Source organism: Xyrauchen texanus, chromosome 38, assembly GCF_025860055.1.
Source record: "Xyrauchen texanus isolate HMW12.3.18 chromosome 38, RBS_HiC_50CHRs, whole genome shotgun sequence".
NCBI lineage: Eukaryota > Metazoa > Chordata > Actinopteri > Cypriniformes > Catostomidae > Xyrauchen > Xyrauchen texanus.
Window position 1 is genome coordinate 30576541 of NC_068313.1, and position 112950 is coordinate 30689490.

The 112950-nt window shown below is 37.6% G+C and overlaps 3 protein-coding genes across 4 annotated transcripts; 1 reads left to right on the forward strand and 2 right to left on the reverse strand.

The window, feature by feature from the left end:
• The first annotated feature begins 14310 nt into the window (after positions 1-14310).
• LOC127632182 (geminin coiled-coil domain-containing protein 1-like) lies at positions 14311-16590 on the forward strand. Its single transcript, XM_052110773.1, has 4 exons — positions 14311-14482; positions 14809-14894; positions 15389-15505; positions 15605-16590. The coding sequence occupies exons 1-4, from the start codon at positions 14311-14313 to the stop codon at positions 16421-16423; spliced, it is 1194 nt and encodes a 397-aa protein (XP_051966733.1). The 3' UTR covers positions 16424-16590.
• A 14315-nt stretch (positions 16591-30905) lies between these two features.
• LOC127631745 (NACHT, LRR and PYD domains-containing protein 12-like) lies at positions 30906-43448 on the reverse strand. Of its 2 annotated transcripts, XM_052110042.1 has the most exons (15): positions 43332-43448; positions 41729-41837; positions 41422-41517; positions 41255-41332; positions 40778-40891; positions 40229-40339; positions 36889-38685; positions 36592-36765; positions 36176-36349; positions 35696-35869; positions 33985-34158; positions 33729-33905; positions 33454-33627; positions 33185-33358; positions 30906-31624 (listed from the first exon to the last, which is right to left on the reverse strand). In XM_052110042.1, the coding sequence occupies exons 2-15, from the start codon at positions 41776-41778 to the stop codon at positions 31615-31617; spliced, it is 3477 nt and encodes a 1158-aa protein (XP_051966002.1). In that variant the 5' UTR covers positions 41779-41837; positions 43332-43448; the 3' UTR covers positions 30906-31614. The 2 variants fall into 2 exon arrangements, 1 of the variants encoding a protein (XP_051966002.1); XR_007969008.1 differs by lacking the exons at positions 30906-31624; positions 33185-33358 and having other exon boundaries at positions 33483-33627; positions 33729-33855.
• A 6227-nt stretch (positions 43449-49675) lies between these two features.
• On the reverse strand, positions 49676-65272 carry LOC127631458 (NACHT, LRR and PYD domains-containing protein 3-like). Its single transcript, XM_052109570.1, has 13 exons — positions 65162-65272; positions 64093-64206; positions 63629-63697; positions 61313-61420; positions 60663-60770; positions 58753-60519; positions 58468-58641; positions 57859-58029; positions 56623-56796; positions 56104-56274; positions 55715-55888; positions 51576-51746; positions 49676-51177 (listed from the first exon to the last, which is right to left on the reverse strand). The coding sequence occupies exons 2-13, from the start codon at positions 64137-64139 to the stop codon at positions 51114-51116; spliced, it is 3198 nt and encodes a 1065-aa protein (XP_051965530.1). The 5' UTR covers positions 64140-64206; positions 65162-65272; the 3' UTR covers positions 49676-51113.
• Positions 65273-112950: the final 47678 nt, after the last annotated feature.

The following is a 112950-nucleotide window of genomic DNA, read 5'->3' on the forward strand; positions in this document are numbered from 1 at the left end:
GGCTTCAAATCCTGACCTAATATATACAGTTGCCAAGTGTCTTAAGTCACACTTAAAATGTCTGAATGTCTTTGCATTTTATATCAAAATATCAAACCAAGTAGTATTTATTTACTACGTTTACATTTAAATTTATGCATTTGGCAGACGCTTTTATCCAAAGTGACTGACAGTGCACTTATTACAGGGACAATCCCCCCAGAGCAACCTGGAGTTAAGTGCCTTGCTCAAGGACACAATGGTGGTGGCTGTGGGGATCAAACCAGCAACCTTCTGATTAACAGTTATGTGCTTTAGTCCACTACGCCACCACCACTCTATATATTTAAATATATAGAATTCAATGAAGCTGTCAGCTGAGGACATGTGAGGCATCAAACTAGAGACTGATGTACTTATCCTCTTGTTTAGTTGTACATCTGGTCTTCCACATCTCTTTCTGTCCATGTTAGAACCAGTTGTCCTTTGTCTTTGAAGACTGTAGTGTACACCTTTGTGTGAAATCTTCAGTTAATTGGCAATTTCAAGCATCGTAAAGCCTTCAATCCTCAAAACTATGAATGGCTGTCAAGTTTCAAGAGAAAGCTGTTTCTTTTTTGCCATTTTTGACCTAATATTGACCTTAAGATATGCCAATCTATTGCATACTGTGGCAACTCAAAAACAAACACAAAGACAATGTTAAGCTTAATTTAACAAACCAAATAGCTTTCAACTGTGTTTGATATAATGGCAAGTGATTTTCTAGTTCCAAATTAGCAATTTAGAATGAGTTCTCAAGGATAAGGTGTTGGAGTGATGGCTGCTGAAAATGGGGCCTGTCTAGATTTTATCAAAAATTACTTTCTTCAAATAGTGATGGTGCTGTTTTTTACATCACTAATGTCCTGATCATACTTTGTGATCAGCTGAATACCACTTTGGTGAATTAAAGTACCAATTTCCTTATATATAGAACATACACACTTTTCAAGCAAAACACCTCACAAAAGAAGTTACATTTAATAAATCAAGCAAGGGTGGGTACAATGACATGAACTGCAGAAGGTGCAATTTTATTGAACTGACCCAATTTCAAAATTACACCATACAAATAATGTTTTTTGGAAGTTGCATTCAAAGTCCACTTGGCTCCAAAATCTTTGAATTTCTTCTGGTGACATGACCTCAGAATTGGAACACCATAACCTAAACACACACACACTGGCATACACCCTAAGCAATGGACTAAATACAAATACATCACTTTGGTCATGCTCTGCTGCCTGTTAGTCTTCCAGGAACCTTTCTATTGCTTACGCTCGGCTGCACCTGTAGAACACTTTGTCTTGCAGAAACTTCAACCTGCAACTTCTCTCTCTTTACTATATCACATAACATGCCAGGTGGCCAATCAGAACCTGAGGAGGGGATTTGGTTATGATTAGGTGGCAGTCCCATTGTTTTTGAGAGAACTGAGTGGGCGAGCAGGGGTGTTGTCAGGCGCTAGGTGTCACCTGAGATCAGGTGTGTTCTGGGTGAAATTTATGTTGTCGAAGCCAGACTGGGTGAAAGCGTTAGGCATTCCATCATATTCTTTTCAGTAATCATCTAATAGTTTCATTTGAATAAAAAGAAGAAATGAACACAAGCATATAATCAGAGGTAGTGCACAAGGGCAGATCACGTTTCGGTAATCTGTGCTCACATTCCACACTTAAACACCTAGCCTACATGCATCTATACCTGCTAGAAACTGTGAGCTATTACGTTATGCACGACAGGTGAAGTACATTTTCATCTGTACATTCTGAATAATTTTTTCATTCTTTCATCGAAGATTTCTGTTTCCATGTAAACATGAAAAAATATTTTAGATTTTATTTATTTATTTATTATCTTGTTTGAGATTAGTAATTTGACTCCTTAAGGGTAAATACTGTATTTTTAATTGTCATGCATCAATCTCTTATTTTGTTAATGTGCTTAACCTTAAGTACATACTTGAACAAGTCAATTCATTATTTAGTTTAAATACATTGGTTGCTGCAATTATGTTTACTTCAGTTCATCAGTGGAAATGCCAAATTCCAATTTGTGAATCATTTTATTTCAAAGACTATGCCAAATGACAGTTGTGCACGTGAGACAATAACAGCAAGGTTTCTCAAGATGCTTTACCCAAAAATACCTTCAGAAATTATTGATCAAAGCACTTTTCAGTTAAGGAAAGAGAATCCCTGCCAGATATACTTGTTTAACTACTTTTTATATTGAATCAGAATATTCTGATTTCTGATTAAATAAAAGAGGCCAGTTTAAACTGTCAAGGCATTTATTACCCATAAGCATTTTGAGTACTATAAGGCATTTTTGAGTGACTGCTGAATAAAAGAGCAGTGTTGGGGGGTTTAACTTTTAAAAGTAAAGGCACTTATACACTATATAAAGCTCTGACAGAACGCTTGACAGATAGGAATGCATAAAATCTGTTTTGAGTGTGTAGAAAGAGCTGGGTCAGTTTGAAATCAAGTGAGAATGCAGTGAGTGAATTGGAATTTCGAAACCACAACTGGACTGCCTGTCTGAAACTGTCATTGGGTAACGGATGTGTGTTGTAGAAAAAATTAACGTTTTCTTTTAGATGCATGAACCAACATCTGTTTTCTCAACCTCGTGCCTTTTATGTCCTTGTGAGGCACCATTTCCATCTAAATCAATGGATGTACTTGTTTTTAGGCCTCCTAAACCAATAAGTAATGCACAATACTTATTTAAAAAAGTAACTTACGTATTTTGGGAGTTAAAACAATTAGGGCTGTTCATACAGGACGTGTTTTACGTTTTTGACCATCTCATGCCATGTCAAGTTAAAAGAATATCCCGAGATCAATTAAAGTTAAGCTTAATTGACAGGATTTGTGGCATAATTTTGATTACCAAAAAAATTAATTTTCGAAGTAAAAATCGAGGTTACAGTGAGGCAAATTATGTTGATGGTTTAAAGGCAGAAATGTAAATCTTAAAATATTATAAAATAACTTACCATAATACTTATGTTAAAAATTGGGTACTATTTTAACTGTAAAGTTGTTTAAATCATAATTTTTATGGTAATTTTAAGGTATTTGGGTTTACGGCACAAGTCGTCATGGAAACAAAGTTGTAAAATTGGATACAACTTTATAAGGAAAAGTATAGTAATTGATTTTATCACACTAACATCATTAACACACATGTATTATTTACATCTTTTGGCTAAATGTATTTTAACATTTACAGACTGGCCCCATTCATTTCCATTGTAAGTGCCTTACTATAACCCATATTTTTTATTACATTTTTTTTATGAAAAGGATGGACAAGTCCAAATGTATTTTTGTGGTAATCAACATTATGCCTCAAATTCTGTCAATTAAAATTAACTTTTCTAAATCCCGCAATATTAATTTAAAAGAATGTCAAGAGTGTATTCTGTTCCATTCGTTATGGTGTGTCTAATAAGGGTGGCCAGACATCCCATTTTTCCCAGGAAAGTCCCGTAATGAAGCAGATTTTCTAGTGTCCTGACTTATTCTGAAAAAATTGTGTTTTGTCCCATATTTCCCCTCTCCTAAAATGTCTCTATTGCCTATGCGGCTTTCTCTGCCACATGAGTATTCTAATCAAAGGTAGCCAAGGATACAGCTTGTAAAACCAATAAAATCTCATGTGCTATTTGAAGCACATGATTGAATTAAACTATCCAATCACAAAAGAATCCAGTTAGTGAACTGATTGAAGAGTCAGTTTGAAAGAGTACACAAGTGAAATTGCGGCTGGAAAAATGTCAAGGAAGCATGCATTTACATTTAATGAGGATCTTCAAAAATAATTTGGCCTTTCCATCGCCAATGGAGGCTGCACCTACGTCATGCAGCATGGTCATAAAAAAAGCATGTGGATGCTGCTAAAACTAAGTGTGCCACACCAAGTGTTAGTGTATTTTTTTGTGAAGCATAGTTCAGAATCTGACAAGGTGCACGCAAGTGAAGGACTTTTTGCTTATCATTCTGTTGTGCATGGCCATAGTTTTCGGTTGGCTGACTGCACTGTGAAATTGATCAAGAAATTGTATGATCTGAAGCTGTCATATGCAATATACTTGCTTTTGTGATCAGATATTGCTGTTTCCTCTCTTTTGGTCCAGCTCTTGAAAGACTACTAATTTTCAATGGTCTTGCATGCAAAATGCCCAAAGTTTCTAAGAGATATTTTCAGCAATCCTTGAACTGAACTTTGTATTGGCTTCGCTCTCAAGCAAACAGCCACTTTTAACCGTACACTGGAGATAGTAGAGCAAGACCACATACAGTATCAGCCACAGAAGTGGTTTTGCAAATTCATGACCTGAGAAAAGTCTTGCAGGCCAGGCTGGAGGAATCATTCATACCCTCTGATATTAAAAAAGCAGTTGGATGCCCTGGTTGAAGCAGGTGAAATGTGAGCAGATGAAAGAAAAACTTGAGTGGGCCCAAGAATGGAAAGACATTCAGTGCAGCCTCGAACACTTCTACTCCAGAATCCTGCTCTCAGTTTGATTGATGAAACCACACTCTTTGATGAGTGGGCTTGCGCGAAAACCATTGTCACTCATCACATCACTGAGTGGAACATGAACAAGACTGCTGTGTCTGAGAGATGGACAGATGTTTTTCGTGAGCTGGAGAGCCAGACCATTAACTTCGAAATCTTAGCCAAGGTCGTGGAGTTTGTTTTATGCCTGCCTGGGACATTTGCATCTGTGGAGCGTGTGTTCTCATTAAAGAATGCAGCATGCACACCAGATAAATCTCTACTCAGAGTAACAGTCTTGAAGGCAATGCTTTTTGAACATCTTAATTTTGGACTGGACTGCTCTGCATTTTACGATAAACTCTTGAAAGACAAGTGCACACTGAAAGAAATTGCTGCCAGCGAAAAGTACAAGGTGACAACAGTTAAAGTTGCGGATGCTCCCTCTGCTTCGCATTGATCTGCGCCTAGGTAAGGATACGTTAATTTCATTTTTGATGAGAGGGGGCTGTCTCGTTTTTCATAAGCAGGAATCTGGTCATGTCTAATGAATTAATGAACAGCCCCTAACATATTCATTGAATTGTCCATTCAAAAAACTAATCTGATTATGTTACAAACGTTACTTACTACAAGCAAGACTGTTAAAAATGTTGAAGCATTTTAACTTGAGTTGTAATCTTTTTTATTTTTTTTTTATTGGATGATACTCCAAATGAATCTTTTATAATGTTTTTTTTGACATGTTGGAGTTATTTATGAATTGGATTTGATCTAATTTCCTAAAGGGGTTGATAAAATTAAACTGTCATCAACTTCTAAAAGTCGCAAATCTAAAAGTAATATGCAACACCAATATGAAAAAACGAATGAAACTAATGAGATGTGGGCTAGCAGTGTGAAAAGAGGGTGTCACATTAAACGGATGTTAGCAAAGCAAAAAGGACGCTTCTTGGCGGTACTTTCATCTACATGGCATCATGCTCAGACCATAAGGGGGCTGTATATATATCCCGCCGAACCCAATATGGACATACTCATGCCACACAAAAGAAACCCTGCATAGAATGTGCCTGAAGTGAGGTGAGGTAAGGGGTGTTCAAGACCAGTCCGAAACATGGACAGCTACGACAGGCAGGGATTCAGGACAGAGCCCTGGGCATAATTGGTAGCGTGTGCTCTGCTGGAGGTCATTGTTCAGGTAAAAGAGGCTTAGAGTCACAGCACGCTAACAGCGCACTGAGTCAGCTTTGACACGCGTATGGAGTGTAATCTGGACAGAAGGGGGGCAATTGAGTGAGGGGGCTGGTAATAATGAAATAATGTGAACTGGGGAGGGGAAGGAGGAATGGGGGGAGGAGAAACCCCCATGAAGAAGTCATGGACTCTGCTGACTTTGTTTTGACTTTACATCAACTTGTGATTCTCAGTTAATTGGTCCTTCAGTGGTTCAAAGATCCAAGGGCCCTTCGCTCAGATGCAACAAGGCACTGTATGTGCTCTCTTATTTATAGCAAGTTTTATTTTATGAGAGTATTAGCAATACATAAACTATTTTCAGTCTGTGGAGTGATGCACTTGTTTCCTGAACAACAAATTACTGACTAAACTGTCCTTTGCAGAAAGTACTAGTGGTACCAGTGGTACCAGCAATGGTATTACCATCTCATTGGAAAGATAAATCAAGAATTGTATCTCTAAATATTTAACAACTTCATTGCCATGGTGACTTAACCCAGTAAACCAATTAAACAACCTTAGAGCTCAAATAATACACAAGATTCGACAGAAGTATTTAAGGAATAGTTCACCCAAAGATTTACATTTTCTCATTTACTCACACTCATGCCATCCCAGATGTGCATGTCTTTCTTTCACCTGTTGAACTCAAATTGAGATTTTTAGAAGAATTACTCAGCTCTTTTGGTCCATACAATGAAAAGCTCCAAAAATCACACAAGTCAGCATAATAGAAATCCATAAGACTCCAGTGGTTAAATCAAAGTTTTCAGAGGTGATTTGATAGGTGTGGGTGAAAAACAGATCAGTATTTAAGTCCTTTTTTACTATAAATTCTCCTCCCTGCTCAGTCAATCTCCACTTTAACTTTTACATTTGCATCCTTCTTGTGTTTTTGGGAATTCACATTCTTCATGCATATCACCCCCAACTGGAAACGGAGAACAATTTCAAGCAAAAATGAACTTAAATATTGATCTGTTTCTCACTCGCACCTATCATCTCACTTATGAAGACATGGATTGAAGCATTGGAGTTGTATGGTTTACTTTTATGGTTTCTGCAGAAGAAAAAAGTCATATCTGGGATGGCATGAGGGTGAGTAAATTATGAGAATATTTTAATTTTTTTGTGAACTATCCCTTTAAAACAAGTGTTTTATTTTTTTATTATTATAATTTGTATTTTATTTAAACTTATAAGCTTTTAATTTCTGCCTTTAAAGACTCCCAAATTTGGCCATGTTCACTTCCATTGGAAGTGCCTCTTATGGTTATACATGATTTTTTTAAAGTGGTGTATTAGGATTTTTATTAAGTAATATTTCTTCTCTTAATATTCTCTTAGATATTTTTAATTTCCTTTATGGACTATATTTATGTATCCTGACAAGTTTCAAGACCCATTAACCTCACGTATGTAAGTACAGGCCCCATCACACGCTCATACACATATACAAACATTTAGCCTTTAACTTGTTTAGCAACCACTTAACATATCTAACAGGTTGCAAGCCCCATGAGTCCAGTTTTTTGGCCAACAAATCCTGAGTACCAGTGCCTGGTTATTAGAGCCCTCGGCGGGGAGCTGCAAAGGAGAAAAGGCCTGGACACAGAGACAGCTGGGCCGGGGCATGTGGGGTTAGACGCCCAGGTATCCCCACCTGTACCGCCATAACCGATCCTGGGAGAAGGCAATTAATTCTACAACTGCTGCAAGAGGGAGGGAGGGGGAAGGGAGAGGAGAGGAGTTTGTCCTGGGGTGCTGGGCAGGGTTCAGATGTTAAGAGTGTGTGTTTGCGTGTGTGGAAAAGAGGTGAAGTAGTGTATTGGAAAAGAGTTTGGCAATATGTCTTTACATACACTATAGTTCTGTGTATCAGAGAGGTTAATGGGATAGTTTTCCCAAATTTTGTTATCACCCATATATCAGATTTTCTTATGCAGAACATAAAGGGAGATATTTTATTGAATATACTAGTCTATCGTTTCAATACACTGGCAGTTGATAGCAATTCACTTTAAAGCTTAAAGGAAGACTTGGAATGTGACAAACAAGTCACATGGACTACATTTATGACACTTGGGTCCCAACGTGGGTCTTGAAATTTGGCCTTGTGGTACCACAAATATTGATGGCTCCTATGCCACAAATTGCTTGTGATGTTCCTTGTTTGGAAGTCCCATTGGATAAAAGTGTGTGTACACGTGTGCGTGCATGCATGTGTGCATTAAAATCTTTTTAACCTTGAAGCCCTCTGACCCTCCTCTTCACTCCCACTGTCTGACTCCATGTCAGCAGGGGTCTTACACGCCCACAACAATGTTTACTTGGTTATCTAAATGAGGATATAGCATATACTCCTATTTTGTGTGTGTATATATATATATATATATATATATATATATATATATATATATATAGCCATTATAGTCTAGCTAACTCAGCCTCTACACCTCGAGAAGTAAGAGGTATGGTCATGCAAGATATGGACAGGTTGAGCAGTAAGTCTGAGTGGTCTGTTGGGGTGGCTGCTGCCAGCCCGTGCCACCCTTCTGGATCTTCTCCTGAGTGACACTTTAAATGCTTCCATTTATGCATACATTTAAGTTTCACATACAGTGTTTTCATTTATTCATAAGACAAAGTTGCATCCTAACAAGAATGAAAGCTGTCTCATCCATTCAGCTTCACTGTTAAATCATCAAATCAAATCAATCATACCAAATCACTTTATTGTCTCTCAACCATATACACAAATGCAACCATGGGTAAACGTCTTGGTGCAGTTCCGAACAACTTAGTAGTCATGACTGTGATGAGACATATGATAATTTAGAATAAACATCAGATTTACACAACACAATATACAAATAATAATATACAATATACAGTATACAATACATACAATATAGAATAACTATAAAAATAGTATATATAAAATATAGAGTAGGTTGTATTGTGGTGTATTGACATTAAGGCTGTTGGTTGATAGTCAGTTGCCATTGAGTTTTTAAGAGAGAATATAATTTATTACATTCAAGTGTACGATTTATAATTTGCAGTGCTGATGTATATTGATCGTGAGAGATCAAGAGTTCAAAAGTCTGATTGCTTGGGGGAAGAAGCTGTCTTTAAGTCGGCTGGTGCAAGTCCTGATGCTGCGATACTGCCTGCTTGATGGTAGCAGTGAGAACAGACCATAGCTCAGGTGGCTGGAGTTTCTGATGAGCTTTTTTCACACACCGCCTGGTAAATATGTCCTGGAGGGAGGGAAGCTCACCTCCGATGATGTGTCTGGCAGTTCGCATCACCATTTGCATGGCGTTGCATTTGAGGGCGGTGCTGTTGCCACAACAGGAGGTGATGCAGGCAGTCAGGATGCTCTCTACAGTGCTAGTGTAAAACCGTGCATGTGGTGGTTCATTTCAAACTTCCTCAGCCATCTCATGAAGAAGAGTCACTGGTGAGCCTTCGTCACAATGGCCTCAGTGTGGACGGACCATTTGAGTTCCCCTGTGATGTGGACACTGAGGAACTTGAAGCTGCTGACTCTCTACACCGGTGCTCCATTGATGGTGATGGGTATGTGTTCTCTGTCTTTTCTCCTGAAGTCTACCACAAGCTTCTTGGTCTTACTGATATTGAGGGAGAGGTTGTGCTCCTGACAGCGTGTCAGAGTGTGCACCTCCTCTCTGTAGGCATCAAACCTATCACCATTGTATCATCAGTGAACTTGATGATGGCATTGGAGCTATGTGTTGCCACACAGTCATGTGTGTACAGGAAATACAGGAGTGGGCTGAGAACACAGCCACCTGGCGTCTAACCACCTGGCGTCTGCTTGACAGGAAGTCCAGGTTCCAGCTGCACAGTGAGCTGTTTAAGCCCAGAGCCTGGAGTTTCACATCAGGTTTGGAGGTCTGTTGGTGTTGAATGCTGAGCTGTAGTCTACAAACAGCATTCTCACATATGTGTTCCTTTTTCCAGATGGGAGAGAGCAGTGTGTAGTGTAGATGCAATGGCATCATCAATGGAGCGGTTGTTGAGGTAAGCAAACTGCAGTGAGTCCAGTGAGGTGGGCAGCACAGAGCAGATGTAATCTCTGATTAGTCTCTCAAAGCATTTGTTGATGATGGGGGTCAGAACAACAGGACACCAGTCATTTAAGCAAGTGATTTTGGATTACTTTAGTACAGGTACAATGGTTAGCATTTTAAAGCATGTGGGAACTATAGACAAAGAGAGGGAAAGGTTGAAAATGTCCATAAAAACACCAGCCAGTTGGTTCATGTACACTCTGATGATGCAGCCGGAATGCCGTATGGAACTGCAGCTTTACGGATATTCACACATCGGAAGGATCGGGTTACATCCGCTACAGATAGAGAGAGTGAACTAATCTCTGTGGCTTCGGCCGCGAGAGCTCTCTCTGCAAGTGTGGTGTTATTTCCCTCAAAACGGGCATAAAAAGTATTAAGCTCATCCAGGAGAGAGGCAGCCGTGTTCATGATGGATTTGTATTCCCTTTGAAGTCTGCAATGATATTAATTCCCTGATACATGCTTCTAGAGTCGGTGGAGTTGAACTGTCCTTCAATCTTGTTCCTGTACTGGCGTTTGGCTGCTCTGATAGTTTTGCATAAGGCATAACTGGCTTGTTTATGCTCCTCCGCATTCCCAGAATCAAAAGCTGAGGTCCACGCAATAAGTGCTGCACGGACATTGCTATTAATCCACGGTTTTTGGTTTGGGTAGATCCGTATAGTTTTGGACGGTACTACTTACTCTACTCACTTCCTGATGAAACACGTTATGCTATCAGCGTAGACCTCAATATCGTCATCTGAGGCCGAACAGCTCCCAGTCCGCATGATCAAAACAGTCAAATAGCATAGAATCTGATTGGTCCAACCAGCACTGGATTGTTCTGAGGGTGGGTGCTTCCTGTTTCAGTTTCTGCCTGTAAGCGGGCAGAAACTGAATGGAAAATTGGTCTGATTTGCCAAATGGTGGGTGGGGGAGGGATTTGTAGCCATCCCGGAAGGAAGAGTAACAATGGTCCAAAACCCGTTCCCCTTGAACGTTGAAACTGATGTGTGAATAGAAGAGTGGTCTGATTTGCCAAATGGTGGACGGGGGAGGGATTTGTAGCCATCCGAGAAGGAAGAGTAGCAATAGTCTAAAACCCGTGTTGAAACTGATGAGTTGGTAGTATTTTGGTGCTATTGACTTGAGGTTGTCTTTGTCCCCAGTCCCAATAAACACGGCCTCAGGGTGCACAGTTTCCTGCTCGTTTGTAATCCCATCATCATTGTTGATCATAAAACATACACCACCACCTCTTTTTCCTGAGAGGTCTTTCACTCTGTCCGCTCGGCACATTGAGAATTCTCCCCCTGTTTCTGGAATCTCCACAGATATCCAAGTTTCTGTAAGGCAGATTATGCTGCAGTCCCTCGTCTCTAGTTGGAAAGAGATCCACGCTCTCATCTCGCATAGCTTGTTGTCCAGAGACTGAACATTTGCCAGTAGAATACTGTGTAGCAGGGGTTGATTTGCGTGATGTCTTAGTCTGATGAGAACACCTGCTCTCCTTCCCCATTTCCGCCTGCAATTCTGACAAGACAAAGGGCTCCGCTGGCGTGTTTGAAAACAGTGGGTCGGCATTGAGGTATTTAAAGTGGTTATCGGTGTGCTATTGCAGAACCAGTGTCCAAAAGTGTTTGTCTGTCGTATACAATAAGGAAGACAACATCCAAGGCAAAAAACATAAGAATTGTAGACAAAACAAAAAACTGCAATGTTGGGTCGGAGCTCGCAACGCAGCAGCCATTCTCTGCACCATCTTGAATTTATACATGCAGCTGAAGTTTAATTCAAATATGTTACCAAAGTACCCAATCAGCAGGCAAAGTTGTATTACAGAATCAGAGTTTATTCACATAATTACTGTGCATTTACATGATTTAAAATCAATATTTTCAATATGGTCAATTCTTAAGAATCAACTTTTTGCTCCCGATAAACTTAAATATGTGATAAATACCTTGAATACTTATACATTTTTAATAACAATTTAATATGAGTTTTATTAGTTATTACAATTTGTAAAAATTAACAGGTAAACTGCATGCAGATCAGAATTTGCTATATATGTTGCTGTATGTATATTCTTCCTGACTGTATACAGTATGATGCTGAGATCAACACCTGTCAGATGGCTAAAGATAAGGCATATTTTGACACTTATACAAGGATGATGGAGAGTGCCAATGCTGTCAGTGGAAAGGAGGAACAATTATTTAATTCAAAGTTGTCAGTCTTTTGTCATTGTAAGTGTGTGTTAATACTCATGTCTGCATTAACAGTATAAGCACTCACACACAACTGTCCCATATCCATCCATCACCCCAAGCCCACCCTGCCATGTTGTAAAATCTGTATCACTCAAATTAATCTTGCATGGGGGCCCCCATTTGGGGGCACAATTTCCCCAATAAACACTGCATTTAAAGACATTCTGCAACCAATACACTGATTTACATAACTGAAATAAAGAGCTCAGATTTTACAGCACACTCTTTCCGGTCAAAAGGACAAAACTGTTGGCTGATGCCAAGGTTTTCATTCCTATCAAACAGTCAAAACAATGTCACTATAATGCCCTGCAAAGGTAAAATAAAGTGACTACACATTATGCCAAAATTGACCGACTATGATATTTCCTGTAACTGACTGGTTTGGCTCAACTGCTCATATTCAGAGAAAATAGGGTGAGACTATTGTATTATCCATTTTTGACTGGATAATCAAACAAAGTTGAAATCATTTTGCTCAATTTTACTGTTGGTGTCATACAGATAAAAAAGAGAGATTTCATATGACTTATTAGTGTTATTATTACTTATAAGGCCTGTTTTACATGTTACATGTACTGTAACTATTTGCATATAGTTAACATTAATCTATCATACTATTTTATCTGTCTGTCTGTCTGTCTGTCTGTCTGTCTGTCTGTCTATCTCTTTTAAAACTATGTTTTTTTCTCCACAAACACACAGCTGCATAAAGTGATGTCTTTCAAAAAAGTGCAAAGTCCAAAAAACACACGCGCCAGTATTAAAATTATCATCTTTCGGGACTTTCAAAAAAGCACTGACCGTCAAAAGTGCACACACGTATGTTAATGTGTCACTCAGTGGTATGCACTTTTCATTTAACTGTGAGAGGGGGTCATGAACATGTCTTCCTTTACCTAGATTGGATAAATTAATTCATCATGCTTCTAAACTATCAGTTGAGCAATTATACATTAACCTATTGGACAGAGCGCATCACCCAGATGCGCAGAGGAACCCTTTACATCTCCATCCCAAACACAGTAAAACTTGAAAGCAACTGAACACATGATGCGTTTTTTTTCTCTTTGCATTAAATAGTATAGAAGTTGTGAAAACACAAGCACGCCTATGAAGGTGAAAAAGCTACACTCTTTGCCCTCCACGCACCCAGCAAGTCGTTGCGCATCTGCGATCCAACGGCTGAAAGTGTCACGTCACGAATTTGACAGCTTCACATCGAATTAGGTTGCTGCTGCGCTTTAGAGAGGCAATTTGGATGAAGTTTGGCGCTCTCCTGCGCGCTCGCAAGCACTTCTCTACCCAAAACGTCTTTGGAGCACCCCAGTTCGCGACAAACGCCCGTGCCATCCTGTCCTGAGAAATGGTGAGTGCTTCAGAAAAAAGCTTGACCTTTAGATAAAAATGTTTCTATCATCTAGTGTTAGATTCAGCTGTAAAACATGTCATCACTTGAGAATCCTGCAGACTGCTGCGCTTTTGCGCACACTTGGTTTGGGTCTGTGTGAACAGATTCAGTAAGTGAAATTGATATATACTTATGTTTATATAGTATAAAATTGCAGTACATTTATGTGCACAATTAACATATGATTGTCTCATGTGGTCCTGTGTTGGTCCTTTGTTGTTTTTATGTAGCACCATGGTCCTGGAGGAACGTTGTCTCGTTTTGCTGTGTACTGTAGGTCTACTAACTGTATATGGTTGAAACGACAATAAAAACCACTTGACTTGACTTGACTTGATATGAAAGTAGTGACAAGTCATTAAACAGTCAAGTGGTTGGTTTTGTCAGTGCCACACGTGGGCATTGTAGAGAAATGAAATAGCTGTTTCGTTGATTTTACGTAATTATAAAGTGTTAAAGCAGAGAAGCTATTTAAAATTGTCAATTTCTGAAGGAAAGTTTCCTTATAATAAACATAGGCTATAATATCTCGTACTGTAAATGTTGTTTATTGCTTTGCAATGTTTGCAAGAATGAAATACTTTTTCATAGTTGTTAAAAAAAACTGCTCTAATTGTCCCTTTTTGCCGAAATTAAAAAAAAAAAATACAGACAGACAGAAATATATGGTCATACAAGTTGTCTAAACAAACTTAAATATGAAATTCAATTGGTTTCTCATTCAAAATAAAATATAAATGTTAATTAATAGCTTTTTTCACAGAGCACCATGCTGTCCTGCCAAGATCTGAGCTTTGCTGGAGGGCAGCGCTACGACTGCCCGTACTCCGCCACGGCGTCAGCTGATGGTTGTGTTGATGTTTCCACGGCAACGCTCGTCTCCCTCTGGGACGCCGATCCCCTGGACAACGCTGCCCGCCAGCACGAGCCGCCGCAGCGGGGTGAGTGCTGCATTATGCCGGGATCAGCGGCGCGAGAGCCTTCCCGGCTGTGCCGCGCCTTGACAAACTGGAATGTTTCCATCTGGGATTTAAAAAAAAAAATTCAAATTGTTTTTATGTTTTGTTAGAGTAGATGTGGACTGTGGATTATCTGGCCACATCCAAAGTGTCAAGACTTTACTGGACTCCTTTCGTTTGTTTTCAAAGTATCGATAGTTTTGATAGTTTAATAGACTTCTTTCTTTCTTTCTTTCTATCTTTCTTTATTTTTAGATTCACTGCCTCTCAATAGACCATTACTAATCAGTATAATGTATTTGTTTTAGATTCACTGCCTGCACCTGAGCATGGACTGGGATGTCACCCCACCTGGTCTGATCAACTGTCACCTCAGCTTCAACGAAACAAACAGGTACTTAAACAGCTTATTATATTCTAATAATTCTGAAGCTGGTGACATATGGTTAAAGGTTAAAGGAATAGTTCATGACTTTCTTCTGCGTGGTTGTATGAGGTTTTTGTCCATACAATGTAAATCAATGTGGTATATATCATCTCAGGAGACATGGATTAAACCACTAGAGTCATATGGGTTATTTGTATGCTGTCTTTATGTCCTTATGAAAGTTTTGGACCCCATTGACTTATATCAAACATTCATTCATGCTCTGCAGAAGAAAGACAGTCATACAAGTTTGAGACATCCATAGAGTGAATAAATGATAAGAGAATTTTCATTTTTGGCTGAACTTTTCCTTTAAATATGTGATTTTTGCACCATTTTGGGGGGAATTCTATGAATTACTTCTTGTTGTGGATTCATGTTAAGATGGGATAGGAGAAAATACTTTAAGATCTTATAATACACAACATCTTTAACAAACTGATAACATTGTTCCAATATAGCTTCAAGACACATTAATGCAGAGAGAGGAAGAGCTGGCCAGACTACAAGAAGAGAACAACAAACTCAAGGAATTTCTGAACTCATCGTACGTGAAGTCTCTGGAAGAAAAAACTAAGGTAAGAAATCTCACAACTTATCACAGACTGCAAGATATTTACTATGTTTACAATGTTTAGTATACAGTTTTCAAATCCACTTTCTCTTCTCATTCATAGAAACTGCTTTCTAACTGTAAGGTTCCAGATGGGTCAAGACATAGGAAGAGAACACATGGCAATTTCCGGAACCTGGGCGAGTTGCTTCACAGCGGCGAGGGAAAGCGCACCTGCCGCAATCTCTCTTTAGAGTTCTGCTCTGCAGAAGAACTTGCGGCCACTCCACCTCTGGACTCTTGGATACTGGAGACTCTAGGTCTACGAGACGAGAACACAGTTGATCCAGAACATAGCTTTATGAGCCAAATTACTGACCACAATCCCTCCTTCAACTGTTCACTCACTAAACAGGATGATTATGGTACTGGAACCATGAGCAATTCAGTTAACTTCAGCTCCAATGCTGAAACACAGTGTGAATACAGTAGCATCATAGACTCATTCAGCAACTGCAGTATGGACACCTCTAGTGGCTACAGCACCTCTCAGAGCTTGGCTTCAGAGTATACAACCCTAGACCCCTCAGCTTTGTACACCATCACTTCAACAGGGTCACTGGTTAGTTCTCTACCCATAATGGCCACTGCTCAACACTTCACCCCACCACGGGCTGCGTCTACTCCTTGCCGGCCCAAAGACACAAGCCCTGGTCCACACTACAACACACCAGTATGTGGGTCCTCCAGTCCACGAGGGGGCGATGGTCAGCTTTTCTCCACACCTCATGTGTCCCGTAGCAGGACAGATTTGGCATTTAGCATGTCACTAAGTCCCCAAAATAGTGTCAAAACGCACAGTTTCCCTCAAGGACAAGCGTTCACACGTAGAGATGCAGAAGGTGGATGGAACTTCACCTGGGTGCCCAAACAGTGTTCCTAAAGACATTTTCAAGAATTGTAAGAGAAAAATGTTTTTTTAATTATTATTTTTAGGATGGACGGATAACACATTATACCCCATAATTGCTCGAAGCAGAAATCTTTTTTCAAGAATTTTTTATAAAATGTAGGGGTAAATACACCATAACTTTATAGCTTTGTGGTATTATCGGTTTTGTCGTTTATGAGCTTGTCTATAGTGTTGTTTTAAACATTGTGATTAAAAGGCTTTGTCTTTGATGTTAAGTAATGGATCAGACTTTTTTTGTAATATAAAAAATATATTAAATGTTTTTAAAAAACAATTCTGCATCTATCTGCTTTCAAATTGTAAAAGAAATTAAGGTTCACTCAACTTATGTCCCTTATTTCACCTTTGGCGTAATGACACATGAATTACTCGCATCAAAAACATTCGTCTTCCATTAAAAAATAACATCTCTCCATAACAGTAATGAGAGGCAGAACAATTGTCTATTTGCTTGTGAAATGATGCATTAAGTATCAATGTTGCAAGGCCCAAATCATCTCCTGCTACAACGTTATCCCAAAACTATCATTCTCATTCCCACACCTGTCTCTCTATCCTTCCCTCCTTCCCCTATCACTTTCCCTCCCTCTTGATCTCTACTTTACGTCTTCTCCTTTCTCCCACCACTGTGAAACAAGAGAGGGCCGGCTGGTCTCGAGGGAGACTTCCTCCCCGATCCGTCACGCAGGTCTGAGATGGGCTGCACCCCCATGGGGGTCTAACATGGGATACTAACACCCCACTATCCCTCCCCTCTGCCCAGCCTCTCACTTTCTGCTCTGCCCTCAGGGAGCTGGGGATGGCAGGGAAAGTTTGGGCCCTGAGTTAGCCATGGAGAAGCCAGGGTGAGTGGTCTATCTTTAATGACACGGTTAAGCCCCCTGCAGATGGCCTCCAGATTGAGAGGTTGACAGTTAGGTGCACCTTGAGAGGTACAGAAGCATAGAAAATAAAGGGTACAGATGAAAGAACAAGGGCAAGATGAGATGATTGTACGTGGTTGGGGGTTTTGAATAGGAATTCTTGAGAGGATGTGTTAATCAATCAACAAGTAACAGTTTAAAATAATAAATGCAATGGTCGAATTCCAAAATTGCTATTGTTCAATTAAAAAAAATACTGTGGCCCCCCTAAAGTTATACAGTACATACACTTAAAATGTATGTAGCCTATATCATTACATACAATTGCAAAATATCAAAGCAAGTAACATGTATTTTAAAGAAAAAATTGCACAAGCACTTTTTTATGCAAAACATTTGTGAAGTTTGTGAGATTTTAAATGGAAAAAGAACAGATGAATTTAAAAATCAAGACAAACAAAAATATTTGGACACTATGTCATCAAACTTAAGATAAAGGTGTGCTTGAAAGTTGATATACAGTATTAATGTCAACGACATAGTTCTTAAATTAAAAGATAATGCTGCCCAATAATCAAAACAAAAAAGGAATAAGGACGAAAGAAAACATTTCTGAAGACAGTTACCAAGCTTCTTTCTGGTTAACTAGGTAGACAGAGAGAAGTGTAACATTAACAACAGACCTCCATAAAATTTACACATAAATACAGAAGAACAGGCTTTAAAACACACACACACTGGCCTTAATAAACAAATACACTAAAAGAGACAAACATACCAAATAGGGATATACCATAGACATCTGTTATTTTTAAATAAAGTTTAAGTAATTAATTATGATAACCACAGACAAACGCCAACCCTAACACTAAAAGAACACATTTAGCATTTTCAGAAAACACACATGACTATTGACTGCTACTTTTCTGCAGATTCCTGGCAGCTCTTTGCACCACTTCAGTTATAACCAAGAACATTTACACTTTATTAGCCATAATACAAAAAGTAATACAAAAAGTATCTCAGCTTATGCTGTCAAAGTAATATGGGTTTAATGTGGGAAGCAGAATAGATCTGAATATTCTATTAACAGCAATAGTAAATAATTCAAATTCCAATAAGCTATCGAAAGAGGAAAAAACAGCCAAACTTGAAGCAATAGCTAAGTATACTTTAATAGGCAAATAATACTAATAACTGTATGTGTCAGTTGTTAAAGTGAGTGATTTTGTACATGTTAGACATTGGGAGACTGCTCGACAGAGATAAAGTTAACGTTTAAACAGGCAGTGTGTGCCTCTCTAATTAAGGAAGCCCTGTTTTCTTGATCTCTAATAGGTTTGCGGTAATACATCATGTATAAGGTAGAGAGAGTATGCTGGAATGCTGCTCTGCCTGGTGTGATAGTTAATGTGTGTCTATAGCTGTGAAGCTTGAGTAACTGTACACTGTAACTGTAAGCTTTACCTTTAAAATCTCAGATTTTATACAATAAACCAATTATATTTATTTTATTTAAAATAAAATAAATACTAAGATGAATTTGTTCCTGAGGATGCTAGTAATATGTTTTGGAATATAACTCTACGTTAATACTGAACATTGCACAGTATATACTATACTGCCTAATATTTTGTAAGTGAAACAATATGCATTATTGCACAATAAACATTTAAAACAGTAGTATACAAGAGTGTTGTCACATGGCCTTGCCGTTTCTAGTATCATCTTGGAAACAAAAACGTTTAATTTAAAAAAATGTCCAAGGGTGTGTCTCAATCATCTCCCTAGGTCCCTATGTTGTGAATCAGTATATCGTGAACACAAATTCAGGCACTGGCAAGTGTGTTCATCCACTGAACATTGTGACAGTTAAGACTCAATTACCTGCGACATGATAACGAGCTTGTGCACTCAAGCACACTTGTTATTGATCAAGAACATCACTGTATTAATTCTATCGTTCGCTGAACTTTCAGTGTTATTATGAAAGTTAAATTACATTAAATAATGAAATAAAAATATAAAGGAGTGCATTTTAAATCTATTTTTAAAAACGAATATTTAAAAGATTGATTCCCTTTAATGGTCATTATAGATGAAAGACGTTACAAACAACATCTCTTTTAAAGAGAAAACAAGGCTTTGACATTATATATTTACACTTGTGCTTGTCTTCTATTGACTTAAGAGACTTCAGGAGACATGACAACGTTTTCGTTAACGGAACTTGGGCAATGTTCAGACAACAGGCAAATCAGATTTTTTCTCAAATCAGATCTTTTCAGGCAGACTGTCCGCACTATTAATTGCAAGTGATCAAATCAGATTTGTGTGTTCAGACATAACCAACCTACCTGCATGGGTTGCTTTGGTAACAATGTAGGCATACCCACATGACGATGCTTTCAAAACAAATGCAAGAAAAATAGAGGTGCATCATCTCGCTCTCCAAATAAGCAGTCGCGGTGCAGAACACCTCTGTCGCAAAAGATAAACTCAGCGACAGAGGAGATTGGTAAATATTTTGATGTTCCGTGCTGTGGTCACCGATTTTTGACGTCACTGTTGTGCAGGGCTGGACTGGTAATCTGGCATAACGGGCATTTTCCCTGTGGGCCAACGCACCTTGGGGCTGATCAGGGGCGGACTGGCCATCGGGAGATCTGAGCCGGCCGGTGGGTCGGCCGCAAAACGGGCCGAATGGGCCACGATAAGCTGAAAATGTGAAAGTATTGGAAAAGTGCAATGGAACACCATTTGAAGTTATACTTCCAATTTGGACACCTGTGCAACTCAGATTTTGCCAAGATGCAGGTGTGTGACGTCACTCAAATATGTTGGTAACCAAGGAGATGTACAAAGTTTATGATAAAAATTAGCATGTCCCAAATGATGCACTATACACTGTGCACTTACACTATACACTCAGCCATGTAGTGTATGAATTTTCAAAGTGTAGTAACATCCCAAATGGAACACAACGTTTTTTTTACAATACGAAAGCAATTGTGTATAACAGCTGACAGAAGTAATGTTTCAAATGCATGCAATGTGTTTACATGTACATATTCACACAGCATCCCTTACCAAAAATCTACAATTCTGACAAACTTGCCAAAAACCTGATGAAAATTTGGTGCAAAATTCCCACTCATTATTTTTATCTGAAATTAAGCTTGCTATAAGAGACTATTTAGCAGAGATGTGCCACTTCTATTAAAATGATTGGGATAAATTGGAATGCCCAACCAAGGAGCTCTAAGCGCCCAACGGTCAACGGATGTAGAAAGGAAGTCCCGCCTTACAGGTAAAAGAGCCAAACTCTTTTTAGATACAGACATCACCTGTCAGTCATCTCTAGAACGTGTATGCGCATTAGCTATACTAGCTGGGATAATTGCATATGAAGTAAAGAAGCACAATTTATGATACCAGTGAAGTCAGATTTTACTGCTGATTTGAAATATGTTGTTTAAACCTATAGCTTGGCAAGCAGTTTTTGAGATTTTGGTGTTCCCTCATTCAGGTAGATAGGAGCTGCACTGTTATTACTGGAATAGCCTCCCGGGAGTGTCCCAAAGATGGACGCCAGTGAACTGACTTGCTAAAAAGACTTTGTTTTCGAATCACCACAATTGTTTGCCAGAAGTTGCAGCTCTTCACTGGTAGTGGTGAACCTGCAGCAAAGCTATTGCAACAATGTAGAGTTTTCCACAAAGCTCATTGCCATGTCAAAATATTGAGTGGAAAATTTGCAGTTAGTTTGCCAGAATTTTCAGTTTTTGTAGGGGGTGGTTGATGGTAAAGCACTCAACTCACATTTGTAAGGCGTTGTGTTCACTGTAGTTTTGCTAGTTGCCATGTTCTTCATTATTAAAAATGTTTTTGTCAGACCATCAATGCAGCCATATAACGCCACCCCTTCCACTAAGTACGGCAAGTCGCAAGTGCTGAGTGCATGTGTTTATCATTCCACACTCCATTTTAATGGTTGAAGAAGTGCATCATCCAGGTAGTCATAGAACACTTTTTTGCAGAACATTGCATAGCATTGTTTATCATTCGTAGTTTGGTTTGTTCCACTGGCCAATGTATGAGGTATTCATCATCACTGCACCTCCTAATGAAAACAACAATCATACTCACAACTGTCAGCAATATGCTCTGAATTTGAGTGGTGGTGTTGTAGTGGTCTAAAGCACCTAACTGGTAAACTGGTAATCAGAAGGTCACTGGTTCGATCCCCACAGCCACCACCATTGTGTCCTTGAGTAAGACACTTAACTCCAGGTTACTCCGGGGGCATTGTCCCTGTAATAAGTGCACTGTAAGTCGCTTTGGATAAAAGCGTCTGCCAAATGCATAAATGTAAATGTAAATGAGTGATTCTGGTCAAGTACAGATAAACACTTTAAGTGAGGCTGAGACAGAGGAGTAAGTGTGTGACAGAACATTAAAGACATAGGGGTTTTAGATGAAAACACAAAAGAAAGAGAGGCGTCATGTAGGTGTAACTGTAATATAATGAGACCTATTATGTGTGCTGGTGGGTGTATGTAGTGTTTCACTTTGAGGATCGTGTTGCTGCGGTCACGTGGCCAGTGTATCTGGAATGTGACATGACCACATTACTCAATCTTTAACACAGCAGGGAAGCTTAAATCAAGATTGAACACAAATCACACAATACAGTACATAGTAATAGAAGTATAAATAAATCGAAATTACAAAAAGTCCCAGAAAGTGGAATTGCACAATGAAAAGCCTTATGATCTGCCATTGTAGTAAATGATTGGCTATCACAGAAAGACATAACCTGCTTGATCATAACCCCTTAGCCATTCAGCTGTCAATCAAATTTTTCATCCTTAACTGCCGCAGAGGAGCTATTGAACAATAGTGACAGCTTGTTAGTAATATTAAATATCAACTCTAAGCAAACACATGCATATTTATGGACAGAAATCCAAATACAAAGGGATGCACAATTGCATAGTGCACACAGGTTGGAGACTTGCCATTGACTTCTATTGTTTTAATTGATCGAATAATATTTTCTATCCTGTAACTCTACCCCTGAACCTAACCTTTGTGCATTACTAGTTTTTCATTGAGACATTTGGCATGTTTATTTAGCCATTTTCGTTGTGAAGTCTGTTGGGTGATTTCAGGTTTTACTCTCCTTGTGGGATTGTATCCATATATTTACGTTTGGATTCCACTATTATAATATACTGTTAGTTTACGAATGAAACAGCCATTTTTGTATTATTTTGAAATGTCTGTTACATATATGGAACTATGTGACTTTTTTATATCAGTGAAAACCACATGAAAATAAATCAAATTCTGAGATATCCTGGTATGGGATTTGATTCCCACAATAAAGGCAAAACTTGACCCACACAGCACAAACCAACATGAGTGTGTGCAAACTCAGAGTTGCCTCGCTGACATTCTGTGGTTTTATAAACCCTGGATGTTATCACACTTAGATTGTTACAAATAGTTCAGATGAGTCACTACTCTTCATTCAACCACAATATTTTACTGTACCTAAATGACACTCATTAAACTTAACATGTAACTGTACAGGGAGTCCCATGGCATTCATAACTTTTTTTTTACATTCCTTATAAAAGGGGAGATTTTAAGACAGATATGCAATAAATTGGAGTTTCTTAGCACTGTGCTCATACAGCTCCCCATCCCCTTTCTCACACCCTGTACCCCTCCTTCCAACATACTATCTCACACATAGATGTCTGAGATTACACCAGAAAGAGCAGATACAAGAAACTCTAATGTAAACATGACCATTAAACTTTAAATTCCCTTAGTCGCACCTGCTTAAGGACTGCTAGGGGGGCAGCATGCACCTGTCCAACAACACATACAAGCATGTATACATGTAATAAACTAACCTGCTCATCCTCACCTACATTTACACAGCTTATCAATCTGACCCTTTAGAGCCAATAAAATACACTGAGTGTGTGTCTTCTTCAGTAATGTCTAACTTCACACTTCTATCTCATCTAAGTCACAAATGACTCCATAGTTTACTGAAATCTTAGTAGCAATCTCAAGCAGATATAGTATTTAGAAAAACCTACAGATGATTAAAACAGACATATGATTTATAACTTCAGAGCTTTGCTGAAAACATTATTGTCTCTTTATGGTCAACCTTTAGTGAGATTCCTCTTATGAAAGATTGAAGTGAAACTCAATTCATTCAAATTGATAAATATCTCCCTCTAGTGGCTTTATATAAGCAGAACTGCCTCCAGGTCAAAAGTGATAAAAGATCCTGAAGAACTGCTTACATTTCTTAGTTTCAATGTGAACACATTGAGTGGTTGGTTGATTTTTTATTTCATAATATAATATAATACTTAATGTGTCAATAAATGTCATTTGACGTTTTTAATTATTTTCAAGCATGACAATACAGTGAAAGTACACTATAAACCTTTTTAACCATGTAATCTTTTGAAATAGTGTCTTTTATTAAGTATTTTTTTTTAAATAAATACAAATAAAAATACTGGAGAGAACTACACAGCCATTGTTTAATACAATACATCAACTGGGCTTGATGCAATTTCCAAACAAGTAAAATTAATAAACAGACTACAGATTTGAGCAGTTTACAGCTACAATGTAGGGTTTGTGCACATTCCATTTAGATTTGCATGCATTGTGATTACGCACAGTAAAAAGTAACAATAATAACAACAAAAATAATAATAATAATCAATATATAATAAAAAATAATCAGACCGTTATTTTAATACGGTTTAATATATTGTAAGTTGTATAAATTACATTTTAAAAACGTTTGACATTTATTAACAAAAATGTCTGTAATATGTAAATATTATATTTATAATGTAAATATAAATATATTGCATAATTGGGTTTTTTTACCTCACTTACAATTTGAGTAATTGTTTCTACACAATAGTAAAAGTTACTCAGAAACACGCTACACAGTAGGCCTATGTGCTTGTTTACCTGTCTCCCTCTGTTGTCACATAAAAATGGCAAACTTACCAATGCCAAGATTACAAGATTTAATAAATCATAATGTTAGCTAAACATACATAATGGTATAATATGATAACATTTATTATTATTTTTTATCAAAAGAGCAGTGCAAGTCCAGAAAGTGTGTCAGGAGGTGAAGACAGTGGAACTGGTGGTAACATAACAATGACCTGAAACGATATTGTCCTTGATCACACAGGCAATCAATAAGTACCAGATGTACCTTATTCTGTGCTGGCAGCGCTGCTTGGTAGTCACTTCCTGCCTAATGTAAACCTGAACTCGGAGAAAGCCTCCTCGTCGAGCGTGGTGCCCGCACTCAGGTTCTTCAGCAGATCAGCCTGGTGTGCCTGTAACACTGCCATAGTGTGCAGGGCAGCACCAGCCTGAACCGCTGCCTGATAAGCTTTCCCTACTAGCGTGGATGTAGGCCCTAGTCCTGCACGGCTTTGTGGGGAGAGAGGGTATTTTTAACGATGATGCCGAACTCGGCGAGAGATAACCCGCAAGTGTCTCTTCAACTGGCGGCATCACCGAATACCCCCGTATCTTAGCACCCACGATAGTGGAATATATCGACGTCGAGGGCACGTAGACATGGGAAGTATAGGGTTTCCTCCATGAATGAGAGAGTTCGTCATGGAGGTCATCAAAGAAAGGAAGGGACTGATGGGAGGGACTTCCCCTGGCTCCAACTTGGAGCGTTTGGGGGTCTCTTGTTCGCGTGGCCAGTCTAATTGAAGCCTGGCCACCGAACGAGTAATTACCTCAAGTAATTCCTCCGATGATTTATTATCATGCCTGGAATGCTCGGAGATGGGAAACTAAAAGTCGGCAGACTCAAGAGATTCAAGGTCCCCCTCATGAACTGAAGAGGCGCCGGAGCGCGCTTTAGGATCACGGGAAGGACCGGCTGGATCTGGGGAGAGACGAGCGATAGGGATGGACCCGTCTCTCGCTCCTCAGCCAGATCCATACGAGAGCCCCACGATTGAAGTGTGGGCGCTTACTCTCGGAAGTAAGCAAGACGAGTGCGAAGAATTTTGACTGAGAGCAGATCGCATTGCTCGCACCCGCCCCGCCCCAACGCGAGAGCAGCATGCTCTTCCCCCAAACACACAAAGCAAAACTGAAAACTGTCTTTCTGTCATTTTTTTTTTTTTAGAAGATAAAGGTATCTGCAAACTGCCTAACAAAATCTAACTCCTAGCTGAGGAAAGTAGAACGTTTCTGACAGGCTCATGAAGCATAGGCCTACACACACAGTGTGATCTGAAGACAAAAGATCTGACTATGCACCTGTGACCATCTATTTATAGCCCTGCTGCAGGTGCATCCAATGATGTCACTGGCAGAGGCTATAAATTCCGGTCAATTTTCATTGGCGAGTTGCACTCATATTCACAGCTGGTCACACCTAAAGTTGTTCCCAAAGCGCTAACTCAGCGCAGCATCATAAGTGTAGCTTTTTGACAGGGAACCTAATATTCACTTAAAATCCCCATTAGTTGTGTAGTAAAATGTGATGAGAATTTGAAGTGTGAATCTGAAAATAGCATTATATTCTGGACACTTATGATGATGTTCATAAATTATTTTTATTTATATAAAAAGATCACATATATGCTATAAATACATTATATGCAACATATATTTCAAACAACCCGCTCCCACACCCGAGGCGTCAAATACTGCCACTTGTGCAAGAGCCCAGTGCCTCACACAGATGCCAAAAGCACACTCTGGCGTCTGTATCCGACGCATGCAGAGGGCAGTCTAAAAGGGAAAATATTTTAGTATGCTAAAAATTCCAATCACTGAAAGATTTTTGTACAAGTACTGATATTTACATTTACATTTATGCATTTGGCAGACGCTTTTATCCAAAGCGATTTACAGTGCACTTATTACAGGGACAATCCCCCCGGAGCAACCTGGAGTTAAGTGCCTTGCTCAAGGACACATTGGTGGTGGCTGTGGGGATCTAACCAGCAACCTTCTGATTAACAGTTATGTGCTTTAGCCCACTATGCCACCACCACTCCATACATATATAGTGCAATTTTTTCCCTGTTCCAACACTGATGCATTGTTAACTACAAAAACATTTGAATTATCCAAAGTTTATTAAACTTCAGACAATGATGATGTTCAGACCACAGATTCAAATAAATAAATAAATAAATATCACCCTGAGGTGGTAGTGTGGTGATGGGGCCTTTACACCTTGGTATGTAAATTCATTTTCAATAATTCAAAGATCAGAGTCTGCTTATACTGCCGTTACTTCATGTGGGGCCCTATGATTTCCACAATGTGGAAAACAGATAAAATCACTGAATCCAGTCATAAAAAGTGCATTAGCTCTAAAATGCAGAATGTCATGGAATTTGACATATTTGGGATGAAAATTAATGTTTGAATGCACAATTAATCTATTAAAAATCTTGATGTGTACCAAGTGTGATTATTAAACTGCAAAAGGCTGCGATTTAATTTTCAGCTTGTACGCTGAAAACATCATGAGCATTACGCCACTATGGGTGTGTATGTGTGTATTAGAATACAGTATGTCACAGATGACAGTGAGCAGAGCACTCTGAAGCTTGCAGAACATACAGACTATATATTTATTTTTGAATGGGGTTTAATAATCACACTGAGACACGTAGCAAACTACTTATATGAAGATGAGAAATAAAATCTCAATATAAATGGATGTGTAAAACTGGAAAAATAATTTTTTTTTATGCAATGAAATAATAATAATAATAATAATAATGTATTAAAGGAATATCTCACATTTGTGATGTTCTGTTGTGTACCATTTAATTTGACAAAAATATTGTTTCAGATTTTGTAGAAATGCACTTCTATCAGGTGTGATTTAAGAGTGAGATATAAGATTACATTTATTTGATGAATATAAAACAGAAAAGTAATGTCTCTCTTTGGCGTAGGCCCCATCTGGAGGTCCGAAGAAGTTGTACTCAGAACCGTCATATCCTGCCAGAGATAGGAGGCAGGGGCAAGGAGCCTACCCCTGTGCAGGACGGGACTCAACTGGTGGTGGTGGGGTGGTGGAGGTTGCCGTGTTAGCACACTGAAACAGCAATGTGATAGATTGTGAGCAGACTTATAATGCAAACACTTACATTTGATTGGCTGGGAATTACCCAGCTAATGGTGCGATGATGAACAGCTGCTAGTCTTCCCGCTAGAACTACTCTGCGCTTACATTTCATTTGATGAAAATAATGCAATGTTATGTTGAACATTTTTATTACTTAAATAATTCAATTTTTATTTTATTTAAGTTTTAACAAATTAATTTGGTTAGACACCATTTATTTTATGAAATTTAATTAAACTATTGAAAAAAATAACTCCGCAATAACCACAATTTGAATGACCTGTCATGTGTTTTTGCTTAAAGATTACAACCATGTGACACATAAAATGTCCTGGAAGAGTCAGGGTTGGAACCCTGAGCTCTCTCAGGTGTGAGAGGATTGATCTCAGAGATGCAGTCAGAACAGCACACCCTTCATCTTTGACACCACAATCCCACAGCCTGCAGAAAAGAAAATTAATTGACTGTGTGTGTGTCATTAGTACTATCAATACATGAATAAATCTCTGTGAGACAATCTTACTGCAATATCTCAAGCTTACAGTGAGGACTCTCCAGTCCACCTGTGAGCATCTTCATTCCTGAATCTCCTAATGTATTCCCAGACAGATTCCGCTCTTTCAAATAAGGAGTTGATTTCAAAGCTGAAGCCACAGCAGCACAACCTTCATCTGTGACATCACAAAGTCTCAACCGAGAAAACTGCACACACTTTACACTGTGCAAACTGGCCTCATCGTGATGTCATCGCAAAAAAAATTCCAGTCAATTTACACCAGACCAGCTTCAAGATTGCCAAAATCAAGGTGATTGGCTAGTTTATCTACATATATTTTAGTCAAAAACTGTCTCCTTACATAGTTCGAATGTTGACATAATATAACTAAAGAGACTAAAATCTCCTTCTGCGCCATCGGCACAGGGAGAGATTGGCTATATATATATACATTTGTCATTATATTAACAGTTTGGACATACCTTTTATGAGGCAGCTGTCTTTGGTTTCAGACACTACTGGAACACTGTATGGGTTTCTCATTTTTATGTCTATTAAATAGTTTGATAGTCTTTTATTGTTTGTGTCTGCATTCAACAATGTTACACAAGCACAACATGCCCCGTTTTATACCATATTGTTTTATTGTGTGACTTGAAGAGGTAAGAGTTAAAGTTATTTCCTCATCCCCAATAATACGATCCAAAGCAACATTTGACTTTATGACTAATCTCCAAAATCAATCTTTTCTTACAGTGAATTAAGAAAAATGTCCCTCCTGAAAGAATAACACTAAACCCACATACAATTTTAAACCCTGTTATTTTACTTGGTAAGCTTGATAAAATTGTGCAAACAGTATGGAATGACAATGACAGCTAGCCAGCATGCTCTCATCAACTTTCATTCATGGCTGTGGCTTTGATAGGTCAGTGGTTGACCGTTGACCTATCTGCATTTTTATTTATTTATTAGATCAAAGAGCAAAATTCATCTATTTAAATTTATGTCAGGTGCTAACAACTACATCAAATTATAGTTCTTACCATTACTAACCTGTAATGTGAGTTGTGTCCCGGAGGAAACCAATCATGATGTAAAGAGCCTTAAGCAAGGTGAGGTTAGGTACCATGATCATTAGGTTTCTGCCTGCCCGGTACCTGTCTTAGCCACAACAAAACTTTACTATCACCCTGATGCTCTACAACCTTCTCTTGCTATGTCTTAATGTTTATGTCTTATCCTGTTTATGGATTAATCACAAGATTTGTTGTATAACAGTGAAAGCAAAATGTGCAGTTTGAAATGAGGACAGAGTGTGAAACGTTGCAGGTAATGCACCAAAATCATGACCTTAAGACATACAGAATGGTATCAAGAGGTGATATCCTGGTATCACAGGTTCATACACATAATAATTTAGACATCATCTGTTGTGTAAATGTAACCAGGTTTATTTTCTATAAATGACACGTTTGAATTTTCTTACTGAAATGTGACAGTAACATTGTAAATATTTACTGTTGCTGTAATTTCCAACACTATCATCATATAAGCAAACCAACGTAACAAACAGAACAGAAGTTAAAGCCAAAATACTGAAACTTTTGAAATATTAAGGCAGATAAGAAAAAAAATTAGAAAAAATTTAAATTATTTGGGTATAAAATGTTTATAAGTTTAGTAATGATTAATTGCAGACAGGATGCCATGGCCCCTGTTGAAATGCCAAAAATAGTGAAAAGTAACAGCAATGATTTTTAAGTCAAAATATGGCAATATTTGCATTACCAATGAAATAACTTAAAGATCCCATGACATCTTTGAAGTAGTTTGTAAAGGGATCAATGGCTTGACGATATAAATAATAGTTTAATGATAAACTTAAAAGAAGACACAAAACACACATGACGGACATGTCCATAACGATCTCTCTCTCCCGCACGATCCCCTGCAGTCGACCTTTATCCCTCACGGAGGCATAATTAGCCTAATACAGGACCGGGTGTGTAGGATCACGACCCGGCCCTGCCACATAGTTTAAGTGCACAAATGTGAACAGAAAAATAAAATAAGAGTAATACTTATATTTATGTACACCGATCAGCCACAACATTAAAACTACCTGCCTAATATTGTGTAAGTTCCCCTCAAGTCACCAAAACAGCACCAATCCACATCTCAGCATTCTGAGATGATATTCTTCTCAAAACAATTGTACAGAGCAGTTATCTGAGTTACCGTAGACTTTGCCAGTTTGAACCATTCTGGCCATTCTCTGTTGATCTCTCTCATCAACAAGGCCTTTCCATCGGCAGAACTGTCCCTCACTGGGTGTTTTCTGTTTTTGGCCCTTTCTTAGTAAATTCTGGAGACTGTTGTGCATGAAAATCCCAGGAGATCACTAGTTACAGAAATACTCAAACCAGCCCGTCTGACACCAACAATCATCCATGCGATTATCTAATAAGCAAATCGTGTGGGAGCAGTGCATAAAATCATGCACGGGTCATGATATGGTCAGGAGCTTCAGTTTATGTTCACATCAACCATCAGAATGGGGGAAAATAAATTATCTCAGTGATTTGGACTATGGCATGATTGTTGGTGCCGGATGCACTGGTTTGAGTATTTCTGTAACTGCTGATCTCCTGGGATTTTCACACACACAACAGTCTCTAGAATGGGGCCAAAAACAAAAAACATCCAGTGAGGGGCAGTTCTGCGGATGTAAATGCCTTGTTGATGAGAGAGATCAACCAGATTGGTTCGAACTGAGAAAGTCTGCGGTAACTCAGATAACCGTTGTACAATTGCGGTGAGAAGTATAGCATCTCAGAATGCTATTCTGAGTTGCGGGTTTGCGCTGTTTTGGCAGCATGAGGGGGACCTACACAATATTAGGCAGGTGGTTTTAATGTTGTGGTTGATTGGTGTATATTTATATTGAAAATGTCATTCATGTGTAACATGAAAAAATTATGTGACCAAACCACACATATTGAGGTAATATGTTTTCAGTATTAAACTGGCATTTGCTCATTGTGTGAGTGGGTCAAATAACAGAAATTAAACTGACAAACCTGTATATGTTTGTCTACTAAACCTTTTTCTGTTTTCAGAAATTATGTAATAATCCTGTTTATCTAATAAAATACTAAAACATTTAATATTTCATGTTGAGTCGCTTCCAGAAATATTCTTTGTAGAACATTAAAACAAGCATTGAAATAAATTGAACATTTTTGTAAACATACATCCAAATATGAAGGCAAAATATTACTGTTGATGAGTAAATATGACAAGTAGTAGGTGCAAAACAAACAAACAAACTAAATAAGAATAAAAAAATACAAATATGATCTGTAATTCATAGGAAAAAAAAAACAGTCCCTAATCCCTGAAATCTATGACCAGTAAAAGGAAAATGAAAAATTAAGTAAATGATTATCAAATACTCAAATAATAACATGGTGTGTAATTCATATTACGCACGATTAAGCATTACAGTCAGTATATTACAGTCATTGTGTCTCCAGTGTGTTACTCATGCCCATGTGTTTCTGCCTCATTTCAACATTCCAGTCTCAATCCAAACCAGTTAAGAGAGCATCTAGTATAAACTGATAAACAAAATATAAGAAATACATGTAATTAAAGACAACAAAGTAGTTAAAACTACCTGCAAACATTACATTGAAGATAACTGATACTATGTATAAGCAGTGGTGGAAATGGCAGAGATTCACTGGGGGGGGGGACTTGAGTTGGGGGGTTGGGGTCTTTGTTCGCAGAGGATGCATTCAAATTGATAGAAAATTATTTAAAAATTACAGTAAAGGCATTTCTAACATTACATTTGACTATTTATTTTAAAACAAATGCTGTACTCTTCAAACTTTGTTCATCCAAGAATCCTCTACTTCTCAAATTAGACACTCTGATGTACATGTCTTCTTGATGATGTGCATCTGGGTTGACCACTTCTCTCTCTGTCCCAGTTAGATCAAGTTTGTTTTATTCTTTCAAAACAGAAGTTTATGGAATATCTCTCAAAAGAAGAATAGATTGATGTATTTGAGGAGGAATATTTTTCTTTTTGGTAATTTTTAAAACAAAATTTTACTTGCAAGTTTAAAGTACCTTATGAAAAAAAAATCCAAGTGTACTCAACACCTCAGCTGGAAAAAGATTATATATTGTGATTTCCATTTTAACCATTCAAACAAAAAGATTGTTACTTTAGTACTGTTAACACATTACATTATTTCTTAAGGTTTATGTGACATTATTTTCCTAATAGACTGAATGAGATCTAAAAATGGAGCTTTGCCATCATGGGTATTATAAATAAAAATCATAAAATACTAAATTTCAGCAGCAATAATAAATTGCAACATTTCTAATGTTTTTGCTAGTATTTGTGATCAATTGAATGCATCCTAGGTGAAGAGAAGCATCAGATGTTGATTTTTTTTTTTTTTTCAAAAACAAAAATGTCTTAGTGTTCTAATGGTCGTGTGTAATATAGAGGTATAATATAGATTATATATCTGTAATCTTGGTCGAAACTGAACATTCTGAACACATCTTTTTCTTAAATAAAAAAGAAGCCAAATCTACTGGATATTTTTCCTTCATTTTAATGAATGGGCATTTGCTGTCAGCCACACTAAACCATGCCCCCAGCATTGCGCGTGTGTGTACGTCAAGACTGCAGAACAAACATTCTCAAAGAAGAATGCCAAAACACAAATGGCTCAGCACTAAATTACACATACTGCATGACTTATGTACAAAGAAAACCATACAGTAGTATATTTGTGCAGTATTCTGGTGCATGGATTTGTGAATTGGGCATGTGTGGATCGACTGCGTGCATGAGAGGATTGGTTGCCCATGGATACACGTGTGGATTTGTCGATCTGTTGTGTGCAAGTGTTCTGGCCACTCACTATAGTTAACATTGCACAACCACAGACACAGAAGATTCCACACATTTATGTGCAGAACCAGCATAGCTTTTATAGGCTATTGAGTGGAGAAAAGAGAAATCCTCTTTATTCCCCAAACAAATGTAGCCTGTCTGAACGGGAATGCCGTCGCCCCCCCCATCCCCCCCATCCCCCCATTTCCAACCACGTGTACAAGTAGGTATTGTATTTAAAGTTATCAATACTTACTCAAAGTTCTCCAATTTATTATGTGGATCATCAATTAAGGCAGACAGCAGCTTTGTTCCAGAATGTCCAAGTTTATTGCCAAACAGGTAGAGATTTCTCAGGTGTGAGGGGTTTGATCTCAGAGCTGAAGCCAGAGCAGCACAACCTTCATCTGTAAAACCACAGTCCCAAAGTCTGCAGAAAGAACAATTACACACTCTGGATGGTCAATTTCGCTTTTAGGGGAAAAGACTAAAGGTGCTAGGTGTCATGGACAGATGTAATCTTACTTAAGTGTCTCTATTTTGCAGTGTGAATTCTCCATAGCAGCAGAGAGCAGCTTCACTCCTGAATCTCTGAGTTCATTGTTATCCAAATAGAGCTCTTTCAGATCTGTTGTGTTTAATTTAATAACTGAAGCTAGAGCAGCACAACCTTCATCAGTTACACCACAATACATCAACCTGCAGAGAGAAAAGTAATATGTGCTAGAGTTTCTCAATTTAAGACAGAAGGATCTGTGAAGCTGGGACCTAGTAAGTACATCTACAGTCAACTTTCTTACTTTAGTATTTCAAGTTTACAGAGAGGATTCTCGAGTCCAGCTAAGACCAATTTCACTCCTGAATTTGATAGTTTATTCCCAGACAGATTCAGCTCTTTCAGAATTGATGAGAGGTTTGATTTCAAAGCTGAAGCCAGAGCAGCACAACCTTCATGAGTGATACCACAATACATCAGTCTGTAGAGGGACAAACAACATACTTATCACTCCATTTTTATCAGGGCCTTTGGTCCATTGTCAAATACATTAATCTTACCTCAGTGTTTCCAGCTTGCAATGAGTATTCTCAAACCCATCCAAGAGCAGCTTCACTCCTGAGTCTCCAAGTTCATTCTCAGCTAGATTCAGTTCTTTCAGGTGTGATGGGTTTGATTTCAGAGCTGAACCAAGAGCAGCACAACCTTCATCTGTGACACCACATCTAACCATACTGAAAACACAGCAATGACATGCTCTTAAATCTGTAAATTCAGGACACAATACTAGAAATAGTACAATTTACTTAATCCAGGACAAAGAATTCCAAATCCTACTACAGTAGGTGAAGGCTTTGCTCGTGATTATCAATCCAGTCTCATAATCTAATTACAGTGCATCCGGAAAGTATTCATAGCGCTTCACTTTTTCAAAAAAAAATTATGTTGCAGCCTTATTAAAAATGGATTCAATTCTTTATTTTTCTCAAAATTCTACAAGCAATACCCCATAATGACAACGTGAAATATAAGCATTCACAGCCTTTGCTCAATACTTTGTTGAAGCACCTTTGGCACCAATTACAGCCTCAAGTCTTTTTGTGTATGATGCTACAAGCTTTTGGGCAGTTTCCACCATTCTTCTTTGCAGGACCTCTCAAGCTCCATCAGGTTGGATGTGGATGGCACAGCCATTTTCAGATCTCTCCAGAGATGTTAAATCAGGTTGAAGTCTGGGCTCTGGCTGGGCCACTCAAGGACATTCACAGAGTTGTCCCGTAGCCACTCCTTTGTTACCTTGGCTGTGTGCTCAGGGTCATTGTCCTGTTGGAAGATGAACCTTCGCCACAGTCTGAGGTCCAGTTTCCATCAAGGATGTCTCTGTACATTGCTGCATTCATCTTTCCCTCGATCCTGACTAGTCTCCCAGTTCCTGCTGCTGAAAAACATCCCCACAGCATGATGCTACCACCACCATGCTTCACTGTAGGGATGGTACTGGCCAGGTGATGAGCGGTGCCTGGTTTCCCCCAGACATGACGCTTGCCATTTAGGCCTAAGAGATCAATCTTTGTTTCATCAAACCAGAGAATTTTGTTTCTCATGGTCCGAGAGTCCTTCAGGTGCCTTTTGGCAAACTCCAGGTGGGCTGTCATGTGCCTTTTACGAAGGAGTGGCTTCCGTCTGGCCACTCTATGATACAGGCCTGATTGGTGGAGTGCTGCAGAGATGGTTGTTCTTCTGGAAGTTTCTCATCTCTCCACAGAGAAACGCTGGAGCTCTGTCAAGAGTGACCATCGGGTTCTTGGTCACCTTGGTCACCATGCTCTGTTAACTGTGGTACCTTATATAGACAGGTGTGTGCCTTTCCAAATCATGTCCAATCAACTGAATTTACCACAGGTGGACTCCAATCAAGTTGTAGAATCATCTCAAGGATGATCAGTGGCAACAGGATGCACCTGGGCTCAATTTTGAGTGTCATGGCAAAGGCTGTGAATACTTATGTACATGTGTTTTATTTTATTTATTTTTTTAATAAATTTGCAAAGATTTCAAACAAACGTCTTTCACATTGTTATTATGGGGTATTGTTTGTAGAATTTTGAGGAAAATAATGAATTTAATCCATTTTGGAATAAGGCTTTAACATAACAAAATGTGGAAAAAGTTAAGCGCTGTGAATACGTTCCGGATGCACTGTATTCATGAGACACATTTTCAACATAGTAGGATTAGAAAATTTGCACCTGGGTGATTCATTGAAATTACCTCAGTATCTCCAGTTTACAGTAGGGATTCTTCAATGCATCAGAGAGCAGTTTTACTCCTGTATCTCTAAGTTCATTTCTATCCAGGCAGAGCTCTTTCAGATAGGTAGGGTTAGAAACCAAAGCTGATGCCAGAGCAGCACAACCTTTATCAGTGAATCCACACTTCCAAATCCTGCAGAGAAAACATTAAAAAGCCCAGTTTAAACAAAGTATCCAACATGAATGTGGGTAAGATTATGAACCAAGAATGTTTTCCCTCAGGACCGGTTCTATTTATATATATATATTTTTTTTTAAACTCAATGACTTTCAGTTCTGCTAACAGTTTTGTAGGTATTGTGACTATTTTATTGTTTATCAATATTCACTCCTAAAATGATCATTACAATAATTTTTGAGGGAATTGCATTGTATTTGTTTTGCTTCTTTTATCTCATCTCTCTCATGTTCTCCATTGTTCTTCAATAGATGATCTTACTTCAGTATCTCCAGTTCACAGGATGGATTCTCCAATCCAGCAGAGAGTAGCTTCAGTCCTGTATCCTGCAGGTTATTGTAACTGATGTTCAGCTGTCTTAAACTCGAGGACTCTGAACGAAGTGCAGATGCTAAAACTGCACAGCTTTTGTCTGTCAGTTTGCAATTGGCAAGCCTATGGGGAATTAAACATTTATAAATTGAATCAAACATAACTTTAAATCTTTGACTATGGTTTGAAGTGCATTTTGGATTTGAAGTAGATAATACTTTCTTGCATTGTGATTTACTGTAAACTGTGCAATATATTGCAATTCCTACAAATTTGACTAAAATAAAAAGTTACAAAAGTGTAGGACATGACCACAACAAGTCTGGTCATTTTATATATCCCCAACTTTAGATGTACAGGTTTACCTCAGTATCTCCAGCTTACAATGAGGACTCTCCAAACCAGAAAAGAGTTCCCTCCCTCCATCATCCTGAAGTTTATTTCCATTCAAGTTCAGCTCCCTCAGACATGACAACTTTGAACTGACAGCTGAGGCCAGTGCTGCACAACATTTCTCTGACAACTGACAATAATAAAGCCTGAACAAGACAAAAAAAGTATTGACATTCAATTGAAATTTACAGCTATTATGTCAGCCAAATATATATTGTAGGTTACTTTGAGGTTAAGATTCAACAGAGGAAAAGTCCCATGTAACTTACTGAGCTGTTCTAGATGCTTCAATTACAGGCAGCAGCCTCACAAGAACTTCATCAATGTCACTGCACATTCTAGCATACTTGCTCAAGTCAAACACACCCAGCTGTTCTGAGGTCAGCAACACAAAAGCGACAGCAGACCACTGTGAGGCAGAAAGTTTAGTTCCTCTTATTGTTCCAGAATTGAGATAATGCTGAATTTCCCTGACGAGCGAATAGTCACCCAGTTCATTAAGACAGTGGAATAGGTTGATGGACTTCTCTGGAGAGGTATTCCCCATGATCATGTGTTTGATGTACGCAACTGTTTTCTCTTTGCATTGGGAGCTACTTCCTTTCTGTGTTAGTAGACCTTGTAAAAGAGCCTGATTGGACTCCAATGAGAGGCCCAGAAGAAAACGCAGAAAAAGATCCATGCGTCCATTTTCACTGGCCAGGGCTTGATCAACAGCAATCTTAAGCAGGTCAGATACAAACATCTGCTTTCCCGAAGTTTCTTGATCACAGAACAAAGATGCTGTGGTCTGTTGTTCAAGCAAATTAGTCTTATTGTTGATAAAGGAGAGGTAGACATATAAGGCAGCTATATGTTCTTGAATGGTCAGATGAACAAAGCAGTAGACTGTTCCTTGGTGCAGTCCAATCTCCTCTCTAAAGATCTGAGTGCACAATCCTGAATACACTGATGCTTCGGTCACATCAATGCCACACCCTCTCAGATCATCTTCATAGAAAATCAAATTGCCTTTATGAAAGTTCTGAAAAGCCAGTTTTCCCAGTTTGAAAATCATATCTTCATCTTTCACTGACTTCTCTTGGTACTTTAAATTTGTTATGTTCAATTGAATGTTGACAAAGTGTGTGTACATCTGAGTAAGAGTCTTGGGGATTTCTCCACTCTCTGCTTCACTCAACATTCTCTCTAGAACAGTGGATGAAATCCAGCAGAACACTGGTATATGACACATGATGTAGAGGCTTCTTGATGACTTCAGGTGTGTGATGATTCTGTTGGCCAGGATCTGATCTCTGATTCTCTTCCTGAAGTATTCATCCTTCTGTGGGTCATTGAAGCCTCGTACTTCTGTCACTCGATCAACACACTCAAAGGGGATGAGATCAGCTGCTGCTGGTCTGGACGTGATCCAGATGAGAGCAGATGGAAGCAGATTCCCCTTGATGAGGTTTGTCAGCAGAACGTCCAGTGAGGCAGATTCAGTTCCATCAACCAACCTCGCATTGTTCAGAAAATCCAGCGACAGACGACACTCGTCTAAACCATCAAAGATAAAAAGGATTTTACCTTCATTTTGAGATATTTCCATTTGTTTTGTGTCCATTAAAAAGTGTATAAGGTCTGTAAGAGTTAATTGCTTGTCCCTCAACAAATTGAGCTCTCTGAAAGGAAGTGGAAATATGAGGTGGATGTCCTGGTTTGCTTTCCCTTCAGCCCAGTCAAGAATGAACTTCTGCACAGAGACTGTTTTTCCAATGCCAGCGACTCCCTTTGTCAGGACAGTTTTAATGGGCTTATCTTGTCCAGGTAAGGGTTTGAAGATGTCATTGCAGTTAACAGGTGTTCCTTCAGTTGCTGCTCTCCTGAATGCTGCTTCAATCTGTTTTATCTCATGTTCATGATTGATTTCTCCACTTTGACCCTCTGTGATGTAGAGCTCAGTGTAGATCTCATTGAGAGGTGTTAGATCACCCTTTTTAGAGATTCCTTCATGCAAACAGTGAAATGTGTTCCTCAGATTTGATTGGAGTGTGTCATGTGCATTATTAACTGGAAAGTCAAAACTGTAAGACAAAGAAGACTGTTTATATACAACAAGAATAGTGATGCATTTAATTTTGGGGGAAGAACAATAAAGCTAAAAAAATGATCTGTGTAATAAATAAGACTTATAATACGAAATGATACCAGGAAGACAACGTTGAAATGAGGACTGTGAAAAATGTTAAAATAAATGTAACCTTTAAATAAATAAAACAACAAGTCTGCAGCTGTATGTTCCAGAAAAATCTCCATTGCAGGACTGTCGTTGTGGTTCCACAAACCAATCACCCATCATGGACACAAAGTTGTTTACCGGAAAGTCTATTTTGATATGCATTGATCTTTGACACCATAAAGACGAATAACTTATTAATGCCACGTACAGAAAAAATATATAAATAAATCATTTAAAAACCATTGATTTTGCTACGTTTGCCATTCTCATCCACATTAGACTACAGTTTTCCTCTACCGAAAATTAAGCATTTTGAAAACTTTCTCCAAAACACATACTTTGGAAACGATGATGTAGAGAAACTTCTTAAACTTAAACGGATTAGAGTGAATGTGGCCTAAAGAAGTACACTTCTATCGGGAAGACACGCAAGCTTGAGTGAGGTTTAAGATGCCATTTACTTGATGAATGTAAAACAGAAAAGTAATGTCTCTCTTTGGCGTAGAGAGTCTGGCGGTCCGAGGGAGTTGTACTCGGAACCGTCATATCCTGCTGGAGATAGGAGGCAGGGGCGAGGAGCCTACCCCCGTGCGGGAAAGGGCTCAACTGGTGGTGGTGGGGTGGTGGAGGTTGCCGTGTTAGCACACTGAAACAGCAGTGTGATAGATTGTGAGCAGACTAATAAAGCAATGCTTACATGCAATTGGCTAGGAGTTACCCAGCTAATGGTGTGATGATGAACAGCTGCTAGTCTTCCCGCTAGAAATACGCTGGGCTTACATTTACTATTAAAGCCATAAGGCCCAGTACCTAAAACTTCCATTTCTGCTTGTTGTTAATTCTGTACATGTATATTTTCTGTTAAAATGTTTAACGTATGATTGATTAATAAAATTAGTAATATGTCTGCAACAGACCAGGACATTTTTTAACAAGGAACATCAATGCCCCTTGGTTGGCTTCTAAAGCTCAGAAGGAAATCATCATATCCTGAATGATATAACAGGAAGCACCGAGCTAGCACATGATCCTTGGGTCAAACCACAAAACACTCACAGAACATAGAAACTCACTGCATGGATGAATGTGTCTTATACACATAAATATTGAAATAAGAAATAATGATGGATAATGATTTCACTAAGAAATGTCCACTTCCTGTAGCTGTATCACTGTATTCTATGATAATACACTGTCTTGTATTAAATTGCAATCATTTATTTTTGATTGTTCTGCACAATCTTGTGTTTGATATCAAACCAAGATTTGAGGGCCCAAAGGAGAAAACATTGTGCATGACAATAACCCTAGAGCTGAGTTGAAATGTAATTTAATAAATAACTACAAAGATAGTAACATAGCCATATCTTCTGTTTTTGCTTTTTTACCTGGCTGATGGCATTTTTGGATCCTGAAATTTTAGTGGATGGTGCATGGCACAGTCACTCTTCATGGAAACACAGCTGGGTGTTGGAGATTTGGACTTCTCCTGGGAAGACCTTTGAGACCACATGCAATAGAGTTAAAATCGTTCAGTTCCTCAAAGCAGCTAAACTTTCTCTAAGTAATGTAACAGAAAATGGAAGAAACCACAAGATGTTGTGACAACAAGCAATATTTTAAGCATAAGCAAAATATTCCTTCACTTCAGCCAGTGGAGTATGTTTTTTCCTTTTTCCCCATCAAAATGTATATTGTAAAGTGACAAGAATGATTTTGGTGACATCTTGAAAAATCTCCTTATCTCATGTAGATACTGCAAGATTATTTAACTAAGAAAATGTTTCCTTGTTTCTATGCTCAGTTAATGAAAGCATGTAAAATATAACATTTAAATATAAATATGAGGTTTGGTATATTGGTAAATTTCCTGTTTCAGCTCACAGTTTAAAATAACACTTTATATTTTTCTCTTTGTATTGCTGATGTTACTTTACCTTAAAGAAGGAGGCATGCCTCCATCTGTAAATGTTATTGGATCTTGCATTGACCAGCCACTCTTTATTGATACACAGCTAGTTACTGAGGCATTGGATAAATCCTGGATCATCCTTTGAAATGACAAGGATAGACTGTTACACATTAAAACAAGTTCAATTTCTCTATAAAGGCAGATAGCCAGATTCTGACTCAAATTAGTGGTTAATCACAAGTGGTGGTTACATCAGAGGAAACTGTATCAACCAGTAACTTTCTGTATCCAGTATGTACTGCATGTATGTAGTTTGCGCGCTATGCACTTTTACATTAGGTAAATTAAAAAAAGTTAACAATTATGTCTTACCCTGACTCATATTTATAGTTTATATGAACATATAGTACTTCCTGATCATTTCAATATTGTTAATGAAATTAAATTGAATGAGACTAAGTTCATTGGTAGATTTTCTGTCCCAACTTTTTGTATGTAATACCTTGATGATGGAAGCGTTCCATTATCTTTGAATGTTATTGGATCCTGCATGGACCAATCACTTTTCATTGACAAACAGCTACAAAACAACACAAATTAATGGAGATCTTTATATATTGAAACAGAAATGTAAAAGATTACAAGTTTCATTGGAGAAAAGGTTCAAACCTATTTGCAATGACACACTCCGTGTCTTTATACTGCAGTGGGTCAGCCACTGATAAGTCACTCTTCATACTGACTGCCATATTCGACAGGATTGGTCTTGCAAAAGAAACAATAAAAAGAAGGTATGAATAACCAGAGATTGTGTCAGGAATTGTGTGATAATTTTTTTACATTTATATATTATTAGTGAATATTGCTGAATGTGACCACAACAAATGTACATAACAAATTAATCTCTCCAAAATGCGGTAAATGCCCTTCACAAAAACTGTTTTTCATTTGATTTAGCACAAGTAAAATAAATAACCTGCTTTGAGGACAGGTGTCAGTATCTCTGAATCTCAGTTGATCATTCATGGATCATTCAATCTTCATGAACCACCACAGATGTGCTTTCAATTCTCCAATTACTGACTCTGAATAAGTGAAACCAAGGAGAAAAAAAAAGTGTGAGAATGACTGGGAGGAGGACAACTGATTTCTCGTAAAAATGTGAACTTAGTCAGTGAGGCACATGGATTGCAATGTCATTCGTTTAGCTGTTAATTTTTGCTATGAACTTACTGATCAAATGTTTTTCTGTCTAACTGTCTCTAACTATGTTAAAATGACTTTGACAGCTGAGGCTAATATTAAAAATAATATTAAAGGGTTCCAAACAGTGTTACAATGAATGCAATTCAATACAGTGAAAAATACACTATTAGCATAACATAACATGTAAATAAATAAATAACAATTTCCAACATTCTTTTGAATGTCCATGTACTAAAATAAAATATTTGATGCCACTAGTGTACCTTCATTTACTATTAGTCTACTATTATTTTGAATGGCCATCTAAAATGAAGCATTGTGATAACAATTTTACCTGGTCAGAAAAAGTAGTCAGTTAATTTACCTGATGAACTTTCACCTTTTGCTGACCCTTTATGTTCGCAGAGCTAATGTGTGCTTCTAAATCACTTGCACCTTTATTAGCAACTGACACATAAGTGCCATCTTTACATGTCATACTTTCTGCTTCCAACGGATCTCGCAAATCTTCTGTAAATTTGCACTTTTCTTTGGGCATTGTTTCCACTCAGCTGTCATTTGTTGCTGTACTGCCAAGCAATGTTTAATGCCAAACAAAACAGTGCTTCGTGCGTTCGCGGAGAGATTGACAGGCAGCAATTTGGCCAATAGTTGCTGCAAGCCTCTTACAATCGACCAATTGGTGTGCGAGAAGGCGGGACTTACAAAGAGAGGTTAAATCAACGCAAACACGCGCACACTCACAATAAAGTATTAGACCATATGCACATCATAATGCAACTACATCCGAATCCCGGACATTTTTGCAAATTTAGAAATCCCGGCCTGACGCATTTTTAAGGTCCGAAAAAGAGGACGTATGGTCACCCAAATGTACGTAATAATAAGACTATTGCTTAAGTGCGGTATGACTCACTCATGCAAGTCGTTCTGGTCACATGATGTACGAGAAAGTTGCTTGAGTTCCAAAAGACAGTTTTGCTCATAACAAGCCCTGAAATTATATTAATTCCACGTAACAGTTTCTCCCATGATCACATGAGTTATCGTTACCACGTCAATAGCGTTTCAACTTTATCTCTAATAAAAGGTTGAAGTAGTTTCTGAATGATTAAAATTGCTGTACCAACTCCCCCCGGTAAAAGCTATGTTGTTGAAATATGGTTTGATGGACGTCTTCACCAAAGTCTCGGTTTTCACACAGTAGCCTAAATAGGCAGTACAGGACAATTGTCGAAATCTCCCACATCTTTAAGATGCCAAATATTAAGTTCACATCCTCTCTACGCCGTTTTTACTTTTACAAACATCCATCATTAAAACCCGCAAGAAATCAAATTAAGAAACAATAATCAAGACTTCGTGTGACCTACCTTTCTCTGAAGTCTGAACACCGTCCCATTGCCCGTTTGGCGAATGATGTTTAGCCTACCAAATGTATGCTTCTGGTGTTTGCTGTTACATTTCTCCACAGCCCTCTAGTATCACCACAGTGGGCGTGTGTTCACATGTTATCTAGACTCTAGCATAATGAGTCTGTCTTCACTGAAGATATACAGGGTTCTGGAATCAGTTAACTTGTTTAACATACACTTGCACTGTTCTGGCCCATGTCATTTATTTAGCAATTTATTAATTTACAACTTTTAGTATGTTACACATGTATCCTCAGTGTTATGAAAAATCATTGCATCATGCAGGGCTTTTTAGAGGAGGAGTTACAAAAGCCTAACTGAAATAGCACATAGCAATAACAACCCTACCATTACACTGCTCAAACAGTGGCGGGCCATGCATTAAAAGTCTAGGCCTTCAGAGTGATTCATGCAATTAAGAAAATGCAGTTTCACAATGACATAAGACATCCTATGCCTTTGGGAATCATACATTATGTTGCAGCTAACTAGTAATACCAACTGACATTTTAAAAGCTCAGAGCTCAGACTCACGTGCTGCTTCTGCTTCGGGCATGTGATTTGTGAAACAGCTGTCACACTTCCTTGTAAGCATCAAGGAATAAATTCTGACTGGATAAACTTTTCGTTTTTCTCTATTTGTTTGTAGATTCATTTAGAGTGGAAAGCGATTAAAAATGCATAGGCAAAAAGGTGATTGAGAATGAAAGGATGAAAAATATGTATTTATTTGGCATGTTAGGCCAGCAGAGAAGGCTTTGCTGGCCCTGAGAATTCACCACAACTTCACACAAAGGGTGAATTGCACTGGGAATTCTCTGATCATTAAAGATGGAGCCATGGAATCAGCAAACTCAGGTAATTAATTTCATTAATTCATGTCATATTATTCAAATGTATCTTATAAATGGAATGGGGCGTTTTGATGATTTGCACACATAATTACTTAGTCTGTCTCACTGCACCATCACATTGTACAGGCATTGGTAAAACAAAACCTATACTGTTAAAAATTGCTGTAAATTTATGGCAAAATTCTAACAGCAATCTATTGTGATTCTTAAATACAGTAGTTTGCTGTAAAAAAATGTTACATTCTGGGAGATCAAGAGCAGGCTCACTGTTAACTAACTAGTTTTATAGTAAAAAGCTGTTGTATGCAAGGCATTAGGGGGAAATTAACATTTAAAATGTTGTGGCAGGGCGGAGGGCGGGGCCGGGTCGTGATTCTACACACCCGGTCCCTTATCAGGCTAATCAAGCCTTCGAGAGGGATAAAGGCAGACTGCGGAGGATGGTGCGGGAGAGAGAGATCGTTTATGGACATGTCCATCATGTGTGTGTTTGTCTTTAGTTTAAGTTATCATTAAAATATTATTTACATTGCCAAGCCAGTTCTTGCCTCATCCTTTCCATTGAACAAAAAAGTTTTTATTCATACATAATAGAATTCTTAGTTTAATTAGTGTTGTTGTTTTGTTATCAATAGTTGTTTTGTTTGAAGTCACCATTATGGTGATTAGTTTTCTCTTGAGCTGGCACCTTGGACCTTCTATATTATTATATTATGTTCTACCTAATTTATGTTGAAATAAAACACAAGTGGTTGCACTGTGCTTCTTGGAAGACAAATTCTAAGGTCAGCCTGAATGTCTGATCCTACCTTACACATGGCGCAATACATGTCAATAGTGATGCATTACACATTAAAACATAAAAGCAAAAACAGTAAAGGATATTTCAGCAAAATGATATCAGTAAGTTGAGTGTTTGATGTTTTAGCATTTACAGCATAACACATGTTGACAAGACACACACATATATCAACTCTCGGCATACAAAATGCAACAATGGTGACAATTATCGAACATACTTTTACGTAAAAAAGTAAAAGCTGAACATTAAAATACAAGTAATGTAGACTTCAACAAAAACCACGTCAAATAAACCAGAAAATAAAAAATCTAAGTAATTTCTTCATGCTGCAGTGCATGCTGGGAACTTGGCTGTTAATTTCAACAACTGTTGATCCAGTTGATCTGGATTATCTCCATTTCATTTTCTCTCACAAACTGATACTAACTGATGCACTTGCAGAGCAAAATGTTATCCCAGAATGTATTGTGAATTCTCTCAGAGATTTGTGGTCCATGGTGAGAGGATAGAAAATGAAACAAATTAAATGTCTCAGATAGAGTTGGAGGAAGTTGTCGGAGTTATGGGACAACCAAAAGCTGTAATATTCAAAGAAATGTCAGTGATTGGTACTGGTCATGCGATATTGTTAATTTGCATTATTTTTTATTAAGTACATTAACTTTACACCAACCATTTCTCTCACCTCTCGCTACTTCAACGTCCTTATGTTCACCCTCCTCCTAAATCGTCCCACTGTTTTAAGTTCGATCTGTCCCTTGTGTAGGAGCTATTTGGTATTTAATGGCGGGGCGACACATGCATTTGCTTTCAAGCTTGTTTTCGTAAAAAAATATATATTTCTTGTTCTTAAGATTTTACTTTAAACCAACTGAGTCTGGACATATGATTTTCTTCCTGGACTGAATAATAGTAAAATGAGATTTCCTGTATCATCTTGTTTATTTACTAGCTTATTTACTGATTGACTGTCTCAGACGCGGAGACAACAGAGATTAGTCCTCCGCCACCCAGATTGAGGTCAAGATTAGTCACTACGCCACAATGAGGACATGAGGAATTGGGGAGAAAAGGGGAGAATTATTATTATTACTATTAGTTTTTTTTTTTAATCAAACTTAAATAAGAATGTTATTTAAAGTATTTAAAAAGAATATATTCACTCAAAATAATTAAAAGTGTCTTGTACCCGTTTGTGATTATGTTCTTGGTTTTTTTTTTTTTCAATTTTGTTCCTTGAGCTGTAAAAAACAACATTCAAAGTGATTATTTTTTTTTTTACAGTTTAACAAAGTGAGAGAGAGATCAGACTCACGGGAACCCATCAATGTGTCCATGAAAAGTTGCCAGTCAATAGCGATTCCAATATTTTTAAATATAGAGCGAGCTATTATGAACAGAGGTATTTACAATTGGAGATATTTCTAAACAAAAGTAAATTGATACCACAGCACCTCAAATGACATTTCTGGGCAAAGTTAAGAGGCATTGATCAGTTTTATAAAAAATGTTCTTGTGAATGTCAGACCTTGAGACAAAATGAAATAAAAGTTGTTTGTGCACACTGATTTCTACTTTTATAACTTTCAAATTCACATGTTCATTTTATCTTTGGAAGAAGTACATTTTGGCTTGGCTATCCATAGAGGAGGGGTACAAGACTTGCCTCGAGCTCTAAGACAGAAATTAGGTTAGCTGCTCTGCCATCGAAAAGCAGTTTTGGAACAAATCAGGTTTGCGTATAGGTGCAGAGAACATTTTTATTATCCACATTTGGCTGGACAATAAACATTTTTAGTTTCACTGTTGCAGTAGTTACTGGATAGTGCTGCTTTATTCTTGTGTTGCAATTTCTTGTGCATCAATATTTTAAACTTTATTATCTTTTTTAGCTCTGACTATCACCTTGCTGATGTCCACAGCAACCTCAAAGCAAATCAGGGGAAAGTTTCAGATTTTTATATGAGGGAATAGCAAAGGAGGGAAACCCAACTCTCCGCAAAGAGATCTACACTGAGCTCTACATCACAGAAGGTGAAAATGGAGAGATTAATATTGAACATGAGATCAGAAGGATTGAAAAAGAATTCAGGAGAGGACAAGCCAATCAAATGCAACAATATCTTCGCACAGTTACCAGGACAAGACAAGCCTCTTAAAAATGTGCCGATAAAGGGAGTGGCTGGCATTGGAAAAACAGTATCTGTGTAGAAGTTCATTCTGGAATGAGCTGATGGAAAAACAAATCAGGGTACTTCATATTTCCACTCCCTTTCAGAGAGCTTAATTTGATTAGAAATCAAAAGGACAATATTACAAACCTTCTTCAGATGTTTTTCACAGAAACAAAAGAAATTGACTTTATTTTTGACGGTCTGGATGAGTGTCGTCTGTCTCTGGATTTTCAGAGTAATGTGAGGTTGTGTGATGTAAACTAATTTATTAATTAAGTTGATGTGCTGCTGACAAACTTCATCAACGGGAATCTACTTCCCTCTGCTCTCATTTGGATCACCTCCAGACCAGCTGCAGCTGATCTCATCCCCTAGAGTGTGCTGATCGAGTGACAGAGGTACAAGGCTTCAATGACCCACAGAAGGAGGAATACTTCAAGAAGAGAATCAGAGATCAGATCCTGGCCAACAGAATCATCACACACCTGAAGTCATCAAGGAGCCTTGACTTCACACACCTGAAGTCATATACCAGTGTTCTGCTGGATTTCAGCCACTGTTCTAGAGAGAATATTAAGTGAAGCAGAGAGTGGATAAATCCCACAAACTCACACTCAAATGTATACACACTTCCCGATCAGTCAGATAAACATAAAAAATGAGAAAGAATAGGAGATGAGCGTGACAAATGAAGACATGATTCTCAAACTGGGGAAACTGGCTTTTCAGCAACTTATGAAAGGAATCTTCATGGGGACAACCTGAGAGAGTGTGGTCCATCCATCCATCCATCGTCAACCGCTTATCCTGTGTACAGGGTCGCGGGAGAGAGTGTGGTATAGATGAAAAATATGCATCAGTTTATTCAGGATTGTGCACTCAGACCTTTAGAGAGGAGCTTGGAATGCACCATAGGAAAGTGCTTTTGTTCATCTTAGCATTCAAGAAGCCTTGTATGTGTTGTATTCATTCAGTTTGAAAAATGCAGACATTCTCAGTGAATACCATAAAAGCCAGAACACAACATGCTTTTCAGTATCCTTAGTGCCCCTCATGCAGAGCTTTCCGCCCCACTTCGGTGTAACAGGCCCATGTGACGTATTTGCCACATTTTCACCTCCCCAGCCTGGGCAGGATGTGGTCTCCGTGGGGTTTTTCCCCCTGAAAGAATAGGACTGGAAAATAACTCCCCGATGTGTGCAATAGCTAGATGGCCCCAGCCTTATCTAACACTCTGTGAGGAGAAACACAGAGAGAGAAAAGCTCACATGCTTGTCATGTCGCTTGTTCACACCCCTCAAGGGAAATCCTTGGTCGGATGCCGGGAACCTAATAAAAACAATATGACGTGTTAGTGGGCCGTTGAGGAATGTTACGTGCAGTCTGATGCCCATGCTCCTTTGGTACGCTACAGCTTGCTGCACCCAGCATCAGCAGATCACGTAACAAGGTTCAGTGTAGGTGGCGCTATTGAATAGGGACCTCTTGTGTCACTGCAATCGTCACAACATCGAGTGAGTGACAGAAGGGGAACATCTAGGTTACTAGTGTAACTGATGGAGGGAATGAGATGTTGTGTCCCCCTTACCACAACACTTTACAAAGATGCTGTAATGGCCGAACCTTATTCTCGGCTCCTCAGTGCAGAACCTGACTGAACAGATGCAGGATCCTTGCCTTTTATACCCGTACATCCGTACCACCAATGGAAAAATCTACCTATTTGCTTACCTGACTGTCCAAGAGAATTGGCAATTTCTCTCCAAACCTTCTCTTCTCCTCCCGGTTGTGGTGCAGTTCAGATAAAACATCAAATAGGCACTGGTGCTCCAGCCAATGTTCAACAAATTTTTCCTCCATTTCTTTGGTCTAATGAGACTTTCTTTATACCGCAGCCATGCTAGTTGATGTTCTGTTACATCAGGATTCCTCCCACTGAAACTTCCTGTGCCCCATTTCTTGCTCTCTCATTGGCTGCCTGATTTCGGGCTTTTGTCGGCGATCTCCACAAAACTGTCGGCCTAAAATCATGTAGTGTAAACTGGGCATTACTGAAATGCTACTTTGCGTCATTTCACTGTTGTGAGGAAGATGCGTGAAGGTGACTCGGATTCTCTACATAAAGAATCCCATAATGAACCACTTACTTTCTCAGGATACTTTTTTAATATTTTTAATCAGAGTATCAGCAGAAATGCAGACGTTCCCAATATTGTAATAGCATATACTGGGCTGCATTTATCAATTCACTGCCGCCGCCCCAAAAAAAAAGAAAAAGTGCAGATCACCAGTGGGGAAAAAGGCCTTACATTGGGTAAAATGCTTATATAGAAAATTCAGTTGTGGTCACTTATGAACAAAAAATATTTATCTACTGACTTGACCATGATGTATCTGCTGTTTAACTGTTGCAACAGTTTGAATAGAAGTATGACAAGTACACTTCTCTGACTCACAAATCAGAAGTACAGTAATAATGTGAAAAGACAAAGTGGTAAGATGCAATTGATATTTACTGTAATGGGCAAAGCAAGTTTATTTATATACAATATTTCATACACAATGGTAACTCAAAGTGCTTTGCATATAAATGATAATGAAAATACAAGATAAAATAAAATTTTAAAACCAATTAAGGAGTAATAAAAAGTTATATTTTAATAATTTTTTAAATTATTCAAATTAATACAAAAGAAAAAGTATACAGAAATAAAATGATGCAATGCAATCTGTGAGTCCAGCACAGTGAGCAGTCAGTAAATGCACAGTTAAACAGATGTATTTTCAGTCTGAATTTGAATGTCACTACTGTTAGAGCACATCTGACCACTTCTGTAAGCTGCCATAATAGAATCAGAATGAGCTTTATTGCCAAGTATGCTTACACACACAAGGAATTTGTCTTGGTGACAGAAGCTTCCAGTGCACAAACAATACAGCAACAAGACAGAGATACTAATAAAATAATTGAATAAAAATAAAAAGTGAATAGAAAATAAAGTATATATAGAAATACACAATAGGACAATATATATATATATATATATATATATATATATATATATATATAAAATAAATACACGTATATACAAATACAAATATGTTATAAACAGAAGCAAGGTAATGTAATAGCAGAGGAAAAATGTAAATAGACTAAGACTATGCTGTGTAAGGGTCATTTCAGACCATTCTGGCTCCCTAGGCGAGATCCCTATTGCTGCCCCCAAGCAGGTGGCACCCTGGACAAACGCCTAGTTCGCCTATGCCTAGAAACAGCCCTGGCCTGAGGGAAAAAACTGTTCCTGCGCCTGATGGTTCTGATGCTAAGTGATCTGTAGTACCTGCCAGAAGGCAACAGTTCAAAAAGGTAGTGGGCTGGGTGAGTGGGGTCCTACTGGTGATAACTGCATTAACAAGTCTTGACTGGATACAAGACATCTATATTCAGGCTATATTTTTTAGATGATAGTAGGCTGATTTAGTTGTAGCTTTGATGTAACTACAGAAACTAAATTCTGATTCCAAAATTACACCATGATTCCTTACATGATTTTTTGTATTTAGACCCTTGGAGTCAAGGTATGTATTCAACTTTGGCTTTTTCCTTTGTTGCCAAATACAATGACCTCTATGGGGCTGTAGTCATTTGGTGATATATAGGGTTAGATAGATCTGGGTGTTGTCTGCATAGCAATGGGATGCAATTTGGTTCTTTTTCATAAGAACAGACTCAACTTCTTAGTTATCCAACATTACTTACATCAACACACATAAAGTGAAATTTTTCCTACAGGCCTATATTAAGTGTCATTTACATTTTGTGCTTAATGCAAATATTTGGTCATTGGGCTTGTTTTAATAGCAGTGATATAAAAATACATGAAATATTTTTTAAGTCATGGTAGGAGGATCACTGTGGTCTCTCTTCTGGATCAAAGCTTTGAGAAAATGATCCACCTTTAATTGAGTTTAAACTGAAAGTAAAAAGCAAAAATGTCAAACAATTACTTATTTGTGCTTATTCCATTCTTTGCTATCTTTAGAAGATGTCAGAAAAGCATGAAGAGGAAATACTGAACAAAACCTACAAACTACAATGTCTTACAGTACATACACAGTGTATATATAGAAAAGCATATATTTACAATCAGTTTACAGTTTACACAACTCTGTAAAGACTGTTATTCAAACAAATCAGTCATTATCAACTTCAAATCATTTTAGATCTTGGTTCAAACAATCAAACCGTTTTACAGGGTTCATTTTTATGACATAGTGTATGAAGTATATACTAAAAATATGCATACATCCTTGAGCTTAGTTTAATGAACATAAAATTAACATGTATTTAACGTTTAGTAAAAAAACTTACTTGACTTTTTCAAGTTTCCACTGTGGATCTGTACGTAGGGCATGGAGCTCCTGTGCTGAATCTTCAAGTTTATTCCCACACAGATGCAGCTTTCTTAGGAATGAAGACTTTGATTTCAGAGCAGATGTCAGAGCAGAACATCCTTCATCTGTGACATCACAATCATTCAACCTGCAGAGAACAATGACCCACTATTCACTCTTCCAGCCCAGGACAAATAGCTTAGTTCTTGAATTATAAATCTTAATTAAACAACTATAAACCCCAAATGACAACAAAAAGTGACATTTCGATTCTTTCATAATTCAGAGTAAGAGTTAAAGATCCACAAGCTATATTGAAGCCAGTTTCAGATGGCTTGTCTGGGATTTTTCTCCAAATATCAAAAATGAACATGCTGAGGGTGTTGTGTTCACTAATAACTTGCATTATTTGCTTTCTATTTTTAATTGTTTTTCAATTACAGCTTATTTTAAAGTCCACAGTAACATTTTAGGGGGAAGCACAGCAACAATAAAATGTCTGTTTTAAAAATATAAGGACATTTGTAATTTATGATTTTCACTGTCTATGCTATAGCAATATCAACATGATCTCATGATAATTCGTATGTATTCTTACATTAAGTTTGGTTCTAACAAACATACATTCTCTTATGTTTGCATAGACACTGAAACGTACAATACTGGCATATTGACAGCATCTAAACATCATCATTTTACATATTAACACCTATTGAAACTTACAAATGTTTAGGTGTACTGTTGGAATTTATTAATATTGAATGATTCATAGATTTATTCAGTCAATTACATTTCATTTATAATCAATGAGATTAATTAAATGCCATCGCATTTATTTAATGCAGTTGACATTATAATATGACATTTTAATGGTTTAATTCAGTTCTGTGGGATTTCTGCTACAACATTTTAAAGCAAGGGATGGTAACCTATGGCACACGTGCCAACGCTGGGTGGGATAATCACTGGCACGCCATCAACAGCGATTCTATTTTATGTATATAAATATAAATGTATATGCACCTTTATTCCAATCTACGTCATGATGCAATCTTTCTTCATGATCAAGCTGCATGTTTTCATGAGCTGAATGGGAGACTAAACAAAAAGTTAAAATGTGATGAGACTGCAGTATACCCAACAGACTCGTATTATGCATGCAAGCCATTAGTGCATCACAAGCCGGCAGCGCTTCACTTTCGGTTAATCGTGAGAGTAAACGCGCCCGCTTTGCTTCGGTCAGGCAAGCCTACAGTCTGTATTTAATTTGTTTCTTTTTGCTTTCGGAACACCTCATTAGGAAAACACCACTATTAATCCTTGAGATTTCAAACCCAGCATGCACCCTCCTAAATCATGGTCACACTCAAAATTACATTAAACGATTAAAAGAGAAAACATAAACCCACACTGTTGGGTTCAAAATCTATTCAAAATATAAATTAAACCTGGAAATAAGGTTTTAGGATTTTGCATGTGCGATTCACCAAAAAGGACTAAATAGGTGATCGGCTTGTGATACGCGAATGGCTTGTACGCGCAGTGCGAGTCTTGTCAAACTTTAAGTGTTTAGCCTCCCATTCAGCTCATGAAAACATGCTGCATGATCAAATGTAGATTGGAATGCAGGTGCAAAAAACATATTATATATATTTTATATAAGTTAAATAGCCTGCTCCCCATCGCTGTTGCTTGGTAGTGATTACATGATTACAATAAAATTTGTACAAAAGGACTTTAAAGCACTTTCACAAGATGCTCTGTAAAAATTCACATGCAGGATCATTATTATATAAAAATGATCGGGCTTTGCACACGTTTTTCACTCAAACTGCTGATAATATAATTTGTAATTAAAAATAAATGATTAAATAAAAAAAAAGCAAAATAGAAAAATTTTCACAAGTGGACTCAAACTACGGAAAATCACATAAATTACCATGTTGTGTGTGTGTGTGTGTGTGTGTACATCGGCACAGCCATTGGCCAGGCAAATAAAAATGGCACTCCATGTCAAAACGTTTGCCGAACCCTGTTTAAAAGGATTACATCACTTTAACCGAGACTAAACGTTAAAATGTTAAAATGAATAAAAACTCTTTAATCGTTAAATAATTTATTTAGCATTTTATTTTATTTTATTTTTGTTTGCCAAGGGACACAAAAGGATTTTCCAGAATATGTATATGTTTGAATGAGATATGACGGCTCTGTTACAGATTGCATCAGGAGAAGATTTACAGATATTAATAATTAAAGTTCTACTCTCCGCCTCACACAATGCTATTGTATGCCGTCAGGGAGCGAGACATATCCAGCTGCAGACCCGCAGCACCACCAGTTTCAGAACCCCAGTTTCAGAACCCCAGCACCAGAACCTGAAGTGAGGGGCGGAGTTATTGACAATGAGACAAGCATGGCGGAGAGCATGGTGAGTTGTGTAACGTTTTTTGACATCATGTTGTGAAAAATGATCGCATATATTAAGTTCAGCGTTTATCTGCTAAATATTTAATTTGTGCATAACTTTATCATCTTAATGAAGCTTGAATATGTTGTCATACTTTACTGTATTAAAAAAAAAATTCTACGGATGGTTCGATACATTTTTGCGTCTTGTAAATGAGCCTTGCAGTGACGTTTTGAAGACATCTTGTGAAGGTGTTAAAGTGTTTGTTCCACGTTCCTCTGTTATATGCATTGTTTGTGAGTTAATGTTACCTTATAGTTAAGGTTTTTTTTTTACGTTGAGATTATTGTGTGGCGCTTTCATCTCTTGTAGAGACATTTCGAATGAATGAAGACCACAAGGAAAAGGCCCGCAACAATCTCCTGGAACAGTCAGAAGCTTCCAGTGAGCCCTTTCTATTTCATTTTGTGTTCAGGGATGACATGGAGTTATTTTAGCAAGAATGTAAGGACAAAATGGGCCTGAGAGTGAATGCCTCATTTGATACATTTTAAGTTTAATTTATACAGGATTGTCATGATAAAATGGGCCTAGGGGTGAATTGGTCATTTGTTGTATATATTTTTATTGTTTCTTTTAAAATTATGCTGAATTTTCTCTCTTTTTTAGTTTTTTGACATGTTTTATTTTACATAAAGAAAAATGCATGCTGCACATGTTCTTGTGAAATAAAGTATATTTTATATAAAATGCCCAATGAAAATGAAACGGATAACTATATACAATTATATTACACAAGATCAATGTTTTAAAATGCTTATTGTACTGTACCTTAAAGAATCATTATAACATACGTATAAAATCTGATGTTTCGTTTGTAATAAAAGCAAAGTACTCTCCAAAACATTAGGTGGCGCTACTCGGTTTCAAATGTAAGCTCCGCCCCTCACTTCAGGTTCTGGCGCTGGGGTTCTGAAACTGGTGGTGCAGCCTACTCTCCAAAACGTTAGGTGGCGCTACTCGGTTTAGAACGTAAGCTCCGCCCCTCACTTCAGGTTCTGGCGCTGGGGTTCTGAAACTGGGGTTCTGAAACTGGGGTTCTGAAACTGGTGGTGCTGCAGCTGGATACTATTGCAGGGAGCACATCGTATGAAGCGCATCGCCATTTGGACTACCTTTGTAGCCTACTGAATTTTGCCATTTTTTTTTTATTAATTATTGTGATTAAATATATTTGCCTTTTACGTGTTGTATATGCTTAATAAATTATATTTGTTAGGTTAAACAGTAGGTGTGGGATTTGCGGCTGTAAATAAATGAATATATTGTATCAAAAATGATTGCTACTGTACATTAATCTACTTGTTACATTATTTTATATAGTTCAAATGTGGTTATGTTTAGAGGTTGTGGTAAGGTTAAGGGATCTAAAATATCTATAAAACAGTACAATTTTACAAATATACTTATAATCGTTTCGTGTTTTCAAATATAGTTGTAATGGATTCTTCAATATTTAAATTTTCTAAAGTTGTAAATATGTTAAAAAGTTTACGTTTTAGATGCATCAAATGTCCTTATTGTACCTTATAGTGTCTATCCAAACATACAAACATGTACATTTAAATGTTACAAATATTAATGTACATATAGCTACGTATATTAATGAGATCAGGCTAGCAATATAGGGTTCAAAATAGCTCTACCCCAGGGCCTCCAGTTTGCAGTAAGGATTCTCCAGCGCTAAAGAGAGCAACTTCACTCCAGAGTCTCCAACTTTGTTTTCAGAGAGATTCAGTTCCTTTAAGTATGAGAAGTTTGAGATCAAAGCTGAACCCAGAGCAGCACAACCTTCACTTGTCACATTACAACCAATCAACCTTCAGAGAGAAAAACAACACACAATGATTTATCAGATTTGTATTTTTTTTATTTTCCAAATTCAAAAGTGCATGCTGTGTATTAAAATGTCAGCATTTATTTCCAAATGAACATGAATAATGTGAGTAGACACCTACATTTACCCCAAGATTAATAAATGTAATAATTAATGTAATTAACTGGCATACGTATCATTTAAGACAAGTTTTCTTACCACAGTGCTTCAAGTCTGAAGTCAGGATTCTCGGGTAGATCAAAGAGTAGTTTAAGTCCTGTGTCTCCAAGTTTATTTAAAGACAAATCCAGCTCTTTAAGGTGTGTGTTTGATCTCAGAGCTAAAGCTAGAGCAGCACAACCTTCATATGTAAGACCACACTCTTTCAGCCTGCAGAGAGAACAATGACAGACTCTTCAGACTTCTTGTTCAGGATTCACAAATTGGCTCATCAGAGACCATTCTAAACAATAATTGACTGAATGTGGTACGTTAATCTGTGTATGACTGTAACATTTGTAATATATTGGTAAAATATTGCAATATTTGTTATGACAGCGCCTGTTGGTACAATATACCAACATGAACTTGACAAATAGTGTAAAAATTTGGTTTGACCACATTTATGTTAAAATGTGTACACTGATCCTTAAACTTTGCTTTAGTGTCACTGTGAGTAAATATTAATGTTTATGTACTTATAGTCAGATCATGTATAACACAAAGGTATGAAATCACCTCAGAATCTCCAGTTTACATTGAGGATTTGCCAGTGTAGCAAAGAGCAGATTCACTTCTGAATCTCCTAGATTATTTCTAGACAGATTCAGATATTTCATGTATAAGGGGTTTGAACTCAGAGCTGCAGCCAGAGCAGCACAACTCTCATTACTTATACAACAATTCTCTAACCTGCAGGGAACAAATAAAGAAAGTTAGACTTGGAGTACCTCAGGCCATGACAGACAAATCAGTTTACTAGTGGGGCTTTTCCACTGCACGGTACAGCTCGACTCGACTCGACTCTGCTCTCTTTTTGGGGGTTTTCCACTGTTGATAGTACCTGGTAATTTTTTTGTACCACCTCGGTCGAGGTTCCAAGCAAGCCGAGCCTACTAAACATCAAAACCCTGCAGATCACTGATTGGTCAGAGAGAAGCCAGCATCACTGGATTTTCGGCACAGTACATCAACCCGCTAGTTTTAAATTTAGCTACAGCAATAGCAGTATCATTTGTTCACGCGACTTTCGAATTGTAAATAGAAATGGCTTTGCGTAAAACCACACCGTGGTCAATAAACGAGGTGCAGACGTTCCTCTCGTTAGCGATTAATGAAACGAAAATGTCTTTCAGGAAGTGTCTCAGCTGTTGGCCGCACAGCTGAGACACGGCTACCACCGGACCTACAAACACCGGACCTTCAAACAATAGGGAAAAGTAAAAAAAAAAAAAAAACTTACGTGACTACAGAACCATCAAGGAAAAGTGGAAGTGGTTCGACCAAATGGATGCTATCGGTGAGCAATGGGAGGGAGAGTGCCCGGTTGGAGTCCACGATGGAGGATGGTATGTTTTGTTATGTTAACTCTATACTCTATGTTTGAAAGTTTCACTTTATTTAGTTGATCAGCTACTGGAAAGCTTGCTTCTAAAACAACCAGGCCAATGTAACTATTACACTTGCATTTGCGGTCGTGTTATTGTTTTGTGTCACGTTTAAGATGATGTCATGGCAGTAGAGGAGGCGCAACTATGGCGATCAGCCTATATTCCCACCCATATTGAGGCGGCACTAAACAGCAGTGGAAAAGCAAGCTCAGAAAAGTAAAGTGAGTAGAGTCGAGTCAGGTCAAACCGTAACGTGCAGTGGAAAAGTGCCGTAGGCGAATCGAGGACAGACTGAGGGACCAGAGAGACCATACTGAAGTATTTTTTTGTGTAATATTTAAAAAAAAAAATTAAGATCACATACTTCAGTATTTCCAGGTTACAGTGAGGATTCTCCAGCACATCATGCAGCTTTATTCCTGAATTTCCTATATTATTGTTAGACAAAACCAGTTTTTTTAGATGTGAGGGGTTTGAGATCAAAGCTGAAGCCAGAGCAGCACAACCTTCATCTGTGATACCATTATCCCCCAGCCTGCAGAATAAAAACAATGACACACTCTCATCACTTTAAATGTGGACATACAAAGTACAGGACAAGGGATCTTTAAAGAAAAGAAAGTGACCACAACCTCAAACAATTCAAAGAGTGAAACTACCCACATTTAAGTTTCCCAATCCCCTTTGAAATACGACAAATATTTTGAAAACAGTTGAAAAAGTGCATTTCAGTATGAACAAAAACACAGCTTTTATGCCATACATTTTCACAGTTCCTGTTTAGATTAAATGACATACAGACGTTTGACTGTGCTGAATGTGTAGCTGTTTAAATTAACTTAAATGGCAATACTGCAGTATCACTTTACAGCAGAGAGGCTCATGTGTGAAGTTTTACTGGTGATTACTTGAATTTGACTCATTATAATCATCATTATTTTTACATAAGCATCATAATTTCACAGATGGTTACCTCAGTATTTCAAGTTTACAGTGAGGATTCTGTATTCCTTCAGAGAGCAGCTTTGCTCCTTCATCCTGCAGTTTATTTCCATTCATATTCAGTTCCTTTAAACATGAAGATTCAGAGCTGAGAGCTTTGGCTAGAGGGGCACAGCTTTTTGCTGTCAGTTCACAGTGATCAAGTCTAAGAAAAGTATAACAGAGTCATCTACCACATATTCATATCAGTCACAAAATAAAAAAATTAAAGGAAACACGTAACATTGAAATATTTTAAGGTGTTATTATGACATACTGAGCTGATGTGGATGCTTCAACCACTGGTAGTAGATGCTGAAGAACTTGCACCATTTGTGGACATTTGGTTTTCCAGGCATATTTCTTTAACTCAAACCTTTTCAAGTTCTGTGAAGTCAGAAGAACAAACACCACAGCTGACCACTGTAAGGGGGAGAATTTCACTGTTGTCAGAGCTCTAGCATTCAGATAACGTTGAATTTGTTCTTCCAGTGTGTTGTCCCCCAGATCGTTAAGACAGCGGAACAGATTGATAAATTTAGCTGGGGTGGTATATTCCTCTATCTGCTTCTTTATGTACTTGACTATTTCCTCTCGGCTTTCTAAATGTTCTCCTGTCTGTGTCAGTAGGCATTGCAAGAGAGTCTGATTGGACTTCAGGGAGAACCCCAGAAGGAAGCGAAGAAAAAGGTCCAGATGTCCATTTTTACTCTTTAAGGCCTCATCCACAGCTCTCTTGTGCAGGTCTGACACTGAAATCTGTGTATTAGTTACTTCATGAGTTGGTTCAGTAATTTGGTGAAACACATTCATGCCATGGTTTGTGAAGGAGTGATGAACATATAGAGCCCCCAGATGTTCCTGAATGCTCAGGTGGACAAAACAGTACACCTTCCTTTGACACAGTCCAAATTCCTCCATGAAGATCTGAGTGCACAATCCAGAGTACACTAATGCTACCGTAACATCAATACCACACTCTCTCAGATCTTCCTCATAGAAGACCAAGCTGCTTTTCATAAGCTGTTGAAAAGCCAGTTTCCCCAGGTTGAGGATCATGTCTTCATCTGTCACTGAGTTATCATAGTCTTTCTCATTTTTAAAGTTTGCTTGAATAATCAGAAAGTGTGTATACATTTGAGTGAGAGTTTTGGGGATTTCTCCACTCTCTGCTTCACTCAACAATCTCTCTAGAACAGTGGATGAAATCCAGCAGAACACTGGTATATGACACATGATGTAGAGGCTCCTTGATGACTTCAGGTGTGTGATGATTTCATTAGCCAGGATCTGATCGCTAATTCTCTTCCTGAAGTATTCATCCTTCTGTGGGTCATTGAAGCCTCGTACCTCTGTCACTCGATCAACACACTCAGAAGAGAAGCGATCAGCTGCAGCTGGTCTGGAGGTGATCCAGATGAGAGCAGAAGGAAGTAGATTCCCATTTATGAGGTTTGTCAGCAAAACGTCCACTGAAGCTGATTTGTTTACATCACACAACCTCACATTACTCTGAAAATCCAGAGGCAGACAACACTCATCCAAACCATCGAAAATGAAGAGAAATTTTAATTCATCATTAGATATGGCCACTTCCTTTGTTTCGGTAAAAATGTTGTGAAGAAGATCTGTAAGACTGAGCTTTTGATCCATAATCAAGTTGAGTTCTCTGAAAGGAAGTGGAAATATCAAGTGAATGTCTTGATTTGCTTTCCCTTCAGCCCAGTCCAGAACAAACTTTTGCACAGAGACTGTTTTTCCGATGCCAGCATCACCCTTTGTCAGGACAGTTCTGATGTTTTTTTCTGGGGTAAAAGTTTGTTCAGGTAAGGGTTTGAAGATGTCATTGCATTTTATTGATGTGTGCTCTGTTCCTGCTCTCCTGCATGATGCTTCAATCTGTTGGATCTCATTATAATTACTTCCACCATCTGTGATGTAGAGTTCAGTGTAGATCTCATTGAGGAGTGTTGGGTTCTTGTGATGTGCTGTTCCCTCATGCAAACAGTGAAACTTTGTCTTCAGATATAATTTGAGTGCATCACTGTAAAGTGAAGTAAGTCACAAATAAATAGGTATGTGCAGAATTAGCTTGATACATCCAGGAGTGATTTTAATGTGTTCTAAGATCCCAGTCACCACCAGCACCACACACCCCAAAAATGAATACCCTGTATGGAAATGTACCTGGCTTTTGAATGTATGCCACAAACAAGTGGAAGATCTCCTGACCCATCACTCCTCATGGAAACACAACTGCACTCTGGTGAGTTTGGTCTCTCCTGCTGGTGTGGTCTAAAAAGTATGGATTGCACTTCATGAACCAAAATTGCAAATAGTTTACTTGCATGATATTCAGCATTCCTTTTTGCTTCGTATTCATTAGTCAGTATTGTCTCCTAGCATTGTTGAATTAATGCATATTTATAATTGATTACGCATAGTCCTAGTCTAGGATGTCACATACTGTATATACCGTATGTAACATCTGTAGCTTTTAGACCACTGTAAAATGTCATATACAGACAAAGTTTGTTTTCACATTGAACCTAACCTTTCAGAGTAGTTTTCTGGTTTTATGAATTACAGAAATAATTATTCTACACTTTCAAAAAGGAGAGTATTTCTTAATGCATAAACAAACTCATTTTGTGGTAAATTCTTTAGTTTTCACATAATACAAAGGCAAATAAGAAAACTGTCTGCATTACTCAATTATGCCAAATAAAATATTACATTGTTAAAGACAAAACACATACTGCATTAAGCAATTTAGTGTCAGATTTGAGCATTCCCATTAAACTATGAGTTGAATAGCATCCTATCCATAAAAGTACCTTTGTTCAGACTTGATGAAACCATCAAAATAAGGAGGATCTATATTCTTTGACCCATAACTGATCTTGGACACACAGCTGGACTCTGGTGAGTCAGATTTCATTCTTCTGCAACAGAGAACAGATTATTCATGATACATTTTAATTGAAGTTGACCCCAGTGTTGTTGTCAAGATCAGCTGATCCAAGTACAATTCCAGGCAAAGATCAGAGTAGGTTGAGTCAGAGTCAAGACTGAGACCAAAAGAGGGTTGAGTCGAGACTGAGACTAAAGATGGATGAGTATGAGTCAAGACTAAGACCAAAAGAGGCACAGTCTGAGACAAGACTCATTTAGGCTTATTATCTTAATGAATGTGTTAAATGTACTGTGTAAACAACTAAATTGACTCTAGGCTCACATATCAAATGTACCTCATACCATTTTGCTAACCCATTTGGCGATTCACTGAAAATAACTTACTCAAAAGAATAATTCATTTGTGAATCTGGCATGGATGACAGAAATATGGGACACACATCATGATCGCTGATATTGTCAGATGAAAAAAAAAATCAATTAAGTCAGAGAGCCAGTGGTATATTTTTTGCCAGGATACGACTAGTCTTGGAGAAAAGTCTGATTCCACACTTGTTCGAGTCGGAGTCAAGTTGGCTTATCCCAACAGGGGTTTTAGAATGGCTAACACTGATTTAGCACTAGAATGCATTGTAATAACTAACTAATGCCACCACACCACACCACAAAAATTACATCCTACCTAGAAATTAATTAATAGACTTCTGATCTGATGTCACAAATAAGAGGAAGATCTTTTGAACCATCACTCCCCATGGAAAAATAACTACACTACTGTGAGTTTGATCTCTCCTGGTGGACAAGCATGAGTGATGAGACTTCTGTAGAGTGTTTTGAATATTCAATTGCAGCTGTGCATCTGTGCAGTTTTAACAGAAGTGTAATTGTAAGTGCTATGATGCAAATTATATCATTGCTTCCTGTGACAAGGAGGAGGGTGGGGCCGGGCCGTGACTATGCACACCCAGCCCCCAATCTGGCAGAGAGAGAGACATGGCAGCTGCGTAGGTCCTCTGACACACTTCCATGTCACAAGAACATGCACTACCAACTCACCACAGACCTCTGCCCCATTCAGAAATGTAAATTAGTTCAGAACTGTTTACATCTTTAAGATACATTTTCATAAATTGGATCACAATATTTAACCTTATAATAATGCTTGATACGTTCTAAATTTTAATTTCTTGCTGTGAGAAAGAGCAATTATAGCTGAGGAGCAGACATGTTGACATTTTTGGTATTTTGTTTTTATTGGTAATAGAAGTATTAACAGCACTTCTATATTATGTTGCACCAAACATCTTTGCTGTTTCCACATAAAAATACTGAAACTGTTCTTGTATGGTGGCAGATGGATGCACAAGCACAGCACAACCAAATTAGCAAAGCAAATAAAAAATGAAAACACGATGGAAATTAGACACAACACAAAGGAAAAGCCACAGCAAATTGGAAATAAGATGCAACACAATAAAATTAAGCCACGTCATGCCACAACGAAATTAATAAGACACAACAAAATGACTAGAAAAGAAATAGTAGAATATAAAAATGCTGTACTTATTTTTCTTTAAATGCTCTGGCATCTTTATGCACATAACTTCATCAACATTTGCTCAATACAGTACTGGGCAATGATGCGAAAATGACGTCACAGTACATGCAGCTATTCATATGTACAGGCAGCTCTTATAAGGTGTCCTGCTCTCATGAAAATGGGCTGTATGTAGGGTGTAGCCCCCACTCGGACAGCAAAGCGCTTAGGGGTAATGCTCAGTTCCCCGGTTAACACTCTCTTGTATCATATTGACTAGGGAACTCTTTTAATGACTAACAATTCATCTTCCGAGCAGCCTCATGATCTCTAATGCATCGAGTCAGACTGCAACACAACTCAAAATAAAGTGCTTTAAGTGCTATGGCTTATTTCTGCTGTGTTGTAGGTTTTCCATTGTGTTGTGGCTTCATTAAGTGGTGTTGTTGCTTATGTCAGTTGTGTTTTCAGATTTGTTTCCTTTTCTAATTTGGTTGTGTCGTGCACTTCTCATCCACCACTGTAAAAGTCACTACAAGTAACACAGGTATGCTCACAATCAGTTTGATTCACATTCTGATGTAATTTTTTTAAGACCCATATAATAAAACTAATCATCTGACGTTCAGCAGTGCTGCTACCGTTTCATAAGCACATGCACTTCTACAGCACTAGACCTCTGCCCCATTGAGAAATGTACCTGTGTTCAGAACTGCCATCTTTAAGATAAATCAACCAATCCTTTGAGCATTTCCTCTGCTCGACTAGTCTGTAAGAGAGTGATGTTATTACATGTTTGTTATGGGGATAGGAGTCTAATGTACTTGTTGGACTATATCCAGATGGCATTATGGAACCCAGCAACAACAAAAAAAACACATTGTTAGCACATTACATGGATAAATCACATGTGCAACTTGATCAGAAATATAAGATGCCAAATTAAAACATGTTAAGGAATTCAGTGGTAGAATTTGTTATTTTTAGTTTTCATGTTTTATTCAGTCCATAATAATAAGGCTAGAATGATTTACACTTGTGTAATACTGTAGAGTTAAAAGGAGTTCAAAACTGTTTGTTGTATTGATGTAACTTGTTTGACTGGTTACATCTGCATGTTTAGTCATGGTTCATTTTTTCCCTTTTCTTATTTTCTTTGTCTACCTGGATTTACAAGAGGTTCCATCTTCAACTTGCAGCAGAGGATCCATTTACTGTTTACTCTTCATCAACACAAAACTGGATTGTAAATCTCATCTATTGTGCAGAACAGTGTTTCTGAAAAGATGTTTCATTAAGCAGAACGAGTTTATTTAAAAAGCATGTTTCATACACTGCAGTATTTCAGAGTAAGTGTATGTAAGCATGGCAAAAAAGAATAACAGGAAACAAAATGAATGAAAACTGATTTAAAATGGAAAGAAAAACAACGTGGCACAATTAAACATTAAGAGTAAAGTACTATGTTTAAACTGATTTATCCACATGGAAACTAGTTCCAGCTGCAGGTGGGATACTGTAATAGCTACTGTATATATTGTCTCAATATGCTAAACTTTCTTTAAACATTATCTATTACATTATATAATGTTTATTAGATAATTAATGAATGCATTAAAATTTAAATTTAACAAACTCCCATGGGGCCACGGTACCTGGTTAAAAATCCTGTATCTAAAAGATCTACAGGTATATTGTTTATATTTTACAAGCATACATATTTTGGGGGTGGAGTATAGTATGTGAGAATTCAACAGTGCAATTAATGTATTTTTAAATTCCTTCAAAATTTAGCAATGAAAGAACTCAGAGGTAATTTGATCGCCTTTAAACGATTTGTATTCAGCTGTAATGTAATTGTGTTCATGAAGGAGCAACACTAACACCACAGTGTTACTAACAACATGTTTCCTACCACCACATCAAATCCTACTGATCAGGTTTGAACAATCTCCAACCTTAATAAACATGCTCTAATCCAATGTGACTCTTATGTTAACTAAACTTTACATTGCTTGTTCTGTTTTAGAAAAACCTAAGTAAACTCTTATTACAAGATTACACATTAAACACATTACAAGATTTCAACAGGAATTTTATGTTTTCTCTTCTTTGTTGGATGTTTATTTATTCTTAGCGAAGTCAACATCCACCAAAAGCAATCACTAACAAACATATTTCACTTACAAACTCTTTAAAAGTAGTTATAAAATGATAAAATAAACATACTTACAGTTTCACCAGTTTCAGATGTTGTGTTTGACATTGTCTGTAACAAACAAAAGAGAATGCTCTCTTTTCCGCAGAGCTTTAACACCATAGAAGGAAGAATATTCGATTGGCTGAGATCTCGAATTTCTAGAAATGCAACTTTGATATCAAAGGGAGTTAGCTATGGGATTTGCCACCCGCCTCATCTAGAAACCTTGAGGAACAAGCTGAGATCACCAATAATGCTCTGAGCACAACACTGTGATTTATAATACAATACATTTAGTTTAAACATTTGTATATATTAGACTTTAGCAGTTAAATAGGATTAAAATGACAAATTACATAAACATAAATTAAAATAAATTAATGCTGCAATTACTCAACTGGCAAAACATGAAACCTTCAAAACAACAACAAAAACAACAGCAACACACACACACACACACAATATTACAATTACAGTTTTTGGGAACTACTTAAACTGAAGAATCACTGACTATATCTACTAAGACTTCAATGAGCCAAAGACTCTTTTGATCACTCCCACAAAGCTTTCAGATCAACAGATCTCTGGTTTCCTAGTTTTTAATACTACAGACAAGTATTGATTTTCTGAACCGCTTAAATTTCTCTGTTTACTCAAATATACTTGGGATTTGATAAAGATAGTGGAAAGTATTTCAAAATCAAAAGCTACATATGGTCAGTAAAAGACAGAAGAGAACATTCCTCAAACTCACCAGCAGGGGTCATCCTCGCCCAAGTATTAACTCTGACCTTAATTCATATCACCTGTTGCTAGTTTCTAACTTCATTACTGTGTGTAAACTCGCTGCTTTCACTGATCAATTTCTGAGCATTCAACACGGTTTCATGGTGATCTGGTTTACAAACTTTTGTCTGTCTTTTGAATATTTGCCTTTGTCTTCTGTTTTGAATTGTTTGCCTGTTTCTGGGTCTGCTTTTGGATTATCGTCTCTGCCTGCTTATTTCGTTTACCCTGTACACCTGGCATCAGTATGTTCGTTTAATAAAGCTCTGCTTCTGGATCCCAATGCCTCTGCCTCACCATCATTACAGAATAATTAGTCTACCCAGTTTCAACAGGTAGGGCCTACATGCAGAGCTTGCTTCACAAGCATCCATACTCACGGACAGCTTGAGCATTTCTGCAAACTAGTGACATTTACTGAGCTTGTAAAATTAATGCAGTCAAACCCCACTTCTACTAAATGACACCAATGATGCCATCATCGCTTGGCATTTCCCAGCAAGTTTGATGGCATTCCATCACATATAATAATAATTTATTCAACTATGTTCTTGCAAAATAAACAAAGAATGCTGTACATGCAGCTGTGTACTTAAGAACAAGGCACCACATGTAACAAATATGTAATGTGATCAAATGTAATATCAAACAGAATTATAAGTGATCTACCTTTTAACTGTTGAGGCAGCTGCCATTTTTGGTTCTTTTTACAGTTTAGTTTCTTTTTAGTTTTCATAATTATGAGTCCTATGAAGATGTGAATGGTTTTTACATGTTGGTATCTTGTAAATATGGTCATTTTGACCTGGAGTGAACACACCAATAGTTCATTATTTTAACTGTAGTAGTTTTTTGTGGTTGCCAACAACATCACATGAACATGGAATGTGTGGTGTGGATTTATAGTCATTACACATCAGCTTCGAATGCATCTCATCCAATCAGAATTTAGAATCTGAACTACTTGTTTTATAATTGAAGATTTAAGACTGATCTTACATCAGTGCCTCTAAAACACAATGTACATCCTCCAGCCCAGTACAGAGCTGCTTCACTCCTGAATTTCCTAGTTCATTAAAAGACATATCCAGCACTTTTGTGTGGGAGTGACCAGACCTTAGAGCTGTAGCCAGAGCAGCACAACATTTATTAGAGGCACCACAGTTCTTCAGCAAGCAGAAACAAAAAAAAAAAACTATTAAGAAACCGCACAGACACAAAACATGCAATTACACAATTATGATATCTAGGAGTCCAATGGTTCTCTATCAAATGTCAGGCTCACAGCCATTCAACAATTGTAGAGACAAGTTTCTACTGCTGCATGTTAACACCGCAGCAACAACAAAATATATTGGATAGATATTTGACAATCTACTGTTTTACCACAGTATCTCCAATTTACAGTGAGGATTCTGAAGTCCAGCACAAAGCAGATTCACTCCTGAATCCAGTAGTTGTAGAAATTCAAGTCCAGATCTCTCAGACTTGAAAACCTTGAGCTGAGAGCTGAGGCCAGAGCTTCACCACTGCTCTCTGATAGTTTGCATTCATAAAGTCTGAAAAAACATAGAATATAAAATATTGATGATGTTATAAATTAGTGACTGACTCTATTTACTAATACTAACAATGTAAAATAAAGAGATCCACAGAGACAAATGCTCCAAATAAACAAACTTGCATTATTTTCATTAATATTAATGCTAATAATATTTCACAGCATATACAGTGAGGAAAATAAGTATTTGAACACCCTGCTATTTTGCAAGTTCTCCCACTTGGAAATCATGGAGGGGTCTGAAATTGTCATCGTAGGTGCATGTCCACTGTGAGAGACATAATCTAAAAAAAAAAATCCAGAAATCACAATGTATGATTTTTTAACTATTTATTTGTATGATACAGCTGCAAATAAGTATTTGAACACCTGTCTATCAGCTAGAATTCTGACCCTCAAAGACCTGTTAGTCTGCCTTTAAAATGTCCACCTCCACTCCATTTATTATCCTAAATTAGATGCACCTGTTTGAGGTCGTTAGCTGCATAAAGACACCTGTCCACCCCATACAATCAGTAAGAATCCAACTACTAACATGGCCAAGACCAAAGAGCTGTCCAAAGACACTACAGACAAAATTGTACACCTCCACAAGGCTGGAAAGGGCTACGGGAAATTGCCAAGCAGCTTGGTGAAAAAGGTCCACTGTTGGAGCAATCATTAGAAAATGGAAGAAGCTAAACATGACTGTCAATCTCCCTCGGACTGGGGCTCCATGCAAGATCTCACCTCGTGGGTTCTCAATGATCTTAAGAAACGTGAGAAATCAGCCCAGAACTACACGGGAGGAGCTGGTCAATGACCTGAAAAGAGCTGGGACCACCGTTTCCAAGGTTACTGTTGGTAATACACTAAGACGTCATGGTTTGAAATCATGCATGGCATGGAAGGTTCCCCAGCTTAAACCAGCACATGTCAAGGCCCGTCTTAAGTTTGCCAATGACCATTTGGATGATCCAGAGGAGTCATGGGAGAAAGTCATGTGGTCAGATGAGACCAAAATAGAACTTTTTGGTCATAATTCCACTAACCGTGTTTGGAGGAAGAAGAATGATGAGTACCATCCCAAGAACACCATCCCTACTGTGATGCATGGGGGTGGTAGCATCATGCTTTGGGGGTGTTTTTCTGCACATGGGACAGGGCGACTGCACTGTATTAAGGAGAGGATGACCGGGGCCATGTATTGCGAGATTTTGGGGAACACCCTCCTTCCCTCAGTTAGAGCATTGAAGATGGATCGAGGCTTGGTCTTCCAACATGACAATGACCCGAAGCACACAGCCAGGATAACCAAGGAGTGGCTCTGTAAGAAGCATATCAAGGTTCTGGCGTGGCCTAGCCAGTCTCCAGACCTAAACCCAATAGAGAATCTTTGGAGGGAGCTCAAACTCCGTGTTTCTCAGTGACAGCCCAGAAACCTGATTGATCTAGAGAAGATCTGTGTGGAGGAGTGGGCCAAAATCCCTCCTGCAGTGTGTGCAAACCTGGTGAAAAACTACAGGAAACGTTTGACCTCTGTAATTGCAAACAAAGGCTACTGTACCAAATATTAACATTGATTTTCTCAGGTGTTCAAATACTTATTTGCTGCTGTCTCATACAAATAAATAGTTAAAAAATCATACATTGTGATTTCTGGATTTTTTTTTTTAGATTATGTCTCTCACAGTGGACATGCACCTACAATGACAATTTCAGACCCCTCCATGATTTCTAAGTGGGAGAACTTGCAAAATAGCAGGGTGTTCAAATACTTATTTTCCTCACTGTATGTCCATATGGTCACTTACTATTTATTGCATGATTACAATTTTTGAAGTCAAATTTCCAGGGCAAAAACATGCATATGCATTTCCAATGAAAATGTGTCAAAGATGTTGGTTTTATTTAATGTCTTTAGTGTTCATAAAATCACAAACACACACTAATGTTGTGACCAGTCCAAAACAATAGTCTCAAATCAGAAAAGAGCTTGCTGACTTAACACGTGGTTAACTTTCCGACCCACACAAGAGTCTTCAAAATTTGAAATGTCCATTAAATGTATTTACTATATATTATTTACTATATTATTATTACTATACTATATATTATTCTGAAGAAGACTCTTGTGTGGGTCAAAACATTTTCCACATGATTACTAACTAAAGATGTGTTGGAGAGAGAGAGAGAATATTTAAAACATTCTTTAATTACAAATAATGTTCACATTTTTTTTCTCTAAAACATTACCCAATAATTGCACTACACAAAAACACATTACTCCATATTACACTTTAAAAATAGCATAATTCTATAAGTTCCCCTTCACTCAATACAATTCGAAAAAAAAGTTAATCTATAACAGAGCACAGTACGTTCTCATAATTCCATATATTCTTCATAGATATATAAAGCAAAAATTCATGTCTTATCCTTGCTATTATCAGGTTTTTAAACATTTCATCCACATCATTTTCTATTTTAAAACTTTAAAATGTACAAACATCTCTTGAATTCTCAAAAATAAAACCTTAGGTCTATCACAATCTAATAAACAGCAGTGGCGGAGCTAGGGGGTGGCTAGGGGTGGCCGTGGCCACCATGGACCGAAGCCTGGCCACCCCACTCGCAATTGCTGTTTTATTTTTTTAAAATATTTTTTTTGGCCACAATTTAGTTTTTTTTAGAGGTGAAATCATCTCTGTTCAAATGTACTAACTTGACATGTGTGCACATCAGTGTTGCCAAACCTCTCCATCCCGGGTGTCATTGTATACACCCCCACAGTCCGACGATATAAAAATGCTGCCCGAACATTTCTGTGTCACCACAGACTGATTGCTTGCCCCTGCCTAGCCACCCTTTTAATAAACTCCTGGCTCTGCCCCTGATAAACAGTGAGAAAATGTTTTCTTTCACAAAAAGGACATTTACTTTAATTTGACCTGTTTATAATACTAGTAAATGCATTCACCGTAATGATACCATGCAGCATTTTCCATTGCAAATCTCCAGTAATTTTGGTCAATGGTGGCTTGTACAAAACTCTCCACTCCGGTTTACAATAATTTTCAACACCAAAATGAGAACTCCATGGAGTACTTGTCCTACTCATCAGCTTGTTTTTGTTTAACACTTTAACACTCAGTTCATATAACTTTTTACACCAACTAAACTTGGTTTTAAACCATTCACTCTTTTGGTATCAAGCAGTCTTCAGTAAGCTCAGGTGAGATTTCCATATCTGGAAAAGGATCACTTATGTTGGATACATCTCCATTATTATATTTCATAATTTGACAAAGATATTCCTTTGATAAATTTCCCTTAACTCACTCCAGAAATGCTCATATCCTTCTTGATTTCATTTTTAAATGTTGTGCTGTTGTGTCAATTTTATCAAAGTTATATCCACAAATGTCAAAGTGATCACATTTTGGATTCATTAAACTGTTGAGAATCCCAGATGTTTCTATTTCAGAAATTACTAATCTTGCACCTCTCACCAAAGGTTCTTTTAAAAGCCAATATATAGTGACAAAGTAGATGTATTCCTTGAAATCTTCACAGAAGTCCATGCTTTTAGAACGCTATAATAATATGAAAGTCCTTCCAAGTCTTTTTCCACACACATAGTCCAAAAGAGATTTTTTTGTGAGTCCTAAACCTCCAACTTGTTCTTGGAGACTAGCTCCTGCCTTCCATGTGGTGTTTTCACCATATAAGAATTTTTGAACAACTTGTAACCTAAAAGCTGTTTTTTGACTTTCTATGTGTACGAGACCTTGCCCACCCTCATCTCTTTGTAAATAAGACACATGGAGGAATCCAATGCAACTTGTTCCAGAAAAAAATCAACAATTAGAGCTTGTATCTCTGACCGAAGACCAGCAGGTGGTTCAGTTGATGCTAGACGGTGTCATAAAGTTGATGCCACTTAAGTTTTTAAAAATAAGTGTGCACCCCTATATGACATTCCAGGTAACAACCATCTCCATCTTCTCAGTTTTCCTTCAATCATTTCTACTATCCATTCCCAATTCTTCTGAACCGTTTGCTCATCACCTAGATAAACTCCCAGATATTTAACTCCACTTGAAACCCATGATAAACCTCCTGGTATTCTTGTTTTTTTTCTCATTCCACCCACCTACTTCCAATGCAGTACATTTACACTTCACTTTGGCTTATGATAATTTGCCATAATCCTCTACTATTATTATTAAATTTTTTTCTTATATCATCTTTTCCCTTAACAGCCACCATCACATCATCGGCTTATGCAAATAAATACAATTTTTGCTTACCATACAAAGGTACACCTTCTAAAATGTGTCTCAATTGACATAATAAAGGTTCAATTGCTATTTTATATAACATCCCTGAAAGAAAACATCCTCGTCTAATTCCTCTTTGAGCTTTAAAAGGAGCACTTAAGTCACCATTGACCTTGACAACACTTTCAATGTCACCATATCATATCCTTTATCATATTGATCCATTTTTGAGGGAAACCAAAACTCTTATGACCATTCCATAAATATTGGTGCGAGACCTGATCAATGCTCCCTGTGCTTTAAATCCTACCAGACCTTGCAATACAGTTTTCTTTTCTTTTAGAGACTTTCCCCTGTTACTTCAATTAAATTTTGAAGTTCCTACAATACAAGTGCTTTAATTCTTTTTATTATGCTCTTAGTGACACTGAAATGGTATTGTTTACACAGTTGTTGCATTTGATTTTTCCTGATGTCCCACCACTGTTGCATACTAGAAAACATGCACTTTCCAGAAAAACTCAAAACACTGTTTAAATTGTGAATCTTCAAGCAAAGCACTATTACAAATCCAGTATGCACTCTTTCTCTTTAAGAAATTGATAAAAACACAAGCTGTCACCATCGAATGATCAGAAACATTTACTGGATTAATGCAACATGATCTCATAATTTGACATGGATTTCTAAAACAATACATTTGGTCCAATCGTGCAATGGACATCAAATGATCTCTTACACATGTCCGTGAGTTTTGTCTATCATTACCATGTAATCTTCTCCAAACATCCATTAAGTCATTAGTTTCCATAAAACGAATCAATGACAATCTAGAATCTATGTGAGGCTCTAGATGATTTCTATCAATATCATTTGCTGTGGAATTAAAATCTTCTGCCAACATAAGATAGTGCTCAGGGTCACAATTTTGTATGATATTTGACAAACTTTCCAAAAATATAATTCTTTCAGTTGCCATTACTGGAGCATAGACATTTATTAGAACAAGTGATGCAATGTCATATTTCGCAACAACTTTAAAAATTCTTCCTTCTATAACCTCTTCTACTTCATAGGAAAAGTGAAGGAAATGTTTTGCTAAATAAATTCCAACACCAGCACTTGTATTGATTTTATGGCTTAATGTTACATTTCCACTCCATTCTTTTCAGTCTCTTGTGCAAATGCTATATCAACATTATTTATTTACATTTATGCATTTGGCAGACGCTTTTATCCAAAGTGACTTACAGTGCAATTATTACAGGGACAATCCCCCCCGGAGCAACCTGGAGTTAAGTGCCTTGTTCAAGGACACAATGGTGGTGGCCGTGGGGTTAGAACCAGCGACCATCTGATTAACAGCCCTGTGCTTTAGCCACTACGCCGCCACCACTTTATTTGTAGCATCTGGAAAAACTGACTTTTCCTAATATATCTTTCTCCATTTAGATTTATTGTAGTAGGCTTTAAGTCAAATATTAATGATATTAAAACTACTAAAAGCAACCACAATAAAAAAGCTCCACCTTTTTTTATGCTTACTTTCTAATCTTAAGTTTGTTCTGTGCGCATCTGTGCGCAACGTTTGCACAATCTTTTTCAATCGATTTACATCCAGATATAGCACTTTTTTCTCTCATGTACCATCATTGTTGATTTCTGAGTATCCATTTCTCCACAACTAGCTGTAGAAGAATCATCAGACATTTCCTCAGTGTTCCTTATCTTTTGCTGATCTCATTTCTTTCCCATATGATCCCCCTACATCTGTGATATCACTTTCTTCATCACTTTTCCCCCTCTTTCTCGCTGTGTATCATCTGTGGCCCATCAGTTGCCATCTCTACAATACTACAATGTGCTGTTTGTTCTGACTCTGACCTGATATATGTGACAGCGCTACATGCAGCTCTAACGTCATTTGTCAGAGCTTATTTCATTCCTCAGATTCAGCCTGCAAATCTCCCCTTTGCGCAACGCACGAGCGAGCCAAATGCCCGTTTCCCGCATTTGAAACATTTAATCGTTTCAGAGGTTGCGAAAATTACATAATCGAAATCTTCAACTCTTAATTTTAAAACAATATTCCGCTCTTCCACATCACTTTTCATAATCATATGAAGTTGCCTCCTAAAAGAGACAGCATGCTTCAAAAGAGGAGACTTGAAACCCATTGGTATCTTTTTAATCACCGAACAATTTGCTCATGTCTTGACAATTCACGTTCTATTATTTCATCACTAATAAATGGGGGCACATTGCAGGATTAACAAGTGAACAGGAAACTATTCATCCTTAATAACTAACCCTCAACAATTCAATTAAGTTTACTTTCTCATATGACTCCAGAAAAAATACATCTGCATTATTCATTCTTGCTGCTGACTTTATGCAGTAGTGTCCTACAACCAAACCCACCACCAAGCTGCATTCCACTCCAGCCAGTATTTTAATACCATGCCGCCGTGTAATCTTTTCTAGAGGAACAAACCGTGTTTGAGGAGCTTCTGCATGACCAGTGTCACATGGTGAATGTGCTCTGGAAGGTTTCGGGAGAAGATGAGGATATCGTCTGTGTATATGATCACAAAGCGGTGGAGGTATTCCTTGAAGATCTCATTCATAAAACCTTGGAAAACGAAGGGGGCATTGGCTAGGCCATAAGGCATTACCCGGTATTCGTAATGCCTTGTGGGTGTGAGGATGGCAGTCTTCCACTCATCCCACTTCCGTATCTGGATCAGGTTGTATGTGCTGTGTAGGTCCAGTTTGGTGAACACCATTGCTCCTCTGAGTAATTCCAGGGCGGCCGGAACCAAGGGAAGGGGATTGCTGTATTTGACGGTGACATTGTTGAGAGCTTGGTAATCAATGCAGGGTCTTAAACCTCCATCCTCCTTGGCCACGAATAAGCTGAAAGTGGCATTGAAGGTTGAGGGTAGTATGTACCCTTGGGACAAGGCCTCCTCCACATAGACAAAGATGGAGTGGCGGGGTGAGTATTTATAGAGGGGAGGTAATGGATTGGGATCAGGTGTGAGTGATTAGATGTCCGGGGAGAGAGAACAGTGTGTAGTGAGAGGGGGAGTTTTCTGGATTTGAAAAATGGTTCTGCATGTACAAAGATATGTGTGTATAATCAAATTTATTACAATGCAGCAGAGACTTTAAAGTTCAAGTCCATGCTTTCATACAGTAGCTAGTCTATATGCCACAGCATATTAAAGTGTGTCAAAAATCCTGGGAATATAAAATCCACATTGGGATTTAAGCAGAAAGCCATTTAAACCTTACAAACACTATTATCAGAGCACACAAGCAGCTACGTATATCAGTATTGTATACATGAATATTCCTGCCTAGTTTGATGATGTGTGATTCCCAGAGCTGCAAAAGAGACAGATTAAGAAACACCCAACAATGGGGAAATAATGCAGACAAAAATATTAAAGGCAAAGTTTCCCAAATATGAAACTTCTGTCGTCATTTACTCCCTCTCATGTTGTTCCAAACCCGTATGACTTACTATCTTTGGTAGAACACATATGGACAGATTTGGAAGAATATCCATGCTGCTCCCTTCGACACAATGAAAGTGGATTGGGACTAGGGGTTTTCAGTATAAAAATCAATTACATTTCAAGAACACTGGTAAAAAGACCCCAACTCTTCTTCTCACAAATGTAGAGATGTGGTGCAATACTCCCATCTAGTGGTAATATCTCATACTTCATTTTGGCCCTGTTTGCTTCTCTCTGCATTGCAAACAGGTGCCAAGATGAAATTCCTAACCTAAATACTTTTCGGTCAACAATAGCTGTACATTAAGAATGCATTGCACAGACCTGAAAAGGCTCACATCTGCATATCAATAGCTCAAACTTCCAGCTTACCAGCATTTCCTCTGCACAGTGTCTTCATCCCATAGTGGCTTCTTTAAGCTCCGTTTAATTTGGCAATATGCCATGTATAAGCAGCTTGATATGGCACTATTAATGCATCAAATTTGCTGTGGCATGCAATTGAATGTGTTTGCTGCATAGCCAAAGCTTCTCACCCACCTCCATACCTGCAAAGAACCTGGGAGTATCTAGTGACAATACTGGGGCACAGGTCCCACATGAAGTAAAGGAAAAAAAAAAAGTGCCTAAAAGAAGTAAATAAAAGTTAAAAATTACTCGAGTAAGAATGTATCCAATAAAAAGACTCAAGTAGTGAGTAACTAGTTACTTTCATATGTAACTTAATGGATGTTTACGCTTATTATATTCTAGTATATGATACACATTTAACATGCATTACAGAATAATAATACTATTAATATTATTGTTAATAATGGAAATTGTCATCAATCACCACCATGTTGTTTCAAACCCAAATTACTTCCATGCATCAAATGAAAGAGTTCACCAAAACATTTAAACGCTCTAATTTTCTCACCCTCATGCCATCCCAGATGTGTATGACTTTCTTCTGCTGAACACAAATTAAGATTTTTAGTAGAATATCTCAGCTCTGTTGGTCCATACAATGCAAGTGAATGGTGACCAGAACTTTTATGCTACCTCTATGTGCTTTTTGGAGCTTCAAAGTAATTCATACAACTCAATACAGCAATTTGATATGTGTGGGTTAGAAACAGATACATTTATATAAAGTGTATAATATATAAAGCCCTTTGCATACAATGCAAGTGAATGGTGAGCAGAACTTTGAAGCTCCAAAAAGCACATAGATGTAGCATAAAAGTAATTCATACAACATACAGCAATTTGATATGTGTGGGTTAGAAACAGATACATTTATATAAAATGTATAATATATAAAGCCCTTTTTTTCTATTAATTATCATCCCTACTCAGTAGGTGTACTTTGTTTTCCTGCAAAAATATAAAAAAATTTGAGCTGTCAATCGATAAATTTTTAATCGAATTAATTACATGGTGTCCCGATAATTAATCGTGATTAATCGCATATACAAATATTTGCTGAGAAAGCCCATCATATAACAATAATTAAATATATAATGATGAAATAATACATAGTTATCTTTAAATATTTAAAAATTAATATATAAAAATACAAAATATTCAGATAATTAAAATGCATTACATTCTTGTGGCCGAAGAATTAATCATAAAGTAAATACAAAGAGCGGCTTTAGAATGCAATGTATTGTTTACTACCATATTATTGAACATAAGACAATCATTGGCATACAGTTCACAGCAATCCATTTCACAAGTGAATTTTTCAATCAGTTCGAGATTTATTATGAGGGCTTGTTTAAGGACCCATCAATGTACACCTGTCTCGGGTGCGTTGCATCATAAACATAAAATGTTTAGGTCACTGTGTCAAGTTAAATATAGTTAAATACTTGGAACATATATTGAGATTCCTTTAAGTTCGAATTTGCGCTCCATCAAGTGTTTTAAAGGGGTCATGACATGGTTTTTTTTATTGTATTGTTATGTTCCCTTAGGTGCAATTATAGTATTAATATATTTTTTTTTAAGAAAAACTTTTAAAATCTAGTGATTTATGACCTTTTCCCACCCTGTTTCTCATCCTCTGATTCAAACAGTCTGTTTTGGGGCGTTTTCCATTTAAGACTTCAGTGTTAACGCCCACTGTTATGATTGGCTAACGTCAGTGCCTATGTATCAATTATTGACGCCTCCAGCCAGAACAATATGCAAGTAAACTAAGTAAAAACACTGTGATTATTCATAATGAATGAAATTGCGCTTTAAAAAGTAGTTTAAAGTTTAAAATAGATTACTTACAGTTTGCGCTTGTCGTTGTTCCCAGAATAGTCGGCACGGACTTATCTTTGAGCAACAGTTTTCTGGCAAAGCCAGCATCATATTGAGATTTGTTCTCAAAACAGTCATCCTTAAAATGACTGGGACGTCCACAAAAAATAAACTGCATCCATTTTTCCCTGACGCCTGGATCTTTCGGCAGCTTATTCAGAGGTTTTGTTTGACCACAGCCAGGAACAGCACATCTGTGTGGCATCGTAATTTTCCTGTGCACAAGTAGTCTCTGTCAGAGCTCGCTGTCCATCGACTGAACACTTGTGAGGCGACGGCGATACTGAAATGAGCGTAGTTGTCTCGTGCTTAAAGCGTAGTTATCTTGTGCTGGAGGCGGTCATATGCAAACGCTGTTACGTCACTTCTAACCGACACGTCACTTCTAACCATGAATCCAGAACGAGCTGTATTTTGAGCTTGATTAAATAAATGATTCGATAGAATGGGGAGGACGTCTTAAAATATTAAACTTGCAGGACGTTTTAATGATACAAAGACCTCTTATATACCAAAAGATCAAGGCAAATTTGGTTTCTCATGTCATGACCCCTTTAAATGCATAGATCATAATGCATGTTTGTGTTCTGTCTGCTGGATGGTTGTTTTCTTCACTGTATAAACTACACATTGCCCACACAGCTGAAATTTCACTTACTGCCCTCTGGAGTAAACAGGTGGTACTACAAGCTTGCATTTCTCAGGAATCTTCCTTATTACGGTCCGGGGCATTGAGATTAATGCCGTTATTTTTAATCAAATTAATCGCACTGAATTAACGCATTAAATTGACAGCCCTAATACAAATGCTTCAATTTGATTAATCTTGTTTTAGAAACAACACTGTATTTTTAACATGTGTATTTTGTCTTACTGTACTGACAGAGTTTTTATAGTCAAAACAAGTGAAAAAATCTACCAGTGCTGAAGAAGTAATCCAAAGTATTTAGAATACGGTACTGACCTTGAGTAATCTAACCGAATATGTTACAAATGACATTTTTCAGCATGTTTTCTGTAATATGTAGTGGAATATATTTCAAAAGTAACCCTCCCAACCCTGTGCCTAAACAATAATTAAGAACCAAAGCCCCTTTAGTAAAATTAAAAACAAACAGTATTTTTTGTTTTCCAGCATTCAGAAATCCAGTATTCAATAAAAAATAGCTCGATCTACAGTTTTGACCAATATTTTTTATGACAGATATTCTTCCTGTTCCTCAAACCACAACTGAAACCCCTCAAGCTGTTGTTCCTACTTACTGGATCTATCTAACCATGAACTAATTGGGTAATAAGGCGTTTTAATTCCTGAATGTCAGTGCATCTACCTCTACACATAACCTAAGGCTTAGTCAGGGCATCAAGGAAATATGTGACCTGTTTTTAACTTAACTTGCAAAGGCATTGACCCTGTTAACCATTTTGTTCTTGAACATACAACATTTACCGAGCCCATTTTGTGCTGGAACCTGCTATTTATGATGCAACCCTTGCAATTTGAAACAAGTTGCTCCCATTCTTTACTCCTCGTCCCCTCCCCACACAAACACACAATAGAACTTGTTTCTGTTTGTGCCCGCAGAGCGAACATATGGAGACAACACCCCACTGTCGTCTTTGAATGGTTATGTGGTCTTAGGGCATAGTTTTCAGCCAAGAGAACGTTTCTAGATCACAATCAGATATCCATATCAATCCATCAAAGCTTTAGAGGTGTGAGATGCCCAGGACTAAGATGCTTGAATTGAAGGTTCATAGTCTTTTATGAGCAATCTTCTTCACATGGTTATGGGTCAGCACCTGAAGAAAAGCAAGACAGAAATGCACTCAATCACTTGTCAAATGTTCTGAACTAAGAAGAAAACTGAAAGTCCATTAGAATCAGGAACTAATTCTATAAACACTTCCACAACATGAGGTTTCGTGTGGCTTTCTTTAGACGTGGAGGACTGTTCCAAGCACCTTTTCAAACTTTTTAGTTTATCTGTTTAACTGTTTATCAGATCACCAGTGACTCATGCATTGAGCCTTAAGTCACGTATCCAAGAGTGATGAATAACGATGCATTTCGTAATGCCATCTTTCAAAACAAGTGCAGACCTAACAGAACTGGTTTTCTAGCTTGGATTCTAAGCAGCTGTGAGAATGCCAGCAGAACCATTGCTGACTTGAGCTGAAAGATCCATTAGAAATGGTATGGGCGGAGCCCGCAGACTTTCAGTAACTGGAGTAACACCTATGCCTACAGGTCTTCAACAGCAGCTCCTCAACCGACATGGGGAGTAAAACCCATGACTGAGTCAGATGCATAACTGACACTCACAAATAAAGCACATAATGGCATCAAGGAGCCATGTCAATATTTATTCACCTTCATGAAATTCCAAACCAGTTTGCTGTTACTTTTTCCATGGAACACAATAATGTCCAGTGTGTGTGTGTGTGTGTGTGTGTGTGTGTGTGTGTGTGTTATATATATATATATATATATATATATATATATATATGCCAAGCTCCAAAAAGCAAATAACAAGCAAATAACTTTATAAAAATAATAAACTGGTTCATATGACTTGTTTCTAGTCTTCTGAAGACATACTAAAATTAAGACAAAATTAATTGATAATTCTCACCTCTGCTGCAGTTCTCCGATCAAATATAAGATTTTTGTTCCCATTTCTGGTGTAAAGCACCTGAAGTGATCTGTCACAGTCCTGTCATCTTGTCAGGTTGGATTTCTGTCTGACAGGGCCGAGGCATTATTGTCCCCTGTCTGTCTTATGTCTCGTGTTCATTCTTTGTGTGAGGGCACAGGTCTGGTTGTTTGTTACTGCCATGCGAGTGTTTCCTCCATACGCTCTCCGGTGATGTCACGGTCCTGTCACCTTGTTTGAACTATAGCTGGTTTTATATGACGAGGACCGTGGCATCATAGTTCCCTGTTTGTTTGGTTCTAAGCGTGTTGACGTATTTGCTCCTATGTGTTTCAGGTGCCGCAGGAATGCGGAATCAGCATTTCTATGGGAACTCTGATTATTACCTAGGGAACGCTAATCATGCCTACTTTCAGCTGCCAGCGGCGACTGACCCGTGTTTGTTCATGCGTATATTAATCCCCTTGCGTGTCATGTCCTTTGCTGGATTGTTAAATATTGAATGTATTATTTGCTCAGTGTTGACTGAGTGTTTAAAGCATTGTTGTTTTATGTTGAGTACTAACCTCAATCTCTCTGCCTAGTTGGTCCTGTCTCGTATATCTGTTGGATGCTCGGGTGTTGGGTGTGTGGTCGCCTTCGAGTTTGCTGCATGTCAGCTGGTCTTCCATTGAGGATACCTCTCTCTGCCCACGTGTCGGGTGTGTGGTTGCCTTCCAGTTTGCTGCGTGTCAGCTAGGCATCTATGGAGGGTTGCATGATTCCTTTGCTGAATTCTACAATGTACAGAGACAATTATTTGTTGTAAATAAATCCTTTGAACTGTTCCTCTGCTCTTGGGTCTGTTTGTCTCGCTATCACTTTATACATGATCACTATGAGCTGTCTGATTTAAGTGTGTTATGAAAAAAAAATACTGGTTTGGAACAACATCAGGTTGAGTCAACAATAGCTGGGTTTCCATCAACGTGTTTTTTTGTGATTTTTGAGAAACTGCTTGATGGAAACACCAAGTTATGTGAATAAATTCTCAAAAATGAGGTGTGTAGATTTTTTATTTGATAAGAAGGCATGCGCATAAACTACAATGGAAACACATTTATAAATTCCAATAGAATTTATACATAAATATAGATGTACATCAATTAATTTGAATATGTAATTCGCTCAGAGAATATCTCAGATGTTCCTCTGGTTATTCTGAAACACCGGACACATTATTTTGCATACATTTCTCCAGATGTGACCATTTTATTTTCTTGAACACACGGGATGGAAATGCTGCTTTACAAACTGTATTTGTGACAATTCTCTTCTTTTTTTTTTTCTCGCATGGATTAAACTCTGAAGTAAACATGACTTTCGACAGAATTTAAATATTTTGGTGAACAACACTGTTAATACCGTGATCCCTGCTAATACATACTGTGTATGTAGGTTACTGTGTTTTACTGACAAACTCTAAACAGCTCGTTAAATCTGATTCAGCATAATCATTTGCTCAAGATGTTGTGGCCATGCATATGTTATTGTAGGAGTTGGCTGAGCAGGTCAATTCTTGATTGCTGAATTGAAGGACAAGAGGATTTTTCCTTTAGTTATGTGGATTGTATGGTACTGATTCATCCCTAACCTTATTTGTTGACAGCCAAATGTCATGAACTGATCAAAATACTTGATGTTAAAATAACGTTGCTCTACATTTGATCATCATATGATATGTAGATAGAAAGCATATAATCTCTATATATCGCCACACAACCAGAGCTGATAGAATTTTTTTCTGTGATTTTCAAGCCATAGAATGGCACCATGAACTTCCATTAAATTAATAGTTCACCTAAAAATGTACTCACCCACATGCCATAACAGATGTGTATGACTTTCTTTTTCTGCTGAACACAAACAAAGATTTTTAGAAGAATGTCTTAGCTCTGTAGGTCCACACAACACAAGTGGATGGTAAACAGCACTTTAAAGCTTCAAAAACCACATACAGTCTTAGTAAAAGTAATACGTTCAACTCCAGTGGTTAAATGAGTCCCTTTTAAAGCGGTGCGATCATATTGGGTGAGAAAGTAAGTCATACACATCTGGGATTGCATGAGGGTGAGTAAATGATGAGAGAATTTTCATTTTTGGGTGAACTATTCCTTTAAAGATACAATCCCCCTAGTGCAACCTAGGGATAAGTGCCTTGCTTAAAGAAATAGTTCACCAAAACTGAAAATTCTCTCATTATTCACTTAATTGATTTTATCACCCTGATGCTATCCTAGATATGTATGACTTTCTTTCTTCAGCAGGACACAAATTAAGATTTTTAGAAAAATGTTGAAGCTCTGCTAACGGGTCAGGCTGCTTGCTATTTGATGGTCCAAAAGGGATATTTAGGCAGCATAAATGTAATCCACATGACTCCAGTCGATCAATTAATGTCTTCTGAAGCAAATCGATAGGTTGGAGTAAGAAAAAAATCAATAATTAAAACGTTTTTAACTTTAAATCATTGCTTCCGCCCAGCACTGCATTTCTGTTTGAGATTACCTTATGCTGCGTTCCATTTGTCTCGGGAGTCGGAGATCGGGACTCGGATCGATGTCATATCCGTAAAAAAAAAAAAGAAATCCAAGTTGGACGCGTTACATTTACACGGACGCATCCAACGCCTCCAGGAAAGTAAATGTTGCACTAGCTCTTTCGGAGTACAGAGAGCTACAAAATAAGTATGCCCTTCACCTAAGAGACCTCGAGGAAGATGACAGAAAGCGGAGAAGGTATGTTAATGTTTCCGCATTTTTGATTGTATCAAAACATGTGAACCACGTTTTAATCGAACCAGCAGTGTAAACAAAGGGTAATGCCCTATGGACGTACAAACCTATATTTGCAATATAAATTTGCCTAATGGTGTTTATTATGTTTACATACAATTTAGTACACGATCACAAAACTTTACTATATTCCGAATTATTGTTCTCTAACCAGAGGGCAAAGTTATATTAATGTTATGGATAACTTGTTAAATCGTGATAACAGGAGTAAAGTAGCCCTTGACTTCTTAAACCAAAATGCTTGATACATCTTTAGATCTTTAGATTTGTTCATAAATCTGTGTAAGCTTGTAACCTCACTTTGAATAGCCCTTGGATATGCTGACAAAATAACAAAACAAAAGTCTAACAACAATTTTTTTATATGTGTTTTCCATTACAATTTCCTGCTCACATTTCTGCTCTGTTTGTAACGTTAGGCTGTGTTGTTGTAGCAACATCGAACATTGTTCTTGTAGCAGCAGCGACCATTGTTGTTCTTAGCAGCACTGACCTAGCCAATTTTGTAACAGTTTATAAACATTACATGGTAAATCATGCATAACAGAATTATAGCAACATGCCTATAGGCAACGGTAATGCAGTATTGTGTATACAACTTACTAAATTGGACACAAAAAAGACAAAAGTGCTAAAAAAAAAAAAAAAACTTTAAACCCACAGTATACTAACAGATGATGCTCTTTGCAGCCATCTTGCTTTATGAACTCAGGGTCCTCTGAGTTGGTCAGAGTTTCCGAGTAGAAATTCCGACATTGGGGGCATTCCATTTGTCAGTTCCGGTCTCTGAACCCGAAAAATAACTCGGAGTTCCGACTTCCGAGACAAATGGAACGCATGATAACTTTTGTGTGATATTCGTTCTTCTATTGTAAACATAGCATGTGCTTCCAACCAGGGGCTGGTTAGCGATTTCTGCGGCCCCACGCAGCCGACCAAGCTGAGGCCCCATTTTCAACATTTTTGCTTAAAAAATGACTTGGGATGAATTTAAAAATGATGATTTAAAATAAATTTTAGCAACCATTGTAGCCAAGTACATTTAAAATGTTTAATGAAATAAAAATCTAGTTAAAGATAATTAATGCATGTTTTTCCACAATACAGTAAAAACATAAAAACAATATTTATATGCACAAATAAAAAAGAAAATAAATAAAAAATTTAAACAGGGTGTGCAAGACCTTCTATTCACCCAGTAACATTTTGGAATTCAGTTGTTATTTATAATTTTTATAAACCAACAATTATTTATTGTTGTCCCTTTTGCCACTATAATATGATACAGTATTTATATTACTTTTAGGATTTGTTGTAAACAATAGTAATACATTCCTGCCTTATTTACTTTAATTTCACCTGGAGCTGTATTTTATGTAAGCATTGTAGGCGACATTCGTAACCAAAAATAAACGTACAAAACAAGGCAGCCCCTCAGCACACTAGGGCAGGAGAAAAACATTGCCGTTTATCAAGCGCTGAAATTTGCTTGTTGCAGAACAATCTGGAATCATTGTAGCAGTCCCCCTCTTTGCAACCTGAACTTGTTCAGAGCGTTTAACCTTTGTGACACCTGCGCTAAAAAGACAGACGGTGACAGTTCAACGACTGATACAGAACGCAGGTGTCTCGGAATTGCATTTTTGAAACACAGTGTCTTAAAATGTGCCAGTCCTCCGTGAGACACTGAAGTAACAGCGAGATACAGTGCAGCAGGTATGGAGGTTCGTCCAGCGCATGTTTACACAGGAGAACAATGGCAAAACAGAGAAGACGAAGGCAAAAGTAGCCTACATTCGTGGACGGCCCCTAACTCATCCGTTTGCGCGTATATGAGTGAGAGCGCATGCGCAAAACAATTTCGGACAGCGTATGTATTTAAAAAAAAAAAATTACAAACCCGAATCCTACTTAAAAAAAAACAACAAAAAAAAAACTCAGTTGTCCTGACCCCAGCGGCTTCTAATGTGAACCGCTCCAAGATCAGCGCAACAGCACATTCACGCGTGTACCCAGAACAAAATCTCCCCACAATATTTCTTTGCGGAGCTTTCCTACCGGGAAACGTCCGGAGCCATAGCGCTTACGTCACTGATGCGTCGACTGCTGGCAGGAAGTGATTTTTAGTAAATAAAGTAGAAGTAAATGGTTTTAATTATTGATTTGTTTCTTACACCAACCTGTTTTTTTGCTTCAGAAGACATTAATTGATCAACTGGAGTTATATGGATTACTTATATGCTGCCTGAATATGACTTTTGGACCGTCAAAGAGCTAGCAGCTTGATTGCACCCATTTACTTACATTATAATGACCTACAGAACTTCAAAATGTTTCTAAAAATCTTAATTTGTGTTCTGTTGAAGAAAGACATATGGAATGGCATCAGGGGAAGTGAATAATGAGAGAAATTTTGGGAGAACTATAATCATGTCAGCTGTCAACATTGTGCCCATTTTTGGGTGAATTATGTGGGTCACATGTTACAGTATATAGCTAGATTTTCTTGTCAAACAAAACAAAGGCCTGCACACAGAAACAACATTTAGTTCCATTTCTCGAATCTGATTGTATGAGAGACGTTCCATGAGCACTGATGGTCTGACACAATCAGCTCTAGGACGCTTCACTGTTTGTGACATGAAGTAGAACAGCGCTCCATGATCGCTTGTATTAGCCTACTACTACATTCCTAAAGCTTGGAAATAGCTTTAAACAGCTTTAAATGACCAACTTCAGCATTAAGAATACACTGAGAATGCTGACCTTCAGAAAGCTGACAGCATCTCTGCTTGGGTATGGCAACAGGCACACGATCTCGTGCTCTCTCTCACTCACTCACTCACACACACACACACACACACACACACACACACACACACACACACACACACACACCATCCATCCTTGTTTGTCCAATAACTTGTTCGAAACAAGTCACAGAGATGTATGGAAGTGAACATTTGTAGTGAAAAAGTATATAAGTATTGTTTTGTTTCTTAAAATATCAATTGTTTGGGTTCAGAATATCTTTATTTGTTGACTGGAGTTATGTGGGTTATTTTGATGCACCCTAAATATGCATTTTGGACTGTTTTTGGACCAAAAATTTTGTATATTCACTTGCGTTGTTTAAAGGAGGAGGTCTGAAATGAAATCCTAAAAATCTTAAATTCTGTTTTGATGAATAATGGAATTCAGAAACATCTTGGATGGCCTGAGGGTGAGTAAATTATCAGCAAATTAAAATGTTTGGTTGAACTATTCCTTAAAGCAATGGCTCTGAACGGTGGTTAAATGGCAATGTTGTGGCAGTGTTGTGAAAAACTCACCAGACCATGTAGAAATACCAACCTTTTGGCCATGTTGTTAAAACGTTGTTAAAAGGTTGGCTACGATGAGACAACATTCTGTGTTTGTTGGGTAGTTAGTGTTATGTTAAGTTAGCATATGTACTAATTAGGTAGCAAGTTTCATTCAGTCAATTTCTCTGCAGAAACATTTATTTTAAATTTTTTCCATGAAATGCCAGAGATGGCAAGAGTTCCAAAAAACTGCCTGATGTTGATCTTGGTGGAATTTAAACAAAAAAAGAAAGAAATTACTTAATTAAGGTGAAAAGTCCATGTTAAACAATATAATATTTTAAAATGTTGTAAAAATCACAGTGTCAACCTTTGAGCAGTAGCATAAAATGATTGAATAACCCTATAATACACTGCGATACTTAAGAAAAGATTAGAGTTGCTTTACTGTACATAACTTATTTTGCTGTGACTGTCTCTTTAAAAAGCTTTAAAAAGTCCCCAACAGAATACATGTGTATACAATATGTAAAGGTATATTCATAAGTAATTTTGATGTTGTTTATGTTGTGCGGATACTTTCTTTAATTGTATATCCAACTGTCCTGGTGGCTTACTGCGCACACGTTGGCACATTATAGAGGAAAAGTGTGCTTCTCTGCGTATGTGTTTTGAAATAACGTACAGCCTCAATTTAAGTCTACTGATTAATATTTTTCTTCTAATAATGACATAACAATGTATTAAACTAATTTAAATAATTTTTAAAGAGCTTAATTCTGTTATTTAAAATACATTCTTTGCCATTTACCAGACCAAGGTATGGCAGCTGCCATACGCTGCCATAACCAATTGATGCCCGTGAAGGCATCAATTGGATTAACAGTATTTTGCAAATAAGCACAGATGAACCCACAGTATACTAACAGATGATGCTCAACCGATGAACTTCACTGCCAGTGCTGGAGAGAAGGGCCTTCACCACAAGATATAAGAGATGCTAGCATCATGCTGTATGAAAGCAAGGGTAAAACATGATAAGGGGCACCCCAGTGGCTCATCATGTAGAGCATGTACCGTGTATGGCTAGCTTAACCACTGTGGATTGAGTTTAAATTCAGCCCAGACCCATTTGATGCATGTCATCTTCTACCCTGTATTTCTGTCTCTCTCCACAGTGCCTGTCTAAAGCAGAAATGCCCAAAATAAAAAATAAACAATGATTGTAACATGAATCTAAATCAATTCCATGCATAAATCTAAATTAGCCAGTGTCAAAAGTGCGGCACCTAAGCCAGAAGTGGCCCATATCTGTTTTATAATATTTGTCAAATATGTCAAATGTGGGCCATGTTAGGCTTACACATTGATTAGCCAATGCTGACTGTGCCATATATTTTCCAAGAGTTTCCCTAAATTGTTATTAATTATTTGGGCCATATTTTCCATATCATATGTGGGCCACTTTAGGCTCAAACCCTGGTTAGCCAGTGCTGACTTTCCCATATCTTTGCCAAAACTGGCCCAGATATTTTTTAAGAAAACTGTGCCAAATTTGCTGCAACATATGTGGGCCACTTTTGGTTTACACCCAGATTAGCATTTGCTGACTGTGCCACATTTTTGCACAAGGTGGTCCACATTTGTTTTGTTATATTGTGGCCATATTCAGTATTTACAACATGTGCCACTTTAGGGTCACATACAGATTACACATTGCCGTTAGCACCATATCTTTGCCTTAAAAGGCCCACATGTGATTTGGGATATTTAGGCCATATTTGCTATTGTACATGTGGGCCACTTCAGGCTCACATCTATTTTGTCCGAGCCAGAAGAAGACCAGCAGTGCCGCATCATTGCCTGAAGTGGCCCACATCCGGATGCTATCTGGGATGTGACCCACATTTGGTTTTAAACCATTAAAAAGAGGTCAAATTGACAATATACACATGGAGCCACACTGAGAGGCCCATGTCTCTGAGATTAAACCACATAGGGAATATAAAAACTAAGAAGGTTTGTCCTGAACTAGAATCTAAAAGGATGTTAAGACATCATGGTTGCTGAAATGAACAGTAAGATACTGTTTTTACAGCTACAGTATACAAGGGTAATTTAGCAGCATATAGCTGTCAAATGACATACTATCTACAGTTGTTGAAATGAACAGCTGAATTCCCAGCATGCACTATGAAGAAATTGCTTAGATTTTGTACTGTTTACTGTTTTATTTTGATGATGTTTTTGTTGCAGTCTAAGTTACTTGTTTTTTAATGTTCAGCTTTTACTTTATGTAAAAGTATGTTTGTTAATTCTCACCATTGTTGTGTTTTCATGCCAAGAGTTGATTTCTGTGTGTCTTTTTATTAACTCGAGTTATGCTGTAAAATCATCAAAAATATATGAATATATGAACACTCAATTTGCTGATATCATTTTGCTGAAATATTCTTGTGGCAGGGTGGAGGGCGGGGCCGGGTTGTGATTATACACACCCCCGTCCCTTATCAGGCTAATTAAGCCTCCGAGAGGGATAAAGGGCGATTGAAGACGGTGGTGCGATGACAGAGAGATCGTTTACGGACATGTCCATCTTGTGTGTTGTTGTCGTCGTCTTTTGTCCCTCTCGGAGGCTTAATTAGCCTGATAAGGGACCGGGTGTGTATAATCACAACCCGGCCCCGCCCTCTGCCCTGCCACAATTCTTTACTGATTTTGCTTTTATGTTTTATGTGTAATGCATCATTATTGCCACATATAGTGCCATTTTCAAGTTAGGATCAACAACTTGCATTTTACTTAAAAACATGATAATATGATAATAAAGAAGGTCCAAGGTGCCAGCTCAAGAGAACTCTAATCACCATAATGGTGACTTCAAACAAAACACAACTATTGATAACAAAACAACAACACTAAATTAAACAAAGACTTCTATTGAGTCTCTTTGTATTTATTTATTTATTTTTTTTACAATTGTTACATTTTTTTTATAGCCCCAGTGCATTACCAAAGCATACTTGCAAAGGCTTATGGGTATTTCACAATTATAACCCACAATGCAGTGCTATACCGTTATTTTACTCTGTAAAGTTTTTCTATTTTTTTTTATTTTTTTTTTCATAAAATATATACCGTTCAATCCTGGCAACATTTTACATTTAATATGTACATTTCTTCAAAGGTTTATTTATACTTGTTTTATTTTGACTCATTAGACAGACAAATGAAAGCTGATGTGAGATGACAAAGAACAGAGGAATTGGTCAGAAACATCATGAACACTGACCATGTGCCACAAACATGAATTTTCATGGGGGGTTTTAAAATATAAGTTTCAAAAAATGTCACTAGATGATTTTAAATGTTAATTTACCAAAAAAAAATAATAACATTTTAAGGTGACGACCTCTGGTGAGTTGACACAGAATGGCCCATTGTAAAGTTACAAGGACACTTGGAGTGGATGTTGTACAGAAGAAAATTTCCAAGAATTTTATGCCACGATAGAGGCTGGTTTCTCTAAAATGATGTTAAGAAGCTGAAAGATATAGGAGTACTTCATCATGATATTAATCATGATACACAGTACCTGTGAGGCCAGCCAAACCCTTTCCTCTGTCAAATATCTAATTCATACTGAAGTACAACACTCCCGAAACATCAATTCCTATTCATTTGAGATTCATAGAACCACCCCCAGCATTTACAAGTATCCAATATAAATCATTCATGCCAAAATGCTGACTGCATACAGGAGAACCAGTATTTGAACTGATATATGATACAGAAAAGGCCCCACTATAAATGTCAATAATACACAGTGCACAAACCCACTCTTTACAGTCAGCAGTGTAGGTGAAACTTGTGCAGGTGTCAGATTTCATGTGGAATGACTCAGCCAATGAGACATTCACATCAGGGCCCTGTCAAATGCGCAGTGAGTTTAAGACAGCCAGGAAGTTCCTATTCTGCCAGGAACACTGACAAAGGAGCTCATGTGAGAATAGAGACGCTCATAAGTGCATGTGAACGATATCTCAAACACTGGACTAAAATTGGTGAGTCGGACTTTTTTTTCGTTTCTTCTAAAAGCGCCGTAGGAGTCTTGAAAGTAAGGATGGTTTTTAATTTCTTCTAAATAAAACATGAATCTTATGAATATGAGAGACTGTGTTCCATACTGTGAATAAATATTTTCATAAGTGGGCTTCTAATATTATATAGAGTAAATTAATTAGTAGTAATTGATGAATTCATGAGCAAGCTTACATACGGCACAAAACAAAAACTGCTTGACAGTATGTTTATAGAGCAGTTGATTTTGTATACTTTGAAAAGCTTGCAGAAACCTGCAGGTGCTCTACTCGGTGTGTTGCAACAGAATGCAGTGCACATTAGGTTGTACTGTATGTTAAAAGAGTAATCGAGTGACAATGACTGCACCAATAAAGAAGTCTTTGTTCACAGCTGTCAGATGTCACATTGCTGACAGTCATCAATTACAAGGCAATGGCCTCTGTATCTGTAAACAGAGCTTGTCCCTACTTGCTTTAAGTTTAAAAATGAGTCAAACAAGCAGGTCAACTAGACATAAAATGCCACATGTTTTTGCATAGTCAACAGTATCAATCCATCCATGCAAAACAGTATGGCACAAACTTTAACATACTCTGCAAATATACAAGCAGGATCAGAGTTTATTATGGAGTTCATAAGAATTCCATAATGCACTGCAAATATGTTGAGACATAAAGCTTCAGTAGATTGAATAGGCTATTAACCTGCTAAACAGATCGACACTGATTTATTTAATTGTCTCTGCTGAAAAATGTGCACGTTCTTAAACGTTCAATAAAACATCTGACACGTTGAAAGAACATCGCGATACACACTGTCAACTTAGTGCACATATTTAACACTGTATGTGTACAATTGCTGCTTGCAACACGCACACACACATATATTTGACCCAAACAGCCGCAAAGCCAAATACACAGGCAACAATAACTTTTATTAATAATAACCCTTATTAATAAATATGCACATGCACATATGAGTACATTATCTGTCTGTCAGTAAATACTGTTGCACATTTTAACCCCCTTTATGTTTTAATTCAGCTGAACTTCCCTCCCCCACACAACATTCTCTTTTATGTTTTGCTGCTGCAAGTGAAACTCGTGCAAATGAGTTCCAACCTACAGCTGAGGGGGCGTTCATACCGAACCCGTACATGCGATACTATCATCTAGACGAAGCGCCACGAGACTAAAAACTCGGTTTAAACAGTTGCATCTAAAAAATGCGGTCTTCCTGCTGTACGAGACGCCGAAGAAACAACAATACACGGCGCTACAGTTTAGCACGTGTTTACATAGAAAATGATTAAAAAACAGCGCGGACAAACGCAAAAACTGTTTCGGTGTGAACGGCCCCTGACGTCACCGCGCTCGTAGCACCGCTTACCGCTGCTTTGCCTTGTTTGTTACGTTATAAAATAGGGGAAACATATTTGTTGAGACATAATGGGGATTAAAGTCCTATTTAACATGATAATTGTTGTTGTTGATATTATCGTTGTTGTCTCGACAATACTTGCAATCGAAAAGGAGTTTTCCGTGAAGAAATGCAGCAGGTAACGCATTGTGTACATATTGATCGTTGATTATATATGGAGCATTCGAGTTTTGTCGTGTCGTGCTTGTGTAGTGTATAGTAGATGAGATGATATGTGAGATGTCGTGCAAAGTGCTTTTTTTATTATTATTTCGCCGAATGATTCATGCTGTCACGACTCCTGTCAGCTCAGCTTCCTGTCCTCCTCAGTGCAACAGGGGTCAATGAAGTGGTGAGTGAGTGAGTTCTTGTTGCGCGTAATGAATAAAAAAAACAAAGGTTTTATTAATGTTGTTAATCTTTTCCATGCAGCCCAACACCTTAATAGTAGCTGTAGTGACTTGCAGTTCTTTACTAGTAAATATTATAAGCATCTGTACACTGTAAAAAGTGGTAACCTGCAATTATTTTCTTAACTACTTATTCCTTCTTGATCTAACCCTTTAAAGGGATTTTTGTTAGTGTAACCTAATGTTGTCAGTCACATGAAATAAGTTAATTTTGATGTTACCACAAATGCAACACACTTTTAAGGTTACCTAACAATACATGTTTCACATGCTGCTAATGCCATATGGTCAGTAGTGCAGATACCGGATAGTGAAATTATTAAACCAAAAGTCCTGTTATTGTTCCTCATGTTAATCAGGATAGTTTGATGGTACAACACACACACTTGTCAGGCTCTTTTATAATACTCTGCTATTACTGTTACCATAACTTTGACCAGGGCCTTAGCAGGGAATTCTAGGCCCCCTGACTCTATGTTGTTCTGGGCCCCTTTCATATAAAAAATATTGTCTTAAATTTGTTGTGGGCCCCTTGGGCCTGTGGGCCCCTAGAATATGACTGTCACTATTGATATTACTGTTACAGTTACTGCAGTTATGCCATTTTATGTAAAAGGGGTTTTCTGTTTCAAAAGTCTTTCAAACAGCATTTTAGAAACAGTAATTAAGTCATCCTCAAAATGTACTGGTTTATTTTTGTAATGGCATCAGTGCGTGTCTGTACAGCCAGCACGTGTGCATGTACATGTGGTCTAGCTGAGAAAACAGGTGGGAAAACTTTACCACTGGTAGGCCTATGCAGAATTGGGTTTGAGAGGCCTTTTCTCGCTAGAGTGGACTGGCAGTTTGCGTAGTCATCTTAACTTTCAAATATTGAGGAAAGATTGTGCAACATGTTTGCTTTAAGGAAAAATGTTCCCTGTCATGTTTGCAAAAATGTCTTGGAAAAAATCCTAGGGTATTTTTTACGCCGCAAACCTTTCCAGTTGTTTTAAGGCTTTTAAGTTCCGTTCACTTTAAACAGACGACCTAAATAACATCCCACTCATAGAGAAACTCAAACCGCTACTCGCCAACCATTATGTTTCATAAGATGTCCTTTTTTGCTGAGTTTGTCAGCAACATTTCCCCTCTACAGGGCCCCTCAGTTCTGTAAACATGTTTCTGACCTGTTTCGTACAGGTACATTTAGGGGATTTTATGTGTACGTGTTTTATGTCACTCTTTTTTTTATACAAACCTCCATCAGCAAATATTATGCAAACCTTATGTGATCATAACCATATCCTTATTATGTGAGCTCTATATGTGGTTTGTTGCTTTGTTTAAACATGCGTCTGAGATTGGGGTTTTCATGTATGTTGGCTTTTTCCATGACCCTTTGATGAATCTTTGATTTCCCCACTATTGTTGGACTTCATTGCTTTGTCATTCCTGCACTTTTGTAACAAGTTGGTCTGTGGAGGCTCTAATTTTAAAAATATCTATTTGCTAGCCTCTTATTCAACCTGTTATTATTGGACTTCCCACTTAAAGATTGTGTGTCTTTTTTATGGTAAAATAATTTCTCGTATCCCAGGTTAATATGCTGAGACAACTGTAAGCCATTTGTAGGTTGATTTCCTCGAAAAGTGTAAACATCTGTGGTGCTATAAGTACATTCCTCTGTTTGTTTGAGCTGCCAGACACAGCAACATTTGCTCAACCAATGGTGTGAGTATGGAATGGGACTAGGGTTGCCAGCTGTCCCATATAAGTCAGGACGTCCGGTTTTATGGCCGAAATTACCCTTATTTGTTTTGTATTTATGCTGTGAGGCGTTCGAGGGCTGAACCCCCTGGTCAGACGACAAACAGACATGTGTTGCACTCAAAATGCTCAAGCATCTAATATATTCAATAAAAGTTGGCAGCCCTAGGCGGGACTATCTCTTCATTTGGCCAATGGCAGAAGAAATCTAACTCTAAACACATAGCCCATCTCTGTGGATTTGAGTAGTTTGGTTCACACAAGGTGATGGCAAAAGGGGGTGATGGATTGCACTGTAGAGCATAAGATTGTTGTCAACTGTAGGTTATGTTTAGAATCTGACATAATGGGGAAGAAAGCAACAATGTTCAGTTAAAATAACATCATTCACTTGAACACTAATAAAGAAAACTAGTCTGAAATGAACTGTATCTATTCTCTGCTAAAGGAATATAATGACTCGTTATGCTTTAGAGCAGGGCCATCCAAAGCCATTTTTAGAACCTACGCCAAGTGCTAAATATTACATTTTTGCTGACATTATGGCCATTCATTCTGATTCAACTGTGAGTTGTTTTTGTGAGCTTATATATACTTAAGACTAGGATTGTTTATGACTCAAGTATACAGTCAGAAAAGACAATTGTTTTTTGTGGCATGAGTTTATCTGCTCTCTATTCTGTCCCTAATTATTTTGAAAAAAGAAAGAAAATATTTTGTACCATATAGAATCAGTTTCATGTTTTTTAAATCTTGTCCTTGATATCTACTAATCTCCTTCTGTTTCTGTTCATTTATTCAACGTACACTACCAGTCAAAGGATTTGAGGAGCCTACTCATTTACTCACCTGCAATTAGCTCACGAGATGAGGCGATACACGATACTGGGTTCACGTGAACAAGATGAGACGATATTTTAACACTATATATATGACTGGTCTTTTATTCGACTTAGGGATGGGCGATACCACTATTTTCTATTCGATCCGATACCAAGTACTTTTAGGCTAGTATTTTTACGAATTCTTTGGATAAAATTAGTAACTTAGTTATTACTTAATAATTTGTATATATATTTATAGGCTTAAGCAGAAAATTATAAAGCTGCTTTGTTTTCCTTTTAAAAATGAATTAGTATAAGCCAAATATAAAGCCTCAAAATTGACCATAGATATTATTATATGGCTACTATTACTAAAACCAAGTTACAATATAGATACTACAGTAATGCTGTATCAAAACCATGGTTAATTGTACCGAAACCTTGGTTACTGCCAAAATAAATAAATAAATATAAATAAAAAAATATGGTTACTACAGTCGTGGTTACTAGTCATGGTTAATACAATATTAACTACATTAAATCTATGGGTAGTTTTCATGAGGGTATCATTTATTAAAGAGGATTAAAGGTCATTATCAATGTTTTAACACCTCTGAATTTAAATAAGCCTGTAAAAATGGTCACCCAAGCCCATTATAATACATGTCATGTCTAGGTTTGTCATTACTTCAGTTGCTGTTTTTCTGTCATTAACTCAGGAAAGCACTGTTCCCTCTTTGAACGAGCGCTGTGACTGCAAGTGTGATCACTGTCTGCTGGTGTATTTTTAGCATTTCTGGAAGAAAAAAGTTAAATGATACGAACGAATGCAACAATTTGCACATATAATTGTTCTTTTCCACTTCGAAGCTTATGAGATACATTAATATTCATGTTATCTAAATAATAATATCACTAGTTAAAAAAAAAAACCTTCTGAATCTATATTTTTATGTGAGAATCGATATCCTTTATACCACATCAGTATCGGAAGTATGGATACTTTAATATCAATACGCCCATCCCTAATTTGACTGAAAGTCACAAAATGCAAAACAGTGTAGGTGCATTTTCAAATGTTTTAACTAATCAGCTTGTAATGAATGTCACTTCAGTTCTACTTTCTGAGAATGAATTATCATATGCAGTATGCAGCATGCAATATGCTAGCACTGTAACAAACTCGACTGACTAGCATCTCTCCTGTATGATTTCACATGAGTCTCTTCAGACCTGGTGGATTTCTGTTGAGAGCTGTGGTGGTTCTGTTGGTGTCTTTGCATAGTGCTTGTGTTAGCCATGGTGTACTGCACTATTTTCTTACAGTACTTACATATTGTTTGCGTCTTGACACATTCTCTGCCGTTTATTTTTTCCACCGGGTACCCAAAAGCTGCCACACAAAGTATTTAAATGTGGCGGGGGCATTTCCCCCTCAAATTCCGTCTTGCTGATATCGCGAGACAGCTTTTCACCTTCAGCTTTTTTTGGCACGAGATCTCATCACACCCCTACTTCTCATTCGTTATTATTACTATTTTCTATATTTGAAATGAAAGTCATTAAAACTATAATAACAGCTGGAAGTATGGGAATTGTTTATGACCTAAATTGCTAAACAAATCAAATCTATCTCATATTCTAGCTTCTTTAAAGTAGAAACCCTTTGCTTAAGTTCTCTCAACCAACTTTGTGAGGTGCCACCTCAGATGCTTTTTTAATTGAAAAAATGTCCATGAATGCTGGCAACATGATCACACAGGAAGTCGACATGTTGTTTCCGAGAGTTCCAGTATCCTAGGATTAGCCACATTATGCCCAATCACTGACAAGCGCCATCACTTTTTGCATCGTCCCTGTGGCAAGACCGGAAAACTTTTGCATCAGCAGTGTCAGAGACCCGGGTTTAGATCCTGTAACCAGGAAGGTTGTTTAGGTTTGATGTTAGGTTTAGGTTTGGGGTTTGTGCTAGAGGGGTTTGTGCTTCACTGTATTACAGACTGTACAGATGACAACAGCTTGCTTCACAACTCTCTTTTGGGGCACTATTGTCAAAATTACACCTGGGAAATGGAGCTCACACGTGCTCATATGTAGAACAACACTTACCGCCTTGGCCACTGGGGGCAGTGTTTCACATTTCTGCAAGTATAGATCGATTTTAGCTAAAGAAAAGTCAACCAGCTGTTTCAGATTTCACTGTGAGATCAGTCTGATGCTAGGCACCTAGTGGGTGTTTTTTTTTCCCACTAACTGGTGCCGCTTATCCAATTTACAGTATAGTTTTCTACTAAACTTATTTGGATGGAAGCATAAGCCTTCAGATCAAAAGGTCTTTACAATAATGAGAAAAATACATTCAGTAAGGTATGTCTAGACTTTTGACTGGAAGTCTGGTACTGCTCATCAGTCCATAACAGTCTCTATTCTGAAATTGCATGGCTATTGATGGTGACAACTCTTTAATTGTGACTAGAATCAACACTAGATCAGAAGAGACAAAAAAAGCAGTAACAAGGCAGATGCTTTGTACAGCTTTTGTAGTGCTGAACTGTGCCATTGATTTATGGTTTTATGAAGGGTTAAAATGTTTTTTCATTGGTGGCTTACTGCAGGGTATTTTGAGGCCTCTTTTGTAGAGGTTGCATGTATTAATGATAGGGCCCAAATTAGGCATTGGCGAAACAAATGCAGAAACTAAAGAATAGACCAAATTCAACGCACTTTAACCAATTGTGCGGTAACATAAGCTTCAGGAGGACTTGCAGGGTTTTGCACTGCACTGATAAATATTTTCAAATTGGTTCAACTTATTATTTCTCCTAGGCAGCCTGGCACAACAAATTGGAATTTAGGGAGGGGGTGGTGTGTTGTTTGGATGGCTGTAGGTTACTGTTGATGGGAGATGTGCTGTCACATTTTTACAAGCTTGGATTGTGCTCACTTCAAATTCAGACTCGCATCTTCTAAATAACAGCTTAATTGAGAGAATCTCTCTTGCCGTGACAATCTGAATTGAGCGTGGAAATTCCAAATTAGGCGACGAGTAAAACTGCGTCACTCTCTCTCATGAAAACAAGTGTTGCTCAAATACTGCAGTCCCCTTAGTTTACGGAGACAGGCTATCAGTAAGACGACACACTGGTCTCAGTTATGCAGTCTACCATGAGCTTTTTTAATACTCTTTTTTTTTTTTTTTTTTTTTGACACAAACATTTCTGTCAGCTAAAGACATGAAACTATAGATGAATACATGGCAATGCAATTAGAACAAAGTGTTCCCAGATCGTTTCAGCTGCTGCTGCTATAATATGATAATTTGCTAAATTAGACTAACAAATAAAGCCCTGCCAGGTCAAAGAAAACTCTTTAAGAACAGTGCAGTTTCAAGTATTCACAGGTGGTTGTATAAACTCTAAAGCTCATTTGATTGCATCAAAATCGTTACTCATTCGTTCTCTCTGATTGATGTTTTTTGCTCACACCTTGTACCTGTTCTTCACACCCGAAGTTAACACCCATATATTGTCATCCCATAATTGAGTTCACATCAGGTCTTTGCATAGAAAATCTGTCCTAAGTGGATGTCCATTTCAGAGAGTAGAATGTGAATGGAGAGCGCAGGTTTTATAACAGTTCTGGTTTCACATCCCTTTATAGTGTAGAGTCACATTGGCGACGTAGACATGCAACCAAATAATCCATTTAGAATCCAACTGATAGCTCAATCATGTAAACAAAAAATGTATCCGATTGAGCTGGACCTGAATTAAATTTCCATCCGATTGAAGGGGGTGTTGTAGACCTAAAATAATCAGATTAAAAGAAAAATATTAGCCATGTAAATGTTTAAATCCGAATACTTTATCAGTCATATTCAAATTAACTTGCGCTCATGCGCAGAGATGTGGTGAGTCTGTATGTTTATACTGTAAATGATACTCTGCGCAGAAACCTACAAAGCAATGACAAAAGCATTATTAAGGGCATGCAGGCTTACACTGAATATTCAGCAGGGCACATATGTTCTTTCATGACATCAAATAAAGCCAAAAAATAATGATGTGTCATTCTTAATAGGGACTTTAAGCAGCAGGTGCGGTTACGGTGTTCTGTGTTCCATTGTGTATACGTGACTTCACTCAATTCCGAAATGTCGAAACCATAATTTCTAAAGCATTTCTTCGTTGCTTTAGTGACAGTTGATCGATTGTACATGACAAATTGGGAAAGTAAATGTTAGAATATGTTTTACAAGAGATGATGCAAAGTGAACACAGTATAAACATCCTCCTCAAAACGTGTTAAATTACACACAGTAATTGGCTTCGAATACAAAAATTCGAAAATATCGGTAGAATATTAATAATAATATCTAGGTTTTAGACTTAGGCTATTTATATCGCACAAGACTAAAACTCTTCTTCTGACAGTTATTTAACACTGCAAGCATCCCTTCTCTTGCTGTTTTAAATAGCCTTATTTTTTATTCTTGAATGATTAAATGCTCCATTCCAGTGTCATTATTGTTAAGTGATTTTTGAAAAAAGTCCCTATTATTTTGTTTCCATTCCACATCTGTAAACTCCTTTAAGGACAGCACTCACCCACTGTCTTCACATTTTACTCACATCCAGAGATGACTGCGGTTAGATTGGACGAGGAATTGGCATGAGACAAATACATGGTTAAGTCAGACAGGGTATTAGACGCTGCTTCTAATTCTTAGTTTAAAGTAGAGTGAGTAACATAAGAAAAATATTTTCTGGCATTTTTTTTTAAATATCTCAACAAAACAAAAATGCCAGTTAGCCTACGGACTTTGGTGCCATTCTCACTTTTTCAGTCTTTCTCAGCTTCTTCAGAACACAGTTACTGATGCTCTTCGCATGCGCAGAAGTTTGGTTCGGAATACATGTAATGCACATGTAAATTTATATTTTTATCAGATAAACATATAAACAGTACATTTGGAATCTGCAATTGAATTGAGTTTATTCGGATTGATGAAAATGAGTACATGTAAACATAGGTGACATCATAAAATCTATTAGCATCAGGAAGCCCAAACACAGTGGTCAACAATAACAATTTCTGGAGGGGCTTGTGCAAGAAGATTGCTGGCCAAAGGATGGGGATTTGGAGCTTGGGCACCACAGACATATTTGATTGTATAGAAAAAGCCTGTGCTATACTTGACTCAGGAAAAGGTCATCCTTTGGCTAGTTCCCATTTCCTAGTCTAAAATGGGGAAAAAAAATTAATAGTGTGATGTAATTGTTAAGAGGAACAGCCAAACAGAAGTACAGTTTGACCACTTTTCATGTCAAACATGTTTGGATTACGACCACAAGCCCTCTCCCTCTCTGTGGTTGTCCGCTATCTTGCAAGAAGAAAAAAAAACAGAATGGGTGAACATTCCTCCCCCTTGAAAATGTGTGTTTGTTTTTTAGTGTTATTGATTAAATGGAAGGGGCAGGAGTTGAGTCATTTGGCAGCATGCCAGACATTTTGACAATGACGACTGTTGAATCATTAAGGTGTGGGGTTCATAAATCACACTTTTAGTCATTTGAAATTAATCACTACTTAGTGTTACGGGAACAGAGAGGGGGGCAAATTTGATTAATCAGATTCTCTATTAAAAGAGGGGGGGGGGGGGGCTGGGAAGCTCACCAAGTACAAATGCTGACTACCTCCCCTGGAGTCGTGAGTTCAAATCCAGGGTGTGCTGAGTGACTCCAGCCAGGTCTCCTAAGCAACCACATTGGCCCGGTTGCTAGGGAGGGTACAGTCACATGGGGTAACCTCCTCATGGTCACTATAATGTGGTTCTTGCTCTCAGAGTTGTACATGGATGCCACAGAAGCCTCCACGCATGTTATGTTTCCACGGTAACGCACTCAACAAGTCATATGAAAAGATGTGGGCCATATATTCTGTAATACATAAAGAGGAATACAAATTTTATAAACTGTACCTACAACCCCCAATCTGAAACCTAACCATTAGTGGAGTAGAAATGTAACATTAGAGAGAAAAATGCAACCTCTCTGCTCGTCACTGATTATTATATACCAGTACCAGCATTAACCAGTGTGAGAATTGCATGGTGGTTAAGCAAGTCTTTTTTTTACAGGGTAAGAGAACAAAATGGCTTAAAACCCACAGTGTGTTGCAGTGAGTATATTGGCACACTGTTATGGGAAATGCTGTCTAAAACTTAAACTTCTTTGCATGACTGGCCTATATGGGCCACAAAAGACCTCATGACATTCAGCACAAGTTGTTACACCACTCCTTGTCTCTCTTCACTGACTGTCGGTTGATGCACATATCAAGTTCAAAGCTCTGATGCTGGCATACAGAACAGTCACTGGGTCTGCTCCAGCATACCTAAAATCATTTCTGCAGAGCTACTCGCCCACTAGAAGCCTGCGGTCGGCTAAGGAACTTCACCTTGTTGTACCAACACAGAGGCACCAAAACACTTTCCAGGACTTTCGGCTTCATCGTACCACATTGGAGGAATGACCTTCCCAACTCCATCCGTGAAGCTGACTCATTTTCTGTCTTCAAAAAACAGCTAAAAACACATCTTTTCCATGAGCACTTAACCAGCCACTAAAAAAATACCAAAAATTATTTTTGTACTTTCATCTGTTTCTGAATAATACTATTCTAATGCCAGTAAAACTTTGTAATATGGCACTTTTCCATACCACTGTCTCCTTAAAATTATTCGCTTATATTTTCCTCTTTTGTAAGTCGCTTTGGATAAAAGCATCTGCCAAATGAATAAATGTCAAATGTAAATGTAAGTTTCTCATTCAGTGTACTTCCTCATGTGCCTCTTGGTAAACAAAAAAGTTATGTGCAGACCAAACCACAATGCTGGCAAGCTGTGAGCAATGTAGCTTGAATCAGCCCTCAGTAAATTCATGATAAGATAAAGCTTACAGCCTAACTTCTGGTTCTGCTTTTTTGTTTGTTTTGTTTTTTAATTCTGCTTCGTACCAAACTGATTCTATTTTCTGCTGTTTATGAACATTGGCATGTATTTACGGTTATGTCATAGGGAATTATTCTACCCCTTATTTGTTTGTGATTAAAGAAATAAAGCCGCCTTTTAAAAGAAAAAAAAACATGACTAAAAGGAAGTGTTCTGCTACGTTATTGCTTCTTGGTTACACTATGGTCATAAACTCATTGAGTCAATGCAAAAATCTATAATATCTGTATATTTAAAAACTGACTACGTAACAAAGCATTTGACCCATCCGTCAGCATTCTAATGTGTAGATTAAAGTTGTTTTTTTTCTTTTTCCATTCTCACTTTTTCTAGGATTAGAAGATGAAGCGTTTACTCATTGTGTTCTTGATTCTTCAATGTGCAGGTAGGTAGACCTTATCTACGCTAATATTATTCTGTTGTTCTTTGATCAAAACACTCTCCGTCCTGTTAATTCAGATGTTTATTTTTGTATTCAAACCATCTTCACGTGTCTCTCTACAGTATTTGTGTCAGTGGCAAGATTGTGAACCAATTTTCCCATGCACTTGTCATTTTCATCTAAAGCGCTTTGAACTTACTCAAAGTTCTGTACTAATGCCAGCATTTTAATACAATTATGTCAGTTCACTGGTTGAGTTCAGTAGCTTTTACAAGAAAATGGCCCTGAAAAGTATTTGTAGACTTGCTGTAAGCAACACTTGAAATTGTATGAATACCACTTCATTAGATAACAAAATATCAAAGTAAGTGGCGTTTATTTAAAAGAACAAAAACAAGTTATTTAGCTTTTCGAAAAGGTCTAGCATAATTTGTTTGCAGATTGCTCCTTTGTTGATATTTTGTTATGTAAAGCAATGCAATGACATTCATAGATTTTGAAGTGCGGATTAAGTGTCCAATTACTTTTGGGGCCCACTGAATATACAAGTTCAAACAACCATAACACAACAAGGCTGTTTCACCTTTAATATTTGGCAGCAGACTAAATTGTGAAGATACTTCATTGAAGCCATTATTTCAATTGGTTATGTTCAATCAAGCGTAACCTCTCTTTTTAAAATGCTTTATTCAAATCAATAGCTGCAGCATCAGAAGACCCAGAAGGAAATCCTTCAGGAGATTTTGGTATGACATCTTTCAAGTTTTGCAGTCTGAATAAACATTTTAATATAAAAATGTGTTTATTGTGCCATTTCATCAAACGTGACTTTCATGGCATTTTAGTAGATAAACACTTATTTATGTTTTATGTTTCTGTCTAAAGGTACTGTTAGTTATTTTTTTGGAACAGCATCCATAACATGTTTTGCACATTTAGGTTTGTCGACATGTCAGACATTTGAGGGCGGGGTTTTAGAGACATATATTTAAAGGGTTTGGAATGGTCTAATTCAGTAGCTATGTAGCAGTATATGACAGAATATAGTTTTAGATGCACAAATAGTAAGAGTAGCATGGTAGTATGCAATTAGCAACTACAACCAAGCAGTTTGCAAAACAGTACAAGTTACTTACATGACCTTTGAGTAATATTATGTCATAATTATGTCATATTCTAACAAACACTTTTGATTTCTTTTTGTCTCTGTCTATCTGTCCATTTTATTCTTTTGTCCTACCCTCTTCATCTCCATATTTCTACTTACCAAGAGGACGATGAAGATCTTTCCGGTAGGTATTCCTCATCCACCACATACATAATGTGAAGGCAGGTTGTTACTGCAAGACCTGACCAGCTCAACCTCAACACATTATTTCCTCAAAGCAATCAATTAGCCTTTCCCTGCAGAGCAGCACTGATTGCCCGAGCTCCATTCGCACCACTGTCCGTCCGCTTAATGGACGTTAGCAGTCTCATTCAGCCCTCCCCTGTGAGGAGCTGTCTGTCTTCATCAGTGGAATGATTGCTCTCTGATAGAATTACTGAACTTTTAAAGCAAGCCATGCTCACCAGTGGCAGTGAACAGATAGGATGTACTGTATATGTTGTGTCTCGGTCCTGTCTGCTATCAAAAAGATGGGGAAAAGACTCCGAAAGTTATTTATAGAAGAAGAGGCTGTTATATGGGGTGCAATTGGTAGCTGTTATTATGAAATATTTTTAATGAAAATTAATAAAAACTATGAAATTAAAATTGAAATATTAAAAAGATATGGAAGTGGGCACAAAGGGGTGCAACCCAATTTTGTGTTTGGCAACATTTAATTATATATATAATGACAATTTCATTATAATATCATGCTTATTATTTTTCACATGCAATATTAAACATTTTTATAAAAGAAAATGTGTACCCTTTATGACTTAAAAAGGGGGTTCTGTGCATCCTTGGCATCAAACATTTTGAAAACCCCTGCATTAGATAATAAATACAGAGTAAGTGGCATTTACCATCAGTTGCTACCACTGATGTGATATCCCATACACTAATATAATTATTGTATTTGCTTTTTGTCAGAGAGGTCAAATTCCATTTCCAATGCTGATTTACAAAGTTTTGGAACAGATGAATCCAAAGGAGGAGAAAACGATGATAAAGCAGGTTAAAAAAAACTTTTAATGTTGCATTTTTTGTATGAATTAATATTAAGACGTTATGTACATCTGAGATTTATGAATATACAGTATCTGCAAATTTAATGTGCATTAACCCTGTTTTATTTATGTATTTTTCAGATGGAACATTGATAATCATCATAGCTGCCACTAGTGTTATAGCCCTGGCTGTAGTTGCTATTGTAGGTAAGTCGGATCCCAGCATACTAATTGCTGACATTCTAATTTGACTGATATAAACAGGCATTTACTATTGCCTCACAATGTAATAACAATATGCTAGGACAGTGCTTGTGTGAAAGGTGCTTTCACAAATACTGTAAAACGTTTTTCAACAGGGAAGCAATTTTTTCACAGGGATGAGCTAATTTTGGAACTGGGAACCAAACAGTCCAGAGCCAAATGCCTGTGCACTTCAATCCCGTAAATGTTATGTTTCTAGTTTAGTGTACAAATTTAAGGGAATACATGCTGTAATTGAATATCTAAAAGGTTTGTCATACTGTAAAATGTCAGTTTAATATTGCTATGTACTTAACAAGAGCTGAAACTGGCAACCTACATCTCCAGTTCATAAAAAAGGTGGGAACAGCACACTGCTATAGATGCTCCTAGATAATTTAATAGGAAAAAAACTAAGTTTTGACCACTTGAGTCTCCATCAGGCAGTGCACTGGCCTTAATGTTTGGATGTGCGCATACTACTTCTATTCCCAAATTCTTATCAAGTCTGGAGTGGAGGTGGCGTAGTTGGCTAAAGCACATGTGCTAAAGCACATAACTGTTAATCAGAAGGTCGCTGGTTCAATCCCCATGGCCACCACCATTGTGTCCTTGAGCAAGGCACTTAACTCCAGGTTGCTCCAGGGGGATTGTCCCTGTAATAATTGCATTGTAAGTCGCTTTGGATAAAAGCATCTGCCAAATGCATAAATGTAAATGTAATGCCGTTCTGTGAGGTCAGTTGGTTCCAAGTTCTGAGATGCAAGTTGAATCAATGCCAACGACAGTATTGTGAGCATTTAAAACAAATAAAAATAAAAATCTCACCTTTTGCTTTTGTTTTAACAGCTACTGTCCTCTTCAGACACTACTCGCAAACCCGAGAACAGGGGTAAGACTGATATAGTTTTGCTTGAAAGCAATTTCAAATGACCTGCATATCAGACAAACATATAGGGGGCTGTGGCTCAGGTGGTAGAGCGGGTTGTCCACTAATCGCAGGGTTGGTGGTTCGATTCCTGGCCCACATGACTCCACATGCCGAAGTGTCCTTGGGCAAGACACTGAACCCCAAGTTGCTCCCAATGGCAGGCTAGTGCCTTGCATGGCAGCTCTGCCGTCATTGGTGTGTGAATGTTTGTGTGAATTGGTGAATGAGATGCAGTGTAAAGTGCTTTGCTAAGATTAAATAGGTGCTATATAAGTGTAGACCATTTACCATATATTGAAGAAATTGTGTTATAAGTATATTGAAGAAAGACCCCATAAAATTGTGTTGTCAATTGTGTATTTCGAAATGTTTTGGAAGAATTAATTAAATGGCATGCCCCTTTTTTTCTATAAGAGTGAACACTTGATTAACAATTAAAATGTTTGCTTGCGTTTCCTGGAGGAGAAATACTTAATTTTATATTATTAGGAGTATATCTGCTAAAAGTGAATTTTGTCAATGTTTAAGAGTAGCCTACTCTAGCATATAGATAGCACCAAGCGATGTACTGAAAGCCACAAAATGCTAAATTTTTCTGATTCCAAAAATGCAAAATGAATTTGACAGAAATATATACTCTATAAATGATTCATGTTGCTCCTAAATTGTGTCTGGATTTGTATAAGCTTTTTTGTACACTAATAATCCAGAGAATATTGACGCTCAAGCTATTTGCACAAGCACAATTACTTGTTTATTAGTTGCACCACATGGTGTTACTATTTTGATCTAAGAAGGATTTGGCAGCACTTACTGGATAATGGGAGAAAAACATATTTTGTTTGAAATCCAGTGTTTGTCCTCACCTTTAGCTTACTTACATCTTTATCAGAGCTTTAAGCACCTGAAATCTTGATTGACACATTGGTGATTCGTTTTTAACAAAGCGGTTTTCGCGCACTCCACACGTCAACATTTGGGGTGGTTCAGCCAGTTAGATGGGTAACCGTTCTCTGAATCCTTGGTAACCCACTAAACACATCAGCAGAGAATAGACAAAGGGAGGGCAGTCGGACTGGAGGGCTAGGCCACCATTAGCAGCGGGTTAGTACATGTGCGTTAATGACTGCACCCTTCAGCCATCTGTCAAACGCACCTAAAGCCATGAGCTGTTAGCAACACATCCATGAAACAAAAAGAAAGGGCAAAAAAGACAGAAAACATGCCAAGCGCTGACTAATATGAACAAGATATAACCTGCTAAACCATATCTAAGAGAGTTTACCGTATAGGAATAAGTACGTTATAGGTTGAAGACTATTTTTCATGATGCTATCGGTAAAAAAACAATCTGGGGCGAAACTGCTCAAACCAGTTTATATGTTTGTTAGAGAGAAAGAGAGAGAGACAGAGAGAGTGAGACAGAGAGAGCTAGAGAGAGAGAGAGAGAGAGAAGAAAAGAAAAGGAAGAAATATAGCATTACAATTTATGTTGCATTTCTATGGAAGCGTATTGCATTCACTTGAGAAAAAAAAAATCTACTCTGTTTTTCTGAATTAATGACTTAATTATCTCAGAATTACGAGATAATTTTTCATGGAAAAAAGTTTTTGATTATTTGATTGTCTCAGCCATGACAGTATTACAAATGTCATAGACAGTAATGTCTTTGTATTGAAGGCCAAGTTTAAAATATATCTCTGTAAATTGTCTCAGACCCAAAGTCAGACCCAAAGTTTAATAAAACCGGATTAAACTTGAAAGGCGGGACACGTTTACTTCCATGCAATCCAGCTAAAATAGAGCTCCTGGCAGGATTTTGAGGGATCTCATTAATTCAGAAAAACAGAACAAAATATTTTTTTTAATGAAAAATTATCTCATAATTCTGAGATAATTAAGTCGTTAATTCAGAAAAACAGAGTAGATTTTTTTTTCTCAAGTGAATGCAATACGCTTCCGTACATTTCAGCAAGAATTGTTGCTTTTCTTTGTGCAAGCATAGCCTCACTCATAGACATTATGTCTTCACTTAAATATCCAAGTCAGTATTGCAAGCCCTTTAGACATTAAACCATAGGCAGAAAAATGAATTATATATATCTGTAATTTTCACTTGGTAAAATGGTAATTCTTGATACATCAATGGAATTAGTACTAGTAAAAAAAAAAAAAAAAAAGAACATTTTTGATATCAGTATTTAGGTTTGCACTACTAAAAACATGTATTCTTGATATAAAAAATTAAATAATTTTTAGTGGTAATATCCTGTCTTGACATAAAATTTTTAATTTTAACTGGTAAAAACTGTATTTTTTATATCTGTAACCTCTGGTATTAATAAATTCCTGATATCAGCTATTGAATTACATCTAGCAGAAATGCTAATCTTTAGTGAGGACCAATTTCAGGATCATAAAGTTGTAATTGATGCATCTAGTATGCAATTGTGTAAAGTGCACACCAAGACAGAAAACATCAAGCACTGTCTTAAAATGTGTGCTGAGTGACATCCCTGAGTTTGTAGTGTGTTTGGTGTAAAGAGATTAAATCAAAATGGTTCAAAGATAAAGCTGGTCTTTTGCTATCTGATTGTTTTTCTAAAATAGAGAAAAGGAAAGAATTGCATTGTTCTCTCTCTCTCTCTCTCTCTCTCACATGTCCTGTCTCTACTTTGTGGCCTATCGCTGATAGGTTGTGTAACTGAATTTGGCTGCCACGCTTACCTGTTTTGCAAAGTAATCAGTTTCAGTGAGATGCTGAGTGTGGTGATATGTGAGAGGGAGGGAGGGATGGTTGGAGCGAGGTTTTCCTGACACCTGCCTTCACACAGCAAGCTTAATGTTTGAGATCCTCTGTTCTCTCTTTCTTTATTGAGGTTAAATTCTTCTGCAGGATTACAGGATACCTCAAGGGAATGCAGTTGTTCGATGAGCCACAGCATTTTTTTCAGTGTTGAGTGATAGGGTGGCTGAAAAGGAGCTTACTCACACAGCAACCACAAGCTCTGTGGATCAACACTGAACCTTTCGAAGCATGCTCACAGAGAGCACACTCAATAAAAAAACAATAAAATCCACCGAAATGCCTTGCGGGGCATTTTAGAGGCAAAAACTCTAGTGAGCGGTGTGTATCCACACATTGTGCCATAGATTTTATAAAGCCAATAATGCAAAAAAAAAAAAAAACACTTATTAATCAGTAATGTAAAAAAGTATTTTTGTTTTTCTAGGAAAAATATCTAAACAAGAAATATTGTGAGATTTTAAGGCCTTTCTCCAGAGAGAATATCTTGAATTAAACAATTTTTTCTTACCCTATTAGAACATTTAGTGAGGGAAAAATAAACTTACATTTACATTTATGCATTTGGCAGATGCTTTTATCCAAAGCGACTTACAGACCCCTTATTACAGGGACAATGCCCCCAGAGCAACCTGGAGTTAAGTGCCTTGCTCAAGGACACAATGGTGGTGACTGTGGGGATCGAACCACCAACCTTCTGCTTACCAGTTCAGTGCTTTAGCCCACTATGCCACCACCACTCCAAAATTATTCTCTGAAAACAAGTCTTAATATCTTAATATCTATATTGACTAGAAAACAAGACACAAGTAATCATTAAAGGTATAGTTCACCCAAAAATGAATGGATAGTTCACTTCATTTTTGTCCTACATAAGGAAATCTTAGGGGTTTGGAACAATATCAGGGTGGTGAAATGATGATGGAATTTATATTTTTGGGTGAATTTGGGTGGAGTTTAAGTAAACTAAGTAAATGTTTTTGTGCAGTGTAAACTTTGATCAAATTCATCATAGAGGAAAATTAAGTGCATTTAGCTGAAGAGTGCAAGTGTACATACATTAATGTTTGAACAGGTTGAATATGTCATTCGCTGCCACAAAGAGCTCCATTCACTCTTCTCTTGAACTATGAGTCGAATTTCCCTCTATTCAAAACGAAAGTCAGGGTTAAGCTCCCTTCATCATACATTACATATATTATATATACACACATTATATGTACAGCTCTGGAAAAAATTTAGAGACCATTGCAGAATTATTATTATTATTATGTGTTTGAGTAAATGAAGTACTGATAATATTTCTCCCAAATTCCAAATAAAAATATTGTCACAACACAATACTCATGTTATAACTTAGGAAGAGTTCAGAAATCAATATTTGGTGGAATAACCCTGATTTTCAATCACTGCTTTCGTGCATCTTGGCATGCTCCCTACCAGTCTTTCACATTGCTGTTGGGTGATTTTATGCCACTCCTTGCGCAGAAATTCAAGCAGATCAGCTTTGTTTGATGGCGTGTGGCTATCCACCTTCCTCTTGATCACATTCCATAGGTTTTCAGATGGGTTCAGTAAGGGGCAGTGGTGGCTCAGTGTTGAGGCTCAGGGTTACTGACCAGAAGGTCGGGGGTTCAAGCCCCAGCACCACCAAGATGCCACTGTTGGGCCCCTGAGCATGGCACTTAACTCCAGGTTGCTCCGGGGGGATTGTCCCTGTAATAAGTGCACTGTAAGTTGCTTTGGATAAAAGCGTCTGCCAAATGCATAAATGTAAATGGTTCAGGAGCTCTGGAGGGTCTTGATCCAGTGGTCCTCCATTCACACCTTGATTGACCTGGCTGTATGACATGGAACATTGTCCTGTTGGAAAAAACAATCATCAGAGTTGGGGAACATTGTCAAAGCAGAAAGCAAGTTCTATTCCAGGATAACCTTGCATGTGGCTTGATTCATGTGTCCTTCACGAAGACCAATCTGCCCGATTCCAGCCTTTCGGAAGCACCCCCAGATCATGCTGGAGAGGTCTCCAAGCCACAGTGTCTCACACCCACTATGAAATTTGGTGGAGGATCGGTGATCGGTGAGAAGCCATCAAACAAAGCAGAGCTGCTTGAATTTTTATGCCATAAAAGGAGTGGCATACATTCACCCAACAGCAATGTGAAAGACTGGTAGAGAACATGCTAAGACACATGAAAGCTTGGATTATTCCACCAAATATTGATTCCTGAACTCTTCCTAAGATAAACATTAGTATTGTGTTGTTTAACTTGTTTTCTTTTTCTGCAAATAAATGCTCAGAATGACAATATTTTTATATAGAATTTGGGAGAAATGTTGTCAGTACTTTATAGAATAAAACAAAAAAGGTTATTTCACTCAAACATATACCTATAAATAGTAAATCCAGAGAAACTGATAATTTTGCAGTGGTCTCTTCATTTCTTCCAGAGCTGTTTTGCTTACATGCTTACACTATAACATAGAAAATGACCCAAATCTGACACTATTCTTTACATAAATCAGCCTTGCTCAGTAAACTTGTCTGAGCATTTTTGCTGCAATGTCTTAAGGCCCTGAATAGGTCATATCAGCAGCCTGTGTAGATCTTAACTTTTTTTTTATGACTCATATTCAAAGTCATTATGAGAAATCAACATTTCATCTTTTTGATAAAAAGAGTTTGATGTACTATGAAAACATACTGTATTTTTCAGAACTCAAAACTTAATCCCAAGTTCAATAGATAATTTTATTGAAACTAAGCTGCAAAAAGAACCTTTTTAAAAAATAAATAAAAAAATCCTTAACATCAGGGTCAGAAATGAAGGGGGTCTCAATGCAAAAATGCATCCAAAAGTGACAAAAATGCCCCCAAAATTCAAAATGTGCCACCATAAATAATTACTATTTTTATTTATATATATATAACATCTGATGAAGTTCTTAATATTCTATTAAAGGCCTAATTACATACTATGGCATCATCATGTTGATTTAATATTATGGGATAGAGGAAAGATATTCTCAATTTACTCTAATTCAGATGGAGAACTTTGTAAAGGAATTTATTAAATTTAAGTACTGTATTTTTAATGAAAGGATAACACAGTATATTTTGTATATTTAGAATTGGTTGGCATGGTAATGCAGGCTTTGCAAAGAGACTGTTATTGAAAGTTGGGGCTGCACAAACTATATCAAACCTGCAACCTTTAATCCAGCAAAATGAGGTTTGAAAGAGTACCAGTGTTTACTCTTTAAGGGGATATCAACCTACAAATATCTGATGTACTGTATAGTCACCTCTTATATCAAGCTATAATTTTAAGCTTTTGAACAAACACACATCACTTTTTAAATAAGAAAAAAGTCACCCTAGTGAGCTATTGACTGTTCTTATTCTCTCTCTTCTTTTCTCTAGGGTTTACTCCATGCCAGCAGAGCAAGGACAGAAAGTTGTTGTCTAACCATCACGGCTGTCTCATTTCCTCTCTCCGCTGGATCTTTGTAGAGACATACTGGAAGCATGTGTTTTCTCATCCAAAAAATATGTAAATACATAGCAGAGTCTATAACGTCAGGAGATGTCAATAACCAAGAAGCCTTAAGCCACATTTTTTTCTCCTGTACGGACCAAAACACTCTCAGTGAAGGAAGCTGGTGTTTATTCTACGCGCTGCCTCGTTTTCAAAGTAGTTTGTTGCTATGGAAGTTATCGCCAAACGAACACCTTGGCAGAACTCAACCGTTACTGCATTTCGTCATCATTTTGGGTGAACTAAGCAAAGTCTGTTTGTCCAGTAAATATAAATCAGGCTTTATGTTTTGCCTTCATGAATTTACTCTAAATCACATACAGTTCATGCACACATCCACGCGTCTGTATGTTACACCCGCAGTAAAACCTTGTTTTTGATTTGGACTGCGTAGAAGGTCATACTCATTAAATCCACTCATTATTTCACTCTTTATTTCCCTGTTAAAAAGACCAGCATACCCTTCTAAAATCAAACCTTGAACCAGTCTTAACTCTTGTGCTGGTCTTAGCTGGCCTCTCAGCCAGGTCAGGCTGGTTTTTGAGGGGTTTTGGGCACTTTTTAGCTGGTCAGGCTAGGAGTCAAACTTAAACCAGCTACCAGTCAGACCAGCATAAACCAGCTTGGACCAACATGGAATCCTATGCTGGACTTACCTGTCTTGTTAGCAGGATCAGATCACATTCAGGCCATTTTAAAGCCTTGCTTGAGCAAACATTCTCCGTATTTCCCTTCCAGTTCTCTAAAGTTTAGTTGCCCGTTTGCATTTAAGGTGACAAAATGAAGGCGGTTAAAAGATAAAGCTGCTCTCTGTCTCTCTGATTGTTTGACAAAACAGAAAAAAGCAAGCGGAAAAATGCTCCGAACACCCACTTGTGAAGCGGTGAATTAATCGACCGCTTTGAATAATGATGTTGTTTTCTCTTTTCCTTCCTTTCAAATGAGTGCCTAACCCCTCTAAAGCATTGGAGATTGTAAATAGCTCTGGGATGCTGGGTTGCAGATTAATGTTTCATATATACAGCTGGCTTTAATG

Coding starts and splice junctions, on each gene's coding strand:
- LOC127632182 (XM_052110773.1), top strand. CDS start 14,311: ATGCTGTCCTGCCAAGATCTGAGCTTTGCTGGAGGGCAGCGCTACGAC. Junction 14,483..14,808: donor GCACGAGCCGCCGCAGCGGG/GTGAGTGCTGCA, acceptor TATTTGTTTTAG/ATTCACTGCCTGCACCTGAG. Junction 15,506..15,604: donor CTCTGGAAGAAAAAACTAAG/GTAAGAAATCTC, acceptor TCTCATTCATAG/AAACTGCTTTCTAACTGTAA.
- LOC127631745 (XM_052110042.1), bottom strand. CDS start 41,778: ATGAATGATCAACTGAGATTCAGAGATACTGACACCTGTCCTCAAAGC. Junction 36,350..36,591: donor TGTAAGCTGGAGATACTGAG/GTAAACCTGTAC, acceptor AATTCCCCATAG/GCTTGCCAATTGCAAACTGA. Junction 33,359..33,453: donor TGCAAAATAGAGACACTTAA/GTAAGATTACAT, acceptor TTCTTTCTGCAG/ACTTTGGGACTGTGGTTTTA.
- LOC127631458 (XM_052109570.1), bottom strand. CDS start 64,139: ATGGATCCTCTGCTGCAAGTTGAAGATGGAACCTCTTGTAAATCCAG. Junction 58,030..58,467: donor TGTAAACTTGAAATACTGAG/GTAACCATCTGT, acceptor TTTATTCTGCAG/GCTGGGGGATAATGGTATCA. Junction 55,889..56,103: donor TTCAGACTTGAAGCACTGTG/GTAAGAAAACTT, acceptor TTCTCTCTGAAG/GTTGATTGGTTGTAATGTGA.